This window comes from Rhododendron vialii, chromosome 12a, assembly GCF_030253575.1.
Source record: "Rhododendron vialii isolate Sample 1 chromosome 12a, ASM3025357v1".
NCBI lineage: Eukaryota > Viridiplantae > Streptophyta > Magnoliopsida > Ericales > Ericaceae > Rhododendron > Rhododendron vialii.
The window spans coordinates 25,343,832-25,483,456 of record NC_080568.1 but is presented as its reverse complement, the minus strand read 5'-3'; the positions used below and the strand labels follow the sequence as shown (position 1 = coordinate 25,483,456).

Below are 139,625 nucleotides of genomic sequence, written 5' to 3'. Positions count from 1 at the left end.
GGGCGGATTGACGTCGATTTTCTGCGCAAGGTCGTGGGCCGGAATAGAAGAGAGCGAACCGGACCGGCCCGACCGGGCATTGTCGTTGGAGTTGGCTGTAGAAGACGAAGACGAAGAGGAAGAAGAGCAACAAGTTCTGAGAAGCGTAAACGTGCGACTTGGGCGAGTGGCGGGGGAGAGAGAGAAGCAGCGGAGAGAGAGTGTGAGGAGGAGGTTTGGGTGGCGGATAAGGAGGGAAGGATTTGCAGGCATGGTTGTGGGAGAAGGAAGAACGGATGGAATCGCTATGGGTTTACCCAAGTCCCCAAGTACCCTCCGTCCCTAAACTAGGGATTGTTTGGTTCAAATGAAACTCCTTTCTATTCAAATTTTCTTCGTATTTATTGATTTTTTAGATTTTTTTATGAATTATTATTTCGTAAGAATAATCTAAAAAATAAAAAATCACGATCGAAAGTTCAAAATTCATATTTTTTAATAAAAGCGAAAAAAATAGCATGTTGGCTTATTTCTGTCTTTATTCAAAAAAAATTGAGTTTCGATTGTAATTTTTTACTTTTTTTGATTCATCTCATCGCGACGGAACAATAATCCTCAAAAAATTGATGAAAACCTAACAAATACGAAAAAAATTGAATAAAGTAAAAGAATAAGCCATTTGGCTTACGCCAAAATAGGCATAAATCTCCGGTGCGCAAACTTACACCTCTAAAAAGATAGTAGTATTTTTTTTATTAAAAATTTTAATTTTTTTCCGCAACTTAAAAGAATAAAGCCCTAAATTTGCACGTTAGACATTTATTTAGCTACAAACGAAGTATCTAAAAACAAGGGAAAATCCACTTTTACCCCTTATACTTTGAGGGAATCTTGAGTTCTTGTAAACTTATAATTTGAAATTTAATTCAGTATTTTTTACTTTTTATTTAGCTTTTCGTCGTAATTTTTTGAGTTAATCATTTGTTCGTCTCTAGAACACGAATCGAAAAAGTAAGCATAAAAATATGGACCGATGTTAAAAAATTCAAATAAGACGGCATTTAAGACAAATAAGACAGTTGTTTGATACTTTATTCATCTTTAGTGAATTTTTTGTAGCTTTCGGTCATAATTTTGTACTTTTTAGACCCCTCTCGTTGAGACAGATGATTTATCCAAAAAATATCACTCAAATCTAACAAAAATTCAAAAAAGACGAACGAAACACACAAAATGAAAAAAAAATAGTAATTATGTTTAACAGAAATCCTATTGGTACCGACGGGTACCATAGGGAAAATGTACCGACGGCCGCCGGACGGCCGTCTCCGGCCACCGGACGGCCGATCCGAGCCGTCCAAAAATTTTAAAAAATAAAATCGAGTGGGCTTACGCGAGAATCAATGGCATCCGAGGTGTGTAGGGTACTTGATCCGAGCACCCATTTTTCGTGTATATTTGTATATACGTGTATATACACGAAAAAGGGGTACTCGGATCAAGTACTCTACACACCTCGGATGCCATTGATTCCCGCTGCGGCCCACTCGGTTTTATTTTTTAAAATTTTTGGACGGCTCGGATCGGCCGTCCGGTGGCCGGAGACGGCCGTCCGGTGGCCGTCGGTACATTTTCCCTATGGTACCGTCGGTACCAATAGCACTACTCTATGTTTAATTAGGAGAATGAGTTACACTCCATTAAATTCAATTTCACATACATATCCGCACTTGAAGCTGCAAATTGACTGAGTTATTTGCAAGCAGCTCGAGGATCAGCTCAACTTGACGGGGGAATTTATCTTTCAAAAACTAATTGAAGTGTGTGTTAAAATATTAAACACATAAATTATTTTAAACATGCACAGAAACGAATTAAATGGCTCAAGTATCTTCATAACATCTTAATATGCTATAATTGTTTTGCCCCTCTTATGAGGAATTTAAAATAGTTCTCTATGGATGTCTAGTTGTACATGTATCCAAGGGAAGCCCACACATTAATTTCATCTCAATTCACTTTTAATGCATTGAGGAAAAGAACCATATACTCTGTTAGCACTCGTGGAATTGGGAGATGGTGCTGTATAGTGGTCTGCGCAGCACCGTGCTGCGCGCCTCCGAGCCATCGGATCGTACATTTGACGGTTCAGATCTCGTGTCGACAATGAATAGCTCTCGATCGTGCACCAAAGTTCGCATTCGTGTGCTTTAGTACCCAACATATCAATAGTTTTTATTGAATCATCAAAACTTGCTTTTTCGAAAATGTTGCAATCCCTTAATCCATATTTTTCCCATTTTGCATTTAGAAACTGTCATTAGGGCGAGTTTTGCCTAAATTTAGGAAGTGTTTTTACAGTCGTCTTAACGGGTTTTGCTAAATTCGCGTTAGGTTTTTAGTTTCCGTGAAGTAGTCATAGCAATTGACGAGCTAATTCTTAAAGAGTAGTAGTAGTAAAAGACAAGTCAAAAAAAAAAGTTCGCTCAAGACGAAAAAAGTTTAAAACGGTTGTATTTTTAGTGCCTTTAATTAGGACAGTACGTCTTACCTACTTTTTCCATTTTTTGATTCCTATCTGCCAAACAGGCACCACCAATATCCCCCGTGTGAAGAATTAATGAAGATCCCACATGTTTCACCACTTCTCTTTGCTTACATACTTCAGCATCCATCCAAACTCAAAGGAATCTCTCTCTCTCTCTCTCTCTCTCTCTCTCTCTCTCTCTCCCTCACATACTTCAGCATCCATCCAAACTCAAAGGAATCTCTCTCTCTCTCTCTGTGACACAAACACATCCAGGCACGCAAGAACGGAGAGAGAACCACCATGGTGAAGCCCTACTCCTACTGTGTAGTTATTATCTTGGTTTCCCTATTGCTATCAGCTTCCCCTTCATGTATGTACATGTGTTGTTTTCTTTAAAATAAGCACCACGGCCTCCTCTTTTCTGTATTGTTTGTCATTTTGAAAATTGTTCGGATACAGAAGTAAAACACTCTCGTGCATAATTTTTTAGTTTTTTTGGCACAAATGCAGCGGAGTAGTTGATTTTTAAACCAGCGTGAAAATTCTGCACGAAAGTTCTTTATTTTTTTAATCTAAAAAATGACACAATTTTCGAAAAAAATGACAGATAATACGGGACGGAGGGACTAAAATTTATGAGACGGAAGGAGTTACGCATGGACATCATTGCAGGTTCCTCAAACGATGCTATCTGGGGAGATTCAGCATCAGGATACTGCTGTGGAGCAGAAATCCGAATCTACCAATGGCCATCAGGGTACACAGCTCTCGGTATACCGAAATACAGCGTCCTGATCGTAAACGAGGCATGGGGTGCACCGTCCGGCGTGTTCGACGTCCACATCTCCTGCGGCGAATTTGCATCGGCTTCTCTGATTAATCCCCTTCTCTTCCGGCGCGTCGCGGTGGATGATTGCCTTCTTAAAAACGGCAAGCTTTTGTATCCCGGTGAAGTCATTTCCTTTCATTATGCCAATATACTTCCCTACCCTTTGGCTGTCGTACAGGTTAGATGCTGAAAATGCCAGGCCCCTTTCTGTTTGTATGGGAATTTGTGGAAGCTTCATTGTAGTGAATGTTGGAAATTTATTGATTTTTATTCAAAGAAAACTGTGTGTTGCAAGGGAGTTATAAACTCATCTCACCGAGAAGTTTTTGGTTGCCGGGCAGGTACCACACACGTGGTATTCTGTCGGCGATTTCAGCTATCCAAACGTGGACGGTCCGGATTTTAGAGAGAGAAAAAAAGGAGAGAGAGTGATCGGGTTAGGGGAGAGATCTGGACCGTCCAAAACACGTTTGGACGGCTAAAATTGCTGACGGGTACCGCCACTTGGCACCCAAAAATTTCTCCATCTCACCTTGATGCATGAACCAAATTTAGTTTTGTAGTAAAAAGGCAGCTTGCCTATTTTTCTTCAAATTTTCACGTGTTGCAGTTTTGGTCTTTTGGTGAGATCCCGCAAGCTCTCTTTTTTATATCATGTGGTACAAGAAAACATTTACCTGTATCGTGAGAATTACAACAGTGGAATACTTCATCAATAATGTGAGAGTTGAGAATTACTTTTTCACGGAGGAGCCGTAAATAAGTTATTCACGAAGGCGCACAATCTCACCCGTCCGTTTCAACAATTAATGATTGAGATATGTTTTTAAACTTTGACCAGTAATAAATGTCTCTGACCGGTAATAGTTTATTTTTAATCCGAATCGTGCATAACACTTTTAAACACGCGAGATTAAGCTCGGTAACTTATTACACTTCGTGAGAGTTTGCAACAACTAAGGGGCTGTTAGGGAATAAAAATGAGCCGGCTTTCCCGGAAAAAATGAGCCAAAAAAGCCACAATGTGTCAGGAGGCTTATTTTGCCGGGAAAGCCAATAAGCCATGGGGACTTTTTGTCCCAACACCTCCTAAATAAGCCCGACATATGTAATCCAAGAAATAGACTCCTATAGGGTACAAACAAAACAACAAAAGGCTCCTAGGAGAAATAATAATTCGTAGAGGGCAAAATTGAGCAGTTGAGCATTTTCGCCTTACGAATTCAAAAAACATATCTATCGATATACGATTGAGGTGATTTTTTTACAGGACCTCATAAAAAATATTTTAAAATTTCTGTTTTTTTTTTTTTTTTTTCTGAAGGAGGGAGCAGAGTAAGCCCCACATGGAGCGGTGGAAGGGGTGCTGTGTTAGTGTACTATACTTGTTTGGTACTCCAGAGCCAAACACAGCACTTATCTTTGAAAGTACCCCTCCTTTCATTCGGAGGCGTCCTGAATGAAATATAATCCTTGGTCCGCTTTGTCCTTGAAACCATGAGCAAAGATCTTATTTTTTGAACTGAACTAAGAAAATAAAATCCTTCTGAAAAACCTGTAGGCTTAGATTGTCGAAACTTCAATGCACAACATCTACTAAAGCAAAAGATCTACTTTAGTTTTCAAGAAGCATGTCCAAAAAAATTTAAAAAATAAAAAAGTGCGTGCTTCATGGAGGCTGTTTGCAGCCGCAGGAACTCTTGTTGCCACCTGTTTGATAAAACTGAAATTTAAGTACTGATAGCTGAATGCTGAAATTTTTAAGCTGAAAAGCTGTTTGGTAAATATATTAAGTACTAAATTAAAAAAAATGATAAATTAATTTTGGTTCCGATTCTCTCTTAATTATAATAATGGTGGAATGGTGATTGTGGCCGTGGTGATGGAGTGCTGGCGGCGGCAGTGGTGGTGGTGGTGTTGGAGTGCTGGCGATAGTGGTGTAATGGCGGTGGTGGAGTGATGGTGATGTAATGGTGGCAGTGAGTGGTGGTGGTGTAATGGTGGTGGCGGCAGTGGAGTGATGGTGTAATGGTGACAGTGAGTGGTGTCAGTGGAGTGATAGTTGTGCAATGGTGGCATTGTGGTGGTGGCGGCAGCGACGGTGCGGTAGCGGTGGTGGTAGAGGACTGGCCGGTGGTGAAGTCGTGGTGGTGTGGTGGTGGTGGTGGTGGAGTGGTGGTGGGAGCGATGGTGGTGGCAGTGGAGTGGTGGTGATGGTGGCAAAGTGGTGGCGGTGGCGGTTGTGATGGTGATTAAATGCAAGTACACAATAATTCAACCAGAATTAAGTAACTCAAAATTACTTAATTTTTTCAACTTTTTAGCCTACATTTTAAGTAATACTTAATTTGTTAAGCAATGTATAATGTCGTTATCAAACCTAAACCACTTACTATTACTTAATTGATTCAGTTCTAAGTACTGAATTTAGGTTATCAAACAAGCCTTAAGGCTGCCGCTAACAAAAGTACTTTCAGTAACAGAACCAAAAAAATTGCAGAAAGATAAACATTTTTAACATGACAGAACCCAGGACCTTGTCCGGTGTCTAACCACGAACACAAATACTACTCTTTCCGACCAACATCAATCAATAGAGCACCAAACTATATACAGGCGAATGTTCTAGTGCGCCATGACTTCCTTCAGTTGCTGCATTTAAGTTGGTCAGTTTGGCCTCCGCAAGCAATTCTGCTTTGGCATGGATGTATCGAGTTTAGGAAGGTTAACTAATTCGTCACAAAATGGTACCTCGAATCCACATAGCTCTCAACATCCCAGAGGAAAGAGCCAAAAGTCACAGCCTCCAGCACAAGTCTCCTCAAACCGCCAAAGCTTATCTTGATGAGTTCATCCGTGGAAGAATCAACAGTCCCTTCAGGGGTAATAACTATCTCAGGCCTACCAAACAATGCTTCAGTGTGATTCTCGACAATGGCAACAGCCTCTTGGGATCTTATGGTTGCGTATCTCTGAAGCGTGTCCCCGTCCAATGACATCACATAGTTTCTTAGTCGTGAAGTCTTAATCCCAGTGCCAGAACCACCAGGGGGGCTAGCCCACGAGACTTCGGGGTGAGATTGCCCAGATTTCAGCAAGTCCTCATTTCCAGTACCTCTGGTACCCGTCTCCTCCTGAAAAGCTTTTTGAACACTGATCTCTTCATCAACTACCCCACGTGGAAGGATCTTCATGGTCTTCTCGAGCTGAAACCTCTGGTCAACCCGCTTGAGGAAGTAGCCATACATGACAGACGCGGCATAAACCTGGCCCACCCTGAGTTTACTTATCTGGGCTACAGAGGTGGAATCTCCCAAACGATTTCCTAGTATCAAAGCCAAGTGGTTCTGGATCATCTCATAGGCTTCAGGAGAGTGCAAACGCTCAAGCTTCTCATCTTCAGCGGGCCACCTGTCAACTCGCCCAGATGGGTCAGACAATGAAGGTGTTATGGTAGGTACCAGAGAAACATTGACATCTATGAACTTCTGCACAATCAAAGCGTAGAGTATCTCTTCCAAAGCCTTTCTCCTCTCATTAGCCTTCACTTCAGCAATTCTCCTAAAATTACAAAACCCATCAACAAACTTGTTTCTCACTTTAATATTACAATCTATTTTTCTCAGCCACTTAGAAACAAGACATGCAGATAAAGAAAATTTGACATTTTGTCCACTAACATCACCCAATACATGAAACTATCATTTTCGATCAGAGTTTCAGGAGTACCCGGAATCAAACACCGTCAATTACCAATTTACCAGTATATCATTACATACGTTGCTAACCTGTACAATACTAGATCAGTACCAGAAGCAGAGGGCTCTTCCTTTTGTTTTTCAGCATCCCGGTCAGTTTGAAGCTGTTCAAGCTGCTGCTCCGCTGCAGCTGGGACAAGATGAGGGTGGCTCGCTAAAATCTGAGACAGGAACTGCCCCACTGGAGACTCAAGCTGAAGTGGAGCAAAAGGAGCAGCAGGCTCCGCTGCATCAGAAGACGACGCCCTGATTACAGAGAATTTCCTGCTCCCAGATCCCATTCTTCTTTGCCTTGACTTCAAGTTAGAAACAAAGGGGTATTTCTGCGAGAAGATCAATTCAGAGCTTTAACATTAGCCACATGAAATTCCAAATAAGCAATACAAGGGCCACCAAAAATGAAAGAATAAACCACATATTCCTTACTCGCGAAGCTAGATATCCCTATCTAAGTCAGTGTTATCATAATTTGGTTTTAAGGTGGAAAACGAAGTCCATTCATGGTCCAAGCTAGATATCTCACAAATGCCAGGATTAGAGTCTAGACAGAGAGACTAGTAATTAGCCTTCTACAATCATATTATTGCTTAGCCAATACTAGATAAAAGCAAACCCAAATTTTCGAACTTAATAGCAAAGCGCAAGTCAAGCTTGAGTTCAGAGCCTCTTAAAACCTAATTCCTGTGTAGACAAGATAGTGTCAACTCTAATTTCTAAATGGACTTGCCAACGCAAGTCAAACTTAAACTTAGCATTACAATTTGGCACAGCATGTACTGAATGACCACATACAGTTTCAATTATCACCATAAATAAGTAGACTTGCTTATTAGAACGTACTGTGTTTTGACTTGTGTAGGAGGAGGGTTTCGTGGGAATTGCTTACGTGTAAGTGTTAGTGAGCTGGAGAGGTGTGATTGGTTGATGATTAGTGAAAGGAAGAGGGAAGAAATCTTGTGAGATGAGGGAAAGAGCGGAAGGTACAGACGGAACAGAGGCAGCGTGTCTCTCTTGTTCTCCGCGGGGTATTTGACCTTTTCAGGGCTTGAGTGAGTGAGGTCACTCCTTTTCTCTGAGGAAGAATGTTCTCCTTCCTCAAATTCAGTGCTCACACACTCTCTCCCAAAAAAAGGTCCTCTCTCATCATTGGGAATGTCAGGGGTATTTATAGGGCACCTGGACCTAGGTCAGACCCAAGACGGCGCTCCTATTAAATTCTGACACGTGTTCCCTCCGTACCTCCTGGCCTTGGGGAAACTTGCCCTTTCCGCGGACACTTGTCCGGGGAGCGGCTCGTAACCCCGTGGCGATACCTCAATCCCAAGCCACCAAGCCACAAGAAATTCCCCTAATCCCGCTGGAGCGAGGTCGCGAACCGCGGCGATCGTACGTTCTCCGCGGGGTCCCTCCCGGACCCTGCCTCTAGGCTAGGACGGGACTCCGAGAATTTTTTAATATCATCTTTTGTAGTCACACAGTCCCCCTCTGATAGGATTTATTTCAGGATGCGTCTCATAATTCCGCGGTAACATCGGGGCTCCGCGGTAGCTTCCCGCGGACGACTTCCGCGGGGACTAATATCCCTCTCGCGCATTCACGTGCCTTTTTCTCATTGGGTGGTCAACTATCCTTCGTTGGATAAAGATCTGACCGAGGCTACTTTTCTCCGCGGGTCCCGCTGCCACGTGTCTGTAAGCAATTGGAAGGTCAAATAGTCTTCCTTGGTAATAGGTTTGACGATTTTCAACCATACCTACAACTTGTAACCTAAATAAGAACTAACTGACAACAAAGAAAGAATAACCATAGCCCTGAAATCTAATCACAAGAGCTTAAATTAAAGGCAGATCTGCATATAAATAAGTACTATTTGCTGTTATTTTTCAACAATGCCAAAAAGTTGGCCCACTTTATGGTATCAATTGGTTGATATACTAAGTTTCCAAATAATTAGTTAATTCATTTCATGATAAGGTCCATGATGTACAGACAATATTTCTAAATGACAAATACTCAGCTCATAATTATCTTTAAAAGGGAAATTTCATATTTCTAACTATCAAGATTCTTAGGAGAGGCCACTACAGCTATACAGTAGTAGTTGTTTTGGTAACAAATTAACGCTTTTTATGAAAAGCTGCAAATTGAAGATGCAAATCATATATCTTCATTTCCATGGTGTCTTAAAATCAGATCACGTCACAATTGAAATAGATGACCCAAAACTTTGTAACAGCCAAACCTGGATAAAACTAGTCCAGACCTCAAGCTTGTCTGGCCCTAACTGATCCATTTAACTGTCGAGATAAGTAGTAGTACCTTACATAGAAACCATGTTACACGGGCTGTTCAAATTTAGCAAGTAACCGTGTTTTAACCTTTAACATGTTTAATTTTGAGCATGTCCCGACAAATATGTTTATGACAAATATCTTCTATGTTGATGAGAAAAAGAAGTTTTTCTGGAGAATGAGATCTTGTCATCGTTGTACTTTGAGCATGACAATAAGACACATACCAACACCACACCCCGCACTTGATTTCATGTAAAATTGCTGAAAAACAAACCATTAAATCAATACTTTCTTGTTGGATCACATTCCAAGCCTAACAGCATCAATCTTCACCAATCCCATAAAAAATTGCAGATAATAAAACAGGATTATTTGCTTTCCCCAATTGGTACAAAAACTATAACTTCTTAGAAAAATGGCACATAAGTTTCTACAAATGGGACTAACAAGTGAGTTACAACTACATATCATAAAACACCTCACCATTACAAAAGGGATGTCATCAGACAGCCGCACGGTCCAGGAGAAATAATATGTAGGGAGGTTTCCCCCACCCTCTAAACTTTGGCGAAGAGGCTAAAGCATACAAAAACTCCCATATAGGTGCTTCAAGCAGATAAAACTAGCATTGTTTTAACTTTTAGGTAGCCAATAGAAGCATCTAAAGTTTTTCTGTTCGTATTACTTCTAAGTAAACAATTTTTGTTTCATATCTAAATTGGCGTATTGGTAGATTGGTAGAAGAGATTATCCACATAGTTTTCATATAAAGAGGTATCACGTCTTTGGATGTCATCAGTCAACTTATTAAATTTTTTTATTGATAGATCAATAAAATATGAATTTTTTCTTTATCAAAATTAGCATTATTATTCTTCACAATCTAGGATTTTCTTAATTTTTCCATACTACGTAGGTAAATAACAAAACACTTTGTTATTGATATTTGCTACCACTATTAAATTAACTCCTGATGAACAATGAACAGCTGTGAATTGCAATCCAATACCCATCCGGCTTGCTTTGCCAAACAAATCAAAAGCAACGATAACTTCTCAACAAGTATTGAGGTATCTCAACACCAAGCCTATGCGAACAGGCAATAAATAAACATAGGAACAAAACAAATGAACGCAAAGTAAAAATCCATTCAAAACTGAAATTATCCTTTGCCTTTCCCATAAATACCAGGGCATATTGTCAATCCTCGTAGCCATACTCAACCCCAAAATTCAGCAAAATCCGTAAAAAGCATGAAATCAGGATAGCAAGAACATAACCGGAACCAAACTTTACAAGATAACTGAATTTTTTTTTTATTTTTTATAAGTACGATTCAGTTCTCCCTTATATTTCCATCAAATTCTGGACAAGTCACAGTAGCCATACACGAATCAGTAAAGAACAAAACCGGACAAAGCATGAAACTCATAGATCGAGAACACTCTAAAGCTGAAGATTGCTAAGGACACCCGCATACAAGCACGTAACTAGACTAAAAAATAATGCGATAACTGAAGTTCTTCCAATAAATTCTGTGCAAGACATCACAGCCATAATTAATAAATCAGAAGACTAAGAAAAGCCCGGAAAAGAAAGCACGAGAGCAATCAAAAAGGTTATCACACATGTGTAACTGCTCAATAGGATATCCAGCTTATGTGAAGATACCTTAGCCGAAACAGTAGAAGAAACCCACGATTTGGAACAAAAGCGCACAGAGTTGAGTCCACCGGAAATCGAAATCCCCGATTGGGATGGAAATACTAGATGTGAACAAGGCTGGAAAACAGTCGCCGGTCCCATTTTCAACCACTGCATCAAATTGATTATCATGTCAAAACCCCACAAATCGAAACCCCAAACAAAGACAAATTAACAACCGCAAACAAATAGTAACATATTAGGGTCAATAAAAAGGTACCGCTTAGGCAGAATCGGGCGAGAACGGTATCGGTAGGTAGAAGATGAAGAACCCTCCTCGAGAATCAGGAAAGGGAAGAGAATAATAATAAATAAATAGCGTTGGATTTGGTTTGGTAACGGAGAGAAATACGGAGGGTTTCAGCAGCCAACCCTGATACTACTTGCAAAGATATGGATGGAATGTACAGATGCAAATAAACAAGCCTTGCTATTTGTATTGCTCGACGGCCGGGAGGGTTGGTAATTTGGGACCATGCTTTGCTACCTACCATGTGGCACGAGGACACTTGTACGAATTGGGGAGGGTGCTCTGCAGTGATGTGCGCAGCTCCAAGCCGTCAGATCGTATATTCGACGGCTTAAATTTCATTTCGACAACAAACGATCGAGAGTCATTCATTGCCGAGATGAAATCCGAGCCGTTGAATGCACAATCTAACTGCTCGACTCACTGCACAACATCAATCCGAAGTAATCTAGAATATGAGAGGAGTATTGCAATTGAGTGATTTTGGCTGAAATTATACGAGAGAATCGAGTACTGTCACGTACATAAGAATTTCGGTTTGGGTGCTTTGACGTGCTCCTGCCCACTATCATCGAGTTTGGTTCTTGTAGAGATTCGGGAGTGTTTTCGGTAATGAAAAATTTATAATTTTTTTTTTATTGAAAAGTTTTTAAATGTTTTCGGTAGTAAATTGTTAAGAAATGTTAGTTGTTTTCAATAATGAATAAATTGTTGATGGATTTATAAGTAAAAAGGCTTTTGTTGACCACTTTTCTTTTAGTGGAAACAATATGGTAAATTGTTGAAATTTTTTTGTTAGTGTGAAACGAGATGGTAAATGCGTTAAGTTTTTAACCTTTTTTTTTGTTAGTGGAAACACCCCAGATTTAAAACGTGCAGCAGTAATCAAAACTGTTTATAGATTATATCTCAACAAATAAGTAGTCGTACGGTGCGTCAAACTGTATTAAGTAGTCGAGCCGAATTTATTTTACACGAGTTTGTATAAACAAGCCGAGCTTTAGAGTGTTAAGTTTGATTCGGTTACTACATAAATTTAAAGCTCGAACTCAAACTCAGCTCGATAACTAAAACGAGCCTTGTCTTGCTTTAACGAATAGAGCTTCGAGTTGCTTTCAGTTCGCTTGCAGCCATATTCTTAGGTCTTCCCCTGGAGGGTGTTCACACGTCTAGTTTTGGCTGGTACCACATGTAAATTGTGGCCAATTGTAATTTGAACGGCTGAATACTAATATTTCGTGGCTAGCCCCCATTCAGTCAGTGCATTCACGGGTATTTTCACACTGATTTTTATTTATTTTTGTTTTCTTTTTGTTGGTTAGTACTAGAGTATTTCAGGGCGAGAAAAAATGATACGACACCAGAACTAGGGAGGCCACTAAAATCAATACGTGTGGCTGGAGTTGACGGTACACGTGGGTGATGGTCGTGATTAGATCCCGTTCCAGAAACCTTCTTAAAAAATAAGCAGCTTATTTCACATTTTCAAACTCAAAAATAATGTAAATGAAAAATAAATTTTTAATTTTTTTTGCATCGTATAAAAGATCTCAATGAGATCTTTCAAACAAGATCCATAGTGTATATTTTTAGATTTCAATAAACCCCTCATTTTTGAGCTTGAAATTGCCTTCTTAAAAAATAAGGGCTTTTTTCCGTTTCCGGAACGGAGCCTAACGTCTTTCTCCCCCAAGAAATTAATAAATACCCAAAAATACATAAGTTTTTTTGTCTTGATTTGATGAAGTATTAGTAAGTGATTTTTGGGACACCGTTGCGTAATATTCTAAGACTAGTGATTGCCCGTGCCTACTGCACTACTCATTTCTATTGGAATTAAAATACTCTTTAAATCTTGATAGTGGCTCAAAACATTATTTCAATTTTTAGGTAGTTACAAATTGCTGAAAATTAACCTCTCTTTTTTTGAACGGCGAAGTTTTTTTTTTTATTGATATGTAGTAAGCGAATACGCAAACAGTGTAGTGAAGAAATTAGCAACTCATGAAATTATGCAGAATGCTGTTCAAAATGGGAAAAAAAAAACCCCACAAAGTCTCTACAGCTCTACAAAATAGAAAAGAGCATTTAACAAACACGTGGTGAGCAACAGAAAATACCTCTCCAGATTTTGGAGGAAATGTATACAAAATAGAAGAGGGCATTTAAACAAATACATGGTGGGCAACAAAAAATACCTCTCCCGATTTGATTTCTCCCGATGGATTTGACTGTCGAGGAGGAGTGGACGGTCCCAGTGCTCGGCAGTCAAGGGGGGAGCCCCTTCCCCAAAGACAGTCAACCCATAGGGGAGGAAAGGTCTCGTAAGAAGGAAGCAAGGAGAATTGCTTTCCCCCTTTTTTGTTTTCACACACACGGAGAGAGAAAGAGAGAGAGAGCTGTGAAATTTGAATTCTCAATTTTTTTTCCTATTAGACAACAGATGTCATTTATGTAATATGATGGGTAAATGTGGATACTTTCATAAAATGTGAAAAAATACATCTCAACCCTTGGATCAAACAAATCTGAACCGTTGCAACAACTTGTCCCCACACCCTTCTGTTTTATAATAGAGATAGAGATAGACTATTTAGCCACATCAAATATTGTTAGGTCAGTCGATGTACGTTTTGTTTTAATTTTGGAAGAAACCACAACTCCACATCTGGACAGTCAGAATTACGCACACAACCAACACAACGGTTGTGCAAGTAGCATTTTTATTTTTTTTATTATCCGCTCAACGGATTATGTTGACAATTGACATAATCTATTTTTAATCTTCACATGTCGAGACTACCCTTTAGGCTCTGTTTGAAAAAAAAATTATTTTCATTTTTTTATAAACAAAAAATAAAAAACTGACGGCTTTACCAAACAGAGCCTTAGTTTCTTCATTACAACTTGTCTTTTTTGTGTTGACTAAATAGTTACATCTTAACCTTTGTAGCGTGTACTTATTTCTTCAAATCAACAAAAATTCCCAAAAAAAAAAAATCCATTAATGCACTTATGTGTGTTGTGTGCGTAATTCTAACCGTCCAGATGTATTTGGACGGTTTAAATTTTATAAAAACTCTTCCAAGGAAAAGTTTAACTTTTATGGGGAAGAGTTTGAGCGAATTCTGGCAATTTATTACAGCAATGGACTGCTAGAGATTGGTTGTGTGTTGTGTTTTACACAACCGTTGTGTGTAGCACTTTTGTAAATAAAAAAAAACATAATCCGTTAAGGAAACTAACGGAGATCGACGAAAGGGGCAATCTGAACAATTGTTTCAAAAGGAAGGGGGCTGACAGTATTTTTAGAAATCACAGGGGAAATTAGTATATTTATCAGAAACTTCAGGAGAGGTCAGTGTAATTTTGTTAGTTTCTTCCGTCTAGTACTTCCTACCAATGTTTCTTTTATTTTCCCTCCTCTCGCCTTCTTGTTTCTCCGAGTTCCGAACAAACCCTTTAAAATAGCACCCAAGGCTCAGCAGCTTCGCCGACGACAAGAAGCAGGTCTCTCTCTCTCTCTCTCTCGTTTACGTGGGTAATTTAGATGCTTCAACATAATAGGGTGTAGCCGTGGCTTTCTAGCCTCTGACCAGGGCCGGCCCTGACCTAACACTTAATTACTAGTTTTAGGAAGCAGAAAGAATCAATTGTCGTTATTACTTTCAATTGAGTTATTGCATGTAGAGTCGTGGGTACTTTGTCTCACGTACTTGGTGGAATTCTCTGCGTTTTTTTCCGGTGATTTATATAGTGGTTTAGGAATTTGTACTGCACTTGAGCTTTATAAATGTAGGCCAATGTAAGTTCATCACGCCCTAGGTTTCTAGGGGGTAAACATAAAAAACTATTTGTTGTGTTTTGTTTTACAGCCCTCTCTTTCTTGTCAGTGCTCTGCGAGTAAAATAAGATAGAAAAGGGCTTTTTCAGCATGATCAGAATCGATTCTATGATTGAATAGCGGAAGTGCTACTTTGTAGTAGAAACTCGGAGAGACCCGACAGAGAGGGGACTCTATCATATCCGCGGACTCTTAGGATGAGAAGTAGTTCCCTTGTTTTTGGCAGGAATAGTTCCAGCCTTAGTTGACCCTCAGGGTTCATTGACTGCTTCAGACTCTGGTGTGATTTTATTTTGCGATGATTCACCTCGGATAATTTAACAGATAAACCAATAGCACTTAACCTTGTTTATTTCTATAAAACGCGCCCCATTTTGGGGTCTTACAAATGCACCACGGTATTTATACCCTATGATGCCAGATGCAATTGTTTCAGTTTAAGGTGAAAAATTGGTATGATGGGCCATATTCAAAGACTTCTGACATCAATTAATGAGATTGACAATATTATAACGGATGAGATAATGGAGAAAAATAGTTTTCTAAAGATAATAACTGATTTCAGTATCTTTTTACCTCACAACCTTTTAGAGACTACTTAGGGTACTATTCTTATGTCCTCCTGAAGAATTATTTATGTCTGCGTGTAGGATATAGGGTAAAAGAATCAAAGTGAAGCTATGAGTGGCGAAGAAGAATCGATAGAGCAAGTAGCTGCAGCTCGGCAGGAGAGACTGAGAGCATTGAAAGCTGCACAGGACCTGCTTAGCGCTCCGGAAAATGAATCCATTGAGCAAGCAGATGACATGGCGGACGCCAATGACGAAGAAAAGTGAGCATCTTAATTCTTTGTTCTTTCCATACAAATTGTAAAGAATGGATTCCATGTAGCCGGTTTTGTTAATTTCACGGCATTGATGCTTTTGTCAATCATGAGCACTGGATTTCGATTTAAATCTTGATTTGTTGAGGTCATTTTCTGCAGAATTGCTCCATACAGTAGGCAGAAGGGTAGGTTGAGACCTTGCGAGTTGCAGCACTAGGAGAGTCATGTGTACTCTTCGAAGCTCTCTCTATGTTTTTCTTCTCCTATTGTACCGATTTCATCTTTCGCCCTTTGTGGAGTAATGAAAATTTCTTTTACAATAAAAAAAGAAAAGAAAAAAAGAATTGCTCCCGATGAAGCTCTAAAAATCGTGTGAAAACATAGATTGGGACATTTGGCCTCTCATTTATGTAGAGTCTATAGATGATTCATGTTTGCCATGAAATGTTTTGGAAACTATACGAGACTGGTCGGTTCGACCGGATAGAGGATAGACTGTCAGCTGGTATGCAGGTGTGGACAACTCGAGCAACCTGTTGAATAGACAAACAGCCTTTAACCATTCAATTGCTGCTGGAACTGCTGACTCATTCAAACCTGTTACTGTTCAAATGCATGGGTAGGGGTTACTATAAATGGCCTTGTCCTAATTGGATTGTAAGGGTCAAGTCCGTGGGTAGTTGCTAAGTTCGGCTGTGCAGTATGAATTAGTACAGGTTTATGGTGCTAAAATGCATGCATGTTTTACTTGTATTTTTGGTGGTTGTTTTGGTTATTTCAAAGGCTCACTGTATGAAGAATGCCCCTTATTTGTATTGCAGCAATCTTAATATGAAATTTCGGAATTATCTGCCTCATGATAAGCAACTTCAAGAGGGTAAGCTTGCCGCACCTGTTCTACCGAAGTTTGAAGACCCTGTTGCAATACTACCTGTACCAGAGGAGAAGAAAGAGGTCTTTGATTTTTCTTCGCTATCATATCCCATGGCTTTTTAGCATTCTGTCTTTTATTTCAGTTTTTCTATTTTGATTTAGTCACTCAATGTTCAGGATCCATTTGTGAACATCGCTCCAAAAAAACCTAACTGGGACCTTCGAAGGGACGTACAAAAGAAGCTTGATAAGCTTGAAAAGCGCACACAAAAGGCTATGTTTCAACTTATGGGTAAGTGATTGTCATTAGTTGATAATTGCTTCTGTTTTCAGACTCATAGACAACATGTAATGCTCTGGTACTTGACTCTCTGTTGTACTTGTTACTTAAATCTTTCATTCTTGTTGCATGTTATGGCAATAGAACATTTTTTATTCCTGTCTTTGAGGTTGCCCTTTTTTGGTTTCTTCTGTCAGTTTTTCTTTTTGGTTGTGTTTACATTTCTGCTTTCACATCTGCATTGATGTGATCATGCATTTATGTTGAAATTGGTAAATATATGTTGTATCGTAGGGGGATTGAGTATCCGTTGGAAACCAAATCAAACTCTTAGAAGAAGTTGGAACTTGGAACTTGGAACTCTCCATGGTTTCAGTTGACCTTCGTGTTCTTTATGCGCTATCTGTTCCTAAAACAGTGATGTAGGACTGCACCGTGGACTGAAGAATAGTCCTGACCCTCCTGGAGATCTCCAACGTGTTTTACTTGTGGAGATCTCCAACGTGTTTTACTCATGGAGATCTCGTACGTTTATTCTTTATAAGGTAGGCGTAGGGGTGCGTCTTTCGGGGGAAAGTTGGTTTAAAAATTTCACAAACTTGGATATGCTTTGACGAATTTGTTTGGTGTAAATGGTTCCCTAATGCTATTTTTCCAGGTAGATGATCATGGATTAGAACAGTCGTCGTAAAGCTGTTTAATATAAATTTTCCGCTGCTAATATGACCTGTTGTGGCTGTTTGTCATCCACTATTGCACGCGCAGTTATGTTTCGTATGAAAAGCCCGTGTATGTCTAATTGTCTATGGACTTTTTTGTATACGGGCGGCTTTCTCTTAATGCCTTCTTTCTAATATAATTTTTTACTTATTATCCAAAAAAAAAAAACGTGTACTAAGTCTTCATGTCACATACTTCCATGATCAGAATTTTAGCACTCCCATAAATAATGCCATAACATGATTGCTTAGATTCTATATAACATGGTTACCTTGTGATGTTTTGACAGAGCAACAAGAAAAGGAAAGGCAATCTGTTGACGACGGCAGGAATAGTGACTAAAATCAGAACTTAGGCAACAAAGGAGAAGTTGCTTATGGATAAGATGACTATTAGTATTGAAGAAGAGTTTTGACTGTCAACCAGTTAATGTAATTTCAGTTGGTCGAAAAACCAAAATGTTTAATTGCGATTGCTTTACTAGGTAAAAAGGGGAAATAGTTGGTCAATCTTTGCCAAACTGTGAAAATTTTGGTATGTGGAACCCTTGTATCTGCAGAATCTAATTGACAGGGTTCTATTTTTCTCCCTTCCTTTCAAAGGACATCAGGGCATCCGGTAACCATGTGCTTCGTATCTTGCGTTCTCGATCTATGGTGTTAATTATAGTAGTTCTTTACTTTTTCCCATGCCCGGAAAAAATCTCGGTTCTCACCATTTTCTAGAGCATAAATCGCAGTTACTGTAAACAGGAATTGGATCCATTGCCTTCTGAGACATCACACTGAATTTTTTGGCCCCAAAAGTTTGGACAAAGAGGTCTTGGTTTCGGAAAAAATCTTCAATGCAAGGGTTATTTATAATGCGAGATGTGGGACCATCATCTGACCCATGTATATGTAGGTTCCATGCCATGTGAGGGAGGCATTACATATAACCGTTGCATTGAAAATTTTCTCAATTTTCCACGAGTTTCAGAAGTTCTGCTGAAACACACGTTCATTTCCTAGCATGATAGCATAGTTGTAACTTAGCTTAGTCGTAGCAAATGTTATAAACGTATTTAATTGCTTATAGCTTAATATATTCAGTTTTAAGTGCTGAGCAATGTGACAATTAAGTCCTATCCCGTTCATGTATCCGGGTTCGTGCCTGGGGAGCCCCCTTCCCCCACTGCTAATGTCGAGAAAGAAAGAATCCAAGCTACTAGGTATCAACCAAACCAAGGATAAAATGAACGAGTTTCTTAACCGTTTTCTACCACACCATTCTATTATATCCCCTTCTTAATCCTTCAAAATTATTCCCTCTTCTGGAGATAAATTTGAGTTCAAAGACTGGTGCCGTTTGAAAGCCAAGAGGTAGGCATCTCAGTGATAATAAAAGCCTGTCCACAAAAAGTGATAAATGAAAGCAGCACAAAACAAAACCCAGCTACAAGTGCTTGAAGCCGAATGCATGCTACCCGCCATACATTTATGTGCAGCCATAAACCAACAACTAATCTTGCACTTGCACACAACAGTGACCAGCTGCAGTTGACCTTAATATAGCAGGAACTAATAGAGCAATATGAACCTCGGGATGAGAACTATTTGCTAGCCGAAAAAGTAACTCTTAGTTCGATAACCGAGTCAACTACAATTCTGCTCAGCAGTGACCGCTCCCGACAACATCTTCGTCAAAGAGTTACCATGAAATTCCAAAAAAAGATTCTGGATTGTACAAGCCTTGTTTGCTAAAACCAAAAAACTCTAACAGTAAAAAACTGGTTCTATTTCAGAATGTATACAGGACTAAAAGATTTCAAAGCTCAACTTTTCGTTCATGCCCTGCAGAAAAAACGAGCCAGGATGGATGTTGGCGCTAGAGGTCATGTTACTCACCACCTATTGTTGGGTGGTTTAACTTTGTATATCCGAACTATCCAGTTAGATGTGGTGAATGCCTCTTCCAGGTATTCAAGTTTCACATCTTTATTTCCAATTTCGACCCCCCTTGCTCGATCATACCTGCCATCAACCAAACGGTTAAAGAATGCAAAACAACAGTACTACACAGGGCTATGAGGCACGGACACCTTGCAGAGCTCACTTACCAATGTAGGACACATCATTAATTAGCGGTTTCATATGTCTAAATATAAATTATTTGGACCCTATAGAAACATTCGATACTGTTCATGGGACGTGTCGCGGGTGTCAAGTGTCAACCAAAATAGCGCATTCTAGTTAAACATAAGTGCTAATTTCGTTAAAGATGTTGACCAATAGATCATTATGATTTTTTTTGTTCTGCTCATCGAAAGTCAGTAGTGTTAGTTGTAGTTAGTAATGTTTGAACCCCAGTCAAATGCAAAGGAGTACATAGTGCCTATCACAAAGCTACCACTCAACTTGTGATAGCTTATGATAGATGTTGACCGATAAAAACAGTCTTTGTAGAACACCTTCTTGCAAAAAGGTAAGAACGAATATGAAATGATGTAATGTAGCATGTAAATGAGACATCATGTTAAGATGTTTTTTTTTTTCTGTCAATTTCTATTTAAACCTCCAATGTACTAATTAAGGTACGAATAATCATTTAATGTGTCCTCCATTATTTTCAAAAACTTGCATGCTGATGTCATAGCCCTGTTGGTCCTAATTTGAGACGACATGGTAGTTTGTTCTGATCAAACGAACAGGTCTATTGAGAGAATTCTTGTGCTACACATGGGATAGCAATCATGGCCAGCCCTGAGGTATTTTGGGCCCTCAGCAAAATTATAAAATGAGGCCCTATGTATCTTTATTGAAAATTTCATAAAAAAAACCAACTTGAAAGTGATACGTAACAGGACATAGAATATGTTATGCACTACTGAAACATAAAATACGTTTTTATGGCTTTTTTCATTTGACTGCATCAATCTATAAGTTAAAAGTTGGATATAACTCATATAAGTATATTTGGCAATTTTATTTCTGTAATTGAGATCTCATAAAACAGTATTTTGAATTTTGCATAAAATTTATACCGTCAATCATAATACAAGGGTGATTTGAACAAAACAAAAAACTTAGTAAAATTTAATACAGATAAATACCCGTAAGCCATCATATCAAGTTGTTTACTAAAGATGGTATATGGAAGCATTTTCATTTAACAATTTAGGCTCCAGTTAGGGAATTTTTTTATAACCAGGCTATGTGTCAAACTTCCGACTTTTTTGAGGTGTGTCAAATAGAGGAATTGAGATTGAGAACATATATCTCAAACTACCCCAAAAGCACCCTAGTGGCAAAATTGAGCGATAGTTTTTGCAAATATGATTCATTTTTCAACTATTTGGATTCTCCCATTCAAGACCAACAGGAAAAGCAAGGGAAAAATCATGAAAGAGAAATTTACCCAATCAAAGAAATGCATTTTATTGCAAAAGAGGTAACTATAAAGTATACAGATAAGGGAAAACTGTTTGATGCTAACATTTGAGCCTGTGCCTAATGTGAAAGAATAGATGCATTTTCTGATCCTCCAACTTTCATTTTATGCATAAAAGCGGTATATATTGTGCTTACTAGAATTCGTACCTAATTGGGGCCTTAATTTTGCCCAACATTCAGACCCCTAGGCGGTGCCCTTGTGGGCTTATGCCCAGATAGCATTTGCTCCTTGACTCAACTTGTCCTTGCCCTTACCCTGCCAATAATAGGAAGTGTTGGGGCCGGTTTTGATGGGAGAGGCATTAAGACAAGCGAGTACGTGAGGGGGATAGTATATGTAACATGGACTCAGTGTGCATCTATACCAGTCGGACCAACCTATCCTTTAATTGAACTGTACACGTGCAATATCCTGTTGAGTTGCCAAATTTGTGCTTTAAAGAAATAATGCTCATCGGAAATTTGATCATACGCACGCATACAGTCATCAAGATAAGTGTCATGCATGAAGAGATAGGGCAGAGTTATCAAATTGCAGAACTAAATATAGAGACGAGGCATAGTAAGAAAATGCATTAATTAAGGGACCCGAAAACAAGTCTAGCATGAAAGGAAAAGCATTAATTTCAGCAAATTACATCTTTTCCCAGAAAAATTCAAGCATTTTACAGTTTCGGTTTCCGCACAAAAAGATGAAAGAAGCGAATAAAACTCAAGCAGAAGAAAGAGAAAACATCACACTTACCCCGAAGGTTTTCCATACTCTGTCGTCAGCTCCCCAAACCGATAGTAAGACAGCTTGTACCTGATTAGTACAGTACATGGGCATTAAGATTTTGTCTTCCCACTGGATGCACCGCTATGTAAATAAAACAAGGTAGAGATGGGACAAAAGGTGAAACTTAAATTCAAGTACACCTTCAAAGAACTCGTTTTACTTTCAAATGTTTCGTCTAAATTGTCTTCAAGACATGTTGAGATCAAATAATATATCATAAAATCATTACTACGTATTAACTATGTCATATTAAAGGACTAAATGAACCGATAAAACAAACTGAGGAGATTTAAATAGGTTAATAAAGCTGATTTCCAGGCAGTTAGGCAGCTGAATCACAGAGCTGCTAAATTGACCCAAAGCTGGGAAACAAAGCTTCAACGATCTCAGAACAAAGGGTAGCCCAAGTGGTAAGGTGCTCCCTTTACCAGGAAAAGTTCCTGGGTTCGAAACTCACCGTAGGGTCCCATTCCCTACCCCTAAGATTAGGTTAGAGTAGATACACTCCAAAAAAAAAAGATCCTATGCTTGGACACAAAGCTGCTAAATTGATTGTTTTTCTCAAGCACCTCAATTCCTTATCCTTATCAATAGCTTAGCAGCAGCAGCATGTTTTCCATTTTAAGAATTGGGGACTAAATTGTCATCACGTGTACACTTTGGGAACCATTAATATCAGTAACCTTCATGTCCTAGCAAATAGAATTTAAAAAAAAACTGCTACTACATAAAACATCTGCTCTGTTTGTGTATTATTGATATGCATTTATGTAGGTGCGTTAATTTGGAAAACCATAGTTCAAGATGCAGCACATTCATTCTACATTTGGTCCATTTACGATTACAAAGGCGGTAGAATCCAGTCTGAACAGAATGCGAATGGGAAAGAAATAAAGTCTATTAAATGCCCCATGACTCAACGACTGGTAATGTGCAAATTAATAGTATAACCTTATGGGTATATTTTGGCCAATTAAAGCGAGATGACAGGATACAGCAAGCTTCTTGATAGTCTAGCTCATAGGAAAACCAAACCACAGAACCTTTTTAAGAAATGCCTACTTAATGTAGATGTAAAGCCAACTCAGTAGTTTGGACTGACTTACATGAGACAGTTCAACATCTTTGGAGCTGCCCCTTTGTCGACACGATACTCGCCATTGACAAGATAATCCGGTTCCTTGATGACAGGAAAAACACCGCCTCCGATTCTCACCATCCACAAAAATCTACGAAAACAAGAATAGTTGAAGTGAAGGATGAAAATAGAATCAAAAGACTGGTCGAGCCTGCCAAATATGATGGCCCACAAGTAAATAGAGCAGATAAATACCTTGAATAAAACGTGGAGAACAATTTGGTGCAGTGCTAGATGCATATGAAAGCTTATTACTGGTATCTAGAAATTAATACATGGCTTGGTAGCAAAAGAACAAATTTAGTATGGTCCAGGCACCAAATTATATAGATTTCTGTGATGGTCTTTAATAAGAGATTATCCAGAAGAAGCATCAGATGAGCATCTCATATACGAATAGTCTGCAACTAACTTACACGCAAGTCAGGATCTTATTTAGTACTCTACAAAAGTTCAATTCTACAATCTGCTGTTTAAAATGAACCCATTCAAAACCCGAAGGAAAAAGGGAGACAAACACGGAGTGCACACCTAATAACTTTAGTCACCAACAAATTTAATGGAAGAGCTTTTGCATCTGGAAATAAACCTACTAAAAGTAAAACAATTCAGTCTTTCTATAACCATGCAAGGCATATGTCAACACAGAGCATATTTCCAAGGATACACAGCAATTTCTTTCACCTATGTGCTAGGCAAGAATCAAATCCTTACTTGTTAATATCATCTGAAGAATAACCAGTGACACCTCCAAATACAACTAGAACATAATCCACATCCAGTGATCTCATTATATCATATGCTTCATCTTCATAAGATGACATTGCCCTTCCAACAGTAGCGATGTGTGTATTGTTCCAGGTGTTGTTATCTACTATCACAGTTCTGTTTCCCATCGCAGTGATCTGGTACCCATAGTCCCACCAGGACATCACCTTAGCATCAGGTGGAGTATTCTGCCGAAGCCAGAAATATGCTTCACGGTAATCATCAAAAATGACCCTGTTACCATGTGCACCCCTTGCAGCTAAGACAATGGATGGAGATGAATACGCCTCTGATGTTACCCAAGTGCAATGGGTTGCATATCTACTGAGCAAGTAGAAAGCACCAACAAGCAGTGCGATAGCACCATTTCTCTGGAAAGGCATAGACTGATCGGGCAAACCCTGTTTGTCAAATATACCATCAGTACAAAAAGTTTTTACTCTATAACAGACAAACCAAAAAAAAATTTACAAAATACTAATGACAAGATAGGAACAATATAACGATATGCATATGGTACTATCAAACATTTAGGATTCAGAAATGCTACACACACATACAATCTGTGCACAGATTGTGCACAGATTTTGTTGTGGGGCCCACCACGGGTCCCACACAAATCATCCGAGCCGTTCATTAAATGTAAAATATTTTTTCAAGGGTCGCTGTAAAAAATAATCTCAGTCCGATACCTATAGATGCTCGATCCAATCGTATAACTTTTCATTATCCGAAAATCTGAATGAAAAGTTAGCTGGTTGGATGAAGACCTATAGGTATTGGATTGAGCTTATTTTTTACGGGGACCCTTGAAAAAATGTTTTACATTTAATGAACGGCTTGGATGATTTGTGTGGGACCCGTGGTGGGCCCCACAACGAAATCTGTGCACAATCTGTGCACAAAAATCTGTACCGGTAGCAGGACTCTTTAGGATTTACGCGCAGATTGTCTATTCCTATAATCACAAACGTAGAGCACCTTCCAACACTTGGAAATAGTGTATACAAAAAGATTCTACTCCTCATGCACAGTGGCAGAACTCGGAAAAAAGCTATACAAACACCAAAAAAGGAACTAAACTACACAACATGCAATTCAAATGACTGACGTAAGAAGACACGTGATCAGCATTCAGAAATTAAGAGACCATAGAATAATATGATCTGCACTCCATCAAAAGTATCTTTACTCGACACTGTGGAACTTGCACTTTTTGGGTGACTGAGGGCCTCTAAGGTCAGTCTGGGATATTAACGTAGCTGCATAGAATATGGTCATGATGCTGGAGGAAAGAGCCCACTGGCCAGGTATTGTTTTGTGTTGTGTGGATAATGGCTAGGTTCTGTCTTGGTATCTTGGACCATGGCAAGGGTCTGAGACCTAGCATGAGGACACGGGGGAAGGTCCTTAGGGCTGGTCGTCAGATAGTTGCCGGCCTATGAGGCTATAGGTTAGACCTATAAGGTCAGTATGATGGGAGAGCGTGATATATTGGGGCTGAGGCCTGTTTGAACAGGGCAAGTGGCATGCCCTCAGTGGCCGACGAGATGGAAGGCACAAAACCTATGAGGTCTATGCGCCACAGGTCAATACACGTGTGGTTTAGTGGGACCTCTGGGGCTGCATCGGTATCAGGTAGTCATAATAAGCCAAACAAAAATTGAGGCCGTCAAAACATAGGTGGTAGGTATGTGCGAAGCCCAAGGAATCATCCTTGGCTCAATGGGTCTCCTTCGCTTTCTAAGAATGGTCTGAGGTCTAGCCCTAGAAAGAGAGTTTAGCCCCTGGGATGAACCCTTGAGCTCAAGCCTCCATTCCACGATCCTTCTTTGGTCCCTAGCAACTTCGGCCCTGCTCCCACACCTAGTGTTGGCGATGACTTCGGGTATGAGTTTCCCCTCAGCGGAATCTCCAAGGTCAAGCAACTAAGTGATAAACGTTGATGACAGAGGACTCCTTAGCCAAGGACTTGAGACCATGGCTGAAGGCCATAATCATGATGTCCCCAGAGGGTTGTTCCTTAACCCACGAATTAGGCCATGCTGTTGAAATCCTTAATAGGACTTGCCCTATAGAGTGAGGCACAACCATATAGGCCTCGTGTCACCTCATGATGACGAGGCTTGCACGTGGACCTCCATTGAAGGGCTGCTCAAGACTACGTGGCCGACCGCCCATAGCTAAAGTTCAGCCAAGTGGCCATGTGCATGTGATACGTGCTGGAGCTTATTCCATATAACTACCTCATGCCAAATTATGAACTACATGAATGTATATGGTAATAGTTTAGCAAGGCCGAACTATTCAATTTTGTGGATGGGACCTAGGGGACCACTTTTTTTAACCAATGGCCAATCCTAAAAGAAGCAAACCTTAATAGATGAAATTTGATATTCCGAACTCCGGTACAGAAGGAAAGAAAAATGTCGATGAACTTCAGTATGGTAGTTTGGAGTATTTGCTCTACTTCTGTCTCAAAATAACCGAAGTGCTATTGCTTTTACTCATTAAAGTAGTGCAAAATATACATTTTTTATGGCTCCATTTGTCTTGGTTCACAGTTTACCGTGAAACAAAAGGAAGTTTAACAATGTCTGATAGATTTCCTTAGGGATCTTATCTCATCCCTTAAAGACCGACTCAACGTACCACAATTTCTCCTAATTTGACCAGCCACAAGACAAATAGAGTCAGTGCGTAGTGGGCACCAATATTTCTAGTACCATAATCCTTGTCAGAAAAAGAAGAAATAACCAAAAAAAACTAATAATAAATTGCAATGACAGTAGTCCAATGGAGGATTTAGTGACATAATACTTATCATTTCAATGCTGTTCACCATTAATACAAGAATCCAGTTGATACCCCTTCTATATGAGGATAAACTCTCCTTTGACATCATTATGCAGAAATAACATCTTCAAAAGAAAAAACAAAATAGAGCTGTCTATCACAAGGCAACGATGAAACTACTGACTTCACAGTACACAGATCTAAACATCACCTTAGAAGAAGCCTTTCCACTAGATGCTCCCTTGCCAGCACCAGAATTTGCAACCTTGCTCTTTGCCCTGACCAGCAGAGTTAAGTTCTTTACAGTGGCAGAGACTGCAATAGCACTAATAAGGCATACTGCAGGTGTAGCGACAAGAATTAACCGCACCATGACTCCAGCAAAATACATGCTCGTGAGACCATACATAACTATAAATATTGTGGCATCGGACAACCGCTTGAAGCAAAAATACAGACCCGCTGGGAAAAGGAAAAGCAAAATATGGAAATCGAACATGAATGATGACCACGCTGTTGGCTGATGCTCAGAAACAGATGCAATAATGGGAATGTGATCTTTGGCATAAGTTGGATCCAGCAGAGAGTAAAATCGACCGGTCCATGGAGAGATATATCCAGAGGCAGTGCCGACTCCCAGAGCAACAGCACCCACACCTACTGCAGTGGTTACAGTGATCCTCAGAAAGGCTTGAAACAATTTTGAATCATTAAGAAGGTACTTCACCCAGTCCAAGAAATAAAACACCTGAACAAAATATTCAAGCTTGTCAGGAGGATTGTTGCAGAAGATAGTATCATACTCGTCTGATCAGTGTAAGGGCAAGTTATTGGGAAAGCTAAATGGATACAAGAAATAAATGAAACTCAATAAAATTGGGGATGAGGCAAATGCTGTAAGAATAAAGTAAAAACAATAAAAGTTCAAAAGATCCAAAACAACAGTGGAAATAAGAAATGAATTCATTAAAGGGGACAATCTTCTAGCACTAACTCAATGGTGGGAATTAAATGCAAACAAATATGTGATACATTCACACCTACCCCTAAGTGTCTACAAAAACATCCACGTAGACACGAAAAATAAAGGCGATTTTCCATAAGATCAGTCACTGATTTCATGGCAGTTGATCTTGCACTTCATACTAGTGAGACTAAAAGGGGCCATAGCCCCCATGGCTTCAGAAATTCCACTGTCTAGAATGCACTACAAGGCAAAATTATGAAGTGTTTCTCTTGCTTGGCTCCCTCGCTTTCAAATGTCTGACTTTCCACTAGCTACGGAAAATCAAATTTGTACAAAACCACACAATACGAGGAAAGATTGTTCGAGCAAACCATTTGATTTTACAATGGACTAGAATCCCAATATTGTTCGCGACTAAAACGATAAAAACATAAGATTTTGTCCATGGTTGGTTTTTTCATTGTTTCTACTCTTTTCATTTTTGTGCTGTTGTGAGTTGAATGTTTCTATTTGACAAAAAATCAAAGTTTGAGTAAGATGGGCTGATGTAGAGAAAATTGTGAAGAGGAGCAATGGCAACCAAGCCAGAGCAGTAGTTTTCCTCAAGTTTAATGCATTGTGTCTCCGTCAGGTCACGTGTTCACAGAGTATTATTGCCATAATAACTTAAAACCAATTAAAACTCAGCCCAAACTGCATACAATCGGAACCCACCCCAGTGACTGGAGTTCCCTGAGTGGGGGACTCAAGGAGTCTACACACAGACTGAACAAATCAGCAAAAGAAAATGAATACCTGCATCAAGAAAAACACGCCCATAGCTGCCATATGTTCACCAGATTGCACATGCTGGAAACCCACAAATCGAATTTGCATCGCAAGCAGCATTCCCAACACATACATGCAATTATACGCGACGTACAACCTCATGGAGTACCTCCCAGTGATCAAAAGAACCAACACATAGAGTGGAAGAAGATTAATGATGAATACATAACCACCCCACGCCGAAACCATATAGAAGTAGCCAAATGCTGATCCCAAAGCCCAAGCAAGTGAGCCGGTATTGACGGCCTTAACAAACAGGTAGAAAGTGAGCAGCAAAGCGAAAATGGCAACACCTTCGTTATCGTAAGAGCCGGCCACAGACCTGGAGATGTTTTTCTCTGATAAGTAATGAATCTATTGAAAAGGTATCAAGGGATGCCACCCGTATACAAATTAGAGCAAAGAACAAAAGGCTGAAAAGCTGACCATACCAAAAAGAGACCCAACAATAAATAGAACCTACACTCCTCTCTTAGAGCACCTCCAACCAACCCTTCATTTCTTCAACACCATTCTTCAAATCTTCAAAATGAAGATTTCGCGCTGTCCAACCATACTTCATTTCCATTATTCAATATGAAGAATCAACTTTGATTCTTCGTATATGGAGGAACATCAGTTTCCAATCCAATTTGTCCTTTAATGTACGCATAACTTGTGATTTTATAATTTGATTTTTGTAAAATTCGCGCCATTAGAAATGCATTAAAAATATCTTCAAAAGGAGGTGGAATATATTTAGATAATATTTTAAAACGTAAAAACTTAAATTCTAGATGGAAAGTTCAATTTTGACGAGAAACGAACAAATTTTTGAAAAGTAGAGATGAAAATGAAGAATTGTGGCTCGAGTGTGTATAAATAGTAATGTTAAAAGAACACTGATTCTTCAAAATGAAGAATTGGGCTGGAGATGCTCTAAACACCGAAATTATCTAAATATGTCAAGCAACCTCTCGACTCCCAACTAAACAAACTAAGACCTATTTTGGCTAAATAATCCTCCGGGAATATTTCTTTGCCTTTATTCATAATTTTTTTGCATTTGTTACTTTTGTGTTTTGTGGATTATTGGTTTGCCTCAACAAAAAAGTAATCTAGAAAGTAGTAAATTATGTTCAAGACTATAACTTTTTTTAATAAAGACATAAAAATCACTGTTTTTTGGATTATTTTTAGCTTTATTCAAAAAATAATTAGTCCTCAATATAATTTTTTACTTTTCTTTTTCGATTCCTATCACTGACACGAACAAATAATCCACAAAAATTGGCGCAAAACTCAAGTATGCAAAAAAAAAAAAAAAAGGGGTCATTTTGAATTATTCGGCCAAAACAGGCCTAAAAAAAAGGAAAAAACACAGACCTGGAGATGTAACCCGGGCAAATGGCGATGAGCGCGGCGGCGACCAGCCCGGCCCCGGAATCCCACAGCTCTTTCCCAAAGAAATACGCAACGATAGTCGTATTCGACGCGAAGAAAGGCGCCGTCAATACACAAACCTCACGTATATGAACAGCGAAACGGAGAAACCTTAAGGTCCAGTAGATGAGGGCGGCGGTGAGCATCAGCCCGGGGTAAAGCGTCCCGCCCACGATCCGACCCAAGGGGTACCAGCTCTCGTAGTCGAACCAGTTCCAGAACTCGTAGAATCCCTTCTCGGTGAGGAAGAGCGTGGTGCGGTAGTTGAAGTAAGGGTCGAACTCGTGGATCATGCTCTCGTAGCGGAGGACGCTGAAGAGGCGGGTGACGAAGGCCAGGACGTAGACCAGGCCCAGGAGGCTCACCCGGATCAGGAGCTCCTGCTGCTTCGTCTTGAGCTTCAGGGATTTCAAGTGGTCGGAGAGCAGCGAGAGGAGGGTGGGCGAGGCTGGTAGCAGATCTGGCTTGGCGGTGGCGGCGGGTGATTTGGCGGGGCCGTTGGCGGCCTCCGTTTTGCCCCCCATATCTGATGGATGGATGGACGGATTGGTGGTCCTAGATCGGTAATCGACTGATCAGCGAAGTGTTGAGGATTGCTGCTGGACTAGAAGTGGGGTGGATTCGCCATTGATGAATTTCTAGAGAGAGAATTAAGGCTCTCCAGCAGCGCCGTTTGGAACGGAGGTTTTTGGTTTAGGGTGAAGACGACGGTGGGGGTGGGGGATATTCAATTGGATTACTGGATCAAGATCGCGAGCGTGACGCGAAATGAGACTATCTCACTCCCTCGCACAGTCTCAGTGTGTTTTTCATTTATGGCTTATGGAAAAAAAATGAAAGAAGAGGAAAATAGGAGCAAAAATTTATTATTCATAAAATTTAAAATTATATTTTCTACTTTTTTTTCTTAATAACCAAACATTAGGGGCGAATTTTTTTAGTTTTCTTTTCCTTTTCTAAAGTTCTAAACAGAGCCTAATTGTTTTTGATTAAAAAGTTAAGGCGTTGTTTGGAACTTAAGGAAAATAAAGGAAAGGAAAAGAAAATGGGAGGAAAAATTTATTATTCATTGAACTTGAAATTTTAATTTTCATCTCTCTTTTTATTTTAACCAAACTATGGAAGGGAAAAATTCTCAATTTTCCTTTCTTGTCCATAAGTTCCAAACAGAGCCTAAGTTGATTTTTTTTTGGTCTTTATTTAAAAACATTCCCATTTTTAAAATTTTACGTCAAATCTTTTTGTGACGTATTGATTCGTCTCGTTGAGAGAAATCGAAAAAGTATAAAATTTTAATCAAAACTCTTTTTTTTTTGAATAAAGGCAAAAAAAGACGAAAAAATAATTACTGTGTTTGGTTTGGTATTTGAAATTTTTTTTGAAAAATAGTAGCGGTAATAAATAGAGAGAAATATAGAGAGAAATGTTGGAAGTAGAGGGAATCAATGAGGAATTTTTTGAAAAATGCTTTTTGAAAAAGGAAGAGAACACAGTGTCATCTTAACTTTTTACAATATGCGAATTTGAACCATTGATTGCAAAAAGGGTCTACGATGCCCAAGCCCCTTGTTTGGAAGTTGTAAAAAGAAGAGATGAGAGGAAAAAATATTTTTAAGAGAAAATTTGAGAAAAAAAAAGATGAAGTTTTTACTGTACGTAATACTCAATTTTATCATTTTCTCTCAAACCAAACAAAATAATGAATTTTTTAAAAACTTTTCTTTCTTTTCCTTCGCGTTATTATCATCCACAGAACAAATATGGTTAGGGGAATGCTAGATACAAAGAAAACTTACCTCAAAAGTACCCCGAAAACAGCAATCAATGGTTGAGAATCACTTTGATGATTGTATCACACGCATCAAAGTGAATCTCAACCATTAGTTGATCTTTTCGGGGTAGCTTTGGGGTAAATTTTCTTTGTCCATAGCATTTCTGATATGGTTAATAGGACGTTACTAAACACTAACTTGAAAATATAGGAGTATTTGTTAAAACTTAACCATTCATTTCTGTCATGCCAAATACATATTATTCGATTATCTTAATTTTTAGTTAACCATGAATGCATCGAGAGCTCCAAAATTAATGGCTCATATTATCTACAGTAATAAAATGGATGTGGGTTCATTTATTTAAGTCTTTTTTGCTTGTTTTTAGCTTTTTCGAACAAATTTGTGTTTTTATTTTAATTTTTTACTATCTCAATTCCTCTTTCGGCTTGTTTTTTGTTTTATTTTTTTGAAATTTTTTTAGTATGATAATTATTTTTTTCTTTTTTAATTTCTCTCGTTGAGACAAATTTATAATTCACGAAAAATTGACACAAACTAACAGATAGAGAAAAAAATTATGTAAAAACAAAAAGATAATCTTTTGATGTAAAACTCACCCTAGCGATATGTGGCTCCCTTCACGTTGGCCCTCTGTCCATGTTGTAGGTTTGTTTTGGGATGCATAATAAAAGTCTATCCATATAAAAATATCGTCTACCACTTATTTTGGAATAATTAAAAAAAGTATGTTTTACTAATTGGATAATATATTTTGATAAGAAATTAGTAGTAGAATCAAAATATATTAGTAGCATTTTGTTTTTGCTCATTGGAATAATCATTTGGACAAATTTATACTTTTAAATCGGGAAATTTGATTATTGAGTTTTTTATAGGTAATTTTAGGAGACGCCCATTCGGACTATGGGTTGCACCTGTGTAGACCGCCTAACTTTGATATTGTTTTGCGTTCATTTTGATGATCCGATTCGTTCACATTGCAAAGGTTGTTAAGTAATAATATCATATAATCAAACGAGGTCAGAGTGGCCGGATTGCACAATGCAATCCGCACCGGGGAAAAAGGCTAAAAACCGGTTCATTATTCCAAGACATGGCTTCTTTGCCGTTTGGGGGTGATACTGTAGGGGTGCAGTTCACCCTTTGCATCCTGATATCAATAATGATTTCATGATCTAGTTTATTATTTAGATCTCATTGAGAAAAATATATAAATAAATCTTAATCAGACGTTTCTAAATACCTCGTCCGAGCGCATGAACATGTGTAGAATTGAGTTTCTTGGGTTCCGATTCAGTGGGCACAAAATCAGTTTACCAATTAAAATTTGTACAGATGATGTAAATACACACTCCTTAAAAAGTATACCATATGCACTTATTTTATAATTTATTCATAATATTTTAATGTGTTTCGTAACTTTTGTCCTAGAGTTCGTAACTTTTCAGCAGTATAATTTGTAACATTTTCATTATGATTCATAATATTTTGATGTATCTCGCAACTTTTTTACGATTGGTAATTTTTTAGCAATACGATTTGTAATATTTTTTCTATAATTCATAACATTTTTAAAAGTGCATATAATGCACGCCTAAATAAGAAATGGTGTATTATAGTCTTTCCCAGTAATTAGAGATATTCGATTAAAGTAATTATTGGTCAACCATGTCATATCAGTTGCCTTAAAGCAAGAATCTGCCTTGGTTTAAGAGATTCGTCTCTCTAATGACAGTGAGATTCGCCTGTTTTTTTCAAACAATAGTAGCAAAGTGAGGATTTCCAGAGATCTTCTTAAAAATAAATAATTTATTATATATTTTTAAATTTCAATAAGTTTATAATTTTGAGTTTCAAATTGTTTTGCGTTCTGTGTTCTGTGTGAGTGTTCAGGAGATCTATGTTAGCTTCAAATTGAACACATGAAGGAGGGGGAGAAAATACCAGTACTAGAGAGAGAGAGGGGGAAAAAGGGAATGGCTTCGTCATCAGCGGCTTCGGGAGATGGAGACAGAGAAGAGACTGTATCGTTGAAGAAGAAGAAGAAAGATGGGTTGGGGTGGATCGAATGGCTAAGGGGTTTGTTGTCCGTAGTATACGAGGTTCTGTTCCAGAGGATCATGGCCAGCCACTTGCAGAACCCAATGCCTCTGCCGCCTCTCCCCGACATCACCTCCTGCATCGTCACCGGATCCACCAGCGGTATCGGCCGTGAAATCGCCAGGTTCCCACTTTGCACTTAGAAATATAGCCACGCCAATGATCGGTGCCGCTCAACTTGTTTAATGGATTCCTGTAAAAAATCAGCTCGGTCAGAAATCGATAAACGCTTTGATTCTTTGCTCAATTTTCTGTCTTACAGGGATCCTTGAAAATCCATTTTAAATAAATTGAGTGGCTCCGACAATTTGTGTGGTCTGCGAGATGGTCCCACACAACGCAGTGTATTTGGTGTATACCAAATGGTGTACCCATAGTTTTATTGTTACTTTTATAATGTTTTTCTTGTTTGGATTTAGCGGTACAGGTTGGTGTTATTTAATTTTCGATGTCTCTATTTGAAGGGAGAGTTGAATTGGGTTGAATTCTGGAAAAGGTAGGATTAGAGTGGTTTAGTGAGAAATGGTGAGAAAATGTACCAAAAGTTATATTCTTTGATTTGGAGCCGGCCCTGACATTTCGGGGGCCTAATGCGAAGATTAAAGATGGCCCCCGCTGAACTTGGTCCTCCTGTGAAGCCCGGCTGTGGTCCACTAGCCCTTGGTGGGGCGGTAGTTGCTATGGCTCTTTGGTCTCTTCCGGGACCCACTGCGGGTCTGGAGTCCCTATGTCATGTCCAATGGAGGGTTGCTATGCCTGGTCGCCCTCTCATCCTCCTTTTCTTTCTTTCTTTTTTGATCAGTGCTCCCTTTTTCATTAGCCAAAAAACAAAAAGATGGGCCCCCTTGCTGTTGGACTATTATATGGAGTACCAAAGTAGGAGGGCCCCCAACATTTGTAAATTTGTGGGGGCTCAAAGTGGCCGCATCTCGACTCGCTCTGCTTTGATCAGTTACTTCCCTTTTCTCATTTTGGGAGATTTGGTGAGAGTCGTGAGACCTTTGTCACCATCCATAGACACTGTTACTCAGGAAGGGAGACGAGAAAAATGGGACAGAAGCAGAGAGGAAGAGCACTTGATGCTGAGTACGCCGCCATGAGGCAATTGTTATAGTTTTCTAGACGCCATTGCAATTTGCAAATAGAAGGATGTGGAAATCAAGAAGGCTGTTTCACGGGTAAAGCGTGAGGTTGTTTCACTGGGGAATAAGTGTGAGGTGGGCGAAGTAGAATAGAATTTTTAGAATGTTGTACTGTGGGCGAATGCATGCAGTAAGAGGTTGAATATCTATTAGCTAAATGCAGGGTTCAGTATCTTAGGCATAGAATGCAGGGATATTGAACTAAGGTGCAACAATGGAAGATCATTTGTGAGTTGAGCTAAAGGTGAGACCGTGAGAGTTGTACTTGAAATCTATGAGGTACCATCAGTAGTCGAAGTAGTTCAGAGAACACTGTTTAACATATGCCCTTTGGCCGCACTAAGATATATGGCATCGATACCTATGCTACCTCGTTATTTGTTTATAGTTTTTATTTGTAATGAGAATCCTTGGACATGATCTTGCTGTCTCTCAGTTGAAAAAGCATAAGGTGTATCGCATGATTCTTTTTCTAACATATATACTGTTTGGCTTCAATTTGGTTGTATAGGCAATTGGCAGAATCAGGCGCTCATGTTATTATGGCAGTGAGAAATCCAAAAGCAGCTCATGAGTTGATCCAGAAGTGGCAGGAGGAATGGTCTGGAATGGGACTTCCTCTTAATATTGAGGTACGTTATACAGCCAATACATTCATCTGAAGGAAAATATTAAGTTCTGGTAGAATCCTAAAACGATAAAAACTGGAAGCATTCATATGTCCCTTTTACAGATCAGTTTCTCCACTGATTTGCATTTCCAGAGATTGTTTTTAATGTAGTGCGGATTTTACTTAACTAGAGGTCATGATTGGAGCTTTGACAAGTGCTATCTGCTCCGAGCTCACTGACACCTAAAACGATAAAAACTGGAAGCATTCATATGTCCCTTTTACAGATCAGTTTCTCCACTGATTTGCATTTCCAGAGATTGTTTTTAATGTAGTGCGGATTTTACTTAACTAGAGGTCATGATTGGAGCTTTGACAAGTGCTATCTGCTCCGAGCTCACTGACACTCACTCGGTTACAGAAATCCACCTCTCCGTAGAGAGAGGTGCGGGGTGGGGATGGGTGGAGGAGGTTAATTGCTTCTTTGGCTAAAAGATGATGACTTTACTATGGATGTAAATTAGTGAATGTCTTTGTGGCATTCTACTAACCACAATCAGTCTGATCTACGGCCTAGACGTCAATCCAATTCCAATAAAAAGGCTTTGCCCTCAAAGTTGTGAATCTTGTGATAGGTTGTGGATTGACTTCTTACTTGTAGACTACATAACATAAATACTAAATAACGTGAAAGACAGTGGACACCTTTTGAACCCATCAAAGAGCGTAAAACTCCTACTGAAGAGTACAAACTATAAAGAATGAGAGATTTTTCCTCAAGGAAAAATGGCTGTATGATGGATAATTCAAAGAGATGGTCAAGTAGATCCAATCATGATAAAGAGTCTTCACAGGGCCAGACAGATAATTACGCATGTGCTACTGATGTAAACTCAAACTGTTCATGAATGATTCCTTATATCTGGGGCTCAGCAGGAATACTGCTAATTTACTCAAAATTGTGACTTCATAAGGTGATGGAAGTTGATCTTCTCTCCTTGGATTCTGTCGTGAAATTTGCTGAAGCATGGAATGCACGTTCAGCACCTTTGCATGCTCTCATCAATAATGCTGGGATATTTGCCATTGGAGGTCAGTACAATAAGTACAAGATTCCTTAGAACTTGGATGCGTGTAGTACTGAAACTTGAGCCACATGGTTTGGTATCATGTGAAGTCATCTCTTACTTTTGTAGAGCTTATATAGGTAAGATCTCAAGAATAGCCCAAATACCTAATGGACCTTAAATAGCTCGTTGGATGACACGTACCTGGAAAAACAATCATCATGAAGTGAGATGTCTGACAAAAGTTTGTTGATGTGGGTACTGTGGGCCCTTTTAGGCAAGGGGGAGGGACTAAAATACAAATGGGATCACTTGACCCAATAAATTCAAAATTTACTGGAGTATTAAGTAATTTGTGGATGGATTTTATTATTTTGACCTTACAAAAATACCAAAATTGCCCCAAGCTCAAGACCTCAAATAGTCTGATTTAGTTTTTGAATAGGGGTTTTGACCCTACTACCCAAATTTCTAGGTCCACCCTTGCTTCGAGGTAACTATCAGGATTACATGATTTTTAAAAATATTTTCTTTGCCCATTTGATGATTGCGGAATTAATGCTTAATATTACTGGATTTCTTTTGAGTTATTGTATCACAACTTTTGTTCGTTAATGGTCTTTTTCGACACAATCTGTGCTATCCCGTTGGTTAAATACATTTTTCCCTCTATTTCGTAGCCTTCCAAGGACATGCAAACGGGTTTTTTTAACCACCTAATTTGTCCTTAATTGACCTGAATTTTTTCTCCTTTGTTTAGAACCACAGAGATTCTCAAAGGATGGATACGAAGAACACATGCAAGTGAATCATCTTGCCCCAGCACTGCTTTCAATTTTACTTTTGCCATCCCTTATCAGAGGTTCTCCAAGCCGGATTGTTAATGTGAATTCCATTGTAAGTCCAATGCCTTGGTATGCATCTGCATACATATATGCATGCATGTGTGTGTGTGTCTATATATATACATATATCTATATACACACACACACACACTCGGGATCCAATGAGGGATCCCGCACGGGCTTACCGTGCAGGACTCCCCTTTCCCGATCGAATTGCGACGATCCGAACCGCTCAAAGTGTGCAAAACGTGATTTTAAGGGTACCCGCGAGAAATCGGCAAAAAAAATGATCGGGAAGGGCTTGATCCGAACAGTTTTTTACTGAACCGTTCAATAAAAAACTGTTCGGATGAAGCCTTTCCCGATCATTTTTTTTGCTGATTTCTCGCGGGTACCCTTGAAATCACGTTATGATCACTTTGAGCGGCTCGGATCGTCGTAATTCGATCGGGAAAGGGGAGTCCTGCACTGTAAGGCCGTGCGGGATCCCTTAGGAGATCCAGAGGACACCCAAAAAAACACCTCATAGTTCCCGATCAAATTTTGATGATCCAAGCCGCTCAATATGATCAGAACGCGATTTAAGGATACCTGTTAGAAATCAGCAAAAAAAATGACCGGAAAGGGCTTGATCTGAACAGTTTCGAATAGTTTTTTTTTTTGAACGGTTCAAATAAAAACTGCTCAAATCAAAGCCTTTTCCGGTCATTTTTTTTGCTAATTTCTCGCGGGCACCCTTAAAATCACATTCTGCACACATTGAATGGTTCGGATCATAAAAATTCGATCGGGAACTATGAGATTGAGATTTTGCCATTTTGGGTGTTTTTTTAGGTGTTTTTTTGGGTGTCCCTTGAACCGCCCCGATATACGCATATATATATATATATATATATATATATATATATATATATATATATATATATCGTTTTCTGTTTATTATGTAAGTTTGGCTATCTTCAAATATATTTCCATTCTCAAATTTTGGTTGTGTGGTTCTTGAAACTTAGACAACTCCCATGTCCCTGTCAGTTCTAGACACATGCATTTCGAGAAAACAGTATTGCCCTAGTGATATATTGTCGTGATAAACATACCAAACATGGTACATATTTGTTTTACAGTAGTGTATTTTGCAATCCCTGAAGTTTTCCTATTATATCTTCAGTATTTCCTCACAAGAAGACACTTAAATACATTACAAACTATAAACCAGAGAAGTCATATTTCTCATAGAAACTTTTCGATTATTATGTTCGAGCATAATATATTGAATATTATTTGGCAAGTAAAACTTTGTATAAACAATTGAATGTTTTATGCGTATCTTGAGTGATTCCCCCACAATCCTATCATGTACTAATATGATGCTAAATGATCAGGAAAAATGTATGAATAGAGGTTGAAATTTTCATTTAACCTTGCATTGTAGTATTTACTTTATTGTCTTACTTGAATGAGAGCAGTCTGTCCATTTTCTTTTTGGTGTAGATGCACCATCTTGGATTTGTTGATACAGAAGATATGAATTTTGTCTCTAAGAAGAGAAGATATACAAGTACATCGGGATACTCAAGCAGCAAATTGGCACAGGTACAATTTATTCTTCTATGGTACAGTACCTGAAGGTCCTGAACAGGGTTTTTCATTTTTATGTTTCATCTCATTTTACTGGTTTTGGGGCCATTTACTTCCGAGATAGATAATAAATGACCTTCATCTGCTGGCCTTTGTACATGCGATTCCTTTGTTTTGGCATTCATGCTCGATGATTGAAAAACACATTATGCCTGTGTTTTCCTCGAATGGCAAAGATTATATGGATTGGAGTGCCATCTTCTCTTTCTTTTCCCATCTATATATAAATTCATTTCTTGTCAACTATTTTTGTTAGGATCCAGAGGGCTGGCTGGATGTACCGGCATTCCTTTATCCTTGATATCATTTGAGGCAGTAACTAGCCAATAATCGCTGTCTCGGTCATTAGTTGTATGTTCGATCGCTTTGACCTTAACAACTTCAAATCTCAAGTCTTAACCTTGTGCTGGTAGCCTGACACCAACATCATTAAATTGTTTCCATCTTTTTCTTCTTTGTCCTGTTTTTTTTCCCCTCAACGACAAGAAACTCACCTTCTTGATAGTGTGTCAGTGTGCCTCCTCGGCTCCTCCACTTGATGTCATCAGAGAAACAATGCAGAAGGGGGAGTTAGAAAGGAGAAAAAACAGAGGACGTGGTTAAGTTACCAATTGTGAAGCTGTTAGGAAATGGGTCCAACAATGTATATCAAACTATCTAACACCCTCCCTCGCATGCAACCCACATGGAGATGCATATAGTCATACATACTGCGACAATTCCTTTTGATGCCTAATATGGGTTGAAATACTGATAATTCCTTTTGATGCCTTACGCATTGCCCTTGCCAAGTGCTTGAGTGTTCTATGGGATCAGCTATGGGCCTACACGGCGTACACACATTCGATTGTGCCTTCGCACTCGTGGCGATGACTACAGAGTACAATACAGTTAACTTCTAGAGAATGGATGTATTTTTATCCTTTTACTAAGTAAGCCTTTGACTCTCCTTTTTAGTGGCATTGCCAAAGCGGTTGAGTAATTCTTTCAGAACGGGCCTGGCTGTCACCCCTGGGATGGGAATCGCTCAGCCTAGGGACCATACTAGAAAGAGAAACAGAAGAGGGCCTTCAAAAAGAGCAGTGGCGTGACTCTATGGATCTTTTATACTTCTAATTTTAAGCCAATCTCTTTTCTCCTTTTCCTTTCTCTGTTGTGTTTTACCATATTATCATGTGTGTTTTGGGGGGTGTTCAAGAAGATAAATTAGATTTCCTTACGGTGGTGAACGTCTGAGGTGGGAACCTAGGGTGGCATTTGAATTGCAGGTGATGTTCAGCAGTATTCTCCATAAGCGGTTGCCTGCTGAAGCTGGCATAAGTGTACTTTGTGTATCTCCTGGAATTGTCCAAACCGGTGTTGTAAGTTCCTTGAACTACTTCAACTTCTCTCATCAAAAGCTGTCTTATATATCTATATAATAAGGGATATATCTATATTTAATAGTATAGTTTGTGTCTGCATATACTTCTGCACAGGCTTGTATTTCCACAAGGAAGGAAGTACACACCCATGAAACAGTGAAATAGGCTTGACTAGTGCAACCAGAATAATGCTGCAGATCTTATGTGCAGATTTTGAACTTATTGACTGGGGGCTGTTATTTAATGTAGGCCAGCTCAAATTGTCTGCATTGTGACAATAGTATCATCAATATTAGGCTTTTCAGAAGCGGGCTTAATATGGTACATGGCAAAGTGGCTCACTTATGGTAGACCTAATAAGTGAACTGTTGGTAATTGGCTGTGCCTGGAATTCAGGGGTCTCAGTTTTTAGAGACAGTTTCCCGGTTTGCTTATATACTATGTTTATGCTCTTGAAATATGGCAATCATGTGTTATTAGCCTTCCTATAATAATGGTTGTCAAACTTCTCCCTTTCAATCGTTTGATGCTTTATACAATCACTGTTCTTTTCTAAATTTGGACATGCCAGATCTTTTGTAGAGTTTGATAAAACTAAGCTGTAGAGGATGTCAATGGGTTGAAAAATCTGAAGGATTTAGTGAATTTGATTTTGACACCAAGGATGCAACAAACCAACCATCTTTAGAGATAATTATCAAATCTGGTCTTTAAGGATCCTATTGACTGGTTTAGTGCATCTTTCTTTTTTGATAAAGGTGATTCATGTAGAATTAAAAGCATCCTAATAGCATTCTGATGAGTCTAACTTGGCTTCAGTACTCAGATTATGCATACCATTCTATAATGAATGCTTCCACATTTGAAATACAAATATTTATTTTGCTACACCATTTACTTCATGTCAAATCAGACATTGATTTGCTTTGATTGATACACAGTTTATGCTAACCCGTAGTTACTTTTTTAAATGCAGACAAGGGATCTTCCCAAAATTGTTGACGCTGCTTATCAGCTAGTACCGTACTTTATCTTTAATGCTCAAGAAGGTGAGTGTTGTGAGCGCTGGTCATTTTTTGTTTGTTTTGTTACTGCAAATTGTGTTATGCACATTTGTCTATCCTTTGAGAAGTTGCTTCAGTGTCTACGACAAAGGAATCGTTTTTAAAAAGATTGTATCAACTTCTAAAGGGATGCTAATGAACTATTCATTCGAGTATTTGTTGTGTTTCCTATTTACTGAGTATTATTTTACTTTGTTTTCTGGGTAAAAGATCTGAAACCTGGGAGCTCCACCCTCCCTTTTGGATACTGTTCCAACATCAGTATCCTACTGCAACATTACACCACCTGATTCCTGAAGGCTTTACTGCTTTGGTTCCTTAAAACTGTTAAACCTGCTGCCGGAAACTTGGTCTATGTCTATTGTTGCAAGTCTGTCAAGAGAGTCAACCAAACGGTGTGAATCCTACTATTTTCAATGGCAACACATTTTGGAAGGAATTTATATCAAGAAACTTGGTAGCTTTTGTGTTATGGTGTGGAGAACAGTAAGTCTGCAAGCCAATAAAGCCCCTCAGCGAACTTGAGCTGATGTCTAGCATGTTTTGATTAATTTAGGTGTACATGAAAATGACTTAGCAAGTGATCAGAGTCTGTGTTACTGACGACGTTAAATACTGTGGTAGCAGTTTGTGGCTTTGTGCTGACACGTAGTAGGGTATAACTGTAAGAACTTGTTTAGTTTTTAATCAACATTCCTTCTTCCTTTTTCCTTTATCAGACACTTGAATGCCCTTGAAAATATATAGTGAGATGATCAATTATTTGGCTGCTGATCTTGAGATAAGAATTGTGAAACCATGAGTTTTGTGCAAACTGATTGGCTTCTTAGGGTGGTTATTGTGGTGGTGCATGCACTGCAGGTTCTCGAAGCGCACTATTTGCTGCAACTGATCCTCAGGTTCCAGAGTATTGTGAGATGTTGAAAGCGGATGAGTGGCCCGTCTGTGCTTTCATATCTCAAGATTGCAGACCGACAAATGCTTCTGAAGAAGCACACAATGTCCAAACTTCTCAAAAAGTTTGGGAGAAGACACTAGAGATGGTTGGCCTTCCCTCGGAAGCAGTGGAGAGGCTGATACAAGGGGAACAAGTTGAATGCAGATATGGCAAGGCTGATCAACAGTAGATATTTCTTCTTCTTATTTTCTCTCTCTCAAACTTGACGCAGCTGGTAATATGAAAATGATTTCTGGCGACTACATTCTTGCCCCCCAGGCCGAGCTAAACCATGCGGTGGCGATTCTCACTGTTTTGCTATGTATTACTTATGATGGTTTTGTCCTCATTTTCATTCTTCTTTTATGAAATTCTGAGCTGAATTTTTTCCACTTGACTTCGTCTATTCCTCTGTATCTGTATGAAGGTTTTGCCAACAATTAATGGGAAACACGCCTTCGGTGGTTGATGACGGCAATCGCATTCATCGTGTAATTGGCTGTATCTTCATTGTGCCCACCCATAGCTCAATTGATATTTTTCATTTTAACACATGAAAAGGGAGCTTGATCCCGAATTGAACGGCGAAATGTCAGACCCTACATCCTTCATATTTATCTATCTAATTATTATTTTTAAATATAATAATAATAATGTGATAATTATCCTTCCTTTTTCTTATCCTTTTAAGAAGACAATTATACAAAGAAAGTATTATTTCATCAAGCGGTTTAATTTGATTGACCGAACTTAATAAAAACAATATTTGCATCGCTTTGACACGTGGGACTATCGATTGGCGCATTCGTGTAACTTTGACTTTTGATCTCATGACACTTTGACAAAATACATTTGATTGGCCATTTATTGTGTTCTATTTGTTGGCAACTTGCGATTCGCTAAAAATTTTACAAATGTCTCATCGAGACTTGCTCATGTAGGAAAGTGAGTAGGTCTTGAAATGTTGACTGATTTGACTTGACACCAAAACGTTTGTGATTTTGGGCAAATATTTTGCTCGAGACTTGACGTCGACTTGATTTGATGCCAAAAATCTCAATCGTAATCGGCCACAACTTTTACTTGAAGTGAATTTGATTTCCCAAAATTGTCTCTCATGGGTCGAGCTATAATTTATCACTCAAACGTGCTTGAATTTTACTTCAGGGCCGCAAAATGATTTTTGATTTTATTTTTATCAATAGTGTATACATTAGCGGGAGTTAGTGGTGATGTTATAATTGCACATGGGGTCTAAAGGCTATCCATAGCCCTTGGCCTCATGAAACTCTAACCTTGGTCACCACTTAGGGAGGGAAATGAGTTACCAACTTCACCATTCTCGCCTGCAGAATGATTTGGCAAAGCCCAATTTTAGACCAAGTCCATCAAATTGAAGTTTTGATAGCCCAATTAATTTAAGCCTCTTGCAAATCGTGTACCAGATGCTTGATCGTCGAAACCGTAACAGATCCGGGGGCCCATCCGATTTGTTTTTCCACCGCTCAATCTTTTTTTTTTTTGGAAAGATCCCTTTGCTCGGAGGCCACCGCCTAAACACAATCGTGTTTGTATAGGACTACTGGAGTAGAATGTTTGAGTTCTTCTCCAATTAGAAGTACTCAGGCTAGTCTTGCTCGGAGGCCACCGCCTAAACACAATCGTGCTCTCTATATATTGAAGAGTTATCAGTTTCCAGACGCTTTAATGAACGTAAATTATACTAAAACATAATACTAATAATCCTTTTCAAAGCTTGTTTCAAACTCCACGACGGACGGGCATGTTGTTCTTGCAGAGCAGAGCACGAGGCCGCCCGCCGCGCCTAGTATATTGAGAAAGAAGCAGAATTACAGAGCAATAACGGTGAGTCTTCCCTTTGTCTTTTTTACTAGAGTGGCTTCTTGTTTTTGTCTCTCTTTTGCTATTTCTTTCTTCACTGTACCGAGCACGTTTTTGCCATTTACTCGATCTTTTTCCCAGCATAGCCATGTACTTTAGGCAACCCGAGGCAACGAGCTCTCTTTTTTGACTTTTGGTTGTTTCGCGCCGCATGGTTTGCTCTCTGTTTCATCATCGGAGAACTCTTTTGGCTGTAATTGTTTTGCACTGGTACAAAATCCACGTCGCACACGCCACTGACTGACTTCCAAGGCTACTTCACTAGAATCTTCATAATATCGTGCACCAAGACAATGGTTTTACTTAAAGGAAGTCATTTAATGATACCATGTGCATGTAAAAGCTACTACACAACAGCTTCCCCTCCCCTTGATCATCTGATCATGACTAGTCGAATCACTAGGCATGTGCTTGCAGTCGATAATTTTCCAAGAGCAAGAGGACAGTTTGCAACTATTTTGCACTCTAAAACCTCTGGAATTTGCTGTTCAAAAGAAAAACATCTGGAATTCCTTTTATGCGTACTGATTGTGTACTTTTAAAGAGAGAATGATCTGCTTGCAAAATCAATACTTATTTCGAATAATGCCCTTTTTGTTTTGGATAGCACAACTCATTGACATTTCCCCCCCCTGTTTTTGCAGGTGCAAGGATCGCTGAATCTCCACCAGTGACTAGTTTACGGGGCATTCCTTCCTCTAGGGGCTCTCTTGTTGCGGTCATCACTCCATTCCGAAGATGATACCATGGAGCACTTTAACTTGCCACAAACACGCCTCATACCCAAGCAGGAGAACTATCCATCTCCCTTTGGGACTTGGCTTACATTGGTGGTCTGTTAGTATAGGGCAGATTTTACTACGAAGACATCCCGCCAACATGTGATCTGCATTTCCTTCCATCGAGCTGCAAGCACCTCTTCGCGGCGTATCACAGACTCTTTCGTGCATCAGAAACTCATTAAGTCAGTGCCTATGATTGGGTCCACTTTTGGTGTACACTTGGAAGCAAATATTCAAATCCTCCTCCCAATGATCAAAGTAAGGGAGCTAACAGGCCAACTAGTCAATACTAGCAAGCCATCATCACGCACAAAGGACGAATAAGAAGCATTCGACGATTTAGGCATCAAAGCAAGCATAAGAGAAGAAGCCTATCTAGTCGCTTTCCTGTCATGCTGGCTGTCCATATTTGTCCTACCTAAAGGAGAGGTGAACCAAGTCCGTCCTACCATTTTTAAGGTTGCAAGCATGATGGCGCGTGGAGTTAGATTTTCCTTGGCGGTGCCTGTTCTTACAAGCATATACCGCAGCTTGAAGCAGATTTTATCTTCTCCTACTCCAAGTCAATGCAGCGCAATCCTTCTCGTGCACTATGTTTATGGATGGCTTGGCAACTATTTCGACACCTTACCTTCCATCCCAATCCCCACACTCCTATCCTGGTGTTCGAATGGTCAAACTAGCTGGTGAGAAGATGGCCAAACACTTTGGAGTAGTTGTAGCCCGCAATCTCCTTAGAAGCATTGATCCTTCACAATTATTGTCCTTCTCCTTGTCTGAAAGGGACTAGTTGTTTATGGTGGACGACGGAGCGCAATCTCAATCCTGGACAGACTACACCATTAGCCTCCGTTCAAGTTGCCTAACTCTTTGCCGTGATAAAGAGTACATTGTTGAACCTTACAGTCCTCCAAGATTCTCACGACAGTGCAACTTTTGTCAAGATGTGCCGAGGAAGTTGGCGGAAGAAGCATGCCCCATCAATCTACCAGATGTTGTACAACTTTGGCAATCCTGCACGAAGCTAGGTACCAAGGCAGAACTAAGAATCCCAATCGTTCTTGCAAAAGCCTTGTTACTAAGCGACACTAGGAGTGGTGGGCAAAGCATGCAGGTGACTTTGTCAAGGGAAATATTGAGCCAACCGTGAAAGAAGGGAAGCCCAAGCCTTACGTCAAAATTTGCATAAAGAAGACCAATGAAGTTGCACCCTCTTCTCTGAATCCTAACGTTACTACAAAGTCAAAGCCATGCAAGAAAAAGACTTTGCCTTCTCCCAAAACTTGTGAAGTTGGAGGGACTCTAGGGCAAAGGCAAGCAAAGGCAAGAGAGCAACTCTACCTACCGTCAGCGCCCATGAAGTTGAAGGCACTAGCGCAACAGCAAGCAAAGCCAAACCAAGTCGCACTTTGGATAATTCTTCTTCAACCCGCAAGAAGCACTAGCTCCTTGGCCTTCAGCTTGTTGATTGATGGGGCGGGCTTCTTCTGCCAACATCCCCGGCACATCTTGACAAAAGTTGAACTGTCGTGAGAATCGGGGAGGACTGTAATGTTCAATAATGTACTCTTTATCACGGCAAAGAGTTAGGCAGCTTGAATGAAGGCTAATGGTATAGTCTGTTCAGGATTGGGATTGCGCTCTGTCGTCCACCATGAACAACTCGTCCCTTTTAGACAAAACAAGGACAAGGAAAATATTTGTGAAGGATCAACGTTTCTAAGGAGATTGCGGGCTGCAACTGCTGTAAAGTGCTTGGCCATCTTCTCACCGGCTAGTTTGACCATTCGAACGCCAGGATGGGAGTGCAGGGATGGAAGGTAATGTAGTGCTAAACCAGAGTCAAACCAAGCAAACACAAACACACAACACAGAGAAACACAAGGATTTACGTGGTTCCCCAATAATCGGGTACATCCACGGAGGGGCAGCGGATTCACTATATTTACTGGAGGAGGATTACAACAATCACTCAGACTCACACAGTATTGCCTCACAATCTACTCGTGTATCACTCTCTTCTCTCTGATTTCTGATACAAAACTTTGAGCCAAAGGGTCTCCATTTATAGGCCATTCAAAGAATGGCTGTCATGCCATTTTCAACAAAGGCTGCACCTCTCAGCAGCCCATGTGGTTCAACAAAGGCTGCACCTCTCAGCAGCCCATGTGGAGAATTGATGCCAATTGTCAACAATCTCCACCTTGACGACAATTCTCCAAAGGTCCGATGTTGCCCCCAACACACAACACTGCCCCTCTGCGCCCTTAGGCGCGCACTGCTCGAGAGATGTTGATCAAGTCCAAGCAATGTTGGAACTTGATCCCTGCAACCACTTTGGTGAGCATATCCGCAGGGTTATCTGCAGTCGGAATCTTCTGAAGAAGAACATCCCCTTCCTCTACAATCTCCCTGATGAAATGAAACCGAACATCGATATGCTTGGTGCGGGAATGGTGAACCTGGTTTTTCGCCAAACAGATGGCACTCTGACTGTCACAAAAAACCTCGACGTTTTCTTGAACAATTCCCAAGTCCTCAATCAAACCATGTACCCAAATAGCTTCCTTGAAAGCCTCTGTCACTGCCATATACTCTGCCTCTGTAGTAGACAAAGCCACCGTTGACTGTAACGTTGACCTCCAACTGATTGGCCCTCCAGCAAGTGTAAACACATACCCTGTAGTCGACCGTCGCTTATCTAGGTCACCAGCATAATCGGAATCCGCGTAACCAACCAAATGCTGACCAAGTTTTCTGTTTCTCTCGTACTTCAATCCAACATCCACAGTACCCTGAAGATACCGTAGAATCCATTTCACAGCCTGCCAGTGCTCTTTCCCTGGATTGTGCATGTATCGACTGACCATGCTAACTGCGTGTGAAATGTCCGGCCTCGTACAAACCATAGCATACATCAAAGCTCCCACAGCATTGGCATAAGGAACTTGAGCCATTTGCTTCCGTTCGTCTTCCTTCTGCGGCGACATCGATGCACTAAGTTTAAAATGAGCGGCCAAAGGTGTACTGACAGGTTTGGCTTTCCTGTCAATCCCAAATCTCTGCAACACTCGCTTCAGATACTGCGTCTGAGTCAAACAAACTGTGCCTTTCGCCTTGTCCCGCTGAATTTTCATGCCGAGTATTTTCTTTGCCTCCCCGAGATCCTTCATGTCAAACTCCTTACTGAGTTGAGCCTTCAGTCTGTCAATCTCCACCTTGCTCTTACATGCAATCAACATGTCATCTACATATAAGAGCAAATAGACAAATGATCCATCTGGGAGTTTGCAGAAGTAAACACAATGGTCAAAGTGACTTCTTGTGTACCCCTGCTCCATCATAAACCGATCAAAGCGCTTGTACCACTGTCTCGGCGACTGTTTCAACCCGTATAGCGACTTCTTCAGTTTACAAGCCCAATTCTCCTTTCCTGCAATTCTGTAACCATCTGGCTGAGCCATATAGATCTCCTCATCCAGATCTCCATGTAGAAAAGCGGTCTTGACATCGAGTTGGGCTAACTCAAGGTCAAATTGTGCTACCAATGCAAGCAAGATCCTGATCGACGAATGTTTGACGACAGGGGAGAACACCTCGTTGTAGTCGATCCCCTCCGTCTGTGCGTAACCCTTGGCTACTAATCTTGCTTTGAACCTGACTTTCTCAGATCCTGTACCTTCCTTCTTTGCATAAACCCACTTGCAGCCAATAGATTTCTTGCCCTTGGGAAGTTGAACCAAATCCCAAGTCTGATTCTTGGAGAGTGAACCCATCTCCTCATCCATCGCCTCTTTCCACTTGTTACTATCTGTACACTGCACTGCCTCCCGGTAAGTGGAGGGGACATCATCGTCTGTCACTGGAAGTGCATAAGCTACTGTATCAGCATATCGAGCAGGTTTCCGGATTTCCCGCCTCGGTCTGCTGGTTGCAATGGATTCTGGCTGCTGTGGTATTTCCTGTAATGAAGCCTCCTCTTCAATAATGACATCCTGATCAACGGGTTGATCCTCAAGACGGCTAACTGTCTGAACAGTCTTGGCTGGAACAAGGGGAGTCTCAACCTCCGCCTGTTCTGAATGCTCCACCTGCTGCTGGGCATTCGGCTCCACATTCTCCTTGGAAGGAACCTGCTGTAACATAGCAGATTCGTCGAAAGTAACATCCCTACTTAGAATCACCTTCCTGGACTCGGAACACCAGAGCCTGTATCCCTTAACACCTGAAGTGAAACCCAAGAAAACAGCTTTCTTGGCTCGTGGATCTAACTTGGACTCAGTTACATGATAGTAAGCAGAACAACCCCAAACATGTAACGAATCATAATCTGTAACTGGTTTTCCAAACCATACCTCCATCGGAGTTTTCCCTCCGATTGCTGCTGACGGTAAACGGTTGACAAGATGGGAGGCATATTTGAGAGCCTCGCCCCAGAACGCCTTGCTAAGCCCGGCATTTGACAACATGCACCGAACTTTCTCCACCAAAGTACGATTCATGCGCTCTGCTACTCCATTCTGCTGCGGCGTCCCCGCAACTGTGAAGTGTCTAACTATCCCCTCCTCCCGACAGACTTGGAGAAAAGGATCTGACTTGTACTCGCCACCGTTATCTGACCTCAGCTTCTTGATTTTCCTTCCTGTCTGCGTCTCCATCATTTTCTTCCACTGAAGGAAGATTGGAAGGACCTCATACTTGTGCCTCATGGTATAAACCCAGACACGTCTGGAGAAATCATCAATAAATGTCACGAACCATCGTTTGCCTCCCAAAGTTACATTTTTGGTCGGCCCCCAAACATCTGAATGAACATAGTCAAGAATCCCCTCTGTGCGGTGAACTCCAGTGCCAAACTTGACTCGAGTTTGTTTGCCCAATATACAATGCTCACAGAAGCCAACTTTCCCTGTCTTGGCCCCTTTCAACAAGCCTTGCCTTACTAAACCCTGTAAGGCCTTCTCGCCAGCATGCCCTAAACGCATGTGCCATAGCTTGGATGCATCGTCTTCGTCTGAGCTAGTAGTAACGGCCACTCTCCCTGTGACTGTGCAACCGCCTAGGAAATACAAGTTTCCTTTTCGGCTACCTTTCAAGACAATGAGCGCCCCTCGAACTATCTTTAGCACTCCACCCATCATCGTAATCTTGTATCCTTTCACATCAAAGGCTCCAAGCGAAATGAGATTCTTCTTCAAGTCCGGAACATACCGAACGTCTGTTAGCACCCTAAACGTCCCATCATGCAACTTCAAACGGATTGAACCTATCCCTTGGACTTTGCAAGCGGTGTTATCGCCTAGCAAAACAACTCCTCCATCGAGATCTTGAAAACTCGAGAACCAGTCCCTGTTGGGACACATGTGGTAGGAACATCCCGAATCTAGTATCCACTCATCTGAATGGTCAGGTGATGATGAAACTAATAGTGCTGACTCTAGATCATCCTCTGTCTCCTCTGCAACATTTGCAGCTGGTTGTTTGTTCGGACAATCTTTCTTCCAGTGCCCCTTTTGACGACAAAGGGCACACTCGTCTTTCCCCAATCTTCTCTCTACAGACTTCCCCCTTGATTTTGAGCGAGACCTCCTTCGCCCTCCACCACCAGTCCTCCTAGTGTCGGTTCTGCCTCTTGTTGTCAAAGCTGATGCGGACGGGTCACGGTGAGCTTGCTGATCCCTCTTCCGTACCTCGTTATTCATCAAAGCATTTGAAACGTCATTAAACTTGATTTCTTCTTTACCGTACAATAAAGTAGTAGTCAAATGATCATAAGTATCAGGCAATGAATTTAACAACAGTAAAGCTTTATCCTCATCTTCTATGGAAACGTCTAGATTTTGCAAATCAGCCAAAATCTTATTGAAATTGTTCAAGTGTTGGTTCATAGTCGTACCTTGCACGTACTGGAACCCGTAGAGCTTCTTCTTGAGATACAACCGATTCTCAATACTCTTCGTCATGTACTTGTTTTCCAATTTCTCCCATAGCTCTTTAGCTAACGTTTCCTTCATCACGAAGTATTTCTGATCCTTCGTAAGACAAAGTCTGATGGTGCCACAAGCTTGGCGATTAAGCTTTATCCAATCCTTGTCTGAAATGTCGTTCGGCCTCTCCTCTAACGTAATATCCAACTCCTGTTGATACAGAACATCCAAAACTTCGCATTGCCACATGCCGAAGTTACTTGTTCCGTCAAATTTCTCCACCTCGAACTTAGCATTGGAAACCGTATTCCTTTGCCCATAACTGCTCGAAGTGACCTTGGGATGCTCGGTATTCTTCTCTGCAGATGAAGAAACTTCCGAGGTCTCCTTAAACTCTTCTTCCGCCATTAGAACTCCTTAAACTCCACCCACGTGAATATCCGGTGCACAAAAACACCAAAAAACGGCGCTTTTTAGCCAACCAACGGACAAAACACCAATGTCAGAGCTGAGTTGCGGAAAACGGAGTGCGGCGTTGGATCCGGAACGTCGAGAATAGTCAGGAACGACTACTCACTTGCGCAAATCAGAGTTGAAATGGCTCCGAAATCGCAAAATAACACCTTCTGGAATATTCCTTGGATCAGAGAATATTCCCTCTGGTTAGGACTGACTGGACCTGCTGACTCAGCAATAAATGCTGACTGGGCGCTAATGACTGGGCCTTTTTGCTGATGTGGCGCACACCTGGCGCTGACGTGGAAAGACACGTGGCTGAATACGTGGCTGATGACTCAGCCTCTCTGATGATGTGGCAGATGACGTGTCTGCTGACTGGGTGACACGTGGCGTGCTGCCTGGCGTAACCTTCTGGCCTTCTGAAGCTTCTGGATCGATGATGTCAAGCTGACATCAGCGTCTCTAGGGGAGCCAGTAGCACTGGATAATTTTCCCTGGCTTTGACTAGTCAAAAACCAGCACCTGGTTTTCCTTTTGAGAAGCAGGGAATAATTTCCTTCTCCCAAGAAAATTGACCCCACGTTCACAGAACCATCTTCTTCAGATATATAAAAGAAAAACAAAAGATAAGACCCACTGTTCTTATTCTTTTCCTTTAAGCACGCACTGTTCTGGTTCCAACTTTAAACCGCAGGTGCGGCTTGCTCCGACAAAGAACGGCGACGGCGATGGCTGTTCCGAGATCGTCTCGCCGAGGTGCACAAGACTTAATGATCAGATCTATTTTTCGATCACTTTCCAGTTCTGCGATTTCTGGACAGAACTCGTTGTACACGCAACTCCGTCGAACGGACCGTGTGGCTACTGTGGACCTCCGTTGTCGACGGGCCTTGGTGCGTTGGAATCGTCTCGATGAGATGCACTAGACTCAGTGCTCAAACTGAGTGGAGGATCAGAAATCCGTGCTGTGATTTTCGGACAGAGACCCTGAAACAGAGACAACAATGGTGTTTTGTGTTCTTGGTTGCCACTACACTGCTCTGATACCAATTGTAGTGCTAAACCAGAGTCAAACCAAGCAAACACAAACACACAACACAGAGAAACACAAGGATTTACGTGGTTCCCCAATAATCGGGTACATCCACGGAGGGGCAGCGGATTCACTATATTTACTGGAGGAGGATTACAACAATCACTCAGACTCACACAGTATTGCCTCACAATCTACTCGTGTATCACTCTCTTCTCTCTGATTTCTGATACAAAACTTTGAGCCAAAGGGTCTCCATTTATAGGCCATTCAAAGAATGGCTGTCATGCCATTTTCAACAAAGGCTGCACCTCTCAGCAGCCCATGTGGTTCAACAAAGGCTGCACCTCTCAGCAGCCCATGTGGAGAATTGATGCCAATTGTCAACAGGTAAGGTGTTGAAATAGTTGCCAAGTCATAAACACAGTGCTTGAGAAGGATTGTGCTGCATTGACTTGGAGTAGGATAAGATGAAATCTGCTACAAGCCGCGGTATATGCTTGCAAGAAGAGGCACCGCCAAGGAAAATTTAACTCCGCGTGCCATCATGCTCGCAACCTTGAAAACGGTAGGACGGATTTGGTTCACCTCTCCTTTAGGTAGGATAAATATGGATATATAGCAAGCATGACAAGAAAGTGGCTAGATAGGCTTTTTCTCTTACGCTCTTTGATGCCTAAATCATCAAATGCTCATTCTTCGTCCTTTGAACGTGACGGCGGCTTGCTAGTATGACCAGTTTGGCTGTTACCTCCCTTACTCTGATCATCGGGAGGAGGATTTGAATAGTTGGTTCCAAGTCTGCACCAAAAGTGGACCCAAATGGGCAATGACTTGATAAGTTTTTGATGCACGAAAGAGTTTGCGATAGGCCGTGAAGAGATGCTTGCAGCTTGGTGGAAGGAAATACATATTATGTCTATTGAGGCCTGTCAGATCACATGCTGGCAGGATAGCTTCGTCGTAAAATATGACTGACCAATCACAGAATGAGAGAACAGAGATAAAGCAATAAAAATGGGTTGTGCTGTAGATGTCACCTTCGTTCTCCTCTCTCTCTCCTGTTTGAGAAGGTTTCGAGTTTCTTTTTAAGGGACATAATTATGGGTTTGCTTTGCACTATACTGAGAAAATGAGGAAGAATTTGAAAGTAGAAAGTGAGAATGTGGAAAATCAGATGAATTATGGAGAATGTGGAAAAACGAATGAATTATGAGACCAAAGTCATTGCCAACTGCCACGATCGGTATCTCCACCCTTTACTCAATTGATTTCTCTCTCATCTTCCATCTTTGGCCACAAACGGTCTTGTAAGATATCTCCATGAAATTCCAAAATGAGAGAGAGAGAGAGAGCGAGCGTGATGATCCTCCATCCATCCACCTCCATGAGTGGAGTATTGGGTCCAACATTGGCGTTGAATGGCTTTTCTTGTTTTGTTTTGTTGTTTCTGTTATATTTTGTTTGGTTGTTTTAGTTGTACTTTATCTTCATATTAATATAACTGGGATGATCTTATTTGTCACACACACACACACACAAAAAAAAACAACAAAGCCGGAAACTAACCAACATCAAAATTAAATTGCAAGTTCAGGTCACGATATATGCAAGTGTTACATTTGGCCAAATTGAAATAAAGATGGTATTACACCAATAACCATTGGGCCAACTAGCATTATTAGACAATGTCTAACAACATCAACACAGATTATGACCTATTTAACCAGTAAAATGAGTAGAGATCTACAGCCACATACTAAGAACTACTACCCATACCATGGCTCAGTCAATGGAGCCTGAATTTGCTGAAGAACCCTCAAAACCATGACGGCACAAAGCATGAAATGTTCTCCATAAATGGACGCGGATAACATATTTGGCTGCTAAGTTTAACTAAACAAGATTCTGGTCCACGATACTATGACCATGACCGGTTGTGGTAGCTCAATCAAGCATCACCTGCGATATAGGTTGATATAGAGTTAGATACTTTGTCCTGACTGCATCCATTAATATGCTTGGTGTGAGAGGAGCCACATACATAGTCGGGAACTCTAATGTCCAATGGACGGACTCTATTCACCTACTCAACCAACTGCCCAAAAAAAACAAATAAGAAAGTAAAAATGTGTCAAAACAATATATCCTCAAGTGGCACATGCATATATCCAACATTATCCAATTTCCGTAATTAGTTTTTCCCTTTGAGTGAGATGGTATTGAAATATGGGAAATTGATGTATGATTTCCTTTTACATTTTGTCTTTCCAAAGCACCCCCTGGCCCCTACTATGGTTTTCACATGAAATGTCCATGCAATACATAGGCAAAACCTAGGATCCCTTCAGAATGCTTAATTTGCCGTTTTGGAACTAAGGTGTATAACATCTCAGAACGTGCACTCCAATTCATAATTCGCTAGGGTGATTTCTGGTAAAAGTCACATTCCTACACACAAATAGCTCAAATGCTTCTGGTGAACTAAGCGTTGATGACATCATCCTTATTGTTTCACATTGAGAAACCCAAACTGTCACTGCTACTTCAGGATTAACTTGTCAGATTTTCAAGCTTTAGATTCGCAAGCGGGATGTAATATAATGGTCGACATCACTTGGATATAAGGGCTTTCTCCGTGGTTTCAACAGTGTAAAGGGGTGTACTTACGACTGCATGATTACTCGTGCGTCTCTGTGTGTGTGTCTGTTTAATTTCTTTTTATTCTGTTTATCCATAGAAAGCCTGTTCTTTCTTGTTTTCCTTATTTCCTTTTTTATGTCTTCCTATTAGTTGGGAATGCAAATCCGTAGACACATAATAAGTTGCAATAACTTCATATGGTTGAAAAGAGAGAGCCCAAACCTTCAACAGTAGAAGCAGCCTGCTTCTCATGTCCAGTATAACTATACTATCTATATGCACCAATCTTCAGCCAGACAGCAGAACTAAGGCAAACTTGCTGCAATGAGTTTCTCTTGAAGCTTTGCCATCCGAGCCTGAAAATTGTAATTGTCAGAAGTTGTTCTCCCGGCTGCTGTTTCAAGTTTTTTGTTAAAAAAGAAAAAGACAATAACATGTATTCGTAAGATCGTAGAAAAAAATTCCAAGTTCCTCTAATCAAATTTTCAGCCAAATCTTAGTCTTAAAATAAAATCTTGAAGTAAGATTGCTGCTGATTTAGTTCCCATGTGGCTATAATATTAATGTTACACCCTCTCAAAGCATAAGCTGCCAGGGAGAGTTCAAATTATTCTAAACCACATGCCTCCTCACGTGCGACCAAGCTGACGGGAAAAACACTTTGGCAATTATCAGCCTTTGCTTCATTTGGCACCGTGTCAACACGTAACTCGACTAGTTAATGACTTCTGTTTTATGCTTTGTCACAGTTGCTATACCTTAGTATTCTAGATAGCATCACAATTGTAAACTTGCTTGGTGTATTAAAATGCCTGTTCATACTCACATGGATAAAGTTCATCATATGGTTCCTTTTACGGTATGGTGACTCACCAATTCAGTGACTTTGCCACTCCAACATTCACAAATAAATAGACCCTTTCTCTTGTTCCATCTTTCTCTCATCTTTCCCTACATTAATATGCTCTCTCTCTCTATAGACATGTATAAACATCTACACTGTATAGTGTTGCCTGACTTTCCATGAGAAGAGCCCTGACAGCGCCTAGTGGCATCAACCTAAATTTCAGATGTTTAGTCTTTATAAATAGTTTCAAATAAAATCCAAATGAACATGTCATGATATCGTTGATTTTTTTTTATTGATATGTATCATACTTCTAACCAACAATGACTTTTGAAAAGGCATTAGATGGAAAGCATATCAATGCTTATACTTTGAGACAAGAATTGATGAGGCAGTGATTATTCAATTAGTTTGGTATGCTTTGAACTTTGAATTAATTTGCATAACTCTAACTGTAAACATACTCCATAAATTCCTTTTTAAATTTTAACCTTAAGGGAAACACTTAATTCTTCTTTTAGATTTGAACAGAAAATAAAGCATCTGACCAATAATCTAAGTACAGCATTCCCCTATTTATGCCATCGATAACAGCCTTAAGTATCATCGTATGTGACAGATGCAGTAGGTCAATTGTCTCATGCCTGCTTCGTGTCTAAGGTCCAAGAGGGGGAGCAGTGCACTGTTAAAGTTGACAGAACATAAAGCATCTGCAATCACAATTCACAAAAGGACATCAGAAAGTAATGATACCTTGAATGATTTGGAACGACGAATGGAAGGATCTAACTCTAAAGCCATAGCATAGGACCTCTCAGCTGCATCAAATTGCTCCATAGCCATCAAAGCATCACCTTGGCAGATGTAAGCCTGTAAAACAGCATGGTAAACATCTCCTCAATGGTACTGGGACGACATATGACTAGGCGTAGTCAAGAACTTCCCATGAACAGTTTGTTAAGAGAAGTGCTTCAGACCATTGCTTTTTGACACGGACCTGTTAAAAAAAAAGTTGGCATATTTTATCGTACATTCTGAACCAGATAAATACTCCTATATTAGACAGAGAGTCAAACTTTCTAGTTATCCACAGCATAGTATGCACATAATCAACGAAACCATGACTGTACCATTGCCATTCGTACCACTTGGTGGAGCCTATATTCTTGGTCCTGACCTGAGGTTTGTTAAGAAGGCTACACCACATCGGTATTCAAATACATACATGACTATTTATAGCACAATTATTGCTATGACCTTGCAAATATGCCTATAAATCTCTTTAACTACCAAATATTTTCTTCAAAAATAAATGGTTCCTGAATAGAAAACATAGGCAGATAGACACCGTGTTTACCCGGGAATGCCAATTCTCTGGAGAATTATGTTTTGGAAAGCACTTCCAAAACATTGCACACCTTGGTTCCAAACTGGTTAATTTAGATCCAAAGCAATCCAAAAGGTTTTTCAAGAAATCAAATGTCACAAACAAACATCTAGACATAGTCGAGACTCGAGATTTGGCGAGTAAAAATGTTTAAAATAGGTCATTCTGCTCCTAGAAATTTGTTTTTAAATGAATAATCTTGAAATAATTATTTTGTTTCTTCTGTAAGTTTCGTTTGAAGGAAGTACATTCTAGTTTTGCAATCTCTTGTAGTGTAACCCTATAGTACCACAATTTACACATGTGGCGTATGATTGTCCTGTTACTGTTCATGTTCCTCGTACCAAAACAATCCCCATTCCAGGTAAACATAGACTAATCTGGCAATCCTAATTTGATCAAAAACGGATTTGAAAGGCCTGTACCGGTACAATAAATGTATGAGTCAGTAAATCCTCACCTCTGGGGAAAATATACTGATGGATGCTATTACAACGACTCAAAAGCAGCTGCAAAATCACAATCCCACTGATGTCACCTCTTCTAATATCACCAAGATATTGTGGCTGTCAATCAATAGTCCTTATGACCTAGGTTCGATGCTAAACTAATCCAATCAAAATCTCATTGTAGGGTTCATTAACAATGAATTCAAGTAGAAAAGTCTGAACGAAACATTGTGCTACCTTTTCCTAACTTACAGCAATGGTTTAATTCATTTGAACTTACTACTATAATGAGGTAAGGTTTGCTTTCTTGTGCTCTCTTACTGGTGCGACACAAGGTTATATATGGCAAATACTGTTAAACAACATCTAGGGAATGTTAACCGTAAGGGTTAAATTACTTTTCTAGTAAATCAGACTTCCACATAATCAAATAGGGTATAGAAGTCCCTGCTAACCCCTTTAAAACGCTGGTGTTTTTTGAGGCTCTTCCAGAAGTAGTTCCTCTTAAATGTTCGCCAATAAATTCTTTTTGAAAGTTAAAAATTCCTATCGTATGCCTCAATAAAATCGCTCATCACACTACTAAAGCCATACAATATCATTTACAAAGGTTGTGGACATAAATTATGATACTGAGTACTATTGAAAGAATAGCGCCTTTGCTGCTTTATGAAAAAAAAAGAGACGGAGGGCTTCACTCCTGCCACGGTGGAGAAAAAACATCTTTTTTCGCTACACACGACCATCTAAAACACCCAGTCAAATGTATTGGATAAAGAGAACAAGGTAGAGTATTTATAAGCTGCCAGGCATCTCAATTTTTTAGGAGCAACACTTTAAACTACAAAATCAAGCCCTGTGATAAGTGAGACTTTGAAGACTAACCAAAGAAAACACATACGGTCCAATAACATGACACCTCAACGTGGCAATTATAGAGTGCAGCTATTCTTGCGTCATTAATCTGCATCGAAGTTTGGTGTAAGAAATACAAAGCGTGGTAACCTAACTAGATCAATAGTCCCTTCAACGGTCATAAACAAGTGTCTGAAAGAAGTTCGTAATTCATAACACTACCAGCAGAGAAAATCTCAGGAATAGAGTGCGGTCAACTTCACTTAAGAGCATCTCCAATGCAAGCCACCAAAATAGAGACCCAAATCTCTGTTTTCATCTTTATTTAATAAAAAAAAATGCACACAGAGACTTTCACTATCCATTCCCACTCCAATCAAAAATTTCTATTCTATAAAATTTCCCTCCATAATTATACATACTACTCCCTCCCAGTTTCTCCAAATTAACACGTAGCATCAAATAACTTTCACCAAAAATTAAATAGGTGAAAAAAATTTAGTAACTATTATATCACTATTTTGTGACAATATTCAAATATAGTCAATATTAGACCCAATGTGAAGATATGATCGATATCTTTCAAATGGTATCAATTTTACACAATAGGGGCAAGTAATGTGAAAATTATACCTATTTTTTAGAAAATAATCAAAGTGTACAAAGGATATGGTTGGTATTATTAAAAACTAACATCAAAAGATAATAAGGATAAAATTGGGATTTCATAGAGATGATTCTCTAAAGTAGAGATCCATTACAGTGATTGATTGGAGTGCCAATGGTCTCTATTTTGGAGGAATAGATATTGATTGGAGATGCTCTAATGCAGCCATCGGTCCATCCTATTCAGCATGGCCACGAATTCTAATGCAAGCTAACCCTGGACAATGATGGAAGCTTCCATTTCCTCTTATCTTATTCAGCTGGTTTGGAGGAGGAAGGAGAACAAAGTAAAACTTTAAAAAATTGTGTCACCTGATACTACTACAGTACTACTTGGGTACTATTTTTTTTTATTGGCCATGAATCAAGAGATGGGGAAAGTAACTGATGAAAATAAATGAAGCTCAAGTTCCACTACATAGAAGTCATAGTTTGCACTTCAAGATCATGCAGAATTAGCTGAACAACACATCTTCCATTCAAGATCGCTAGTTGTTAGGCATTGACAATTTAATGCCCTGTGAAGTCAACAATAACATTCCAGCTCACCTCAGGATATTTAGGAGCAATAGTTAAAGCTTCTTTAGCATCTTCAAGAGCCTCAGCCAAATTGCCCATCACCAATCTCGCAGAAGACCTGAATACAATACAGCTTAGTACGCCCAAGCCACCATTATGCTATAATGTAAGCTTTGTTCTCTGAATATTAAACGGGCCATATAAAGGGCCACTTGTGTGAAATTCCAAAAAGTAAAAGTTACCTAATCTGAAACCAGGATTACCAAACCTAATATCATCTACAACTTCAAGTTCATAAAATGTCGAGATCACCATGGATCCCAAGCTTTAACTCCTTCATGATTATTGTGGGTGGGGTCTGCGAAAGTGCACTAACACTGTTGGCACTGCTGATATGGATATTGCAGTGTATATGGGCGGCATTCCCTTAATGCCTTGTTGGTAATATATTCTTTTACTTATCAAAAAAAAAAAAAGATATGGATATTGCAGTGAAACATGGACTTGTCAATAGGTGATGCGGCGATTCGTGTCCCATATTGATACTTTCCAGTAGTATGACTAGGCTGTTTACAAACAAACAATGAATACAATGATCCAGCTGTATATTCTCTTGTAGTAGTACATTACGAACTCAAGATAGAAGCTACGGCCACAAGATAGAATGTAACTCATGATGTTCTACGATGGACTTAGTCTAAGAACAATTTTATATAACTCCACTAAGCGACAGACTTTCAAAATTGAGATGATCATCCGTTATATCAGGTCACCTCAAAAGACTAGTACAAAAGGCCTTCATCAATAGCACCACAAGATTGTGAACAACTTTACCAAAGTAGGCTCATAAGGGAGTCAGTAACTTGAGGGGAAGAGCAAAAGGCATTCCTAACGAAATCGCAATAGAGGGTGACAGTAGCAAGTATTCAAGTTTTTGGACCATCTTTCAAGCCTTTGACTTGGAGTGTATAGATTTCATTCTGGATTGTCTAATTGTCTTATTGGCCTCTGAGATTAAATAGTATGGGTCATCTTAACACATACAAGTAGTATTGACCCCCATTTCAAGCCTCTAACTTGGGCTTCAGATGATTACAATGGGTTCCTAACCAAACCGAGCCTTGTGTCCCAATCAATTGGGGTCGGCTACATGAATCCTATTTTTCCATTGAGCTCTGGAACTATTATGTACGGGACAAAAAGACCCCACATGATATAAACAATTGAAATTAATGATGACCAACGTGACACGAGCAAGGTTGTTAATTCGTGAATCGAATCGAGAATCGAATTGACCATTTTTCGAATCGTGAATCATAACGATTCGGCCCAAATTTTGAAAATACATTGAAAAATATATCTACGCACCTACATAATAAAGATACATTGTAACAAGAAAAATTTAACCTTAAATCTATATTAAAGTTTGTTTTCTATTATAAATTAATAATCACATGCCTAATAGGAAAGACACTCATACATAATTTGAAAATAAAAACTATAGTAAAATGGATATATGCATATGGGTGTTAACAATTCATTACAAAAATGAAAGCTTAGCCTTAACAAAGTAAAAGTTTGTAGCCTGATTGGTACGAATCTAAACTAGCTTGTATGGCAACATATGTGGGTTGGTTTGAGACTCTGAGCCCTTTCCCGGTCTATGATTTAGAGGATACACGAATTGAAAAGATCGGTTTGTGAGACAACACATCCATATAGATATTATCCTCAACAGTATTCACAGTTACTTGTATAATTACCATCTAATTGCAAATGTGGTTTCATATTAATCGAACGCAATAGTTGTGATAAACCTTCATTCACCTATAGATTCGTATCGTTTTTATGTGAATCATGAATTGAATCACGAATCGTATCATGAATCGTACGATTCACCACCGATTATATATAAATCTTTATTCACCTATAGCAAAAGTTTAGAAAAATAACATTACACTTGTGTGGGTACAAGGAATCATTCATGGGCTAAGGAACCACCCCTTGGGGGACTTTAGGATTCTGCCTTCAGCCACGATCCCAGCTCCTTGGGTAAGGAGCCCTTGAGGATCGAGCTCCCTCAACATCAAGAGATGCCACTTAGTTGCTAGACATCAAAGGTTCCACTTCTACTGAAGGGCAACCCGTTCCTGAAATCGTCGCCAAACTTGGGAATGGAGCAGAGCCATAGTTGGTTGGGCCCAAAGGAGGATTGTTGAATGGAGGTTTGAGCTCAAAGGTTCGTCTTTGGGTCGAAGCCTCCTTAAGGGGTTCCCCATACTAACTCTGAAATTTGAATTGTAACAATGCTAAATCGGTTAGCTTAGATTCATCGCTGCATTATTGACACTACCTTCAAGGTTATATTGCTTTACGTTATGTACTAAGGTCACACAGTCTATATTGCATGCCAAGGTCGCATTACTCACCCAACTCTACATGGGCATCCCTCTTTTAACATATACTACATTGGGCATATTGTATTGGACAATATTACTCGTGTCCATGGTTGTCAAAATCGTCCGATTCACGATACGATTCGCGATTCGATTCACGATTCATGCAAAAACGATAAATAACCTGTGCAATGTTGTTGTGCAGGGGAAATAATCATAACCAAGCACCATGGGGTCACTCCATGGGGTGGAGCCATAAGGTCGCACCACTCAGCGGCTCCATAAGGTCATACCATGAGGAGCTGTTTTATGGTGGCATTATAGGGTCGTTCATTAGGGTCGCACTATGTTTTTCGTACAATCTTTATGGCTTCTTAATTACACAATCCCAGATATGCTTTTAGACTTGAAAAAGACTTTAGATCCTTAAAGAAGATCATTTACTCAAGCATGTTCTTGACCGGGAGCCGAAGCGCAAGCGTGAAAGCATCTTCGAAAACATCCTCAAGAACTAAAATTAGCGAGAGCGAGGCTTGAGAACCCGAGCGTAGAGCAAGAATTGAGGGCGGGATTAGGGTTCCTACTTGAGGATAATGTGACTAAGTACTACTTGCAAGACATTTGGAGTCTTACTAGCTACAACTTGTGTCAGAGACATGACACATGTCAATGAACCACGAGTTGAGAATCATGAGGTGTCAAGAAAGCACAAGGTGGCTAGCTGGACGTGACAAGCATCGGTGCGAAGAGGAAAGCACGAGGAGGCATGAAAAGAAATCTAAGGCTTGGTAGAATGAGGTGGTAAGAACGAGGTGGCAACATGCTTGCATTTGTGGAGACATGCTCATCGCGGCTTGTGTTGTCCATATAAGCAATTAGTTTTTCCTTAGTCATCAATTACAAATCAAAGAAAGATACGAACTATAAAATAAGCAAAGAAAAGAACAAATAACCACAAACGAGAATATGCATACATCACACAACCATGCTGACAGGCATGGTGCAGTCAGAAAACTGCATGTTATGTGATCCGTTACAAACGCAAGTAGTTGTAGCTTTCCATAAGTGACAAGATATAGTCCCTTCCAGTACAAAATGGATGATAGGATACAAGAGTAACTCCAACAAACCTGGCCTTATAGAGAACGTGGATACCACCAAATGGTTTAAGATTTATTGCCTACACCAATAAGAAAATGGGAATTGTTAGCGGCCTTACACAACTCCTCCATTCATGTGGAATCAATGACACAATAAGAACATGACTTGAGCCCCAAATCAAACTTAATTGAGACTCACTATTACTAAGACAAATACCAGTTATTTACATCCTGATTTAGTAACAATAATTAATTAATCAAACCAAAGAAATTTCGTGTAACATCAGATAACATCCCCCTCCCCTCCCCACACCATGAGAGAGAGAGAGATGCTACTGAAAATTGTGAGAACTTTATATTCATCTCAAAACGAATTGGCAATGAGTGGAGATCCCAACATTATATTAAGTGATCACTTATTCCACTCCCAAGCAATGTGGGACTATATTTCCTTAACATCCCCCTTGCATGCAGCCGCGTTTTGAGGTCTGTCACGTGTAGCCTATTTTTGGGCCTATCATCGTGCAGCCTTTTTGTTGGGCTATCATAGCGGGGTGGGGTGTGGATGGTGAACTTTTTTTAAAATGTGGGGTGGAATGGGCTCCGCTTTGATACCATGTGAAAATTATATATCCATCTCAAAACCAATTGGCAATGAGTGGAGAGATCCCACCATAATATTAAGTGGTCACTCATTCCACCCCCAAGCAATGTGGAACTATATTTCCTTAACAAAAACAATGCCCTTTTCAATGTTTCAAAAGTTGCTAGGCACTAGTCGGACGGAGGAGGGGCGTGCCTAGAGGTGGACTAGACCAATCTTTAGAATACAGTGCCCTTATAATATAGTATAGCACGTTTGACAATTCTCTGTGCACATATTACTTGCACTAGAGAAATCTGAACAGTCTGCAACAAGCCAACTAGTAATGCTTTCAGCTAATATGCACAATCAACTCATGCTGACATGATCTAGAAATCTGTCGGAAAACTGGATTCAAAAGCCACGAGGAAATTATCTTTGGTATATTCAACACAACCCACAAAAAACATAACATGACGAGTAATTATTTAGGGTTCCTGCAATACCACGTGGCGTTAATTAGGTGGTAGTCCCGACCACTTACACAGCCACAAATTATGTGGCAGGGACATTATCATTCCCTTCTGTTGAGTGGTTGGGTGACGAGGAGTGACCCACATCGTGTGGCATCAATCTCTTATTTGCGGAGAGTAACACATGACACAATGCCACATTTTACTCCGGGAGTACCCAATAATCGACCCATTCGGAGAGAGAAGTTGGCTGATGTACCTGAGAGAGCAAGACCTCAGCTTCACTGTTACTACCATTAGCCAACAAGTCCTCGGCCCTATTCCTCAAAGCAAGTGCTGCCAAACTATTAGTCCAATCGTCGTAGTCGCCACCGCACGAATCGAGCATGACATGGGCCGCTCGGGCGGGGGTCCCGCAGTGAGCGAAGAACGTGGACTGAGGCAGAACCACAAGGTTGGGGCCGGCGCCGCAGCGGCCCAAGCAACCACAGGAGTTGACGGAGACGTGAGGAGGCGCGATGCCGGAGAGGGTTTTTAGGGTTTCCATGGAGCCTTGCCGCCGGCAGGTCCTGTTCACGCACACCCTGATTTCATTGGTACTGGTAATAGAGCTGTTTGTCGCCTGCTGGTTGTTTAGGCTTGGTGTTGGACTGCGACGTCGTTTGAGTTTCGAGGACGGCGACGATGATGATGGAGTGAAGGGATTCGTCGACTTGGTCGTGAACTTCTTGTCGCCGCGAGTTGAGAAAGGGTCGGCGAAAGGCGATGGGAGCACCTGGGAGATGTTCACAGCGCAGACAATTCCATTCATCTCTCTCTCTCTCTCTCTCCACCCAGTCCCAGCTACCAATAACAATAGAAATTGCTAACGCCCTGTTTGGAACATGAGGAAAATAATGGGGGAGGAAAGTTTGAGAAAAGAAAAAAAAAAGGTTTTTCTGAATTTTTTCTTAGATTTTTTAGAAAAATGAAGGATGAATGTCATAGTTTTTTTTTTTTTTTTGATTTCTCTCGTTGAGACACGCCAATAATCCATTTAAGTTTGACGCAAAATAAACAATCGCGAATTTTTGCTGGAGTATTATTTTTATTTAGAATGAAAACAAGGCCTAATAAGTCATGAGTACTTGTAGTTAGGATCCTTGTAGTTGTCTCGCACCTTTGCCTACATGTATGCCAATCAAAGTATATTTCATACTTCCACTGTAACACAAAATCAAAGTATAATAAAGAGATTAAGAGAGATTTGTTCTGATTTTGACGGTGGAAATATGGAAACGAAGAAAGAAGGCAGTTGTTCAGTTGTAAGCATGCAAATGTTAAGGGCATTTTTGGCATTTAAAAACTACAGAGGAATGCCATCAGCATGTTTCAGCAATTCCAGTAAAGTTGGAGGTCAGAGTCATTTCAAAAACATCTGAAGGTATGCGTATTTGTCAAAAACTACATGGCAGGTCACTAAAAATTTTTGTTTAAAATTGCCATCTCATCCGTTGCATAATTGGAAGCATTATTTTGCGCATAGTCTATGACCCTCATCAGTCAATCAGTAATAGGACTGCAAACAAGCCGAGCCTTTGTCAGGTCAAGAATGGCATTCCCCAAGAATAAGCCACTGTGGCGTCCCCTACGTCAGAGGGACCTGAGGAGAAGGTGGGGGGAGCCAAACGAGTTAGTAGGATGGTCCAAACTAGAAAAAAATGAACATCCCCTTCATATAATCCCGGTTGAGGGGGGAGAACAGAACAGACACCGGAGAATTCTGACTAGGCAAAAGGGTTACAGGTCAATATATTCAGTTTTTGAAAAAGCAGCTAGCAGGGCAAAACAGGACCGGTTGTTGAACAAGATCATAATATCAGTTTCTTCCCTAAAGAGAACATATCAGATGCCCGCAACAACATTTTGTGGAACATTGTTGTTATCTTAAGTGGGAGTGTAAACAAGGAGTGCAGATAACGCAAAGCATCTTGATATCATGCATTCGGCTGAAAAGGGAATTCCACAAGATTAATGTGTTAAGATGAGCAAGCGCGCATCACAATATTTGCTACCATTGTCTGGAAAACCCAGATTACAAATGCTTTGCATATATCAACTGATTGATTACAACATCGCATAAAATTGAGAAATGAGGTCGAGTGAAGTCTAATACGCAGAAGATTATTGACTAATTTCATACTTCCGAAGGAATAGACGATACTGGCTTTATCCTCTCCAACAACTTCTCAGCTTCAATAAATCCACCCAGGGGTCCCAATGACATGTACTTTACATGCTTCCATCTGTTTAAAAACTTAAGAATTAAAGACTTCTGCGGAATTTCCCCGCATGGAGAACATATGATCCAAACAAGAAAATTCAGGTATATGACACCTATCACAAAACTAATTGCTGACCTTGGTATAAATGGAAGTGCCAAACAATGGAGGTGGAGATGGTCAACACTGTTCAAAGGAGGTTGATGAAAGCCAAATCTAGAACAAGGGCAGGAGAATATTGCATAAAACTCTTTCGTACCAAAACATATACGAAGAAAGAATCAGATAACATGATAATTGTAAATCCTAATTTAGATGTCGATGATTGTTCCTTTAATTTCCAAATTTAGACGCAATATGAGGGCAAGGGGAAGCTGTAGCGTGCACTGGCAGGACCAGAACCCAGGCATCAGGCATAGGAAGGAGGACAAAAGCAAGTTTGAAATTAATTATATGTGCTATGTGATTCAACAACAATTAGTTATATAGTAAGAAGCACATGCATGTCAATCTGACTCGCTTGTCTGTGTCGGACAGGAACACATGAGGACACGCTCCCGGCAAGGGTTGGAGACGCCAAAATATGTGACCAATTATTTTACTGCATTTGTTTCAGTCGGACGTGTTAGGGACAAGCTAGGAAGAAATACAAGGTCAGAATGCAGTTTACTGAATTATTTCTTAACCTATTCAATGTGTCTCCAACGTGTCTGAATTCTTGTTTTGAAAGAAAATGACATGTCTAAGTATTGTGTCGCATCCCGTGCCCGTATTTGTACTACTTGGGTTCTTAAAGGGTCCACTACATCTCGTTATGTTCTGTGAGAGCGAATGAACCCATTTATACAACCAAATAACTGTTGACTTTGTGGCTCTGATAAATGGGAGGCTCCAAGCTCCCAACCTCTATCAGCTTCCGTTGATAGGTCTCAACCCATAGCGCCTAACCTCCAACCACCAATTGATGACAAAGCTCCCATTTTGGCCCTATATATAGAGGTGTTCTGATTAAGGGAAAAATCACCACAAAGAGAAGCAATTTAGAGGGTTTGGGTATACACTTGGTGTTTTTGGTGAGTGATTTGTAATCTCCTCTGTTATAGTGAAACCCGCTGCCTGTGTAAAAGATTGTCGCTCTGTGTTTGCTTGAGGTGTGTGCGTTCTAGGTACTTGAGTTTTCCTAACAGTAACACTATCCACAGAGTAAGTATTCCAAAACAAACAGCTAGTGTCAAGAGCAGAAACTAAAACTGTAGTATCCTTGGATTTGAAACACCATTCCAGATCTTGTTCCTTAAGTAGTTCAAGGAATCTCCAAGAGGCTTTTGGCCCAACAGAATCATAAGTGCACTTCGGTACCAGGAGAAAGGAGGTCAGGAGTTCAACTCCTCTTCCAAGGTGCTAATCCTATTCTAATACTACTGACTTTCGCCGATTAAAAAAGAGAGTAGTTTAAGGAATCACAATCGTCACAAAGTCACCCAATTTGGTACACAGAAAAGCTGACATTCAGGAGGGAAAAAAGGGGGGGTGACAATGCTCAACGTAAAGAAACAATACCTGTACTGCGACTGAGGTGCATCTCTCTGCAATAGAGTTTGCCCCACATTTAACATGTGACTCACTGGACAAAAAACAAATGTCATCCATAGTAAGAAACATAAAAAAGCAAAGTAAAATGACAGCACCAACTAATTATAATTTGTTTACCCAATGAGAAGTCTTCAGTTCTCCTCTGGAGGTCTTTGACCGTTGGAATGTGTTCCGTAGGAATTACCAAATAATGCCTATCTAGATACCAATTCATGGGATGGATTCATAGTAGCACAACGACAGCAGTGAGAGCAAATTTATCAGACAGGAGCCAAAATCGCACAAAAAGGTATATTATGTCCTCTGACAGAAACGAATATTCCAGTTGAAAAGTTGCAAAAGAGAAATAAAATTGGTTGACTTACGGAGTCACAGGGGGTACCTCGTAGGCCGTAACAATGAAGGACAATTCACTTTTACTCGACTAAAAAGACACATATGGTTCAAAAATTATGACATATTAAGCCAAAATAAGATCTGTATTCCTCTTTCACCCAATATGTAAAGAACAGTGTACGGAAAACATAAGCTTGCGAATAGGAGCCTACACATCTTCCAATATCCTAAGATTTCGTTCTCTTGAATCTTGATATACCTCATGGGAGACAGTGGGAAACACTATCCATGCCAAATTCACCTTCCTATCTTGACACCCCCTGCTACCATCGAGGCAAGAGCTGGAGCTGTTGCTGGCATCACCCTATACATGGCAAAAATAACCAGCAGCATGCTCCATCTCTGTGGAACCATTGCAGTAGAAAAATATGATGAATTGACAGCTCTTTCTTCTTACACATGCGATGCCTGTTAGGGAGTCTCTCTTTACCAAATTGAATGATCTCAAAGACGAATCCCAGGTCGGCGTCCAATCAAAGAAGCTATCTTAGATTAAAGGCTGGTGAGATTTGGGTTTGAAATCTTAATATGATCATTAAATGGTTAAATCGAGTTATACATATATATTCTTCCCAATTTCAAATCGGATCCGGCTTCTCTGCAGTTAGCGTGCACAGTCCAATCTCGACCTTCATATTGACAATTAATTGTGAAGTTCTGTTGAATATTCTTACAGGTAAAACTTTATTCTTACCGGTCAGAATATCAAAACAAATATGAACCATTGAAAATGCTAACCGATGGTTGCGATCACTTGGACTGCACCTCTGCAGTCCAAACCTGGATTGCAGACAAACCATTTCCTCTCAAATCCTATCATCACCCCACCATGAAAACCTTCCTCATTCAATCCTGACCCATCTTGTCCAACATTCAAATTGGCAAAGCCGAATTTTGAATCCAAAGTGAGCCGAAGTATTTCCAATTTCATGCAACAAAACCAGTCAAATACAAATAATGCATTCAGTCGTAACACTATTTTGTCATGGGAAGTAATCATTTGTAACACCTAAGTTCCTAAAATCCAAATATGAAATCCAATGAAAAGAGAAAAAAGAGAATGTTGAACGCAGAACATTACTGGCTAGTTAAAGCACTGGAAAAGAAAAAAGGTGTTGATTGATACCTAAATGCCGAAGGCATTTTGTCTGGGAAAGCAACAACCTTCTCATCCTGCACGATCTGCTCTTGTATCAGATAAAGTTTAGCTTTACACGAACTTTCAGATTCAGATTCAGAGAGAGAGAGAGAGAGAAACGAACGGAGTGGAGAAGAATGGTGGAGGTGGAAGAGCGGGCGATTTGACAGAAGATGCATGACGGTGATGCTCCCCCGGCCATTTCCCCTCCCTTCGTCGCCGTAGAGAGCAGTGTTTTCCAAATTCTAAATGCAACCCCCATATTTTCCCAATTATTACTACTTCTAACATTCTAACAATTTGCATTTTCCCAATTAACTTAAACAAGGCGGTTCCGGGGACACTTAAAAAAACACCTCATAGTTTCCAATCAAATTTTTATGATCCAAGCTGCTTAATATGATCAGAACGTGATTTTAAGGGTACCCTCAAGAAATCGGAAAAAAAATTAACCGGGAAGGGCTTGATCCGAACAGTTCCGAACAGTTTTTTATTAAACGGTTTAAATAAAAACTGCTCAAATCAAGTCTTTCCTGGACATTTTTTTTGCTAATTTCTCATGGGCACCCTTAAAATCACATTCTGCACATATTGGACGGTTCGGATCATAAAAATTTGATCGAGAACTATGAGATTGAAATTTGAGGTGTTTTTTTGGGTGTCCCTTGAACCGTCCCGTAACCTAAAATTACTACTTCTAACAATTTGTATTTTCCCAATTAACCTAAAATTACTACTTCTAACAATTTGTATTTTACGATCATAAAGTATTTATGTGTATATGTTTGTGTTTCTAGATTAAAATTGCTACTTCTAAATAGAAGGGGACACACCCTCCACCCCAATAATTAACAACCATATAAACAGTTATAGCACATTTATAGAGTGAGAAATGATGAGATAAAAATATGTGCATTATCTTTGCTTAATTCATCTGTGCAGATAGCACAATTTTTTTTTTCCCTTTTCAAAATCCCACCATTCAAAGGAGTTGTTACACAATTCAAATCGCATGTGATCTGTGTAAGTGTTTTTGAAGTGTCGGCCCCATGTGTGATGTGCGTAATTGTTTGTGTGGCAATAATTCTACAACCAAACTCAAATACACAAACATCCACTTACCTTGCATTTGAGCCTCCCATACACAACACATTTCCAGTGTATGTGAACCCCACATGTAATGTAAGTGAGTTTGTGTAAAATGTTTTGTCCTCACGTGTGTGATTGTAGAAAAATTGACTTGTGTGACGCCTCACATGTGATGTGAATGAGTGATAAGTCCAGCAATACTTCCAAATCACACACCCGCACACACTACACATTCAGTAAGTGCATGAACTCCACACAGGCTGAATATGTGGTGTGTCAATAGGTGTGCGGTTTAGGTGTGATTGATCTTGTAAAAAAAAAATTAGGCTCTTTTTTAACTCAAAGAAAATAAACTAAAATTAAAAAAATCGCCTTTCTACTGTTTGGTTGGAAAAGAATGAAAGAAAAAAAATAAAAATTATAAGTTTAATAAATTTTTCCTCTCATTTTCTTTCCCTTCGCATTTTTTTTTCGTTTATTTTCTTCTCCTTTTAAGTTTCAAACGGTCACTTTTGTAGCAAAATTGGAGGGTGAAAACAATACGGGACAAACTTTGGGGTTTGAGACTCGGGTTTGGGAATTTTTTTTAGCGCGAAGCAGGTATTATGTAGCGGATCAAAAAAAAAAAAGTATAATGTGGTGTCGGTTCATCCATTCAAGCCGTTTATACTATTTTTAAATGACTCAAATTTGGAGAGAGAAAATGAGAAAGAGTGTTGAGATGAGAGAAAAGAAAAAAAATGATTTCAATTCGAACTATTTAAAAGTGTATCGAACCGCTCGAATGTCTCGAACGGGTACCACTTGGGAGATAACCGCTCGGATTTGCCATGGCATGGATTTATCTCCGATACCTTATCCTCTGGCGACTGGGAAACGTGAAAGCGAAGAGGAGGGAGCAGGGAAATGGGGGACGGAGAAAGGAGAGAGAGACCCAAAAGACAAGAAATCAGTCTCGACTCCTGATACCTCCTTGAGCGTCCAAACATGAATGGCTACACCGTCGTTTCCGGCTCAGCCCTGCCCACGCTTTCGCCTCCCAACCCTCCTCCTACAACTCCATCCTCGTCTACATTCTCAACTTCCTTCTCCGCCGCTAGTTGTGTCACCATTAACAACGCTTCTTGTTGGGTTCCGTTAATAACGAGGAATAAGAGGAACGGCAGCGGCAAGAGGAGGGGCCTGCTTCCGGCTTTTACCACTGGACGACGAGGACTGAAATGTGGGTGCGGTCGCGCTCCTGATTTGTTGCCTCTGGAATGCAATTGGGAAGAAGATTACAAGGATCATGAATTCATCGTAGTGAATTTCTACCATTTCGTGTCTATCGAAGACCCAGATGATGAGGTCGCCAAACACCTAGCGTTCTTGCAGGTTGAAAACCAATACCCCAGCTATTTCTCCCAGTTTTGTTTCTTGGAGTGTTTTTCAGTTAATCTTCTCTGCATTATGCTCTATGCCCTAAATTCAAATGCTTTGGGAAAATTCAATGCTGCTCTCATTACCCATCGTCAGCTACATGAGCATCACCAGCCCTGACGCTTTTATTCACCCAAATTTGGGTAGAGATTTGGGTCAAAAGCTTGATTTGGGCAAGGCATCTCCAATGCTAAACCCTTATTTTAGGCATCTCCAATGCTAAACCCTTATTTTTATCCAAATCTATTACTGAATGGCACACTTGTAATTAATGGGAGTGAAAAGAGGGTTTGAGAAAAATAAGTATGGGTTTGGGTCTCCCCAAATTTGGGTGAGGAAAATAGTAAAACTCTAAATGGATTGGGACATGGTTAGGGCATTAGAGATGGGTTTTTAGGCTTTTTATTCAAACTTTGGGTATGGGTAATAAAATGGGTAAGGATTGGAGACGCTAGTTGGGGGTGTCTGAATTGTATAGAGCACATATGTAGACAGTTGGGGCTATCAAGGGTTCATAGTCCTGCCATGTGCAAGAACCCCTTCCCCAGGCTACGACCTCCTAATGTGGGGGGGAAAAAAGGTTGAGAAGACTCGGAAGAGAAAAAATAAGTGGATAATACGTCTGTATCCTATTTATTCACCTTTAGCGGCTGTGTTCGAGCTTGAAATCTAACGAACAATGTTCGACAAGAAAATTATAGCCACTTTCTATTAATAATTGGTAAAACATACATTCACAATTACACACATGGAAGGGAGCAATTGTTTTCCACTACCTAACCATTTTATTTTATTTTTTAAAGTTTGGAGGGGCCGATGTACCATATTATGGAAATTTAACGTACATTTTATTCTCTATATATATTGTGGTTTTAGCAATGTTTGGGGAGGCCTTGGAGTCCCCTCCCTAATAGTTACCTCTGTCCCTAGTTGTTCTCTCCTTCCCTTCCCGCTGCCCACTTTTATCTTTTGTCTACCTTAGGACACAATGGCCTTTCCTTTTGTATTCCCTATTTTTCTCTTGGCTTTGTTACTTACAAAAGTCATTCTACTAAGTTAAGTCTATAGATTTTTATGGATGCATGTATTGATTTCGATGCTGTGGATTTATTTAATTTTTTTTTTTTTTGTATTGAGTATATGTGGAGGTCACTGGGCCAGAGTAGACCATTCTCAAAGATTGGTGGGCTCTTGATGGTTAGAGGCTGCTAGAGGTGGAGGATTCAGGAGGAGATACGAGCTTAGCACCCTTACAAAAGAGAGGGTGGCAGTTGTCTCTAGACCGAGCGTTCCTTTGCTTGTGGGTGCCTTGCAAGAGAAAAGTTTCCAGGGGCCTTCAAAGCGGATGGTATAAAGCAAGTGCCTCTATGTGGACGGTGATGTTCCGTGGAGTATGGCATGTGAGGGCCTTTGTGCAAGAGATCCTTCGTGGTCATCCTGTTGTATGGATGGAATGGCACGTGTCAAGACGTACATGCCATGCGATGAGTGGATATCCATTCCTACATTTATGGATGGGTGAAATTTGGAAATTGCAGCAGATTTGTTGCCACAATCGTTAGTGATAATACTGCCATTCCTATTAATATTGGACTTTCGCTTACTATTTGTGATTTGCATATTGGTGTTGATAGGAAGCATATTGGGATCAAATGTGAATGGTTTTGAATCGGTTGATGCACTGAGGTTTCATTTTTGTTATCTGTCAGGGTCTTGACATACGTGGTCGAATATATGTGAACGAGCAAGGGTTTAATGCACAGGTGCTTCTTATAGTATGATTAATGAATTTTTTTTCCCATTCAATATGGTGCAAGAATAGTTTTCTACATTCAATGACTGTCCTTAGGTGCTTGGAAGTTTGCCTTTCACACTGAGTTGAAATAATTTTTTGACTATATGCAGATGTTCGTAAGTCTGATTAATTTTACTTGAGTAACCATTTGCAATAATGGAATGTCGCAAGAGCGTTCTTGTTGAATATGAAGGGGAAAAAAATATTCCACATATTCACCTTTTTGTACTTTGCGTGTAATATTTAGCTATATATACTGGCAAGAACATGACAGCTAACCAGACTAAATCGTTGGTTTACAAAGTTGTTTGCCTATTTTTATGGTGAAGTGAGATGTGAATGTGGGCACTAAGGATTGAAGGTTAAAGAGGACCATATATTTAAGACTTTAACTGCAGATCTCAAAAATTGTTTCAGAACCTAAAAGCCAATTTCCAAGATAATGGCTTTCTTGTCTATGATTTCTAAACCTTTTGTTAATGATGAAGTATCTTGTCAATCTGTCAGGGTAAGCCTAGTAGTTTATGTGAAGTGAAGTCCCACATCACCTAGGTACCAAAATGGAGTATATCAACGTGAGGGCACCCTCACTTCATGAGCTAACTTTTGGGGTTGAGTTCTACCGAAGACCGTGTAACATGGTATTAGAGCTAGGTAGGGTGTGTGTCTCTTGCCTACCTATGGCAGGTGTTGCCCAGTGAGCACACTATGTGTGAGGGAGGCTGTGAAGCGAAGTCCCACATCTATGTAGCACGGACACGGACACGGCAATTCTAAAAAAATGGGGATACGGACATGGCGGGAGACACGCCACGTGTATAAATAAATAAAAAATAAATTTATTTACATATATATAAAAAAAATTATGAACCATTGTATATGAATAATTTCACAAATTGTATAAAAAAATTTCAAAGGAAAAATTACAGTTTAACCCAAATGTTTTGAATAATTTCATATTAACCCTCAAAAATTTAAAAAATATTACATTTTGACCCCTAGCCGTGTCCCCGGCATGTCCCCAGCCGTGTCCGCGCCGTGTCCCCTATCAAAAAATAATAAAAATTATTGGACACACCACGTGGCATGTCCAATACGTGTCCCCGCCATGTCCCCGTGTCCAATACGTGGACACGGCGCCCTTTTGGAGTGTCGGTGCTACATAGTCCCACATTGCCTAGGTACCAATGTAATATGAAGTATATCAACGTGAGGGCACCCTCACTTCAATAGCTAGCTTTGGGGTTGAGTTCTACCCAAGATCACGTAACAGTATAAGGTTGTCCTTGGGAGCAACCATAAACCCAAAGGTCTTGTATTGTACTCCTGCTTGCAGTGCCCTATCTCTGTTGGGAACGTAGGTCTTGCAGCCTTGCAGGTAGGTTTGCACATCACCCGGTTTATCGGGCCGGGTGGGTCCAGCGTTGCTCTTCCCGGGGTGGGTTCCTTGGTTGCCAAAAAGGGAAATCGAGTTACATGGTCTGAAAATTTTCGAGTTGCCCTTTTCTTTTCCAAAATTTTCACTCATCTCTTAAAAATGTGTTGTAGTTCTTTTTTCATTGCTATTCTCGTCAATATTGAGATGGTATATGAATACGAAAACCATGAAGATTTTCTGTAAGAAGTTTGGTTTGGTCTTGATCTTTTTTTTAATTATTATGTGTATTCTCCCATCATTCTCTTTCTCCTCTTCACCTTGTCATAGAAATTTTTTTACGGTCCAAGAGGTGAGATGGCTTCTTATTGCATGTTACAATTGTTTTATCAGCATTCAGCAGGCCAGTACCTTTACTGCAGGGTAGAGTAGTTGAATTGAGGAAATGCTTTAGTTCAGTATATTTTTTCGGTCAAGCCTTTAGTTCAGTATATTTGTTGTTATGCTTCAGTCACTATTTGTATTGATAAGATCCATTTCCCTCGTTCTTCATCTTGTGCAGTTCAGTGGGCTGTTATGCTTCAGTCACTATTTGTATTGATAAGATCCATTTCCCTCGTTCTTCATCTTGTGCAGTTCAGTGGGCTGTTGAAAGATGCTCTGGCATATGTGAAATGGTTAAGAGAAGACCCTAGGTTTTCTGGTGTACTGTTTCAAGTTTCTCCAGCTTTAGGTGGACATGCTTTTCCAAGATTAAAGCTGCGGTATAAGCCCTCACTTGTTCAGGCAAGCTACATAGTAATTGGGTTTCTCTGTTTATCTTCTTCCTGATGCTATTTATCTGATTTGGTGTTCCCATGCATAACTTTCCGCCACAATCTCTATATGATTTGCTGGAACCTGTTCTATTGAGTTGGCGATTCTCCCTAGGATTACTTGTTTGTGGGACCATTTTTTTGTTTTGTTTTTGTGAACAGATCAAACCAATAGTTAATATTTAACCTTAGCGAACAGTTGTAAAAGTTACAGGTTAAGGTACACTATTGCAGTAATAGAAGTATTACGGTAATGGCAGTCCTGATCTTTCTGGAAGCTTCCCCTTCAATCTTCGTTCATATCTTCTTTTGCCTAACCACTTTGGTTTTGATATTAACAAGCATCATTTCTTTGATCAACTGCAGTTTCAAGTTTCTGTTTTATCCTTTTAATTTTTCGTTCCTAACAACTTTTGTATTTTGTTAGCAGTTGGAGGGAGGCATTTCACATCTTCCTTTGATTGATCCGCCGATGCGAGCTACTCCTCTCACGCCATGTCAATGGAAGCAGAGATTGGAAGCAGCAAATAAAAGCAATGAATTGTCAACCTGGAAGTCTAGTAGGAACTTTATTCTATTGGATGTGAGAAACGGTACTTGCTTGTGTTTCTTGTTGCTTGCGTTCTGTGAAGTGTTATGCAGAAGGTTTTTTTTGAAGAAGAAGTAGAGGATCCATTTTTACTACATCGTACTGAGAACAGTGAAGTTGGTGACATTGTACGAGGGGCTAAGTGGAAAATCTTTACAAACGATTCCAAGTATTCAATTATGAACCTGTTTGCTAGATTAACTGGAACTATCTAAATTCGTCAACTGACATGAAATACAGAAACAAGTGCACAAGGATATAATGTGGAAATGCTGTGCTTGTTAAAGTCGTAAACAACCCCCCCCCCCCACACACACACGCACGCACACACACCCACACAAACGCACGCTTCTCTCTCTCTCTCTCTCGATTCCTCTCTCTTATCTCTAACTCATGGAAAAGTTTATAGAAGTCTCTATGACATCATTGCATCTATAAATTGGAAGTTTGGAACCCTTGTGGACCAGCTTTTTAATTTGCAATGTTTTGTGAATGAAAAGCAAAATGCAAAGAAGCTGAAGTAATTTCTCTACCTTGGTTTTAAGCTGGCTTTTTAATGATTTATTAGGTTTTAAGCTTGCTTTTTGAACCAGACAAGGTCATGGATATCTTCTCTTCATTAAATAATAAGTATGTGTACTTTTTCATGCTTTCATGTGCTAGTTCACTTGCCTCGCTTTCCCCTTCTTCTTTTTTTTATCCTTTGCTGCATATATGCTTCTACAGTTTTGTCAACGTATCTTTGATTGGTAAGAAAAGAAGGAAGGGTTCCATTAGTTAAGAGAACCCAAGCCTATTTCTTATGCTTTAACTTTCAACCTTTTCCACTTTGTTACCTTATATGCTATAGCAACAGTACAAGTTCACTTGGCTGTACTGCAAAAGTGTAGCTTCTTGAGTGGTTTTTTTTGTGTGTGTGTGTGTGTGTGTGTGTGGAAATGATGGTATAATGGAATAGCTCGTCCAGTTGATATAACATATGAGTAAGCAAGTTTAGAGGCAATATTTAACACCCTTATGCGGAGGGCTGACTGGCCGTGAACCATGGGGCTTTAGCCCGTGTAACATGGAAGCCTAAAAACAAAATACTTGAATCAACATGTGGTGGATATGCAATCTCTCTACGGAGTTCACAAAAAATAACAAGTCCACAAATGTCTCTCCTACCACTCACCTGAAAAATTATGAATATAACGGCATGAGCTCAAAGCCTGGTGAATGAAAAACACACAAGGAAATAGAGAATATAGAATACAAGTGCGAGATGCCATCAATGTGGAGTGGAGTGAGCCTTTCGGAATATGGCAGGCAAAAAAATGATCCTAGTCCATCATAGTGGAGGAGGAGGGAGTTCCGAGCAGCCTTAGGGGAGGGAGAGAGAGAGAGGATGTCATACAGTCTCTTATAGCTGTTTCTATGTATGTCGCATGGGCATGGGCATGGGTTACAACCCCGCAGTATTTTCTAAGGTTCACACCAGGACAACATGGACACACGTGCCAGGCTTGGAATGTGCTAGTGTGAACTTATTCATCCGACAATTGTAAGTGTGTCTCACTTGACTTATTTAGGAGTCCACAATGATAAGCGCTAGATGGTTTTTTTCTTTGTTATCTTCTTCATTGTGAAAGGGTAAAATGGTGTTTTCAGATAACAGATTAATGAGCAAGGGCACTTAAAACTCGTATTGAAGTAAGGGTAAGGCATACTTGGAATAGTAGACACTTGCTAGCATGTCTATCTAGATACTGGGGCATAGATCCTATACCCTGGCTAAGTGTTGGTTGTTCATTATGAATACTTCATGCGATTAGGAAAGTTTGCGTGATGTAGTTTTTTTGAGACAATCTGTCCTCTTTGAACACATCTTTCTGATCTAGCGTATTTTTTCTTTCTTCGTTTTGTGTGAAGAAATTATCTTAGATTTGTTCATGCTATGAAACTTGATCGGATCTTGCTTTTGTTCCTTCTTATTGTACTTCTCATGAACTTTCATGCTCCTTAATTCCTTGATTGAAGTTTGAAGATATTGTATCAATGCTTGTAATCAGGGTATGAATGGGATATTGGTCATTTTCATGGGGCTCAACGACCGGATGTGGACTGCTTCAGGAGCACTTCATTTGGGATATCGGAATCGGAGGTTTGATCAATTTATGTATAAAACTGCAATCATGTTCATACTGACTAGGAAAGGGAGGCCATAACCTGTTCTCAATGTGTGGCCAGTGACCTACATGTGGCAGATCTGAAGAGCTTTCCTGTGAAAAGTTCCGCTCATCATAGATTAACCTCTTGGTGCTTGCCTTAACATGCATACCGAGAGAAAGAAGTGTTAATCAGCCTCTACACCTCACTTGTGTTTGTGCACCACGAGAACACAATAACACCCCAAGTAAAACAAAGGAATAATGAGCAAAAAAAATCACACGCCAATGCTCCCCCTCAAGCTGAAGCTCAGATTTCAAACCTTTCCCAGCTTGAAGGTCAACTGCTGGAAAGATGAACGAGCTAAAAGCTTCGAAAGAATATCACCCAGTTGGTCCTCTGAAAGAACATACAGAGTAAGAATGTGCTTATAAGTTATAAGCTTATTCATCAACAAATCTCGAATATAGCGGCACGCGACAGTCAACCTAGCGCTTATGTATAATTTGGTTGCTAGCATTAAAGATAGTTGCATGATTGCCACAATACATTTCCATAGGAGGAGGAACACCGATTCCGAAGTCCAAAAGGAGAAAATGAAATTAAAACATTTTAGAAGCTGTATGAGCACTTGCACCCTAGAACGGGTGACAGGGTTTTGCTTGCTGCTAGGCCAAGTAACAAGGTTGTCAATGCCAAACGTAAAGTAGACGCCCGAAGCAACTACCAACAGCTTAGGGTTAGGGCACTCTTCACTGTAAGATCCGACACAGTTTAAAAATATGGGTGGTGAGGAGCATGCAGAGTAAATGATATTTTCATTGGGTGACTGAACTACAAATGATATTTTCACTATTGTGCATTTGCAGAATATAATTGCTACATAAATCCACTACTGGGCCTACAAATTGGAAAAAAACACCACTGCTAAGATTAAGAGACACTACAGCTGTACATTAGTCTCAAAATTTTCCGGATAGCAAATTTAATAAGAACTGAAGTAGCATGGAAGTTATAGAGGACAATAATGTTGTAAATATGCAGGGGTCATTGAATTTTACAAACTATTTCCGTCTAAGCAGCAGAGTACATTCCAAAAGAGGCAAACTATTGGCATCTTGCACGAGATAGACTTCAGAACACCACAAAATTAATCCCAGTGATTGAGTGAATAGGAAAAAAGCAGGAACAGAGTACAGATGTGCTATTTATTTTTTAATATTCGGTATAGCGTTTCAGAATTGGAGAATGATGTGCACAGCTATTTCCTTTCGACTTTCGAAATGAAATAAATTTCAGACAGATTTGGACACATAGCCAAGTTGAAAGAAAAGAGACAACTTGCGATTCTGTGAAGCTCAATTTGGGCCTCAGTAGAGGAATTCTGTGTTCAGTTTGAGTCTGTTACTGTGTTCACTTGTTCCTCCATATTAGTTTTGGACTCCTGTAGGAGATAGGGCCATATGGGCAATTAGTTGTTATACTCGGGATTTCTTTTCTTCGCCTAGCTTCTCTGACAACAATACTTTGTACTTATGTTAGTTTTGCAAAATTTCCTTGCTGGGAATCTCTTAACCTTAATCCAGTTCATATGTATTTATGCAATCCAGGTGAACGGTTCAGATCCTTTCGCCTGTGTTGACAAGGAGAAAACCGATATATTAATGTACTGCACAGGAGGAATCCGTTGCGACATATATTCTACCATCTTGAGGTTGCCCCATTCATTGGTCTTGGACTCTTGGTTTCCTTTTTAATTTCTCTTTCCTGTTGATTGTGCATGAGGCCATCCCCAGTGGAGCTACTTTTGCATGTAATGGACAAGTTTCATGTGGAAGCCAACAAACAAGCTTAATTAAGAAAATCAATGTGGGAGAAACTTTGAATGGTAAAAGACTGGGTTTTAAAACCAATATACTGGAGACAGAGTTTTACAACTACACATGGCACGTACCAAGTTTGTAACAGAAAGTGAGGGAGCCATATGGTTTCAACCCATGTTATTTGCATAGCTTTTCTGGGCTCAAAGGAGCCTATGTTTTCTGATAGCCTATATCTCCATAGCGACAACAAAGGTGCTGCCATAATGTGCTCACATTTTGCTGTTTTACTAATTGATTTTCCTATTTGTCTTAGTTTCCTTTCTGTTAATTGCCTGTTTCAGGAGTCAAAATTTACTTGCTCGTGCCTTCTAAAATTTTGGCATAAAATTATTGTTGAAATTGTGGATGGGTCTACTGCTGAGCAGGAGTCAACAAAGGTGCAATGTATTCCAGCCAATACAAGAACTACCCAAAGTTACCATTGACTCCTAAAACCTAAGCTAGGCCCCGAAACCATGTAATCCTTATTACGCTATTTCCAGTTCAGACTTGTCAATCATTGCATCTTAAATTGGTGCCAATTCTGCCATACTGAAAAGGAACCTACCTTTTGTTCTATTTTTTCTTTTATTGTCTCTGCTCTTTTGGATAATTTTCTTTCCAATCATGAGTGAGATGAAAGAACGTAGATTCCCGATTTGCTTATTTAACCATGCATCTTGTGCCTAACATGGTTCATATAATTACTTGTGGAGCCTTGGTATGTGAAACTTTAGGAACTCATATTTCCTCAGCTGTCATTTGAATTTTGAACCAAATGTATTGAGTAAGCCCATTTTATGAGCTGATTCAGGGCCGTAACTGGATGCCTGAACCTAAGCTGACCGTTAAATTGACAATCTCTACACTATGTCTTGGTCCATTTACAAGTTGGCCCACCTTTTTGATGGGCCACCGGTACTATGTGAGGTCAAATTTCTCATTAATATTTCTTTCTTTCTTTGTTCATGTGCGTCTCGCTTCAGTTTTCCTTATCAGATCGTTCTGCGGCTATTTTGTTTGATTCTGTTGGTGAGTATTCTCCTATAAATTGCAGAAAAAGGGGCTTCAAAAACTTGTATACCTTGAGGGGAGGTGTCACTCATTATCTAAAGAGTGAAGGTTCTGTAGAATGGGTTGGGAATCTCTTTGTGTTTGACTCCCGTCTGTCTCTACCACCTTCTGCCTACAAGCCTCAAGGTATCACTGAAACAAGTAGGGCACAAGAGTGTTCAGAGACTACTTCATTCGCTAGATGCTATATTTGTGGTTCCCAAGTTTCTGAACTGAGGCACCGCAACTGTGCAAATCTCGACTGCAACTTACTTTTCTTGTAAGTCTCAATCTTTCTGTGGTTTTGGAAAAGAATACTATAACTAAATGGAAACATTTGCTCGATCAAGAAAAACCCACAAAGGCATGCATCTAGAAAAGTCATTAAACAGCTATCAAGTAACCTTCATGTTAAATGGACGTTCTAAATGCTTGAAGTACCCAGTAAGGAAATTAAGAAAATGTTTTCATTTGACATAGTTGGAACTATACTGGTGCATAGTTGCTAATTCATATTTGCAACATAATTCTTGATAAACTGTCTCATGTGTGACTTTGGAAACATGGTTGCTTCAAAATGAGTGAAAAGCCATGCTTAAAGCTCATTGGATATCAAACCACTCCTCCACTCCTGAAAAGAATTAAGAAGAACGATTCATATGAATATTTGACTGAGGTTGTGCGTCGTTGGACTAAGAGGCTTGAAGAATATAAGATAACCCTAGAAATTGAAATGGGTCATTTAATGGCATGTTTAGGTGCATTCTTAGGTACTGCAATAGTTATCCCATTCAACGATTTTTTGATTATTCTCAAGTGATGGCCTCTTGTTATAGTAGGTGATGACAACAATCATTTTTGCCATCTGCTGTGACGCTGTCTGTCTTCCCCTGGGTTTATCTCTGTTTTGGTCAAAATCTATTTGATTACTTCTACTCTATGAATCATGTTGATTGTCTATTTTCAGGTGCTGTACTGGTTGTGTCAATGATTTAAGAGGATGCTGTTGTATGAGTTGCATGCATTCCACCCGGCGTAGACCTGTGCTACCAGGGCATCAGAGATACGAAAAATGGCATAACTACCGAGATTTTGATTTGCAAAGCATTTGACAACTCGTACAAGATACTGGAATCCATGATTTTGGAATCAGGTAGTAATCTGGCACAGCACACCTAGACTACCTAGTGTAGAACTTGTCCATTCAGGAGTGGGAAGAAAATCAGCAAGCGGTGTTCGGCTCCAAGATAGTTAGTTTCTAATAGGCTCAATGTATAGTAACCGGCATTGTTACTGTTGGCCTCCATTTTTGGTACTTGGCTTGTCTGAAAAATCAAATTTTCTTCTTTGATTACCTTCTCTCTGATGCAAAAGCTCATACAATTTGCATTAGCATAATTTTTGTAAACTACGTAATCTTAGATACATATTGGAGACTGGAGTAAACAAACACCCGGCCACCAGGTCATGAAACAAGACAGCCACCGAGTAATTCTAGTAGTAACCAAAAGTGCTCAGTCTTCAATTCAGAAGTGCTTGGCTTTGTTAAGAAAAAGGAAGTACTAGAAAACAATAGATTTTGGTGTCCTAGTCAGCAATTGCCCTCTTGACCTTCGTAAAAAAAAAACTAAGTCGTGCCTACCCGTTGTGGTGGTGTCTGACCTCTGGTGCAGGCCCCTTGGGCCCGTCTGTCAGTTGGGTTGGCTCCCACATCGGGAGTTTGGATTTGGATGTGTGTGTTTAAAGGGTTCACTGAGCCTCTCTCTAGTCAGCAATTGTCTAGGTGAGTTGGTAAGTGAAATTGCCCTCTTGACCTTCATAAAAAAGAAGAAAACAATAGATTTTCAAGTCGCATATACAGGTAATCAAGGGAGAGAGAATCATTACAGTAACTAGGTCTTAGAACTTTAAAGTGTCAATCTAACTTCTCGTATTTATGATCTATAGATTAAAAATAAAATTGTTTATAACCAGTTAGATTACGAAAATGAAGTTAAGTCTCCATAATTCTAAGCTAAAATCCTGTTCTACATCATACGGATTCGGTTTAGGTGATACAAAACCTGAAAATGCTAAGAGTACTGACAGATTGTGCACCAACGGTGCAGAGACGGGCACATAATCTAAGCCTTTGAATAATTTTTCGACTGGCTTCACAGAAAATTAACTCGATTCGATACTCGTATGTGTTTGATCCAATTTTCCATTTTTCATTCAGATCATATAATTTTAAAAATTATTATACAGCTCGAATTATTTTTGCGATACCCGAAATGGACCCCAACCAGTCTGATGGCGCACGGCCGGTCGTGCCTTCTAGGCACATAATCTAAGCCTTTTAATAATTTTTCAACTGGCTTCACAGAAAATTAACTCGATTCGATACTCGTACGTGTTTGATCCAATCTTTCATTTTTCATTCAGATCATATAATTTTTAAAATTATTATACAGCTCGGATTATTTTTGCGATACCCGAAATGGACCTCAGCCAGTCTGATAGTGCACGGCCGGTCGTGCCCATAGAAAGGTTGTTGGAAAACCGGTCGGGTTTCTTTCCGAGTTAGGTTCTTGATGGCGTATTTTGGGTTAGGTTCGTACTGCGCCAAAGAAACGAAAGGCAACCAAACCAACCCCTTGCCATCCAGAACTGATTCAAACCGACTTCTCTCCACTCAATCTGCTCCTGAAGGTAATACTAGCAGAAGAAGCAACCAAGCGCAGTGAGCGAGGAGAGGTGGAAATCGAAACCTAGGCATGGGGGATCCGTACGAGAAAGTGAAAGGAGGGAGGCTGACCTTCAAGGGGGGCGCCATCGCCAGCCTCAGCAAATCCATCGACAAGAAGAAGAAGAAGAAAAAGAACAAGAAAAGCAACAAGGACGAAGACACACACGAAGCTCTGGAAGAAGAATATCAGCCGGAGGAGGACGAGGACGCTTCTGCCGCTGCCGGCGGCGGCGAAGGGTCGGTCGGAGGAGGAGGAGCGGAGGTGTACACGATCGATGCGGCGAAGCGGATGAAGTACGATCAGTTGTTCCCCGTCGAGGCCAAGAAGTTTGCTTACGATCCCAAGTCTAATGTTAGGTCCGTCGAGGATGCCCTGGATGATCGTGTCAAGAAGAAGGCCGATCGGTACTGTAAATAGTTTTTTTCAAGAACAAGGAGTCGGGCACTGTACTGTTCGAATCCTATCCTGTATTCAGGTACCGCCGGAGAAATTTCAGTGTTGGGTTTAGAATCTGTTATTCCGTTTCAGTTAAGCCTTGTTTTTGGTTACCTTTCTTTGTAGGGTTTATTTGGTTGGGTTCAGCTGGCCCTTTGCCTTCCCCATTATTCTGGAATATCTTGCACCCAATTTCGTACTCTAACCCCACAGCATATTCAGAGCTTTTAGAGAGAGATGTAGTGGACACCATTGTTAGAAATTGAAGCTTTGAAATCTTTATAAGATTGGCATTATGCTTTCTTTTGTTGTTCAAAATCCTGATACGATTGGTTTTTCTCTTTCAAGTTTTATGTTATAAAGGCACTTGTTGTTATTCGTACTATGGTGGACATAATAGTCACGTCTAGGTTATATTTGTGCTGGGTAGAGGTGGTGAAGATGATGGTGGGGTAGTGGTAGTAGCAATGATGCTGGAAGCGAAGGTGGAATAGGGTGGGGGGGGGGGGGGGGTTGAAGAAGAAATGGTGGTGGGGAGGGGTAGTGGCAATAGTGCCTTAGCGGTGGATGGTGGTAGTGGTATGGTGCGGAGGTGGTGGAAGGGGGTGGGGTTAAAGATTGAGTGGTAGTGGTGGTTTTGAAGGGGTTGTGAGTGTGGTTGTGCAAGTGCATGTGCAAGGAGGGTTGGAGGCCATGGCAGTGCCGCGGTGGTGGTATGGTAATATAGATGCTCATCGATGCTTATGAATGAGTTGTTAAATTTCAGAACTCTGCTACCTAAATGGTTGTCATAATTTTGAGCCTGCTTTTGAAACTTGAACATTAAGTGGTATTAAATCTGGGAACCAAATGAACCGAATTTGTTTTCTAACACTCCCCTGAGGATTCGGAAAAATTCAACACTACCTCCTGACGAAGAGAAATCAAATCCCCACACTCCTATTTTATTTCGTAAAATGCAGGAATCACCCTCCTCGTTAATTGTGTTAAAGTGACAAGAGAAAAACATTAGCATTATCTAAAGTTATGTAGCTACGGATTTACGACATCCTGAACTATATGTGTATCATTCTCTTCTTTCTAAGTTTGGACTTCTCATGATATGAGTGAAAAAATTAAGAACACACACTTCTTTATAGTATGAGGTGCCATAGCCGCTGAATGATTGAATAGATAATAGGCTCTGGAAGCCTAAAGCGAAGGCAATAGGTCCCACAATCATCAAGAAGCCTTTTTGTTCGCAAAAATATGTTTCCACTGTGTGGTCAGGAGCTTTGGTGATTCAGAATTTTATGAATTAGGCTTCTGCTATGGGTCCAATGGATGCTGTTTCAGGTCAAGTTATTAGATGAGTCATTATACGGATTTTATTTTGTGAAATAGTCCCAGTAATCGAAAGGATCAAAGTTTCATATAAAAATGTAATTGTAAATGTATGCTATCAACCAAATATTCACTGTTTCTAAATTCTAGTCCTCGTCCTGGGAGAATTATGTGGATTTCTTGCCTGTCAATATGCATGAAATCTTTCTTTCCAATATCTTAGAGAATAAAAGTGATGGTATAGGAGTTACGGATTTGTTTTTGGGATGCTTTCTAACTCTTGCGAGGGTCAGTTCTTCTCCTTCTTGCTTTAAATTTCTGCACTTTTATCCTCTGAAACCATAAAAGCAATCTCTATTAGACACCAAAATTCAAACTTTTCTTCTTCCTCAATTCTTCTCTTAGTCTGTTCTGCACTTTGTCCTCTGAAACCATAAAGCCGGATCTGTATTAGACCCCAATTCAACATTTTAGCACTGTCGCTCAGCCCTAGCCTCCTCCTTGGTAAAGAATGTATTGTTCATTGCTCATGATAACTTTTCAACAGCGCCAGAACGACAACCAAACAGTCCCTACACTTTACGTTTTCGGTCTCATAAGCTTGCCCTTTGTTATACGATACAAAGCCTCAAAATACTGTATTCATGCACCGGTCCTACCACAAAATCTACAGTTGTTGCTGCTAGATATTGGTTTTTGGGCTCCCTCTTGGTACAACACTTTACTGACGAGGAACCAGATTCTTCTTCCCTTCAAAGGAGGAGATTCCTCCTCTTCTTTTATTGACCTTTTGAACCTTCACTGGCATCGTCATCAGACTTTGTTTTGATCTCTCCCCTTGTTTCATAAGACTTTCTTTTCCGTCTTGGAAAGAGAATTCTTTTAGAGTATTCCCTGGCTGGAAAACGGATGCCGCTCTTCTGGTAGCCTTTGTTTGCTTCATCGGAGTCTCCTTTGCTTGGTTGTTTAGTTCCGTAGCCATTTTATAGCGACAGTTAGATGCCAGTTTGGCTAACGAGAGGGGATTGACGGATAAGGGTAAGTCAAAGTCCTGATATGGTTTAACCAGAAATAAAGTAGGCTTATTGAAAGGGGAGAGTGACCTTAGCTCACTCGGCTTATGGATCATTACCGTTGCCATGGAGGCTAAGAGAAGGGAGCGTAAGGCTAAGAGGGTCTCGTACTTACCTACACCCCAAGCTTTCTGGCTTGTTTGAATTTCGTCTTGCTTCTTTCCTCACACTGAGACTTTGCTTGCCTTTGCCCATTCCAATGAAATCAGTCTACCGAAGGCCCTTGTTGTCTGATCAATCCCACTAGCAGCTTCAATAGTGGGCTGACTCACTGTATACTCTTCTTTTCTTCATTCCCCTTTGCTTCTTTATCCATCCAAGCATTGAGTGATCAAAGAATCTCTCCTTGAAGCTCTTCAAATTCTGACTCACCTTCCTCATTCACATTAGATCACTGTATACTCTTCTTTTCTTCATTCCCCTTTGCTTCTTTATCCATCCAAGCATTGAGTGATCAAAGAATCTCTCCTTGAAGCTCTTCAAATTCTGACTCACCTTCCTCATTCACATTAGAGCATTAGAGTATGAATATAAGCAAGCTACATAATTATGTTACTTAACAAAAGGTCAAAAGTGTAAGACAATCATGTCAAAACTAAATATTGTTAGACTCTGTATGTTAGCAGAACTTCCAGAAGGTAAGAAAAAAATAAGTCTAAGAACACGCGCACCTCTAAGACTCTGGTGGATTGTGCTTGTGCTTATACTCCCGAAGCTTAACCAACACTTGGCCAAATGTGGCTTTCTGTTTTTTTCTTTTTGTGTGGAAGTCAACATGATTCGGACATTTGGGGGCGTCCAAACTCGTTGGTTGATCAGACAAAGATGACAAACCTTGGCAGTTTGAAAAGTATAACTTAAAGTTACATTGACAAGAAAGAAAAATGTAGATTTATAGTATTCCTTTTGCGTCCCTGTTCTTTATGACTTTTAGTTTCATGTAAGATAACATATGGCATCATGAAGCAAATGTAGTTTCATTTTTCTGGAATGCGACTATTATGTGAGCAATATAGCTATGTTATGAAAGATGTGAGTGTTATGTTATAATGCTACACTTTTTCATTACTATTGAATTACATAAACCGTAACTCAACATGATAATTGCATAACATTTATAAGTATTTACGTGTCTCTAAGGTTTTGCATCTTCTAAAAATTGTCATGTGGGGTATGAAGCACTAAACAAACGTGGGATATTAATAAGAGATGATGACCCGATGTTTTTGCAAAAGAAAGAACACAGGACACAGATAGACCCGTGGGTGTAGCGAAATTAAGACACGACACGCCTAGACATGACATTGCTGGGGCAAGTAATTTACTTGTGCATGGTGAAATTATAACTAACGGAAGTTTTTCACATTTCGATATCATTTCCCATCGTATCAAAGTAGTCAGAAAGAAATTTTGATGTTTTACACACTAGAGGAGAAGTGTGAAAACAAGACCCAGTATAAAAACAAAGTATGGTTTGGTTTAGTCCCACTAATGGAATCTGGAAGGGTTCGTAAATTAAAAAATTAACAGAGAAGAATGAATAGGTACAGAAGTACATTGGATTGCAAATTATTTTGTTTTCAAACTAGTTATGATACATCTGTTCTAAGTGATGGAGACTTGTGTCCTCCAAATATTCATAGCATATTTGTTTCTTGAAATTAAATAAACAATCAGATACCTTGAGAGAAGTTTCGACACCTAAAACTATGTGTGCAGAACACGGTCCCAGTGGTTTGGAGTCCGGGAATGGGAATGTTGTGCTCGAATCTGTTTCTGTTCCTTGTCTTTTACAATTTCTCCTCTCAATGTTTGAGGGCTGGTGACATGAAGTATGTTGACCAGCCTAGAGTCTGAAGTTTGATGAGAAAAAGAAAGTTGGATGACCGTTTGATTCATTCTAGAAAAGCAGAAGCATGTTGTTCGAAATTTTAACCAACTATAAGTTTGTTAACCATGCAATTCATCTGCACTTTGGGTTGGGACAAGTTCTCTGGACATTGAAGTTATTTAACTTAGTGTGACAACATGTATCGACGTTCAAAGCAACATGCAAGTTTTTTTCAATTTCGTTAACTGCTTCTCATTAGGATTAATTAGTCCATGTTCTAAAAATCTGGAATTCCATTATAACTAGTTGTACCGACTTTGTACGTTCTAAAGGTAGGAATTCTGATTGGTCTCTCTGGTTGAGTGTTTTTTTCCACATGGAAATTGAATCAAAGTCTCTAGGCCTACCCTCACCGATGCCTTCCGGTTTTCATTTGAGGCATGGTTCCACAACATTACGTCCCTCGACTTTCTTCTCTAGTCGTCTCCTCCACTCGCATGAATTTGGGATTGCTTCAGTACTGTCATTGTTGCCGTGGTAGAATGTCTGTATTCAATGTTTCAGTAAATATTGATAGCATTTTTTGTGCTGAACCAATGCAATCTATTCCTGTCATAGTTGACTCTGATGCTGTACGATGCTGCAGTTTGAGTCACTTGTTGAGACACTACTTTACACATGATGCGACCTCTATCTTGGATAATGATGTGTTATTTTTGCATTTTATCTTGTATGGCCAGAACTCTTCCACTGAATCACTTTTTCTTTTTCCTCAAAGTATTGGGTTTTCTGCTGCACTTATGTGGGCTACGCAGCCTCCACTAGTCTAGTTAGAATCCAAAAGGGTAGCTCAAGTGGCAATAAAGATAAACCGTAACAAATTTAGACATTCCGTTCGAAACTTGGCAATCTCTTGAGGTCAGACCGCAAAAGAGAAATCTCTTTTGAATCTCTTAGTTCCGGTGTGGATGACCTGCCTTCGACCAGACCGAAGAGGGGAATAGTCGAGGTGCGCGTAAGCTGGCCCAGACACCCCTACCGTCGTAACAAAAACTAAACAAAACAAAACTAATCTAGTTAGTTGCGATTTATAAATACTGTCTATTTATTGGAGTAGTACGTTTATGCTGCTTATGCTTTGAGCTGCATCCAACTGATAGATTTGCTTTTGTATTTTTCTCAAGCACTTCCATGGGACACACAATAGGCCAAAGCTTTTGACAGGGGTTTTCTGGCTCTGCGTGTTTTGTCCTCTTTCCACGTCCTCCTTTTTCTTAGGGCAATGAAAAGTCTGTATCACTCTGCTGAAATGAAGCTTGTACTTTGATCTTTATGGAGGAAACGGCTAGTATTTTTGTTTCCATGGTCCCAGTTGATATTTTCCATAAAGTGATACCTTGCAGATTAGTTTCTGGATTTGAATTGGCTGTTTATGCTTTGTAGTTTATGTCTTGGCCAATTTTGATATGAAATGGTTCTTTAGGCTCCCTTCTTCTTGGCTTTTTGTCCTAATTTTTAGGACTGATCGTTCGTCTCAACGAGAGGAATTGGAAAAGAATAAAAATGTGAACCGATGTTGAAAAAGGTTCATTTAAGAGGACATTTTAAACAACCAAAATAATAATAAAAAATACGTTGTTTTGTATTTCTTCGTTTTTTGTGAACTTTTTTCTCTTTTTTCGTAAATTCGTATTATTTAGACTCTTCTTGTTGGGACGGATAATTGATCCAAAAAATATCAAGTAAATCTAACAAAAATTCGAAAAAGACAAATAAAACACACAAAAATTAAAAGAACAAAAAAAGTTGACAAGAATGGAGCTAGTTTACTCCTTGTTTGATTTGGATCTCAAAATCCTTACGCACAGTTTCTAATAAAAAATTTCTATCAATCTATTCACTCATTACTTTCAAAAAATTTCCTCAAAAAACAGAGTTCGCTGTCGATGTCGAGTGAAGAATTGGCCTTATCAATAGTCGCGTGGTTTATTTGCTTCAATTCCAGTCATCATGCTCTATTATCTTTATTTATTGGTCGGTTGGTTTATGCTTAATTAGCACTATAGTTTAGGACTAATAATTAAAGTTATCCTAATTTAAACTATCATTGTTTGTGAAGCCAGTGGTAGTGGGCCCACGATGATGCAATGTAACACTAAGGGCGTGTTTGATAGGAGGTTTGGAGGGGAGGATTGGATTAATAATCCCATGGGGTTGTTAATACCTTGTTTGGTTAGGTTTTTGTAGGGGGGATTAGTTATCCCATGGGATTGTTAATCCCCCAAAATGGGGGTATTAGCAATACCATGGGGGGGTGTTACTAATAATCCCATCCCCATGGGATTGAGCAATACATGTTTAAAAACCCACTTCAATCCCAATCCCAATCCTAATCCTAGCCAAAACAAACATGTTATTTACAATTCCTTCCCATTCTCAATCGAATCCCAATCCTAATCCCGTGCAAAACAAACATGAATAAATAATTCATCTCCTCATTAATAATCCCACCTCATTCTCAATCCCAATCCTAATCCCATATCATTACGAATCCCCTCAAAACGAAATCTGCAATCAAACACGCCCTAAATTCGTTGCATGTTTAAGTCAGCTCAAAATAATCATGGTTAATTTTCACACTTTTGCATTTTATCAAATTCTACTGTTCTTTTTTCCCAACAAACTTGAGTTGTCCATCACGCCACTCTATCTGTAAATTGGGGTCGTGACATGGTCGCGCACCTTTATCCTTATCGTTTTTACCCTCGGTTTACGTGAGTGAGCAGAGGCCTAGTGTAATTCCAATTCAGTAACTGTCATGTGACTTAGTGAGCAGTAGTTGGCCGTTGTTAATTGTGTGACTTATCTTTATTAAATTATTTTCACTTTGCTTGGATGGACTTTTTGAGAGTAACTCTCAACTCTCGGCACAGTTTTCAATAAATCTTTCTCTCTATCTCTCTCCACTCATTACCACTCCAACTCTCAAAAATAACTTTCTAAAATCTAAACCAAACAAAGTGTTTATGTTTTCAGTGAAAATTTTCTAATTTTAGTCATAATTTTTAGTTTTCCATCCTCTCATTTAGAGAAATAAGAGAATAAAACCGGTCGTTGTCAATTGTGTGACTTATTCTTATTAAATTATTATGTCTTCAGTGAAAATTATTTAATGTAACTCATAATTTTAACTTTTCCATTCTCTCATTGAGAGAGATAAGAGAATAAAAGAATAGACTCAAATTTTAAAGAGTCCAATGAAATAAATAATAATAATCTAGAAGTAAGGCCAAAAGATTGATTAGACATCCCAAAGATCGTATTTTGTTTTGTTTTTCCTTGTAAAAAGGAAGGTAATAGCATTTACAAAACAAAATTCATGTTGGGTAACTGCATCACTTCATTCATCTTGGTAAGAGGAATCGCAAAAGTATAAATATATAGATCAAACATAAATAAAAGTTTATACAAGGGGACAGGAAAAAGCCTAAAAGATTGACTTTTTGGGTTTTTCGCTGCCTAATATTATTTTTTTCCAACTTTACTCTATAGTTCTAAGCTTTTTTCAGATTCCTCTAATCAACATGGGTGATGTGATGCAAAAATTTGACCCAATTCTAATAAAGAGAACAACAACAAATCACCCTTAAGAAGTAAGCAAAAAGTTAGGTGGTGCACAAAGTTTAATTAGAGAGTAAGCTATAGATAGGAGTAATTTTTTTAGGAAAATTTATATAAATGGTCCTCATAGTTTTATCCAAGTCACATTTTCGTCCTCAAGTATCAATTACAATTCTTTTGACCTTCAAGTTTGGTTTTGTACCAAATTTGTCAAATTGATAACTTTTGTCAACTAAACTAGAAAGACCATTGCCATAAATTTCCCTTCTTTTTAAATTTGTTTTGTTTCACATAGTTTTTTGGATTTTTTTGCCGTTATTAAAAATATTGCCTTTATTAGTTTTGAGTCAATTATTTATAAATTATTAGTTCGTTTCGTGAAGAAGAATCAAAAAAATTAAAAAGTTAATGTGGCTTTTACCTGGGTATGTTGAGAAACCAAGATAAAAGATAAAGCTCAGAAGGCAAAAACAATTTAAATAAAAATAAAATGAAAAAGCCCAAGAATAAAAAAAAACAAAAAAACAAAAACAAAATTTGTGAAACAAGGATCTAGAATGATCCAGAAACGGTAAAAGAAGTTTACAGTTTACAATTACTTAATGGACAAGAGTTATCATAACGAATTCTCTCTCTCTCCTCTCTTCCGAAATCTAGTTGCCTCATGACTCACATTTACCTTTCTTCTCCATTACCCTTCCCACCTTGGGTTTCATAGCCCTAATACGATGGGAAGGAAAGGCTATGATGCTATTCTCAATCTCACGACGATGGGAGAAAAAGACCATGATACTATCTTTCTCCTTGGTTTGTTTTTATTGTCGTCTTATCTGTGAGAAATTTTGTATATTTTTTGTAAAAATTGTCATATTTTTTTTTAGAGTTATTAATTTCGTCTTTGAATGAATATTATACGAGTATTTACAAAATTAGATTCTTTCAGACGATATTTTGTTTCATAACAACATCGTGGCTGTCACCCCCACCAGCGAAACAGTAAAAAAACTGAACCGGGTGGGGGTGGGTGCACGCAGCGCACGTCTCATGTCAACACCCAAATCATTTCCCCAGCCGGTCAAACCAGAGTCCACCACGCCATCAATCCGACTGCGACTAACCCTCGGAATTAACCACGAGTCCCTCCGCACACAAGTATTTCCTCCCCAGTGCCCCACACATGACAATGACACAATTGAGACAGTGACCGACTTATCTACATCCCAATTCTTCATTTTGCATTTAACGGTACATAACTTTAAAAGGACTCTATTCTGGAAGTTCCCAAAAAGAGTCTTTTTTTTATAAGTTGGATTACTTTTGGACAGCTATGATCACACGTTTGGGGAGAGCCCTTTACGAATTTAGATTATTAAAAACACTTATGAACTACTAGGATCGCATGTTTCGGAAATATCTATTTTATAATAGAAATGCTACCAACACAGATAAATAGTGCACGAATCGTGCATTGATAGCGACATGGGACCCACTATAGATCTCACAGAAATGATCCGAGACGTTCATTAAATTTAAAACATTTTTTCAAGGGCTCTCGCGAAAAATCAACTTAATCCGATACTTATAGATGCTTGATTCAATCATCTAACTTTTCATTATCCTAAAATCTGAATGAAAAATTAAATGATTTATTCAAGCACTTATAAGTATTGGATTAAGCTGATCTTTCTCGAAATTCATAGAGAAAAATGTTTTACATTCAATGAACGGATTGGATCGTTTGTATGAGACCTGTAGTGGACCCCACCGCAATCTGTGCACAATTGATGTATGAGTAACAACTCTCCTTTTATTAATTGAACCATTAAAAATATTTTTGGAGGGCTATGTTCAAGCCTTATGCGAAGAATCCTTTAAAAATTTAGACTATTAAAAACACTTTATGAGCGACTAGAATCACACGTTTCGGGAATATCTATTTTAAATTTTAAACCATTAAAAATACTTTTGAACAACTAAGGTTTTGTTCTTTTAAACTTAACTTAAATTTGAAAATTTTGTCCTTATTTAATTTTTTTTTTAAATTTGCTAGTTTTGTGTCAAATTACGTTAAAAAGTGGTTATTTCTCAAAATACTTGGATAAAAGTGCCAAAATTTTACTTTTCCGATTTCTCTCGTCGAGACATATCAATACCCTGGAAAATTTTTGACGCAAAACTAATAAATGCGAAAAAAATTCAAATAAGGACAAAATTTTCAGATTTAAGTTAAGTCTAAAAGAACAAAGCCTACAAGCATCTGTATCAAACTCTTCAAAATTTGGACCAAATTACACCTTAAAAACCTACTTTATTAGTTTAGCTGCTCATTTTTAAAATGTCTACTGTATCAGACTCTCTATATTAAAACTCTTTCATTAAAAATATTGTTTACTCTTGTTCTTTTCTCAATTGCAATAATTTTTTTTTTTGCCAAGAGCCTTGTTTGGGCACATCAAATGAGCAACAAATTGATGATTTTTGTGGGACCCAATACGGGTCCAACAAATATTACTGTATTTAATCTGTAAGGCATTCTTAAAATGCTATTTTACGGGTTCTCGGGAAAAAAATAGTTCAATTCCATAACGGTAAAGGCTATTTCAGAATTCGTCGGGTATCCTATGAATGCTAAAACAACTCTTACCGATATCGGTTTGAGCTAAATTTTTTTCAGGAATCCATAGAAAAATATTTTTAGAATGATTTGCGGTTCGAATAATCTTTGTAGGATCCGTAATGGATCCGCCAACAATAAAAAAAATTCAAGCTTTTCTTGCGGGTATCAAGCCGGCCCTATCTTTGGAGGTGTGACAGCTCAATTTTTGAACAAAGTTTAAAATGAAAACATTAAATAAATGTTTAACTCATGAATAGTTCCTCGTGGAATAGAAAGAGCAATGGTAGCAATGTTACTTTGAAGGCAAGCAAAGGAGAGGCTGATGAAGGTGCTTTTGGTGGGTTTAACTCTCTACTTTATTCCAAAAGCTAATTTGTTAATAGAGATCCGGATGCTCTAAGGGCCGTTTTAGAATTTTTTTTAAAAAATAAGTAGTTTATTTTATATTTTCAAAATCAAAAATAAAGTAAATAAAAAATAATTTTTAATTTTTTTTTTGCATCGTATAAAAGATGTCGTTGGGATCTTTCAAACAAGATTCATATTGCATATTTTTAGATTTCAATAAATTCATAATTTTTAAACTTAAAATTATCTTCTTAAAAAATAAAAACTTATTTTTTGTTCCGAAACGGAGCCTAAGATCACACGTTTTGGAGAGTCATTTAAAATTTGAACTACTCCTAAAAATACTTTTGGACGACTAGATCACGCGAGCTACCCTGCGGTTCAATATCAGAGAGAGGGGTGGGGGACACTGGGGGCACCCAGGGGCGGAGTTGTTATTTTCACCCACCTACCACTCCTTTAAATCCGCCTTGTGGTTCGCCCACTTCCGGTTTTTTTAACACAGAAAAAACCAAAGGGTGGGAGGCGTAGTTATCCTCTCTCTCTCTCATCCGTGCTGCTACTCTCTCACTTTCCGAAAGCAGTTTACCAGGAGCGGTTTCCAGGTAAAACGATAGCAGTTTTAGGGTTTCGATCGCTGGTCGAACACATTTACATCACTTCACGACTTAATCTCTCTGCGCTTATCTGAGTTGCGATTGTTGCTGCTGGTTTTCACTGACCTTCGGTACAGATCTACTCCTCTTCGAGTTCAATCGAGTGTTCTCCCACTCAGATCTACCGCGATTTCCTCAGTTTTTCTTTTCCCTGTCTGTCAGTTTATCGTTTTAATTCTCCCGTATTTTTTACGTGTTTTTTTGTTGGCTGATTGTCGCGGCTTAAGATGATCGGATCAGATCTTCCACATCGGTATTGAGGAAAGGGTTTTATGTTTTGACCTCTTAACCCTAACTTTATGACGCATCAGTTTTAGGGTTAAGATTTGTGTGGATAGTTAAAGTAGTAGGGTTAAATGGGTTTCAGGGTTTTGCTTCACTTCTTGTGATAGTGGGAACAACTGGGGTTAAATTTTTATTGTTTTAACTTTGCTGAGCTTCGGATTGGTACATGATTGGAAGCAACTGATGTACTAGTTGAGATGGCTGGATTGTTGTTGTCTGTTCTTATAGTCTTGTCAAACATGGTGTTTGTATGTTTTCCTTTCCTAGGTTTATTTTTTCCTGGTACAATGAGCATGGATTCCTTTTACGTAGTGTCAGATGTATTGATTTATATGGGTTTTTTTCCCTGGTTGCTTATACAGTCTTGTTGACATAATTGTTTTTGTCTGTATTTTTGTTTGTGCATATATGCGTATCTTTAGCCACGTTAACAAGTCATTTTAGGTTTTGCCTCACTTCTTTTTATAGTGGGACCAAGTGGCGTTAAATTTTTATGGTTTAGCTTTGCTGTGGTTCAGATTGGTACATGATTGGAAGCCACTGATGTACAGGTTGTTAATTTGTTATGACTAGATTTGTTATTGTCCAAACATAGTTTAACTTTCCTACAGTTTCTTTTTTCCCTGGTACAATGAGCATTGATATCGTTCTACATTTGCTTCTGGTTCCTTTTACTCAGTGCGAGATGTATTGATATATACCTCCGAACAGTAGTTTATGATGGAAGAAAGAGATTGTTCTACATTTCCTATGGGTTTTTTTTTCCTGGTCACATATAGTGTTGCTGACACAAACAATTAACTTTTTGAATATATACATATATGTAAGTGTCTATTTTTGCTACAGTGGGTGGAAATCCTAATCTGATTTGGTTTGAAATATATATATTTTTACCTTGCTTACGACACGGTGTTTTCCCTTTCCTTTGCGTTCTATCTCTCGTGCCCGGTTCATGGATTTTCGTGTGTTGAAGTTGATTTATGCTTTAGGCTCCCAGATGCATTTCGCAGTTTCACCGCTTGTATAATGATAACAAGTCAATTTTTGGGCTATTATTTTTGCTGCAGATACCGTCATGCCGAGGAAGAAGAAAACTGAAGCTCCTGGTGGGGGAGAAAGCTCTGAGCATCAGGATGTGAGCGGAGGAGGCAGTGGGGGTCCTCAACGTCCGCCAGCTCAACAAACACCGCAGCAGCAAGGAGGTTATCAGCAAGGTGGCGGTAGAGGGTGGGCTCCCCAATCCCAGCAAGGAGGACGGGGAGGTTATGGTGGACGCGGTGGTAGTGGTCCTCAGCGCGGTGGAATGGTGCCTCAGCAGCATTATGGGGGCCCCCCCGAGTATCACCAACAGGGCAGGGGAGCTCAGCCTCGAGGAGGGGCACCTCAACAGCAGCGGCGCGGTGGTGGTGTGAGTGGTGGCCGTGGGGTTGGAGGACCTCCTCCCAGTGGGCCTTTTTCAAGGCCACCAGTTCCCGAGCTGCACCAAGCTACCCAGGCTCCTCCCTATCAAGCGAAACCTGCAGAAATGCATGGTGAATCCAGTTCTCATACTGCGGTGCCTGAGCCTAGCACTTTGCAGGTCACTCAGGAGTTTCAGCAGCTTTCCGTACAGGAAGAAGGGGGGTCGAGCCAAGCAATTCAGCCTGCTCCTCTCTCAAGTAAATCAATGAGATTCCCTCTTCGTCCAGGCAAGGGAAACACTGGTGCTAGGTGTATTGTCAGGGCCAACCACTTCTTTGCTGAATTGCCCGACAAAGATTTGCACCAATACGATGTCAGTTTTTGATCCTTTTATTATTTATGGTTGTTTTTCTATCTGGGTATAGTGTTCTGCAAAATCCTGGCCGTTAACCTTGTTCTTGTTGAATGGTAGGTCTCGATTACGCCCGAGGTGACATCAAGGGGTGTTAACCGTGCAGTGATGGAACAGCTGGTGAAACTGTACAAGGAATCTCATCTTGGTAAGCGGCTCCCTGCTTATGATGGAAGAAAGAGCTTGTATACTGCAGGCCCCCTCCCTTTTGTCACAAAAGAGTTCAAAATCACTCTCGTTGATGAAGATGATGGATCCGGCAGTGCGAGGTTTCTTTTTCTTAATGTCTTTTGGTTTATTCCTTTCCTTTGATAAATAGTCACTCGTATGCAAGTACTCCTTTGTTTGTATATTTAATTTGCTGATGCATCATGTTCTCTCTTGATATAGGAGAGAGAGGGAATTTAAAGTTGTGATCAAACTGGCTGCACGTGCTGACTTGCACCATTTAGGATTGTTTTTACAAGGGAGGCAGGCTGATGCACCCCAAGAAGCTCTCCAGGTTCTGGACATCGTTTTGCGCGAATTGCCCACTAATCGGTGAGAATGCTTCTGATGACGTTTGACCCTTCTGATATAATTTTAGAACTCTTATTTTTTCATTTGGTCTTGCGTTCTGCTTTTATTGGGATTGCTAAGCCAGTACTGGTAGTAGGATTACCTTATTGCCACTGCCTGTACTCGTACTTGGTTATCTTTTTGACATTACTCCTATTCTGGTTGTATTGATTAATTCTTTTTTTTTTCCCTTGGAATTTGTATTGATTAATTCATGTTGTGCAATCTGTGGTAGATATTGTCCTGTGGGCCGCTCATTTTACTCGCCTGTTTTGGGGAGAAGGCAGCCATTGGGTGAAGGACTAGAAAGCTGGCGTGGTTTCTACCAGAGTATTCGCCCAACCCAGATGGGTCTGTCGCTGAATATTGGTAACTAACTTTTGTTGATGTGATTTTATTTCCTTGATTACTTCCTCTTTTTTAAAGTTTTAACTGCTCAGCTGTTCTGAATGCTCACAGTAAAGTTTGCTACATGGACCTGTAATGCCTTCAACCTACACCTATCTCCTCTCCCTGTAGGAGTTCGTAACTGTCATTTCGCATTTTCTTATGTGGTTGCTTGTGCAGATATGTCCTCCACTGCTTTTATTGAGCCTCTGCCCGTCATTGAGTTTGTGACTCGGCTTCTGAATAGGGAGGTATCTCCAAGACCTTTGTCTGATGCTGATCGTGTTAAGGTGAGATAATTCTCTATGGTATTTTGAATCCCCTTTGTCCATTGTTGTCTTCGAGGGATTCTTCTCATTCTCCTCTTCTTTTTTTTTCAATGGGTTCATTTATTTTGGATGTTGACTTTCACTTATGGACCTCTTGTAGCTGCTTCTTTAGATAGTGCTAAATAAGTGGTACATTTAGGTTGTTCGGTGGTAGTCTAGCAGACAAATGTGTAATCCGCACTTATTTATTTTCAAGTCTTTGGTTCTATTCTGTTCTGTGTACCTCCTTTTGTCCTTGAATATCTGCTTTGGTTTCCAATTTCTCTCTTTTCTTTCTTCTCGCTCTCGCCCTCTCTCCCTGTTCATGGTATCTATTTTTCATTGAGCACGATTATTTCATCTGTAGAGGACATTTCGTGCAGCTTACGTGTAGCTAAATTTGATGAATTGAGTCATTTATCTGGATAATTGGCTTTTGTTGTGTATTATTAGATAAAAAAAGCATTGAGGGGAGTGAAGGTGGAAGTTACCCACCGGGGAAATATGCGTAGGAAATACCGGATATCTGCATTAACCTCACAAGCAACAAGAGAGTTAACGTAAGTTTCAATTTTTAGTTAGTGATCCTGATGGAATTTGATCATCTACTTACTATTTGATGCATTGCGTTGGGATGCTCTGAGCAATGTCTTGCCTGACTCTTTCTTCTGTTAATTATGTTAGATTCCCAGTTGATGAAAGAGGTACTATGAAATCTGTGGTAGAGTACTTTCAGGAGACATATGGGTTCTCCATCCAACATACTCAATGGCCTTGTCTACAAGTCGGGAATCAGCAGAGGCCAAATTACTTACCCATGGAGGTCAATACTTATATTTCTATCCTCCTCCTTTGGTATGTGTTGACGTGCGAACTAAAGGTCCGAGTGCATTCAGGTTTGCAAGATTGTTGAGGGTCAGAGGTATTCGAAGAGGTTGAATGAGAGACAAATTACTGCTTTGCTTAAGGTGACCTGTCAGCGCCCACAGGAAAGGGAGTTTGACATTCTGCAGGTTTGTTTGTGGCATATATGTTTATTTGGTCAATGTGGTTTATCGGTGTTGCATTAAACATCCTTGGTGTTTGAGATATTTTATGTATCCTTTCAATCTGTCAGTGTCAGATACCAGTTGTGCTTTTTGAACATCTATTTAGATGTGAATTGGCCACTCATAGTTCTCATTTTGGAAACTAAAATATTGAATGAGTTATTCAGCAACGGAACATGGCTTATTTCTGTTGTTTCTGTTAGGATTGATTTAGAATGTGGAAAACTTCTAGATGTCACGAAGGGGATCTAATTTTTGTTAAATGTTTGTTAAGATGTCGCAGATTTTCTGTGTGTAGATAACTGTCATGCCTTACATTCTTACTTCTGGTTTTGTGATGCACATGATGCAGTTTTAGACTAGTGTCATCGTGGTCTTAATAGCAGGCCTATATTGTAGTCCTGATGCACAGATGCACTCTGACGCAGTCATCGCTGGCTTAATAGCACCATTGTAACTTGTAAGCTAGTGTTCACGGGCTTAATAGCTGGCCTAGTTCCACATCTAGGTTTTCTTGATTCCTAAATGATAACTCTGTGTGTGTCTGCAAGCGTGTTGGCACTGCGGGAACTGAATGTGCTGAATCTTGGAGTGAATCTGTAGATGCTTAAAACAGATTCTTGTTCCTGCTGTAATGTTGATGTGTGAATCGCTTATGGTGCATATCATGGGAGTCTAAATCCATCTTTTTAGTCGTCATTTCTGGGTTTATGTGTTTGACTTTGACATGCATGCTTGATCTGGTGCAAGGGCCATTGCTTTATTGTGGGACTTTCTGGTTGATGTTTTGTACATCATGCCAAGTCTCTTTTGGCTGTGTTGTTAGATATGAAGTTTCTCAATAATATACGGCAGGACTTTGGATTGTAACGCCAGGTCTATTTTGGCTTCAATTAAAAATTAAATTAGTGTAGTATTGCATAGTTTTATGCAGTACTTTCCAACAAAAAATAGTTGGAAAATACAGGTCAGTTACCAGTCTTTGTCCACTATACCAGAAAAAAAGGAGCTACTAGTCCATGTTCAAGGTGGTCTTGGAGGAATTATAAGTTCTTAGTGGTAGACCTTTTATTAAAAAAGATAGCTAAGAATTACCTGACAAGATTTTGTGGTTTAGCCCTCACTGTTTTGTTTTTATCCTTCTGCAGACAGTCCGCCACAATGCCTATGCTGAAGATCCTTATGCAAAGGAGTTCGGAATCAAAATTAGTGAGAAACTGGCTTCAGTAGAAGCACGTGTCCTCCCTGCTCCCTGGGTAATTGATCAAATTTAACCTCTGGTGTTGCCTGATTCATCTTTTTAATGACCATCTTTTGAATTGTTGTTTTGATGGTTCTGGCCCTGACTATGCAGCTTAAGTACCATGATACGGGTAGGGAAAAAGATTGCCTCCCTCAAGTTGGTCAATGGAACATGATGAATAAGGTATTATGAATGATTCTTAATATATATTTCTGAATTTACCAATTTTGGTCAGAGTTTGTCAGTGGTTGGATTTGTACGCACTTTTTGAAAAATTTCCCCAGCTAGCTTACTATTCTGACATTGGGATGGAAATTATAGATTTTGGAACTTTGCAACAACTATTGCCACCTGGCTATTTCCTCTTTCCTGAAGTTGTACTCTGAATACATTTATTATGATTATGAGTACGCATTTATTATGAGGTCTTCAGCCAGATTTGCTAATATAAATTGCATTGCTGATAGCAGTGCATGTTCAGTAGATTGATGGCAAGGTCTTCTTTGGTTTTAAATTTCATGATTGTTATGGTCTGCTGTTTGTGTATTAACTCAGTAGTCTATCATATGCTACTCTGGTTCACAACTGGTTGATTTTCTCATGATAAAGCAGTATCCGTAAGAGGCTAAGAGGCATTCTAAAGAGTGAAGACATGTTTATAGAAAAAGCTGTAATTTGGAGTAGGTTAAGAATTCGATGTAGAGGGTGTGGGATCTTATCTTGCACACTTAATTCGGTGGCCAATCAACTCCTAAGCTTGAAAAACGAGGCATAATATAGCTAGTGCTATTCTCACAAAGATAATCTACTAGAGCTTCCTCCTGAGAATCCAGGTGTGGATTGTAAAAATGTATGTCCGCATGAAAGCAAGAGCAATATATCTTCTATTTCTGCCTTCATTGCACTGTTTCTAGTACTTTCTGGAGTTGGTTCCAATTTTTTGGCGGTGAATCGGTGCTCGTATCCGTTATCTCAGCTCAAATCCATATTCCATTTTTTGTGTTGAATATGGGGGATATTCAACTATTTAAAGATTGTGTTCAATTAGCAGTGTTGGGTAGTTCGAAATTCCCATAATTTCTTGCCTGAAGTTTGTCCACCCATCCCTTGATATAGGTACTTGTTGAAGGACATTCTATTTCTCTTTTTCAGATGACCTTAGTTGATTGATATTGCTTGTTTGGCTAGTAGCCTAATACCTTTTTGCTCTATTTTTCAGAAAATGGTGAACGGCGGAACTGTGAATAACTGGATCTGCATAAATTTTGCACGCAATGTGCAAGAAAGTGTGGCTCGTGGCTTTTGTTATGAGCTTGCGCAAATGTGTGTAATATCTGGAATGGTATGGGCCTTGATATATATTTACGTTTAATTTATCTGTCCCATGGGAGGTGGTTTTGAGTTCTCTGATCTGAACTTTGAATGCATGGACTTTGCGTAGGTATATAATCGGGAACCTGTGCTCCCACCATACAGTGCACGGCCGGATCAGGTAGAAAGAGTCCTGAAAGGTCGATTCCATGAAGCCATGACGAAACTTCAGCCTCAGGGCAAGGAGCTTGACCTGCTAATTGTTATTCTGCCGGATAACAATGGATCCCTCTATGGTACAGAAATCTTATCAACAGACAAATTGCACTTATTATTGGCAGTTGTTTTGTGCTTATATTCTTTGTTAATTTTTTGTTATTGGGCTGTATTTATTTTTCAGGGGATTTGAAAAGGATCTGTGAGACAGATCTTGGAATTGTTTCGCAGTGTTGTTTGACTAAACATGTGTTCAGGATGAACAAACAATATCTTGCAAATGTTGCCTTAAAGATTAATGTTAAAGTGGGGGGAAGGAATACTGTGCTTGTAGACGCAATATCTAGACGCATACCTCTAGTTAGTGACATACCCACTATTATTTTTGGCGCTGATGTTACACATCCTCATCCTGGCGAAGATTCAAGCCCTTCCATTGCTGCTGTATGAGAACTTCACCACTTCCCTTGTCATGAATTTGGTTTCTCTTTTTTCTTGTGTTGATTAGTGTTCTTGTTAACAACTAGTGAGGAGTTGTTATGTGTTAATTACAGGTGGTTGCTTCGCAAGATTGGCCAGAGGTTACAAAATATGCTGGTTTGGTTTGTGCTCAAGAGCATCGTCAGGAGCTCATTCAGGATTTGTATAAATCTTGGCAAGATCCTGTTAGAGGAGCTGTGACGGGTGGAATGATAAAGTATAGCTTGCCAATTTCTCTCCCTCTCTTGCAAAATGAAATAATTATAGAAGTCGAAAGGAAAAAATTTGAAAACCTTGTACATGGATGTTGAGTTTGTTTGAGAGTGACAGTTTACATTTGGTTGGCAGTTGCTAATTTGGTAGTACACATTGACTCACATATGTTTGCTCTTGTAAAATTCAGGGAACTTCTCATTTCTTTCCGTAGAGCAACAGGGCAGAAACCACTGCGGATAATATTTTACCGGTTACAACCTAGTCTCCTACAGTTATCTCATACGGTGTTTGCGTGGTTATGCCTTTTAAATGTTTTTTTTTCCTCCGCAGGGATGGTGTCAGTGAAGGACAGTTCTATCAGGTTTTGCTTTACGAACTTGATGCTATTAGAAAGGTAATTTTTATTTTATGCTTCATTTTTTATGTTATCGACTTTGTTTTATAAGCACAAATCTGATTCCTATATGGATATTTAATCTTTATCAGGCTTGTAACTCTTTAGAGCCAAACTATCAGCCCCCAGTCACTTTTGTTGTGGTTCAGAAACGACATCACACAAGGTTGTTTGCCAATAACCATAATGATCGAAATGCAGTAGACAGGAGTGGAAATATACTGCCGGGTAAGTAAGCACATCTAATGTCGGCATTGAGGCTTACTACGATCGCTCAAAGTTTCTGCCTAATGTAATCTCTATTATGTCTAAAATTTACAGGTACTGTTGTAGATTCCAAAATCTGCCATCCCACAGAATTTGATTTCTACCTGTGCAGCCATGCTGGCATACAAGTATATAACTGACATATTCACCCGTCATCATAGCTTTGAATATCAACTGTTGTGGAATTGTGTGGCTGAATAACTTTTCGTCATGGTTGACAGGGTACCAGTCGACCGGCTCACTACCATGTGTTGTGGGATGAGAACAACTTCACAGCCGATGGGCTCCAATCACTTACCAATAACCTTTGCTACACGTAAGGCCACTACTGAGACTCACCCGTAGATTTAATCCTTTTGACTTCTTGTCGAAGTTCTTTATCAGTACTTTATACAATGTTAAAGAAATTATCAAAGCTTTGGCATAAGTAATTCTGTGTATCTGGGGTGTTTTTGTCCTTTTCTTCATGTTGGTATATTCATTAACTTAGAATCTGTTTTTGGAATACTTTGCAGTTACGCAAGATGCACCCGATCTGTGTCTATTGGTTAGCTCCTTTTCTCTCTCCTTCGTGTCTTTGATTCTTCCCTTGTACCTTTTCAGTTTTATTTTGTTTGTGTTTCATGGGTAATATTTTTAACAAATGATGGGTTTGTATTACTACTCAATTCTGTCTCATTTTTTGTTTGTTTTGCAGTGCCGCCTGCATACTATGCTCACTTGGCAGCTTTCCGGGCTCGCTTCTATATGGAGCCTGAGACATCGGATAGCGGTTCGATGACGAGTGCTGCTGCTGCTGGTCGTGGTATGATAGCTGGTGCAGGTGCACGCAGCTCGAGGGTGCCAGGTGCTAATGCTCCTCCTGTCAGACCCCTCCCTTCCCTTAAAGACAATGTCAAAAGGGTCATGTTCTACTGCTAGTGATCTGTCTCTCATTTCCTTTTGCCCCCATTGGGGGAAGCTTGCCGATGTCAACACAACAATAGACTTGATTATATTGTGTGATAGAGTGGGTTCAGATGATCTCACTCATTTGCTTTGGTTCATTAGACAATGTGGAACAATTAGTTGTCTTTTCTTGTTGTCCAAGTGAGGTCGAACATTAGAAACGCTTTTTGGGTGATGATGTTCTCTAAACGCATTGGGGGTGATCTTACTTTGTAGCGATGAATGTTATGGTTTCGGTTGGGTTTGACTAGTAGATTTGCCTTTTGATCCCTGTTGTGTTGATTGCTATTTATTGCTCTCCTCTTCTTAGCTGTCACAATTTTGAGTACCCATTAGTGCCTGTTAATGTTGCCCGCCTGATTGTTTCCTCTTTCCAACACTTGCTGCCTCCTTTCATTCATATGCTCTGCATGAGAATAAGATAGGTTGCTGATTTGTCATTCTATTGCGAGCAGCGATGTGAACATGGATGTTCAGACATAGATCTGGACAACAGATGTGTCCGTTCGGTGTACTTTTTTTTTACTTTATTAGTTTTACACGGTTGTCAGTGTTTGTGGGTGCGGGTTGGGGTTCAAGTTTTCCTTTCCCTTCTCTCTGCTTTTCTATTCATTCTATTGTTGATTCAAGGATGTTATAAGATTATCCTCTCCTTTTTGTTTCCTCTCTTTCGTAATCTTCTATCTGATAGTTTCAAAATGAATGTTAGAATTCTTATGAAGACTACAATATCTGGTTATTATCTTTAATTTCCTAGTTGCATCAGTTGGTTTTAGAGCTTGAGTCCGGTAGGTTGAAACTTGGAAACTAATTAGACTGTACATTGCAATAGTGTTGGTGCGGTGTCTTCTCTGTTCTTTTTTCCCTTTTTTGATACTGCCGCCCTCTTCTTGCAGTTGTAGTTGCTTTTTCTCAATTCTTCTTCCTCTTTTGTTGTTGCTGCTTTCGTTGCGCTTACTAATTCTAATCTCTACATTATCTCTATGCCATAGTCCATTACTACTTCATGGTTGATTTAAGCGTTGCGTGGGAATAGCTTCTCACAAAACTCAGCTCTACAGGATTACATTAGCCGTTTGATCTGCTACCGGTATGATGAAAGATGCCGATGAAATATGAGTTATGAGAAAAGGCAAAGTTGCCTTTTGCAAACCTTTCTTTCTACTCTTTCTTCGTGCAACAATACCTGCTTGAATCGGGAGGTAAATGAAAGGACCAAGGCTGAAAGAAAAAAAGAAGTTAAACTGCTTTGAAGCTGATCCTTCGAGTATGACAGATGGGGATGCACATTCAAATCCTCCATCCAATTCGTATGGCAATGCTCAAAGGTCCGTTTAGTTTTGAGAGAGAGAGAATTCTGGATAATATTGACATACTACAGGGTATCATTTTCCTTCAAACTGAATATTTTGGGCATTTTAATAATATTCCTCCACCTTTATATTCCATCTTTTCAGTTCTGGGAAGTGCTTTTGAGTTTTGATTGGGTGTGAAGTTATCCTTCGGCCTTGATGTATTGTCAAGAATATGAAAGGGAAGTAATCAATCATCAATCAAATCTATCCTTTCCAAAGCATTCCCAAAAAAACAGAATTCGTTGTAAGAAACAAAGGAAATAGAAAGGAAGCATGCCCACTGTGTTTTTTTGCTTCCCCACTTCCCCATTTTTGGCAAGGATACAAACTAGAATAGACACTTAAAGAAACAATAGCACTGAAGCAGTCATGGCCAGTTTCACTTGTATTTTCCTTTTCAATACACATTTTCACCCTTTTTCCTCCTCCACTTGTTCTTTACTTTCTTCCTTCCATTGATCACAAATATTTTGCAAGTATAGTGTAAGAATCCCCTAAAACAAATTATGTACTGCGTATGAACGAAATGCAGATTCTAATGCTTTCCACCACACCACAACCCAGAAGTTGAAGCAGCTGCTTGCTCATTTCCGATGTCCAGACGACCCCATTAAAATGCCAACAGCTGCAATAAACATGGACAACATGCCTCCAAGCAGTATATATGTTCTTCTCGACGATTTCCTGTACTCGCCAAACACAAGTATACCCCAAAACGTGCTCACAAGCGGAAGCGCCTGATATACCACCAGAAACATCAATGGGTAATCAAAGTGTGCCATACGGAACAATGAAGAAAAACAAATCTTTTACCGAATCTGAGTGGTTTGGGGATCTTCTTTCTCAACCACAAGTAGTTTTCAACTTATTTCAAACCCAAGTGGTTTTATGCAGCTAAACTTTGGAACTTTAAAACCCAAGTGGTTTTAAGCTAGTTGAAGGATTGTACAAGCTCGACTTTAAAAACCTGTGTCATTTTAAAGCTAGTTGAAGTTTCAGTGTGAAAGCACGACCATGAAAACTTTAAGCCTAAAGTTGTGCTTTCAAATTTCGACCTCATAAAATGAATTGGTCTGGGAAATAAGTTTAATTAACCCAGATCTAGTAAACAAGTTTTCAAGCCAGTTTTCAACCCGAGTGGTCTGTAATCTTATTTCCCAAGCACACAGGTGGTTTTCAACTTACTTTCATTAAACACCACGTAGTTTTATGGAGTCAAATAAGTTAAAATCGCCAATATCTAGCAAACAAGCTTTCAGCCAGTTCCCAGTTGGATATGGCAAATTGCTTGAAGAACACACAAAACAAACATACTGAGTCACGACCTCTTTCAAAATTTCAGCGTCCATATTGTAAGAATTTAAAACTACGTGTGTAAAAGGGCTAAACTTCGTTTTAGTGGAACCTAAATGAACCGTAATCCAAAATTCCCACAGATACGTACCATGACACACAGAAACACATTGAGACATTGAATTGTTTCGACACCTACTGGAAATATCAAAAAATGACGTTTCCACAAATCCTTTTTGACTATTTCCATTATCTTCAGGCAAGGTTGTCAAAAGTCGAAACGTTTACCAAAGGCTTTCAAAAGATTTCCTTTCCCTAGCTAATTGCAACAGCACAACGTAATGAAGCTTTAATCCTTTCTTGTATATTGAAATTTTAAAACTAACCTGAACAGCATCAGCTGCAGCATATCCTGCAGCTTGACCTCCCATAAACTGAAGACCGTTTCCGAACCCGCAAAGAATTCCGGCCAGAAACGCCCAACCTCTGCCGTCCCAGTCCGACAGATAAGCCCTCAGTGATGATTTTGGTGTGTTCAATACAGGATAGTACAGGAAACTAATATTCAAAACAATGGCAATCACAAAACAAGAGGCTGAGAAGTAGAAAAAAGATGTGTAGACATTCAAATGAGGGACACCATCTTTCAGGGTGTGCCATTGATCGTTTGTTGCGAGGTTGAATGCAGGTGAGAAGAGAGAGAAACAAACTCCCGCAAAGAAAGTTATGGTCAATCCGATCATAGTGCTCTTTCCAAATACCTGCAAGCAGAACATACCAGGGATTGCTAATCATAAATATTCACCACCTATGTGACACACATGTAGACATGGAAGACTCAATCACATGAAAAGAGGATAAAGACTCGTTGCCTAATAAGGCCACTTGTCGTGTCAGACACTGACACTTAGCACTCATTAGACACACCCCAAGACGTATCTTATGCACCATTTTAGGACGAGACTTTCTTTTGCAAACTTGGGGACACAAGTTCCATCACTTACACACATAAGAAAACAATTGCAAGTTTGAAAGAAATAATCCAGGTAAAATGTATACAGGCAAAATGTATACCGAGTATAGTGCAGATTTATAGCAAATGATACAGGTTTTTGGTTTATTAACTGTAAGAATATTATAATTGATGATTTTTCCTCTGTGATGTATGTATTAATGGAAGGTTTTTTTTCTTCAAAGGTGTTTAGTTTATTAAATAATTTTTTAGCATGTAATTTCTATATGGATAACGTGTAGGTGCTTAGGTTACAGTGTCTCGGAATTTTAGCTAGTATTGTGTAATATTTTTTAATCAAAGGATGAAATACTTAAATAAGTGAAATACTATAATATCCCAAACATATAAGCTTCATGTGTCCTTGCTGTGTCGTGTCCTGAATTTTTTAAATTGGCGTTTCGCCATGTCCGTGCTGCTTAGGTTGGCGCTATCCTGATTCCTAATCGACAACATTTAGGCCTACTTTTCAAAACATTTATGGTGAAATATATGCAAAAGGTGCTTGATGCCACTGATTGAGCTAAAGCACTTCAAACATAAAATCCAAATTAATCAACTTGAAGTTGGTGCAGAACTAGGTGTGGTATATCAAGCATTGCTCCAGCAAAGTGTGGATATAGGAAAACTAGAAAGGAAATACAAAAGATAAGGTAGTAATCATGAAGTGCCCAACCTTAATTGATCTTCTATTTTCAAGCTCTACAAGGAAGGCTGCAGTACCAGCTTTTGCCTTCTCCGAAGCTCTACTTCCATTCTCCAGATCCTTTGTTCCCACTATAAATTTTCACAAGAGGAGGATTAAGACAATAACCCCCCAAAATTTATATTCCTGTTTGTCAAGTAGAATGGGCTAGGGGATATGAAAATTCAAATCCAGAGGGTTTCTTACCTATGTTTGAATTTGGTTCTTTGGACACTGAAATATCTGTACCCCTGTAAATCATTAAATGTTATGTTTGTCACTATTGTTTAACGGTACTTGAATACAACAATGATGCTGAACACTTGATCAGAATCTGGACAAATCAAACTGTTAGACTAAATGTTTTTGCATAAAAACTCTAGTTTGTATGCAGATGGGGCTTGACAATACGAAGGGTAGGGAGATTGTGTTGAGGTTGGTTCCTCTTAATGAAACGAAGGATTTCTGGTTATTGAAGAGATATTTCTTACAGGATAGATAATCTCATCTCATTACCAGTAAAGTGAAGGGACATATGACCTCATAGGATAGACAATCTCATTTGATCACTAAGTGAAGGGACTAACATTGTATATCCCATGTTTTGTGAATATAATATCTGCGGGACCCATAAAAGTTTCAACCAAACGAAACCCATGGTCCTCTTCAGTTTAATGATGATTCATTCCGGACAAATAAATATGGCCTATGGCTCTGAGTATTACTAACAAGGGGATTTTTGTCAACTCATACCATCAACTCACTGAAATGGAAAAAAGAAGGCTTGCATATGGTTTTGCTCTTTGGACGCTATTAATATGAAATGTCAAGCATTCCATCTGCTGCCAATTCACCTCAAAAACAGCCGAACATATCAATGGAGACTAACGTAGTAATAAGTGCACTAAACTTAGATGTCTCCTTACTGATTTGGCTTCTAATGGAAAATTTAATCAAAATGGGTTTAAGTCAACTCAACTGAAATAAATAGATAAACTAGGAAACACAAGAACTTATGAACCTCTTTTCATCTCCCAGGACATGCTTGAAAAACCAGATTGACAAAATGGGCCTGAAAATTCCTTTTGGCCATGTTTGTTTGACAGGGCAATGGACTAGTAGTGAAGGTAAACATAACCTCATAGGATAAATAATTTCATCTATCAGTAAAAGGATTAATCTTGTACATCCAATGTCTCATTGGATATATAATGTGACAAATATCTTATTAGCCCGCAAAAGTTTTAGCCAAACCGGACATATGTGGACCCCTTGGGTTTAATGATGCTCTAATCCAGACAAACAACAGGGCTTCTTTGTATTTCTACAGAACAGGGAGATTTTTGTCAAATCACATTACTAACTCTATGGAATGGGAAAAAGAGGGCTTGCATATCCTTGGATGCTATTACAACGTAATATCAAGCATTCCATCTGCTGCCAAATCACCTAAAAACCGCCTAACATATCAACACCGATAAACTAGGAAACAAGAACTAGGTAGTCCTGACACCTCTTCGTTAGAGCATCATTCATGGAAACAGACAAGAAAGCACACGCATGACTGAAAAGTTAATTCCACCAAACAAATTTATAAACAAGGAAACAAGAACTTGGGAACCTCTTTTTAAATTTTTATATCCCAGGACATGATTGAAAAGTAGAATTATTATATTTATAGAATTTTACCCTTGCTCAGTTCCGTAATCGTTTGACAAAGTACTAAGCTTTGTTCTATTATCAATCGCATTGGATGTATGAACAGCAGAACCAAGGCAAACTGCAATCAAGAAGCATGCCACACCAGGGAAGAGAATTTCGGCTTTATTGATTTTGTCATCTAAGAAGTAGTTCAAGGTGGTTCCTGTTGGAATCAGAAAAAGATCAATATGCGAAATTTTAAAATCATGTCATCTGATGTACTACTAAACACATCTTGCTAGAAAATGAAGGTCATCAAATACTGTAGGGGTAAGTGTTATTACCTATAACAACAGTTATGCTTGAAGTGACAACCTCGACCACTGATAAACCAACAAAGGCCCAAGCATATTGTGTGGATAGGTTTCCTATGCTGAGGACCACCCCACCAGCCATTGCAAACAAAACACTTGGCCAATTGTCCTGCATGAAAAAGATTGTTATAAATTCGAAAGCAAGGTGCACCTCAAGCTGAATGCAGAATATAAGCATGGTAATACTGTTGGGATTTGATTTCGTAAAAATGACGACTGGCTCAAGATTGCCCAACTCTTCTTGTAGGTAGAAGTAAGAGTCTAAACAACCCCAAACATCCATTCTAACACGAAAACACACGTCTAAGACCAATCGGCAAGGAAGATTTTCATGATTTAACCGTGTAAAAACCATGAAGGTAAGTCTCACCATACAAAGGTGTGTATTCAGAACAAGTATATGAATATATAAATAAATAAATAAATATACATACAGATATTTATATTCTGTTGGAACACAATAGCCGTGTCTATAATGTGAAGCAATTTCCTAGAATTTAATATGGCACCAAAGCTAAATGTCTAAATTTGTTCCTTAGACTTCTTCCTGAGTTGCGCAAGTTGTGCAACCATGGGAAAGTAAAGTATGATTACTATCTGGTTCCTACATGCCTTTTCTCATCACTGTTTCACAAGTCTTTTTGATTGAGAGGTAATTGAACTGCTTCAGAATCAAGCACTTCTAACTTGGTAGTCCTGACGCCTCTTCCTTCACTGGCAAACTTGAGCTCAAAATGGATTTAAAAAGTATCTAAGGCTTCCAAGGCAAAAGCAATTGTAAGCCAACACAATATGTATATTATAGTGTTGACAAGATCTTCATCTTTGCAAATTGTTTAGCTCACCATACAAGCTCCCCCATGTTGCTGAGACAAAAGAAATATCATTATTAATAATTTCTTGGCCGCTCTACTGGAAAAAATATGTTAGTAGCCCTAAACCCATGTCTGGTTGTATTATGAATTTATGATTGCCTTGTTGATGTGTGATTACTTTCTCACTGCTATAAGACATCCTCATCACTTTATCATCACTGCATGGCTATTGCATTTGTAAATGTGACTATGTGAGTACTTACCTGTTTCTATTTTCTGTTGATCAAATAGGAGTTACATAATTATTGCTGCAGCTGTAATATATGTAATGACCACTAAGACCCAGAGCGAGTAAGGAAATTTACCTGAAAATACGGCCACAATTGTGCTTACTGGAAGGTAATATTTTAATTTACACCAAATTAGGGACGAAAAATTCCAAGTTGTGGCATTGTTCTTAATGAGAGAACCAAGAAAATGAGACAGGCCTATTCATGCTACCATAGCAGAGAGAATTATAGACTCCTTTCTACATCCTCCCGGTACAGGAAAGGAAAGTTTCTAGAGTATCAGTAGCCAAACTAAACAAGAATTAGAAACACATATGGCTCAATTTTCCTCTACAAGAATTCAAGCTTAATTCAAGTGAAACAGAACAGCTGAATGCTTAAAATGACAAAGACAGTATCAGAAACAATAATAAGAAAACAACTAGGCATGGAAACAGCACGGGATTTAAAAAGTCAGATCACTTATGCAGCTACACATAAATAAAAGGCTTATATGAGTTTTCAGCACTTCTTGGATTTAGAGCTACCATGTCTCAGTCAAACTTGAAGTTCAAACGCCTGCTTAGACAATGAAGGAGACTAACCTGAGAAAGTTGAATTAGGAAATTCGGTTGTTCAGATGAGCTCTTGCCAATTTCACCAAAGGTGAAGGCAATAATTACAGCAGCCAAGAGGTTAGTCATTGTGTAATCAAGATAAGTGTGTTGAGGAAGACGACCTCGCCTTTCTAGGAGTGTCATTATAGCAGGCCATGTGCCCAAGAAGAAGAGGGAAAGTATCATACATCCTATAGCACCTCCCTTGCTCTCCACCAAATACATCTTGAATCCACTAGACAAAATCCTCTCAAATGGAAGCGTTGTCAATCAAGTAACGCCTGAGAAACTCCTACAAAAATGGAAAAGCAGATTTCATATTACTCTTTCCATTAGCCTTCTATATAGTACCTTGAGTAGATCCACTAACTTAAGATGCCAAAAAGCACAGGGGAGGACTACACTAGAAAAAGGGGTCCAATTCTTTTTCTTTTCTTGTTATTATATCAAATTTATTTAAAGATTGTGCATTACTGATGCTTGGATTTTGGATGAAAGAAGCATTGTGCACAAAAATTGGATTGGGACTCGAGGCCTGCCTTCTTAGATGCCATATTCTCAACAGCCTTTAACGCAGGTTCGCGCTTACCCCTTAGGCTTTGTTTGGATGGCGGAAATCTTGAGGAGGAATGAGAATGTGATGCTATATCTCCATGATTCCTACGTTTTGAATAGACTGGAATAGGAATGCAATTTCTGATCTTAGATTCCTGGATCGATCATTGAAATAAGGAAAGTTTGACTCTAGTAAATTTCCAAAATATATATTTCCTAAATAAGATTGTTGAATTAATCCACACTCTGAATGGAACTAGTTCAAGTATTTAATTACTAGGAATTTGATTCCTAGTACTAGGATTACCCAAGATTCAGCCATCCAAACATACCCCTTGCACCCACAATTGACACCCCCCATCAGATGCTGACTATGTCCAGGATAATCATAAAAGAAGGCACAAGACACTTCCATCTTGGAGGTACCCTTGAGCTTAGGGCCCAGAGTGACACTGACAGTCCTGTGAGGCCAGTTGTGGGCTTGGCCAAAGTGGACAATACTTATCGTTGGTGTTTGAGCCGTGCATCTTACAGATATTATAACAAAATGATTGTCTTTCTGACGAAAGAACCTTGAAGGAAAAAGTGGTAGCAAGTAAGAAACCAATATAACAGTAAAAGGGCTAAATTGGTTGGTTAGAAAACGTGTAATAACGTAATCGAAGCACACTGAACATAGGTATTGAACACACACAGAGAGAGAGAGAGAGAGAGAGAGAGAGAGAGAGAGAGAGAGAGAGAGAGAGAGAGAGAGATATTCGAAAAATCCGGCTGCATCAGCTGGCACTTATGTTCACTACTATGAATGGAAATGAAAAAGCAAGACCCCAGCAAGAAATCACACAGGAAATCAACAAGAAGGAATTGTAGTATTTGGAACGGGATTTTAACAGACATGAGAATCAATTGTGTACTGACATTAAAAATTAAAGAGCAGTTATCAGAGTTCACAAGTAAAAGCCATATACCAAATCAATGAACCCTAAATACAATTCAATTAGAAGACGATGCGAAACACACAATTTGGGAGAACCCATTTGGCGAGAATAATCAATTATCACAAACAACTATCCCAAAACTCTGTGCAACCAAAAAAAGAAACTTCGTACCAGATGTTTTGGAATCCTTGCACGAGTAATGCAATTACAAACTGATACTTGTACAAATTGCAGAGTACGTTGAGAGAGAGGCCCAGAAGTGCAAGCAATGTCACAAGAGAGAGAGAGAGAGAGAGAGAGAGAGAGAGAGACGTTGGAGAAGAATGTAGCACATGTTGAGGATAGCTTTCTGATTTTTCAACGCACGAGCCGTTGAAACAGCAAAACGAATCGTTTTAAAATGGTGTGCTGATCTGGGGATCTTGACTGGAGATTCCATTTCCATGAATCCCATTATCCCTCAAACTAGGCCATTTTAAAATTGTTTGGTTTGACCTATTTTTAACAACTTTTCAAATAATTTTGCACTCCCTTTGTTGCGTCATTTTTAATTTTTTTCACTTTTTCGATTTGGTTTTGAGAGATGTTTTAAAATGTAATGAGTGGAGAGAGATATATAAAAAAAAAATTTATTAGAGACCGTGCGCAGAAATTTTGAATTCTTTAAACGAACAAGAACTATTTTGGTTTTTTCGTTTTATAATTAGGTGTCTGATTCTTACCTCTTAAAGTCGGACTGACCCCAAAAGAGTTAGTAGCATTTGAAAGGTATCGGACATGAGAACTTAAGAGAGAGCAAACACCGGTAAGTCCAAGGCCTTTTTAACCACGAGACCTACCCCTTGGGGTTTCGTGTTTCTTAATTCACTTTTTACACGTAAAAGGGTAATATTGTCGTCTCTTCTCCCCATTTAGAAACGCGTGAAAAACTATTCCTATTTTTGTCATTTTACTCATCTCACAATTTGACCTTTTTATATAGCTTTCTTTTTAGTTTTAAAAGAGCAATGCTACAAATGCATCTTTAAAACACAACTCCGGACACAATTGTGTTCGAAACGTTTAGATGGACATGGAGTCATATATGTGTAACGGTTTTTTTTTTTTAATCAACCATATGTGCAGGGACGGAACCAAGATCTTGTAAACATGGGGGCCAATATATGAATACGATTTTGAAATTTGAAGGTTCGGGAATCTAATAGTTTGTTTGGTTTAAATTTTGAGGGAGGTTTTTTTGGGTAGTAAGTAGAGAGAGATAGAAAAAGAAATGAGATCAATAATTGAAGGAAAAACTTATGGGAGACCATGCACAGAGAGAGAAATTGAGTTTTGGGACAAAAAACGAACACATTTTTATGTCTAAATAATATCCAATACAAAATACAATACCTAGATGTTCTCACCAAACAAAAAAACAAAAAAAAAACATTAATATTTATAAATAAATAAATAAATAAAACCCCGAAACTGCGCGGGGGCCTTGGCCCCCATATGCCCACACCTCCCTCCGTCTCTGCATATGTGTGTAACGGTTGGTGACACAATTGTGTTTTAAAGGTATTATTGTGTTCCTAAACTTTTGGTTTTAAAATGAGCTGGTACTAAAATATAAAAAAGAGCTCCTTAAGTTGCACAGAGTAGACGTTCGTTTTCAAGCTTAATGTTACTTCAAAGTCAATACACCAAGACAAACATGGTAGCAAAATTCAAAGCAAAGCTGCCTAGAAGTAGAGTCGTGGGCGTAGAAGCACTCATCTATTAAAACAACTTTTATATACCTACTTATTTGACGTTTCACAGTTTACAACGACAACTTAGATGAGATATCTCTTATTAGTGACTTATGGTTATGTTTATTTGTCTATTCGATCCAACTAAACAAACATTTTGGTTGTGGCCAGAGCCAAGATGTACTAATTAACTCTCACAATCAAGCTTAACTACCATATTACTTTTAATATATATAACATAACTAATCTATTCAACTAATTTTCTGTGTAGACATGGTATAACAAACATAGGCAATTTTGGGGCTCCCTAAATTAGATAAAATTTTGGGGTATGCCCAAAGGCAGCCCACACCCCATTATGATGCTTGGTGTGAAGTGCAGACGGAAGAAAGAGAAGAGGGTGGCAAGAGTTGTGCGACTGTGCGTGCAATGAAGTAGAGAAGGGTATATTGGCTAATATATTATAATGGTGACTTACACCATTCTCATCCCCTAATCAGGTATTGCTTCAATAGAGACTCCGCTTTCATGGATGGGAAGTTACTCTTTTACCCTCGTGCGCAAAAAAGATCGCTCTTCCCTTATGGGTTCTCCTCCTTGCCATATTTATTCTTCTTTGAGGAAACTGCAACTTTTGTTCAGTTCATGGCAAAAATACAATACAATACAATTATGGTAGTGGGAGGGAACCATATGCATATTATGTACAAAAAAAAGAAGGAAAAAACTTTGTCGAAGCTGGAAGATCCTTGTGCCAGCTAAATGAGATTTGACAAGACATTGCCATGAACGATAGTCCTAGTAAATTAACCAGCTAAATCCTTTGTTGTCCAATTTGCTTTTTGTAACCTTCCTTTGCTAGTTATAAGTTCACCTACCACATGGCTTTTCTTAGTGTTGCAAAAGAATTGGCCTCGTGCCCACTAAATGATCTGGGAGTTGCAATATCTACTTATGGAGAATATTTTTGATTTCATAACAATATAGAAACACAAGTGGTTCGGGCCCCGCTAAACACAAAACTTGCACCTACCATTGCTTCCGGTAGTGATGGGTATCATTTAAGGTGGTGGCGCCAGGTTGTGTTAGGTCTCAGCTAAGGCCACGACAGGTTGTTTTGGGTCTCTCTCCCATTGGATGGCGGAGGGGCGGGTGTAATGACGATATAGGTTTACGACATGTAAGAGAGATGATACAGGGTTATAATGGATATAACAAAAAAATTAACAGTTAGCCAGTACTGAGCCAAAAGGGGGAAAAAAATAGTCAACAGTTAGAGATGGTTAAAGTTTTGTGGGTTGACTAACGTTCTACTAATAGAGGAGACTAATTATTGTGCAACTTAAAACCTCAAGGAGGGCAATGTCACAACATATCAGGGGTACTAATATAATTGCAGCAAACTTCAGGGGACATCGGTGTCATTCACCCTATTTCTTTAATGGCAATCAAATGCCATATATGTTGATAAAAAAAACCCTATACAAATTACCCGGCCCATAGGCTGAACAAAACAAAAGCTTAAACAACAAACATAAGTAGCAGATAAAAAATACAAGATGACCCGGCGGTCTGAACACACTTCAGAAAAAGAAAAACCAAATCATGGGACAGTTTCATCTACAATCCTTTTTACCCCTACTTCTTTGTCCCCTTTTTTGTTTACTTGTTCAGTTTTTTCCAATCTCCACCAATAGTATTATTTTTCTGATATCAACATGCAACATTCAAATTGGTATCGGTTGCGCCTCAACGAATCAGCATGATGCAGCATTTGCTTGCTCTTTACTGAGCTAAGAGTTAACCTCCATTGTAATGGTTGATGAGGATCTTTCATCGGCTTATTCATTCCGCTGCCCTGCGGACGCTATTAAGAGTGCAACAGCCACAATGAACATGAACAGCATGCTGACGAGCAATCCGTATGTTTTTCTTGAAGATCTCCGGTACTCTCCAAATAAAAGTATTCCCCAAAATGTGGTCACAAGCGGAAATGCCTGTTTGTACCGCAAAAAGTTCAATGTGTTATTCAGCATATTGCATCTTATAAAGAAATACACAAGCTAATCTGCGTCCATCACAATGAAAGAGTACACCGAACATCATCTAAGTAATGGGGATCTGGGGGTGATAGATTGGTTAGAGACATAACCACTGGTGTCATTTGAGCAAAGCGGTTGACCTAAGGTCCAAGGTTGAACCCCCAACCTCAAATGAATAAGGTCCACTTTAGCAACTAAACAGTCTGTAACCCCTTGTTCACTTTCACAGTGAAAGACCAAGGCGTGGTTGATTTCTCCAAAATGAACAACACCTATGTTTTTTTCATTAATTTGATTATCTTTTTTCAGGTCCAATTTTTTTGCGAGGAAAAATCAAGGAATGAGATTGTATTAGAAAAAAACACACTAAACAAAACAAACAAAAAAGGGACAATTCTTCCTCTCTTTTTCTCCAATATAGTCACTCAAGTCAAGATGATCCAAAAAGTAACAAAGATCGACCAAAAGAGGGAAAAAGTTCACTTAGGACAAAAAGAAGCCGAAACAAGGCTTTTTGGACAACCGGGCCCATAAAATCAAGAGTGCAATATAGTTGGATTCTATAAGTTACTCCATCATCTCTCAAAGTCATCATTCATCATCAATGACAACAAGTTCGGACTAACCTGAACCGCATCAGCAGCAGCATACCCTGCAGCTTGGCCTCCCATGAACTGAAGACCATTCCCAAACCCACAAACAAGTCCAGCCAAAAAAGCCCAACCTCTGCCATTCCAGTCTGTGAGATAAGCCCTTATCGATGATTTGGGTAAGTTCAATACTGGGTGATAGAGGAATATGACGTTTAAAATGACAGCAAGCACGAAACAAGAGACAGAGAAGTAGAAAAAAGCGGTGTAGACGGTTAAGTGAGGGACGCCATCTTTCAAGGTGTCCCACTGGTCATTGGTTGCCAGGTTGAATGCTGGTGAGAAGAGAGAGAAGCATAATCCTGCAAAGAATGTTATGGCCAGACCAATCATAGTGCTCTTCCCAAACACCTGCAAGCAGTATCATGTTCATGTCACCTATTTCTATGGTACTGCTGGATTATTTAATGCATCTGTGCAACAAATATTCCAGGGAATGTTTACGTATAATATTGAACGAGCAGCGTATGACATGCTTTAAACTGGTAAAATGGAAGTGCATTGTGACACCCCGCTTTCCGTTGGCCGACGGTACTGCAGGAAGCGTCCGGACGGAAGGGGGTAAGTCATGGTTTATAAGAAAAGATCCATCCTACTTGTACAAGGCCTTTTAAAGCCGTGAGGGCGGGCCAAAGCGCATAAGAACTTCACAGTTAAGCGTGCTCATCCTGGAGCAATCCAAGGATGGGTGACCTCACTGGGAAGTCTATGGGCTTTGGGCGTCCAAAGCGGACAATATTGTACAAAGATGGAGCGGGTCGTTACAAATGGTATCAGAGCACAACCCTGGTCTACATGGTGGGGGCCACCTCTAGAATCTGGTACGAGCACACTGATTGTGCTGTACAGAACTAAGTGCCACACCATGGCCACCAGGGAAAGGTTGCTGGGCCTGTGCAACGAGGACGTTGCATCCCTAAGGGGGGTAGATTGTGACACCCCGCTTTCCGTTGGCCGACGGTACTGCAGGAAGCGTCCGGACGGAAGGGGGTAAGTCATGGTTCATAAGAAAAGATCCATCCTACTTGTACAAGGCCTTTTAAAGCCGTGAGAGCGGGCCAAAGCGCATAAGAACTTCACATTTAAGCGTGCTCATCCTGGAACAATCCAAGGATGGGTGACCTCACTGGGAAGTCTATGGGCTTTGGGCGTCTAAAGCGGACAATATTGTACAAAGATGGAGCGGGTCGTTACATGCATGCTCTGTCCTCCTAATTGACATCACACACCACTGATACACAGTAAAATGTGCAACTAGAAAAATGCTATCCGTACTACCTGATTTGTGTAGAGAAATATTTCGGGAATCCAACTAATTATGGAGACAAAGTGACGACAAAAATACAAGAAATTGGAGTTTGAAATTCAAATGAGAAGGGTAAAACAGAAATGACACCAAATTTTGTCCACTGCACAAATGGTATGTAACATCCCAAATGGAATTGTGGAGAGGGAGGGTAAAATCATTAAAAAACTGACAATTCCAAACATGATAGCATACTGGTGATTGTTTGTGTAAGGGATAATAAAAAAAAAATTAGGTCAGAGATTTCTAAGAGTAGCAGGGTTGTTAAGTATCTGCTTTAGGGAAGTAGAAAGGACACTAAACAAAAAGCAATCTACCAAAAAACTGCAGATAAACCTTAATTGCTCTTCGGTTCTCAAGCCCTATAAGAAAGTCAGCACTCCCAAATTTTGTCTTGTCTGCAGTACCAGTTCCTCTCTCCGGGTCCTTTGTTCCAACTATATATCACATTCAATTGGAGGACGAGATATCATCAAATGTCAGTCTATCAAATGAAATGAGACACAAGTTTTGATACAGAATTCACACCTAGAGTTTCGTACCTATGTCTGGATGTGTTTCTTTAGACACAGAAACATCTGCAGCCCTGGCAAGGATTCATTTTTGATTTAACGTCAATGCTTTGGAATAATGGAGTAGAATAACTTAAAAAAAGCCAATGCAATTACTATTCTTCTGAAACTTATACTGCTGGAAACATATTATAATTCGACAAAAGTAAGCATAAAACATAAAAACCAAAAAAGAGACCGGTGCTTCACGAATAAGGCAGTGTTTGGTGGCTGATAATGTTTATATAAATCCATAGAATGAGTCGAGATAAATCAAACTAAAAAAATTTCTAATGCACAAAAATATTGACTTTATCCCAAATTTGAGATCTGATAATTATGATCTGCATTACAAAAGATGAATATTCACATCTTAATATTTCAGTTGCTGTTATCCACTTCATGACAGAGAGTATCTGCTGCTCAGTTATGTCGATGAAGGCAAGCACTCCAGTAACAGTGGCATCAACACAACCAACGAACAATTAAACAAGGGGTATAACATAAAACTATTTGACTTGGGTGAAGTAATTTCAATTGGTATGAAAAACAACACAAGACACACAAAAAGCACTCGCCATGTAACCATGGTTCTATAAAATTGTCTAGTACTCAGAGATATGCCCTTACGCAGCTTTGTAATCATCTGGCAAGCTACCGAGCTTTGCTTTATTATCAGCCACATTAGAAGCATGAACACAAGAGCCAAGACTAACTGCAATCAAGAAGCATCCAACACCAGGGAATAGAATTGCAGCTTTATTGATTTTGTCGTCCAAGAAGTAGTTCGCTGTTGTGCCTGTTACAAGATTTTATGTAAAATTTCAATTCATGCCATGCAATATATTTACAAAAGTAGTCGTGGGAAGAAATGAGTTTGTAGGTTATTTACATTAAGAAGACAATACCTACAACAACAGTTATGCTTGAAGTGATCACCTCAGTCACTGATATCCCAACAAAGGCCCATGCATATTGACTACAGAGGTTTCCAAGGCTAAGGACCACTCCACCAGCCATTGCGAACAAAACGGAGGGCCAATTGTCCTGCGTCAACATGGTAACTGAATGGGAACAATCAATACAAATATGTGTGTTTGTGTGATTGGTACAAGACAGTGGTTGGATCAACACTCGACATCGATAACTCATATCTTATTGCAGGTAAAACAATTGACAAGGTACATAGCATCATCCCGAGGTATAAAATCCAACTTGAAACCCTGAAAATAAGTCTGTCTTCTGAACAAAGGACGTCTGATGTCCTGTTCATTAGGTGAGATTTTTTATTCCATGAGTACCCTCAGAGCACCTTGACTCTTGAAGGTGTTCTCATTGTCAACAAGCGCATAAGTCAAATCATAGCCTGAAATATATTCATAAGATTCCCAAAAATATCCTAGAGTCCACCTGCCCAAAGCTTTTATCTGCTTAAGTTCATCCCTTCAATTTTGCTGGTGAATAGTATACGTACTACTTAATATGATAAACCATCAAGCGAAAGTGAGAATACATTTAAATTATCTACTGAGCAACATATTGTTTCTCCGTAGTCCATGACTCCTGCCAACTGGGTGATGCAACTGCCACAGAACCACCTTTTAGCACTTCTGACTAGGTAGACTCTAGACCTCATGGTGCTCAGGGCAAATTTGCTGAGCTATATAAAAGCACAGAAACATCCACGGTTCCAATAGTGATTAACCAAATCATAACGGCACATGCTTCCCTGCTTAACCATGAAAAATTCTTTGTATAGCACTAGATCATATTAACTAATTATTCCATTTGCCTTGTAAAAAGCGAGGGCACATTCTATCTTTCAATTGCAATGCTCACTCTACTGAGTGAGAGCTACCAAAATGAGTGGTCTTCTAAAACACAAACTTACAGTAATTCACTTACCTGGTTATTACTGCCCCGCAACTGCAGTAGCTACTGAGAGATAATCCCTAGGTCCCCACTTCCAACAGAAAAAGCTGACCTGTTTGGCTTGCGTATGCATATGGAGTATTTTCACTAAGACAGACCTGGAGGTCTCCAAGAAATCTACTTCCCAATCTTACATTGAATCCACTTGCTGTGGTCTAGTTAGTACATCAGTAACTTGACATTGATTGGTCCTATACCTTGCACATACAAAATGCTTTCCCCACAAGACTGTACAAACTACAAACGGCAAAGGAAATACGAGTATACGCTTTGTCTATTTTCAGAAAAGGTTTGGAGAACAGGATTCTGTTCCAAAAGGTGTACCTGTGTAGGCTAGAGTTAACAGATCATGGGAACTGATAGGGATGAGGATAAGGACATAATTGAAAATGGCTTTTCACAAATGCAAGGAAAGCAGAATTTATTAGAAAAAAATAATGTGACAAAAGCTCTTTCTTTAGTATGTGACATTATCTGCAATACGAGAGTGGGGAATTTCAAAAACATTAAGCAAAGTCCTACCACTACTACGTGCGAAGTCTGCTGTAAAGTAGGGACAGTGAACTAGGCTACACGTTATTGTTTTCTACTACCGGAGCTTAACTGGGTGAGTGTTGATTAAAATGTCAGTCATGACGATTCTTAGGCTTCTCCTTTCTTATTAGGCACTGCCGGATGCTCTTGATAAGAATAATAAGTTGAGATTTCTCGTTTAGTCAGTTCTGACTCCAGAGTCCAGATAAATATTGGTGGCTTCCCTTCCATGTCCTTCCTAGCAGGAGCAGGAAAACTATAGTTCCGAAAATCCCACTAGCCATACTAAAGAACAGCCATTTCTTAATTTACCAATCGGACAAATTTATCTGCATTCAAGGGGAACAGAAATAGACAAAATACTCTAAATGACACATTACTAGGAATGACACATTTCAATGTGACTGCATTATATGAAGTTGGATCATCCCATTAGATAGCATACTATAGGTGCAGAGCAAGCATGCCTTATTCCTTCAATATTGTCATTTTTCTTGGTTTTAAAGTCCAAACACCCCTTAACAATGAAGAATGCTTACCTGAGAAAGTTGAGTCAGGAAATTTGGCTCTTCACTTGTGCTCTTGCCAATCTCACCAAAAGTGAAAGCAATGAATAGGGCTGCCAAGAAATTTGTAATTGTGTAATCAAGATAACTGTGTTGAGGCAGACGGCCTCGCCTTTCTAGGAGTGTCAAAATAGCAGGCCATGTGTCCAAAAGGAAAAGGGCTAGCAGCATGCATACTATAGCACCTCCTTTGCTTTCAACCAAATATATCTTCAAACTCAACCCATTCGATAAAGTACTCTCGGTTGGAAGAGCTATCAATGAAGGAGTACCCGAAACGTCCTAGGAAAGAAAAGAACCAATAAGAATTAGAACCAGAATATATCCATTGGCCGCCTTCACTAATTTTCACAGATATATTGGCTCAAGAGGCCAAAAAGATACTGGAAACCATCATAGAGTAGAAAATATAAAAATTTACATTCTAATGGAGATCTGAATTAAAAAAAGGAAACTGATTTTCGTGCTTCACTTTTTACTGATGGTGCTCCAATTTTAACGTGAAGTTACTAGTAACTTCATAATCATGAACAAAGTGGAGCGCCATCAGCAAAAAGTGGAGCGCAAATATCAATTTCCTTAAAAAAAAGCACAAAAGGTAATAAACCACTAAAACATCAAGACCCCTTCGGAGAGAAAGGGGAAGAACCAATCAAAAAATACTATTTTTTGTGCTTTTCTCACCAAAATTTTCAATCCTAACGAGTGATTTGGCAAGAAACCATAACCCTTTCTATTCTTTTTCTTATGAAGTCACTCAATCCAAAGGGGCTGAGGTCTAATTCATTGGCTTGTAAACTACAGCAGTCACCTTAATCACTTTGAATAAGATATACACATCTGATCATACTGAAGAGGCACTGCAACATAGTTAAGAGCAAGAAGAAGAAGAAGAAAAAAAACCCCAAAAAAAATATGTCATGAGTCAAGCTCAGAAAGGAGATTAGGAATTAAAATACTGATGGCATAAATAATTTGGTGTATCTATGAAAGAACAAACTAAATAAGAAAATACAGCCAGCGAATCGAAACCCATATAGTCAAAATCACTGATACATAAACAATGGAACGTAATGGCATCAAAACTTACCATTCCAGACATTGGAGGAAACAATGAGAAAACGGATATGAGGGTGAAACCCAGTATTATTGATGTGCTGACTAGTTGACTAGTTCAGTGTGTGTGTGTGTGTGTGTGAGAGAGAGAGAGAGAGAGAGAGAGAGAGAGAGAGAGAGAGAGAAGACAGTTCAGCTACCAACCATCATACGCAAGCTAGATTGAGAGATGTTCTATAATTTGAGGGACTCAATTGAGCCGCAAAATCAGGACTGGGATCCTCTGTCCCATTTCCCTGGCCCAGTCACCACAACTTGACACGTGTCATTCACACAAAAAATGGGATCACTAAGCCACACCCAATCTCATCTCTACTGTGAAGCCCCCGGCCGACAAAACACCTGCTTCTCTTCGCCAAATCGCCGCCTCCCTCGTCGTAAACCCCTCAATCCTCTGGCGTCACTTCGGAAATTTCCTCTCACGAATCCCCCGCGTGGCAATAATTAGAAGAAAAGAACCTTGATTCCAGAAATCGAAAACTTAATTACTCCAACAGCCTGAGAATGAGTTGTTACTTACGATATTAAGTTATTAAAACCAAGGCATAAACTTGGCATATGATCTGATCTGCATTTCAAATACGAACGAAAAGAATGTTTTAGATACTAGTATTTATTCTTGAAGGGGAGGAGGAGGATCTAGGAAGAGAGAGGAGGAGGATCTAGGAAGAGAGAGATTCAACCGATCACCGGAAAAATGATTCAACCGTACGTAGAATTAATGGTGCTGTAATGGTAGCCGTCGGCAATAAATTGGCCGGAGTTAGCAGGGAAGATGACAAGGGGGAGAGTTGGGTGTGATCCGATTCTTGGTGTGAAGTACACCTGCCAAGTTGTGGCTACTCTGGCAAATGGGACAGGCAAGGTGGTACAGAGGATACCAGATTCCCAGTCCTTTGGAGCATCACCAGCCCCGACCCTTTTGTACGAGAAATTTTTGGGTGCAGAATGGATGCCACGATGGCTGTCAAAAGCTTGATTTGGGTAATCCTTTTCTTCGCGAAGTTTTTCTCCTTTTCTTCACCCAAATTTGAGTTGAGTTTTGGGTCAAAAGCTTAATTTGGATAAGGTATCTCTAATGTTAAATTTCTTAAGAAATGAGAATGCCAAAATTATTTTTTTTGTCAAAATTTTAATGCACAAAAAGACTTGTACCATATGCAATGTACAAGACTGTATGTATTAAAATTTTGACACCAACAATAGTTTTGGTATTATCACTATTACTTTTTTTTTACCCAAATCTATTTTTAAATGGCACACTTGTAATTAATCAATGACATAGTTGTAAGTAATGAGAGTGAAGAGGGTTTGAAAAAACTGAATATGGATTTTGGGCTTCCAAATTTGGGTAAGAAAATAGGTAGAACTCAAAATAGGAAGGGAAATAGATATGATATTGGAGATGGATTTCTAGGTTTTTTACTCAAACTTTAGGGATGAATGATAAAATGGATAAGGGTTGGGAGGAGAAATTATTCAAAGTCTTTAAGGCATCACGTGACGGTGCTCCAGTGGCATTGAATAATTTTTCCTTTTACGAGGTGCAAACCTGCCATCCCCGTCCCCTCTTTTAACTTTTTTATTGCTAAGCCACAATTACCGGGTATAGGAACATTTTTTGGGCGTGATTATAGGAGTTTCGGACCTGCGGCGAAGAGATCAAAGAACCATAATAACTACCGTCCCATCAAGGGCCAGTAAACCATAGCAGGGCTCGGCAGGAGAACAAAGTTTAAGAGGGCATCGTTAGTATGACTCAAACTCGTAATCTTCTAGCGGACACATGTTTAGCATTCTACTTGTGAAGCGGCTGCCTATGGAGAATTTCGATTAAGGGGTCGTAATTTTTCCTTCTTGGCTCGTAGATTTTTTTAAACCTAAAAAATATACTAGAAATAATCTCTTATCACTGTTTGATAGGTCGTTATTTGGTTAATATTTTGGATGCATTTCCGCTTATATTATTGAATTTCATGTTAATTGCAATAGGGAAGTTATTTTCACTAAACAGTACTTTAGTTAATGCTTATGAGGGGAATGATCGGTTCAAAAATCCGTAAAAAATGCGTTTTAGTTCATTTTAATTTAACAAAAATGCACTCTCTATTAGTTTGGGTTCAGCTTTCCACACGACCAATCTTATTTACCATCAGCTATTTAATACTCCGTAAATAGGATAGAATGGCCATATGGGTCTTTGTTCTGATTTTAATTTAATTGGTCTCATTATTAACTTTAATTGCCTTTTTTTAGTTCCAAGATTAGCTGCCGAAAAACTTTATAAAGTTAAGGTAGTGAGCTCATGTGACTTGGCGCCTCAATATCCAACCAACAGCCAAGCACAAGCCCATCCCCACACCGCGTCCATCGACAACCGCCTCTGGGCCGCTGGGCCGAGAGACATTTCACAGTCAAGAGCGCCGCTTGTTGAGAGAGATGACCTCCGCCGCCCTCTCACCAGGCGCCACTCCGCTGGGTTTCGGGCCCACCACCAACAAACTCCTCCAACCGCGTTTCAGAGTATCGGCGGCGCAGGCATTCCCGTCGTTTCTCCCCAAACAAATAGAAATTATCAAGGACCCATTTGCTCGAAAATTGACCACCCGGATTGAGAGACTCCCCGTTCAGGTGAAATTGAATTCTCACTTGTTTCCCCACTCTCTCTATCTCTCTCATGAGATTTCGATGCTAGGCACGTGAATTTCCACCAGTGAGATTTTCCTTTGTCCTCCCCTTGCTCTCTCTTTGGGACAAGTCCCTAAATCTCCGTCTTTGATTGTGATCTCGCAAGTGAGCAGTAGGACTGGCCAGGTGTGGAAACTTTATATCCAACGGTAAATTGGCAATGAATGGGGAGGGCCCAACATCATATTAAGTGATCATCTATTTCAATCTTATGCAATATGGGGAGTGGTGGATGCAGGTTTGCAATGTGGGCAGTGGCGGATGAATGATTTGTGTTTAGCTGGGCCCGAATCACATATATTTTCATATTGAGAATGAAAATATTTTTTGTATAAGTATATATTGCTACTAACGAGGTTCGAAGAAGAGATGATATTATGTGTATGTGCACAGCTACTGTTTAATTTTATACATATAGCTTGAAAAATGATTGATAACTTCAAATTTTTGGTATTTTTACCCAACACAGAAATTTTAAGAAAAAAAATTCACTCGAAGGACTTAAAGAACTTTTTTTAACTAACCTAAAAATTAATATAATACGCTAGAGTATTTTGGAGTTGTGCAGGGGCCGGTTCCCCCTTGCACCCCCAGGACCGCCCCTGAATGTGGGTTATACTTTCTTAACATACTTTTACGTGCAGACGCATTTGAATTATGTCACGTGTAGCCTCTTTTTGGATCTATTATCGTGCAACCTTTTTGCGGGTCTGTCATCATAGGGTGTGGATTGTGACTTTTTTTAAATGTGGGGTGAAATGGGCCCGTTCTGATACCACGTGGAAACTTTATATCCAACCCAAAACCAATTGGCAATGAGTGGAGAGGTCCCAACGTTATATTAAGTGATCACCCATTTCACTTCTAAGTAATGTGATACTATATTTCCTTAGCATTAGGATTAGTCGAAATGCATATAAGTTGGCCTGGACACTTGAGTTATCAGAAAAACTTCACCATTTGCATAAAAACGTATTGAACTCCCTACAGAGTAAATCTTTTTTTTTTTTGTAGTAAATAATTTAGTCTATATTGCTTACAACATAATTATACAACCAGTCAATGAATTGATAGACAATTTAACACCAGGTTTTCAAACATGAGCAAGAACTGAACTTACATTAGTTGACTCGGTTTGGTTCTGGAGTTTGATTCTCATGTTTCATCTTTAAAACAATGTCTGTGCTACACTTTTGCAAACTTTCTCTTTGTTTGCAACTCCTATGACTAACGCAGAACTTTGGTTATGCGGTTCAGGTTAGCTTCTCGGAGGGTTCTATCATGAGCAGTTGTGTGAAGCCATTGCTGCAGACTAATACAACGCCAGTTGTTCTCCTACATGGGTTTGACAGGTCTGCATTATGAGAGAGAGAGAGAGAGAGAGAGATGCTACTCTTCTGGCAAAAATCATCGTACTCTTTAATTTCTTCAGTTGATTACATCTTATTCTTCAGTTCCTGTTTAGAGTGGAGATACACACTTCCACTGCTTGAGGAGGCTGGTTTGGAGACTTGGGCAATGGACATTCTTGGATGGGGCTTCTCTGATCTAGGTTTGTGTTTCTGTCCATCATTTAATTTTGTTTCTTGATAAATAAAAGTTCATGGAAGAATACCATTTCGATGGGATACTTCCAGTGTATGTATTTTAAAAATTCCAAAGCATCCCCATACATCAACTTGCATGCCCTTGTATACACTGAATCCTCATTCGTTCTTTGTGTGTATTAGAAAGGCTTCCTTCATGTGATGTTCCTTCCAAGCGCGATCACCTTTATCAGGTACTTAACTTCCTGCTGCATGACTGGTATCCACTCTTGCTATCTCCTATATTTATGTAAAGATTTACTGATCTGTAGAAGTTTCCGTATCAAATAAAGGCAAACGTACAATAGAATGTCTTCCTCATTTTTTATTCCATCAGGGGGCTGTTGGGAACGTTGGGAGTGTGATGCGCCTGAGGTCTTCCCATGTGCGCGTAGGCCCAATTTGTTAGGGAGTGTCCATGGAGTTGACACCACATCATGTTGACCCAATGTATATTGAATGACTCATATCCACTTAAAAGGCTAAGCCTTGAAAGCATAGTTCGACATATCGGTATCGGTCTCCATAATGGTATTGGTTGCGATGTCGCGGTTTCAGGGCGTAACAGTCGTAGCGTAACGGTATCAATGACCGGAGGTTTGAATTTTTGAAAACTTTGCACACGATATCACCGATACCACCGTTGTGTATCAGTCCGTAGCAGCCGTAATTTTGACCATGTCAGCCCGTATTGCCTGTATCGGACCGATACCACCGTTATGTATTGGTCGATACCATTACGTATCACCGATATGTATGCGATTTTCCTTCACACCGCAATATCGGTCACATCGGGACTTGGTACCTACCGATATCGATACGTATTACCGATATTTGAAACCAGGCTTGTAAGTGCGGAGCCATCCAATTGTTTATTAAAGTCCAACTCTTTTTCTATTTATCCGATGTGGGACTCAATCTTTCACACATGTTCCTAACATGTGGCGGGTGTTTGGGGGAGGGGAGGCTACCAGATTTTTTTCCTTTTGTCTTTAATATTTCACTTTTCCCCCCTTCTTTTCGTTCCTTTTTTAAATTGTCACTGTTCATACAAAACCGTCATGGCAAAGGTAGCTATCCCAATTGCTGGTGATGATACTTCGCTGTTGTCCCCGACACGCGAGACTAAGTTACTTGCACTTCTTATTTTCCATAGTTTTGGAAGTCCTATATCAAAAGGCCGATGCTACTAGTTGGACCAAGCCTTGGTGCGGCTGTTGCGATAGACTTCGCTGTCAACCATCCAGAAGCTGTAAGTGATTTTCCAAATAGATCAGTAATCCATTTCGAGATGCTCTCTAGTTGCCTATAAGTATATGTTTGTACAGTAAGAGGGAATAATGTTCCTGGCTTACCAAAATTGTTGTACTATGCTCTGCCTTTCAGGTTGAGAAGCTTGTTTTGCTTGATGCAAGTGTTTACTCAGAAGGAACCAGCAACATGACAACCTTACCCAAGGCAGTAGCCTATGCTGGGGTGGGCTCTTCTGTTGATAAATGATCCTGGCGCAGTTATTTGGCGCTTTCATACACTTACTGACTTACATTCCTTTGGAATAAATGAAAATCATGTACAGTTGCTTTAATTCTATTATGAGTGTGAGGGTCATCAATGAATTCACCGATAGAAGATGAATTGACAATCGCATGATGAATTGAAAATTGCAAGATGACTTGGTAGCGACCCAAGCTTGCAATGTGGCACATTAAATATTACTTTTTCTTGTTCTTTACTTCATGATTGACCAGAGAAATCTTTTTGAGCCATTACTTTAGGCGTCATGTCCTCATCTCTAATAGATTTCCTATGCTCCTCTACGGTAAGACAAGGTGATTATGAATTGATTCTGTATCACCTCAATTGTTTTTTTCAACTGTTAATACTCCTTGCGTTGTGGCCATCAATGACTTGAAACTTCTTCTGTTCTGCATATCTGTTCTGCCCAATAACTCTGAATGCAATCCGTTCTGCTATAACATGATAACCCTGCAAATTGAAGTGTCATCATTCAAATTTAAGTGAACAAATCAAAATATGGAGGAAAAAAAGACTGCCTGGTGATTTATTGGAATGTTGCAGGTACTGCAATCCCACATTGTAGAAACCACTGCACTGACACAATGCTGTGGTTTGTGTGGTGTGGGACTCTGGTGCATGTACTACGCTGTATAACTACACTCTTTGAAATTTTGCTATATATATTTTTTTGCTAAGCGAAATTTTGCTATATTTTCAATCTCTACCCATTGAGTGTGATGCCAAATTGGAAATTTGCGACTCAAGGCGTCACATAATAATGGTGGAAATCTTTGTGGTTGGTGGTATTACTTTCTTCATGCTTTTCAATCTGTACCCATTGAGTATGTTCAAACATGTACAACTTTTTTTTATTGACATGTTGTGTCAGCTATTGGTCATTACAACTTTTTATGGTAAACTCATTCATAGTTCCAGCTTAAAGCATTTTTATGGCATGCCATGAGATTGAATTTTAGGACTGTTCTTTCCACTGAAACAGAAGTAGAGAAATAGGGAAATGAAAAACACAAGCATAAGGTGACTCTAAATGAACCGCTTTCCCTGTACTGATAGTGACGTGATTAGATGTTGCTGCTCAGCGAGAGAATAATGAAACATGCTATGCAGTTAGAAGGAAAAAATGTGCAATTCGTTGGCATGCCTCTTTTAAGCAATTTAGTGTTCAATCTGGTATCATGTTTTTCTGCCATCTGTAGCAGTCCAAAGTTATATCCTGATAGGACAAGCTAGATTGGGTTTTGATTCCAGGTTTTCCTCATGAAACAGGTTTATTTGTTGAAGAGTGTCCCACTGCGGTTATATGCAACTTATCTTGCCTTCAATGGTTTACCGTTTGATACCTGCTTGGACTGGAGTAATGTAATTGGTCACTGTTACGGTCAGTATTTGACCATATATCTGACACTTCAGGAGCTAAGATCTCATGCAGTTCTGTTTCCGCGTGCTACAGGTGGGCCGTCTACATTGTCTATTGCCTTGGTGGGACGATGCTACCGTGGCTTTTATGAATAGCGGCGGTTATAATGTCAGCTCTCAGATAGAACGGGTAAGTTGGAAATTGGTTTTCCATTTAGCCAAAAATATGGTATTGTCCTCGCATTTATATACCTGAAAAATACAAGTATCCTGCTGCGAAAGATGTGCTGGAAAATATAATGGTGCTTGGTAGCTGTCTATTTCACCCTGAGTGTTGCATATGTTGATATTATTGTACTAGAGAGAATAGCTTGAGATATAATTGGAACGCAATGAAATTGAAAAGAAGTGTGTCTAGAAGACCCTAATGGTGAGGGGTTTTGTGTTGATTCCTTCTTTCTTTCAGTTAGTGCATATTTCTTATCTAGTGTATGTATGTTTGTGTGTCTGTGTGTGTGTGTATTGCATCTCATTTTAAAGTTGTGCAAATGAAAATTTGTTATGCAGGTCAAGCATAAGACACTTATTATATGGGGCGAGGAGGATCAAATTATCAGTAACAAACTTGCAGTGGTTAGTACTTGTCTTTAGAGTTTTTCTGGTAATAAGCTCAAGCAGGAATATAATCAAATAGAAATTAGTCCTCTATTGTTGTATAGTAAAACATGTTTGAGAAGAAATAAGTTGATGCAATTCATGAAGAACCTTGCTTGTCCGTTACTTTAGCTTATCTGACGAGTTGATTCACTCTTTACGTTGTGCACCCTGTGATTGTACTGCTATATCAATCGGATTACTTATATTGATGCTACTCGCCTTGTTTTAATGCAGAAGTTGCATTGCGAACTACCAAATGCAATCATACGCCAAGTACCAGATTGTGGCCATATCCCCCACGTGGAAAAGCCCAGCGTTGTTGCCAACTTGATTGTGGAATTCAGTCAAGATGACTAGGGGCCAATTGTGCACCAGCTATTAGAGGTTCTCTCTCTTCTCCTTTTAAATTTTCTTCAACTTTGTTTATTTGATTGCATTTGTAGTAATTGTTTTTCATTCCATTTTGGGGTGGGGGTTAGTAGCTGACTATCTGCAGCTACTTTTACAGCGGCCAATTAGTTCGATTTTATCTACCATAATCTGTTGTTTTGATTCTTTTGAATAAACCGGTAGCTTTTTTAATTGATTATGGAAGCTGAGATCCTGAAGAAGCTTTGATTTTCCAATGGAAAAGCATCTTGTAAAGAAACAAGGCTTTCGAAAAGTATACTTCTCAGTAAGCATGCTGTGTCCCTCTGTTCTCTATTCAGTACTATAAGATAAACTGTTCACATAGTGAACTCTATAACATTTTGACATTTATTAACTTCGCAGGACTCCCTATAAAGAAAAAAAATAAGAGCAAGTTCATCAGAGAGAGACATGAACTCAAACTAGAGTAATTTCTAACTGATCCAACAAAGTAGATTTCGAGTGATGTTAGAAAGGCTTGAGGACATCTTCGTAAGGGACAACCTGCAAGCTCTCAACTTTAACTACCTGAGAGACGAAGAAGTTAATAGCATCCTTGATCAATAGTACCTGCATGCGTACCTCTCGATCCCTCCACCACCATTACTATTAGGAGTCCCTTTAGGAGCAGGGCTAGGGGGATTCGGCTGCACAGTCCCCCTTTCGGGATAGTCAGGGGCTGCTTCGCTCAGTCTCCTCTCCTCTTTCTCTTGTCCAGGTTCAACCATGATTAAACTAGCACCTTTGAAGGTTGTGGCGTCTTTATCTGTTTGCTGGTGCGTCAGCTTTCCCTTTTTAGTGGGAGGAAGCGCACCCTTCTTTGCAAACTAACTGCTTTCATTCCCTTTCTTTCGTTTGTTTCTCTCCAAGGGAATGTCACTTGATGTACAAATTTCATTACTCCTCATATTGAGAATTTGCTACAGTATAGCCACCACAATCACTACCAGGCGCAACCCAAGAAAGAGATCCAAGGTCCTAAGTTATTCATATGTTTTCATGCCAACAAGAGATAATCTATTGATAAGAAAAGCGTTGCGAAGGGATTGAAAATTGGCATTATTTCTAAGAAAAGTGCATCCAAAGGCCGGCACCCACTCTCCTGGCAACCCCAATGGGTTGGAGTAGTGGTCAACCTGGGGGGTTAGGGGTTTGATACCTCACGAGGTATCAGGTTTGAAATTTAGGTGCTATCAACTCATTTGAAGCCAGTCCATATGGAGCTTTACTCCAACTTTAATTGGGTTCTCTGCAAGTGGGCGATGGGATTGGACCCCTCAAGATTAGTCAATGTGCGCGTAAGTTGGTCCGAACACCTATATTATCTAGGAGTACAATAGTAGGAGTCAATAGAATATTGAAAGGTGTATTTGTTAGCACCTTAGAACATGAGATAAGCTGGATAGAAGAAAGATAAAATGGAAGGAGTTGTATATTTAATCTGAGATGGGTTAGTTGTACCGGCAATGACTAGTAAATTAGTAACTGATTGCACGTGTAAGAGAGTTTAACTTATCTGTCCAAGGCGTGTGTAAGAGAGTTTAACTTAGTCAAGGTGCGAATCAGCTGGCTCGGATATCCGGTTATGAAAAAAAAAAAAAAACTCTTTATCTGTCCAGGTTCATTGGAGTGCCACCTCGTTTGGCCAGTTTAAGTTTTCTAGTGTAAATTTCACTGACACCCCTCTGTTTCTTCAAAATTATCACGTACCCCTTTATTCTTTGGAATCACATTGACGTCCCCCATCAAACAGCTCTATTTCTCTCCGTTAAATTATATGATGAAGTTGCTCAAATACCATCAGTTTACTTCCTATTTCCTTTTCATTCCCCTTTCTCTTTTCTAATTTTCTCTTTTCCACAACCATAGCCACCAACCCTCATCCGAACCTTGAACTCAATGTCTTGGAGCTTGGAGGGCTTTGTGGTCTTTTTATTTTCTAAAACTACTACTAAAAAGGAGTGTGAATTTTGGGTTTCTGGCAAAATTAAAAATATATATTCATAGCTATCACTATTATCCTCTATAAATTATTCATATCAATTCATAAATTAAATGAAGTATGAAATTGAGAGGTGGTGCCATAGCGCTAAACATAATAGAACAAAGGAGTTTGGAGAAGTATAATTCACCGTTCTCCTTTTTTATAAGGAAAATAATTTCCACTCCCCTTTTAGCCATCCACACTTCCTTTTTTCATTTTTATCCAAGTGAATTTACAATATTGTCCTTACATGTGTGAAGAAGTGTATTGAATGAAGGGCAAGATAGTAAATTCAAGTGGATTAAAAAAAAAGGAATGTGAATGGCTAAAAGGGGAGTGAAAATCAATCCCCTTTTTATAGTCACACTTCTTTACTATTTTTTTTTATTCTTTTGCTTGCGAGCATAGTTCTGAATACCGTTTCGGACAGGGTACCGGTTTTCCTACCGATACGGTACGTACCGGTACCGATCAGGTACCGGGTACCGTTTCGGATTTACCGCAACTACAATATATATAATAATTATATATAATTATAATTCAAAAAAATCCCCCATATCATACAATTCATCATAAAATATTTCTATTAGAGATTCTCTAGTCCCACATTGCTTAGTTACAAAATTCTTTTCCACTTTAAATGATTTTGCACACTAGTGGACTTGTAAATGAGGACCTAAGGAAAGGTCTCGCGCGCTCGGGAAAATGGGCCGTGGCCGAAGACAATGTGGAAAAATTGATTCGGAAACCAATAAACCGGGTGCGCGTCACGGGTTATTCGCGCGTAGGGGGGATGCAAATCCGGGATTTGAGCCTCGCGCACGTAATATGGTTAAGCCCACGTTTTGTTAAAATTCTGAAAAACGTTTTCTTTATTTTTTTTGGGGTTAAGATAACCTAAAGAGAAAAATCTGAAACATTTTTTTTTCCTTTTTTTGACCAAAAATGATAACATGACCGTAAAAAAAAAAAATGCTGCAAAATCTCGGCCGAAATTCCCGGTACGCCGGTACCGGCCGGTATTTTCCGAGATGACTGGTATCGGCCGGTATTGATCGGTATTTGGTCCGGAACGGTATTGATGAGTTAGGGTACCGGTTTTTTTGAAATCCGGTACGTACCGGCCGGTACGGTACGGAATTAATAACATTGCTTGCGAGCCTATGTAAATTTGCATTTATAGGTAATTTTTTCGCCAAGCCTTAAGACCGGCTATAACAGGGACTGATTAACTCTACGTAACGTCCATCTCTACGCAGAAAACCCAGTCCATCTCTACACAGAAAGCCTTCCACTGGCGGGCGATTGTTTTTTCAAAGAACTTTTATATCGAGAGGACAACGTTGTAAATTCACTTGCTAACGCATACAGTATTTCTTTCTTCTCCATCAAAACAAATTAGAAACGTAACTATAAAGGGGGCGGAACAACTTTTGAGCCGTGTTCAATTAATCCTCCTCCTGATTTTTTTTTTATGTCTCGAGATGAATTAAAAACAGGCTTATAATATTATACGAGTATATGTCTCTTTCAGAGATATAATAATAGCCCCAAATATTGACTCCTGTCTCTTCATTTTCTTTGGTGGGTTCCAGTTTATGCTTTTCCAGATGCATTCAATGATAATGGATCCAAGATTCCTCCCAAAAACCCCTTTGTTCCAAAGAAGAAAGCTAATTGACACCCTGAGAGACCAAGGCCAGCCACGTTTCCACAACTTTTTTTTTCTTCTTGCATTTATCAGAGTCCCATACGGCCGCACCAAGTTCAAGGATTTTTTTTGAAATTTTCCCAAACTTAGGCCCAGTTTCAGAGAGCCCGGCTACTCTCCAATCCATAGAAAATTGGAGGATCCTTCAATTCCAATTTAATGGTCAAGATTACCCTAGTAACTCAAGCCCTAAAGCTCATTTGGTATTATACAGCACCCAATTACTCCCCAAATATTTCTCAATTACATAAGTGTCTTCCCTTTCCGTTTTTTTAAACGGTGAAAAAAATTCATTAATTTTCAAAGTTGTTACAAAAAATTTATTAATCTTTTGAATGGCGTCTTCTCTCCCCGTTAAACTTGCCTCTGAATTTTTTTTATTTTATATTTTGCTCATGAAGATTTTTTTCGACCAATATCATATATCTCATGAGAATTGTTTACTAATAATATTATATCAGTAATTTTTTTTCTTTCAGCATGGTTTTTTTTCGCTGATATTATCTTATTATGTAGCTCATGGGAATTTTTTTTTTACTGATACTAGTGTATGTCCACATGTGCTTCACACTGTGTCGTGTACTCATTGATGTAGTTGTTCTTATATGTAAGAAAGTTGAAATTAAGATTGAGTTATGGAAATTAGAAAGAAATTGTAAGAGTAAGTAATTGAACGTAAGATAATTTTTACAGAAAAAATATTTTAGAAGAAATACAAAATGAGTTCTTTGATTAACGCTATGAATCTGATAGTTCTTTGAACCTGCACCTGTTATTAAAGTTACGATATCAAATTGTACTAATGTTTGGAACTTGGTAAATTTGTGCTTGAAATGTGATAATTGGGAAATATTTGGGGAATAATTGAATGCCCGTAGAATACCATATGAGTTTTGACGCTAGAGATACTAGGGTAATCTTGACCCTTGAATTGAAAAAACCTTCTTAAAAAATATGCAGCTTATTTCACATTTTCACACTCAAAAATAATTTTTTGCAATGTATAAAAGATCTCATTGAAATCTTTCAAACAAGATCCATGTTGCATATTTTTAGATTTCAATAGTTCATAATTTTTGAACTTAAAATTGCCTTCTTAAAAAATAAGAAATTTTATTTTGGTTCTGGAACGGGGCCTAAAAAACATCCCGACGGAAAATTGACAAGCCAACAGAAAGATCTTCCCGGTCACGACGGAAGCCAGAATATTTAATGAAAAACACTTGGTAAGAGTAGGTTGCTTGAACAGAATTTGAAAATCTTGTAGTACAGTCCATGCTACAGAGGGACTGTAGGTAGCCGATTCACGTCGGTGGTTTGAATTTAATCTAAACTCCCATTAATCTGAATCATCCATTGTCGAAATAAACGACCGATTCGACTGCTCTATAGAATCCTTGGTACTTATAGAACTGTGGAGATTGGGCTGGCAACTTGCATTCTCATCATCGCGTGCAAATGTGCAATTA

General features: G+C 39.4%; 14 protein-coding genes and 1 long non-coding RNA gene across 28 annotated transcripts in view; 8 read left to right on the top strand and 7 right to left on the bottom strand.

The window, feature by feature from the left end:
* LOC131311354 (histidine--tRNA ligase, chloroplastic/mitochondrial) overlaps positions 1–334 on the bottom strand; it is a 12,117-nt gene extending 11,783 nt beyond the window's left edge. Inside the window, exon 1 of the mRNA XM_058338773.1 lies at positions 1–334. This exon is cut by the window's left edge and continues 69 nt beyond it. Coding sequence (XP_058194756.1) covers positions 1–252 — 252 coding nt within the window. The 5' untranslated portion in view covers positions 253–334.
* A 2,417-nt stretch (positions 335–2,751) lies between these two features.
* On the top strand, positions 2,752–3,644 carry LOC131311353 (TPD1 protein homolog 1B-like). Its single transcript, XM_058338772.1, has 2 exons — positions 2,752–2,879; positions 3,182–3,644. The coding sequence occupies exons 1-2, from the start codon at positions 2,810–2,812 to the stop codon at positions 3,526–3,528; spliced, it is 417 nt and encodes a 138-aa protein (XP_058194755.1). The 5' UTR covers positions 2,752–2,809; the 3' UTR covers positions 3,529–3,644.
* A 2,188-nt stretch (positions 3,645–5,832) lies between these two features.
* Positions 5,833–11,571, bottom strand: LOC131311352 (UV-B-induced protein At3g17800, chloroplastic-like). Its single transcript, XM_058338771.1, has 4 exons — positions 11,315–11,571; positions 11,062–11,205; positions 7,127–7,419; positions 5,833–6,899 (listed from the first exon to the last, which is right to left on the bottom strand). The coding sequence occupies exons 2-4, from the start codon at positions 11,194–11,196 to the stop codon at positions 6,068–6,070; spliced, it is 1,260 nt and encodes a 419-aa protein (XP_058194754.1). The 5' UTR covers positions 11,197–11,205; positions 11,315–11,571; the 3' UTR covers positions 5,833–6,067.
* A 3,239-nt stretch (positions 11,572–14,810) lies between these two features.
* On the top strand, positions 14,811–18,501 carry LOC131311351 (uncharacterized). 2 transcript variants are annotated; one of them, XM_058338769.1, is made up of 5 exons: positions 14,811–14,854; positions 15,839–16,020; positions 16,836–16,968; positions 17,065–17,179; positions 18,177–18,501. In XM_058338769.1, the coding sequence occupies exons 2-5, from the start codon at positions 15,869–15,871 to the stop codon at positions 18,227–18,229; spliced, it is 453 nt and encodes a 150-aa protein (XP_058194752.1). In that variant the 5' UTR covers positions 14,811–14,854; positions 15,839–15,868; the 3' UTR covers positions 18,230–18,501. The 2 variants fall into 2 exon arrangements, with proteins under 2 accessions (XP_058194752.1, XP_058194753.1); XM_058338770.1 differs by having other exon boundaries at positions 14,815–14,854; positions 15,846–16,020.
* Positions 18,502–19,481: 980 nt separating this feature from the next.
* LOC131311349 (dolichyl-diphosphooligosaccharide--protein glycosyltransferase subunit STT3B) lies at positions 19,482–30,827 on the bottom strand. Its single transcript, XM_058338766.1, has 7 exons — positions 29,959–30,827; positions 28,561–28,915; positions 27,010–27,546; positions 23,949–24,403; positions 23,203–23,325; positions 22,064–22,123; positions 19,482–19,899 (listed from the first exon to the last, which is right to left on the bottom strand). Exons 1-7 carry the CDS (start codon positions 30,537–30,539, stop codon positions 19,770–19,772), a joined length of 2,241 nt encoding a protein of 746 aa, XP_058194749.1. The 5' UTR covers positions 30,540–30,827; the 3' UTR covers positions 19,482–19,769.
* A 2,638-nt stretch (positions 30,828–33,465) lies between these two features.
* LOC131311350 (dehydrogenase/reductase SDR family member FEY-like) lies at positions 33,466–43,073 on the top strand. Its single transcript, XM_058338767.1, has 9 exons — positions 33,466–33,583; positions 33,705–34,035; positions 35,565–35,685; positions 36,638–36,755; positions 37,491–37,627; positions 39,067–39,168; positions 40,482–40,574; positions 41,554–41,626; positions 42,503–43,073. The coding sequence occupies exons 2-9, from the start codon at positions 33,734–33,736 to the stop codon at positions 42,766–42,768; spliced, it is 1,212 nt and encodes a 403-aa protein (XP_058194750.1). The 5' UTR covers positions 33,466–33,583; positions 33,705–33,733; the 3' UTR covers positions 42,769–43,073.
* Positions 43,074–54,246: 11,173 nt separating this feature from the next.
* Positions 54,247–65,485, bottom strand: LOC131310644 (uncharacterized). Of its 4 annotated transcripts, XM_058337788.1 has the most exons (8): positions 64,859–65,485; positions 63,574–63,623; positions 60,078–60,165; positions 57,149–57,168; positions 56,925–57,041; positions 55,547–55,680; positions 54,726–54,779; positions 54,247–54,643 (listed from the first exon to the last, which is right to left on the bottom strand). In XM_058337788.1, the coding sequence occupies exons 1-5, from the start codon at positions 65,408–65,410 to the stop codon at positions 57,014–57,016; spliced, it is 738 nt and encodes a 245-aa protein (XP_058193771.1). In that variant the 5' UTR covers positions 65,411–65,485; the 3' UTR covers positions 54,247–54,643; positions 54,726–54,779; positions 55,547–55,680; positions 56,925–57,013. The 4 variants fall into 4 exon arrangements, with proteins under 4 accessions (XP_058193771.1, XP_058193768.1, XP_058193770.1 ...); XM_058337785.1 differs by lacking the exon at positions 57,149–57,168 and having other exon boundaries at positions 64,859–65,484; XM_058337787.1 differs by lacking the exon at positions 57,149–57,168 and having other exon boundaries at positions 54,247–54,779; positions 64,859–65,484.
* Positions 65,486–66,549: 1,064 nt separating this feature from the next.
* On the bottom strand, positions 66,550–70,274 carry LOC131310645 (bifunctional adenosine 5'-phosphosulfate phosphorylase/adenylylsulfatase HINT4). The gene is made up of 6 exons (XM_058337790.1): positions 70,112–70,274; positions 69,976–70,022; positions 68,571–68,647; positions 68,421–68,484; positions 66,999–67,076; positions 66,550–66,884 (listed from the first exon to the last, which is right to left on the bottom strand). The coding sequence occupies exons 1-6, from the start codon at positions 70,247–70,249 to the stop codon at positions 66,776–66,778; spliced, it is 513 nt and encodes a 170-aa protein (XP_058193773.1). The 5' UTR covers positions 70,250–70,274; the 3' UTR covers positions 66,550–66,775.
* Positions 70,275–71,900: 1,626 nt separating this feature from the next.
* Positions 71,901–83,524, top strand: LOC131310916 (rhodanese-like domain-containing protein 8, chloroplastic). Of its 3 annotated transcripts, XM_058338182.1 has the most exons (8): positions 71,901–72,450; positions 74,205–74,258; positions 76,302–76,451; positions 76,911–77,073; positions 79,121–79,212; positions 80,828–80,931; positions 82,137–82,412; positions 83,100–83,524. In XM_058338182.1, the coding sequence occupies exons 1-8, from the start codon at positions 72,064–72,066 to the stop codon at positions 83,242–83,244; spliced, it is 1,371 nt and encodes a 456-aa protein (XP_058194165.1). In that variant the 5' UTR covers positions 71,901–72,063; the 3' UTR covers positions 83,245–83,524. The 3 variants fall into 3 exon arrangements, with proteins under 3 accessions (XP_058194165.1, XP_058194166.1, XP_058194167.1); XM_058338183.1 differs by lacking the exon at positions 74,205–74,258; XM_058338184.1 differs by lacking the exon at positions 80,828–80,931 and having other exon boundaries at positions 76,911–77,063.
* Positions 80,938–81,557, top strand: LOC131310917 (uncharacterized). Its single transcript, XR_009195339.1, has 2 exons — positions 80,938–81,292; positions 81,382–81,557. It is a non-coding gene; the product is annotated as an uncharacterized LOC131310917 (long non-coding RNA).
* Positions 83,525–84,699: 1,175 nt separating the features above from the next.
* LOC131311517 (uncharacterized) lies at positions 84,700–85,614 on the top strand. The gene is made up of 2 exons (XM_058339011.1): positions 84,700–85,336; positions 85,423–85,614. Exon 1 carries the CDS (start codon positions 84,889–84,891, stop codon positions 85,276–85,278), a length of 390 nt encoding a protein of 129 aa, XP_058194994.1. The 5' UTR covers positions 84,700–84,888; the 3' UTR covers positions 85,279–85,336; positions 85,423–85,614.
* Positions 85,615–96,576: 10,962 nt separating this feature from the next.
* Positions 96,577–106,509, top strand: LOC131309744 (protein argonaute 1). 2 transcript variants are annotated; one of them, XM_058336344.1, is made up of 22 exons: positions 96,577–96,714; positions 98,118–98,824; positions 98,924–99,132; positions 99,254–99,403; positions 99,657–99,790; positions 99,989–100,098; positions 100,570–100,676; positions 100,801–100,939; positions 101,013–101,129; positions 102,314–102,421; positions 102,520–102,591; positions 103,628–103,750; positions 103,850–104,015; positions 104,120–104,379; positions 104,490–104,632; positions 104,819–104,881; positions 104,962–105,025; positions 105,118–105,253; positions 105,347–105,420; positions 105,514–105,608; positions 105,808–105,839; positions 105,990–106,509. In XM_058336344.1, exons 2-22 carry the CDS (start codon positions 98,126–98,128, stop codon positions 106,211–106,213), a joined length of 3,225 nt encoding a protein of 1,074 aa, XP_058192327.1. In that variant the 5' UTR covers positions 96,577–96,714; positions 98,118–98,125; the 3' UTR covers positions 106,214–106,509. The 2 variants fall into 2 exon arrangements, with proteins under 2 accessions (XP_058192327.1, XP_058192328.1); XM_058336345.1 differs by lacking the exon at positions 96,577–96,714 and adding an exon at positions 96,715–96,836.
* Positions 106,510–107,779: 1,270 nt separating this feature from the next.
* Positions 107,780–116,236, bottom strand: LOC131309930 (ureide permease 1-like). Of its 2 annotated transcripts, none has more exons than XM_058336647.1 (8): positions 115,966–116,236; positions 114,290–114,536; positions 112,571–112,709; positions 112,275–112,449; positions 110,793–110,836; positions 110,577–110,677; positions 109,275–109,649; positions 107,780–108,332 (listed from the first exon to the last, which is right to left on the bottom strand). In XM_058336647.1, the coding sequence occupies exons 2-8, from the start codon at positions 114,524–114,526 to the stop codon at positions 108,180–108,182; spliced, it is 1,224 nt and encodes a 407-aa protein (XP_058192630.1). In that variant the 5' UTR covers positions 114,527–114,536; positions 115,966–116,236; the 3' UTR covers positions 107,780–108,179. The 2 variants fall into 2 exon arrangements, with proteins under 2 accessions (XP_058192630.1, XP_058192629.1); XM_058336646.1 differs by having other exon boundaries at positions 114,290–114,593; positions 115,966–116,235.
* Positions 116,237–118,890: 2,654 nt separating this feature from the next.
* LOC131309929 (ureide permease 2-like) lies at positions 118,891–126,509 on the bottom strand. Of its 4 annotated transcripts, none has more exons than XM_058336642.1 (8): positions 126,369–126,509; positions 125,082–125,390; positions 122,985–123,123; positions 122,707–122,875; positions 122,068–122,111; positions 121,862–121,962; positions 120,196–120,570; positions 118,891–119,524 (listed from the first exon to the last, which is right to left on the bottom strand). In XM_058336642.1, exons 1-8 carry the CDS (start codon positions 126,372–126,374, stop codon positions 119,369–119,371), a joined length of 1,299 nt encoding a protein of 432 aa, XP_058192625.1. In that variant the 5' UTR covers positions 126,375–126,509; the 3' UTR covers positions 118,891–119,368. The 4 variants fall into 4 exon arrangements, with proteins under 4 accessions (XP_058192625.1, XP_058192624.1, XP_058192626.1 ...); XM_058336641.1 differs by having other exon boundaries at positions 126,199–126,383; XM_058336643.1 differs by having other exon boundaries at positions 125,082–125,562; positions 125,702–126,369.
* Positions 126,510–128,504: 1,995 nt separating this feature from the next.
* LOC131311518 (alpha/beta hydrolase domain-containing protein VTE7-like) lies at positions 128,505–134,730 on the top strand. Of its 3 annotated transcripts, none has more exons than XM_058339012.1 (10): positions 128,509–128,855; positions 130,170–130,264; positions 130,367–130,464; positions 130,643–130,692; positions 131,655–131,750; positions 131,885–131,974; positions 133,286–133,396; positions 133,488–133,583; positions 133,961–134,026; positions 134,285–134,730. In XM_058339012.1, the coding sequence occupies exons 1-10, from the start codon at positions 128,664–128,666 to the stop codon at positions 134,405–134,407; spliced, it is 1,017 nt and encodes a 338-aa protein (XP_058194995.1). In that variant the 5' UTR covers positions 128,509–128,663; the 3' UTR covers positions 134,408–134,730. The 3 variants fall into 3 exon arrangements, with proteins under 3 accessions (XP_058194997.1, XP_058194995.1, XP_058194996.1); XM_058339013.1 differs by having other exon boundaries at positions 128,510–128,855; positions 133,304–133,396; XM_058339014.1 differs by lacking the exon at positions 134,285–134,730 and having other exon boundaries at positions 128,505–128,855; positions 133,286–133,415; positions 133,961–134,028.
* Positions 134,731–139,625: the final 4,895 nt, after the last annotated feature.

Coding starts and splice junctions, on each gene's coding strand:
- LOC131311353 (XM_058338772.1), top strand. CDS start 2,810: ATGGTGAAGCCCTACTCCTACTGTGTAGTTATTATCTTGGTTTCCCTA. Junction 2,880..3,181: donor GCTATCAGCTTCCCCTTCAT/GTATGTACATGT, acceptor ACATCATTGCAG/GTTCCTCAAACGATGCTATC.
- LOC131311352 (XM_058338771.1), bottom strand. CDS start 11,196: ATGGGACCGGCGACTGTTTTCCAGCCTTGTTCACATCTAGTATTTCCA. Junction 7,420..11,061: donor CTTCTACTGTTTCGGCTAAG/GTATCTTCACAT, acceptor ATCTTCTCGCAG/AAATACCCCTTTGTTTCTAA. Junction 6,900..7,126: donor ACTGATCTAGTATTGTACAG/GTTAGCAACGTA, acceptor TTGTAATTTTAG/GAGAATTGCTGAAGTGAAGG.
- LOC131311351 (XM_058338769.1), top strand. CDS start 15,869: ATGAGTGGCGAAGAAGAATCGATAGAGCAAGTAGCTGCAGCTCGGCAG. Junction 16,969..17,064: donor TACCAGAGGAGAAGAAAGAG/GTCTTTGATTTT, acceptor CTCAATGTTCAG/GATCCATTTGTGAACATCGC. Junction 17,180..18,176: donor GGCTATGTTTCAACTTATGG/GTAAGTGATTGT, acceptor ATGTTTTGACAG/AGCAACAAGAAAAGGAAAGG.
- LOC131311349 (XM_058338766.1), bottom strand. CDS start 30,539: ATGGGGGGCAAAACGGAGGCCGCCAACGGCCCCGCCAAATCACCCGCC. Junction 27,547..28,560: donor GCGTGTTTTTCTTGATGCAG/GTATTCATTTTC, acceptor TATTTTGTTCAG/GTGTTTTATTTCTTGGACTG. Junction 19,900..22,063: donor GAGTATGGAAAACCTTCGGG/GTAAGTGTGATG, acceptor GGTTGATGGCAG/GTATGATCGAGCAAGGGGGG.
- LOC131311350 (XM_058338767.1), top strand. CDS start 33,734: ATGAAGGAGGGGGAGAAAATACCAGTACTAGAGAGAGAGAGGGGGAAA. Junction 37,628..39,066: donor TTGTTAATGTGAATTCCATT/GTAAGTCCAATG, acceptor TTTTTGGTGTAG/ATGCACCATCTTGGATTTGT. Junction 39,169..40,481: donor CAAGCAGCAAATTGGCACAG/GTACAATTTATT, acceptor TTTGAATTGCAG/GTGATGTTCAGCAGTATTCT.
- LOC131310644 (XM_058337787.1), bottom strand. CDS start 65,410: ATGAATGGAATTGTCTGCGCTGTGAACATCTCCCAGGTGCTCCCATCG. Junction 60,166..63,573: donor CACGTTCTCTATAAGGCCAG/GTTTGTTGGAGT, acceptor TATTGTATTCAG/GTCTTCTGCGAGATTGGTGA. Junction 55,681..56,924: donor GTCGTTCCAAATCATTCAAG/GTATCATTACTT, acceptor TACAATTTTCAG/GCTCGGATGGCAAAGCTTCA.
- LOC131310645 (XM_058337790.1), bottom strand. CDS start 70,249: ATGGGGGTTGCATTTAGAATTTGGAAAACACTGCTCTCTACGGCGACG. Junction 67,077..68,420: donor GCACCTCAGTCGCAGTACAG/GTATTGTTTCTT, acceptor CCCTTGTTCTAG/ATTTGGCTTTCATCAACCTC. Junction 66,885..66,998: donor GCACTTCCATTTATACCAAG/GTCAGCAATTAG, acceptor GTTTTTAAACAG/ATGGAAGCATGTAAAGTACA.
- LOC131310916 (XM_058338182.1), top strand. CDS start 72,064: ATGAATGGCTACACCGTCGTTTCCGGCTCAGCCCTGCCCACGCTTTCG. Junction 72,451..74,204: donor AACACCTAGCGTTCTTGCAG/GTTGAAAACCAA, acceptor GTTATCTGTCAG/GGTCTTGACATACGTGGTCG. Junction 80,932..82,136: donor ATATATTCTACCATCTTGAG/GTTGCCCCATTC, acceptor TATAAATTGCAG/AAAAAGGGGCTTCAAAAACT.
- LOC131311517 (XM_058339011.1), top strand. CDS start 84,889: ATGGGGGATCCGTACGAGAAAGTGAAAGGAGGGAGGCTGACCTTCAAG.
- LOC131309744 (XM_058336344.1), top strand. CDS start 98,126: ATGCCGAGGAAGAAGAAAACTGAAGCTCCTGGTGGGGGAGAAAGCTCT. Junction 104,633..104,818: donor GTGACGGGTGGAATGATAAA/GTATAGCTTGCC, acceptor TGTAAAATTCAG/GGAACTTCTCATTTCTTTCC. Junction 105,026..105,117: donor AACTTGATGCTATTAGAAAG/GTAATTTTTATT, acceptor AATCTTTATCAG/GCTTGTAACTCTTTAGAGCC.
- LOC131309930 (XM_058336647.1), bottom strand. CDS start 114,526: ATGTATTTGGTGGAGAGCAAGGGAGGTGCTATAGGATGTATGATACTT. Junction 112,450..112,570: donor AAGCATAACTGTTGTTATAG/GTAATAACACTT, acceptor TGATTCCAACAG/GAACCACCTTGAACTACTTC. Junction 110,678..110,792: donor AGAACCAAATTCAAACATAG/GTAAGAAACCCT, acceptor GAAAATTTATAG/TGGGAACAAAGGATCTGGAG.
- LOC131309929 (XM_058336641.1), bottom strand. Junction 122,876..122,984: donor AAGCATAACTGTTGTTGTAG/GTATTGTCTTCT, acceptor ATCTTGTAACAG/GCACAACAGCGAACTACTTC. Junction 121,963..122,067: donor AGAAACACATCCAGACATAG/GTACGAAACTCT, acceptor TGTGATATATAG/TTGGAACAAAGGACCCGGAG.
- LOC131311518 (XM_058339012.1), top strand. CDS start 128,664: ATGACCTCCGCCGCCCTCTCACCAGGCGCCACTCCGCTGGGTTTCGGG. Junction 130,265..130,366: donor CTCCTACATGGGTTTGACAG/GTCTGCATTATG, acceptor CTTATTCTTCAG/TTCCTGTTTAGAGTGGAGAT. Junction 131,751..131,884: donor CTGTCAACCATCCAGAAGCT/GTAAGTGATTTT, acceptor TCTGCCTTTCAG/GTTGAGAAGCTTGTTTTGCT.